Raw genomic sequence first — 144,179 nt, forward strand, 5'->3', positions numbered from 1 at the left:
ATTTTTTTACTTGAGTGACCATGTCCTTTATTCACTCCATAAAATGCTTCACAAAAAAACAAAAAAAAAGTTGCATGCAGACAGTTGAGTAGAAACTATTGTAGTATCACAATGCCCTCGGGTAAAATAGCAATTATATCAATTTAGTTTATGTTATATATGAAGCAAGATAATCAAAGTATGAAAGGAACTTTATACTTTAGCTAAAACAATATCTATCTATCTATCTATTTATCTATATCTATATATACATATATATATATACGTACACTTAAATGTCTACATAGGCTAATACTGTAAAGAGGAACTCCCCTGCAACCTATCTTGTACGCGTGTTGTAAGACACTGCTAATAAAGTTGTTTGTGTTTGAATGTACTTCCTTTCTGCTCTAAAAATGGCGGAGTACGATCTGACCACCAAGATCGCGCATTTTCTGGACCGGCATCTAGTGTTCCCGCTGTTGGAATTCTTGTCCGTCAAAGAGGTATTTATAGCGTTGTAAACGTGCTCCCGTTTCACTAACACTTTTTCTAAATCATTTTGTAAATAAGCGATAGCAGTCGTTGAAAAACCACGTGTGTACCGGGCTGGCCGGAGCCGTGTGCCGCGCTAGGCCGCACTGTGTGCGGGTTTTCTTTACAGTCCATTTCAAAGTTATCGCGTATAGATTTGTCCTTTTTTGTTTCAGTTCATGTTTTAAAGCGTGTCTGTATCAATGTAATATATATTACAACTACGAGAACCAACCAACCAACCAAAAAGATATGAACTAGCTATTGAAGATGATGATTCAGACGAGTGTATAGTAATGCATACGTAATATTGGTTTTACATTATTTTGCAATTATTGCAGTTATTTTGTTGGTATACTAATTGATTATGTGTGATTATGTGATGGGATTACATATGGGCTATATTAATTCAAAAAAGGGAGTGGTACAAGATTCCTAAAGTGTTATTGCAAGCTGGTTATATTTTACGACCTTGTTCATTTATACCGTAGTCTACATATCTTATAATTGCAGCTTATTACATCCTTACGATTGCTGAACTACAGTTGCACCGCTTCTACTTGTAACCTTTAAATGATAAAACAAAAATATCTCGCCATATGTACCACGCCGGCCTTTCTTAATAACTCCATCCTCATCACGTTGAAAAGATGGCGTCCTAACCTGATAGACGAGGTGCTGTCCTTTTCACATTGCTTAAAAATAAATAACCCACAATAGTGATCAATGTTGGCTACATTGTGTAAGGGTAGCTTACATTACAAAGCACTCTCGACAATGTACATTATTTTTTTTAAGCCAAATTATACATTAAAGACTAACCAGGTTTCTGCCGTTTGATACAGAACACACAACCATTGTCTCGTATAATAGTTTTTTATTCCATATTTAGTCCTGTAGGATACTGACTGAAACATCTGACAGGAACATGTGTATGTGGTGATTGTACTTAGTTTGTCATGGGATGAGACAAGTTACTTTGGTTGGCAGTTAGGTATTAATGTAGACTGGGGTATTTACAATATTTTACCATTGGATCCTTCCTCTGTTATTAGAAATGAATCTGCTTAATATAAGGGGCTACTGCATGCTAAGCTGTGGGCAGTGAATGTGTAAAGCACATGTCTGCAGAGTGGCATAAAATAGAAGCAATAACACTATTGTTTGAATGCATTTTCTCTCAATCAGATCTTAAGAGTTAATTTATTTAAATATGTTTTAAACCATTTATGCAGTCTGTAAGCCAAACCATAGTTAAATGATTGGACAAATACGTGCTGCTGTGGAAAGTTTTATTTTGGTCTATAGATCTAACTTAATACAACAAACTTTGCACTTTTTTTTTCATTTATTATTTCTGCTTAAAATCAGACCAGAATATCAGATTCTGTATTGCACTTCAAATTGGGCAGAATGTCGAAAGTGGACATGCATAGCATTATGTCTTTCTAAAAAGTGCTTTATTCTCTGTGGCTGTGCTCTTCATGACCCCTGATGTGCAGATATTTCATCTGAGTACACACAGACATGGAACCAGGTTACCTGCACAGCCTCACCGCAACATTGGATTTAGACAGTTTTATTTGAAGCAGCCTGTAACCATCACTTTATCCTTTGCTGAATGGCAGATATCATGCATTTAGTTTACTAAGATCTAACCTTTGTCCAGTCTTACCCATGGGCAAAACTGGTAATGCATATTGGGATTAAAAAGATGTGGTTTGAAATCAAGAATGCTACGTGCAGTACAACATTATGACAGTTTTAACATGTTGTATACTTATTCATGATATAAGCTATTAAAACGAGGCCACAAATGGTAGAATATATTTGAAAGGGATTCAAAATTAACAGCAACAAGGCTTATTGAAATCGTAAATATTTATAATCTGAAAAAAAAAATACAGGTGTTGATGAAAGTTAGGGCATTACTACAACATCTAAATATGTAAAAATACTTATCTGCAGTTTTGTTCGGGGTACACTGTTGGCAGGGTGTCTTCTGTCCATCTAATCCTTCTTTTCTGTTGCAGATCTACAATGAAAAGGAACTACTTCAAGGAAAGCTGGATCTTCTCAGCGACACCAACATGGTGGATTTTGCCATGGATGTGTACAAAAATCTGTACCCCGACAAGGAGATTCCCCACTGTGAGCATTTTTTTTTTTTTTTTATAATTCTCCACTTTGTATTACGGGCAACTCAAAACCTGCTCCCAGTTCTGTGAATTCCTATATTGTGTATACACCATTTAGCCTATACAGTACATACAATTCAGCAAGTAATGAGTTAATTCCAAATGTTGTCATATAATGTGATTTCCCAGCACCAAATGTTGTGCTTAGGTTTTTGTCACAAAGATGAGAATCTTTGATCTGTCAAGCTTAAATATTAAACTTAGATTAGGTCTTACTCAGATATACCCGTTTATTTGTCCACATTGTCTGAAAACAGCAGTATCTGCAATATTAGTTAAACAAGGTGTTTAAGACTTATCTGAAGTGTTAATGCATCATATTTTGGAAAGTATTCTATGTTTCCAAACAAAGACATTTTAAATGGTCTTTATTTCCTGCCTCCATTTTTGTATCCGGCCTTAGCGTTGAGGGAGAAGAGAACCACCGTTGTGGCTCAACTGAAGCAACTGCAGTCTGAGACAGAACCCATTGTGAAGATGTTTGAAGATCCAGAAACCACAAGGCAGATGCAATCCACCAGGTATGTTTGACTTGAGCCTGTGAGTAGAGTATAACCTACAGCTGGAGCTGTTACCCTGCACAACACTTCATGAAGTGAACACGCATTGAGCACACAAAGCATGAAACCTGGTCAATGTGATGTTTTAGATTTCCCCCTTTATTTCAGCTAACTTATTTATTTTTACCCATGATGCAACATTTTCAGAAAATCATAACTCTTAAACGCTGTGGTTAATTATGACAAAATGTCTAGGATATATATTCTGAAATCACGTGACACCTGTATAATAAATGCACTTTATTTTTATTTTGATCGGAATTCAAACCCATTTTAATATGATGGGAAATATCGTCGGCACAAGGGTGTGTGGAGATATATGAGAAGTTTGAATTTATGAGCCTTATTAAAATATTCCCTAAACAGAGAAATTGAGTACATGCACGGATAATACACTGCTCACAAAATGAAGGGAACACTTCAAGTTCAGAAATCAATGTTAAGTGTTCCCTTAATTTTTTTGAGCAGTATATTTTGCATGTGGAATGTATGCATTATTTGCAAGAAGTGAGTAAGAGCCATGCGGTATTCCACCACTGAATCTGAAAGGTGGTTATCTGAAAGGAAGTCACATTCTCAACATCAGTGTCAAATGGCATTTTCTAGTAAACCTGGTGTCTAGTGCAACACTTTTAATGTTAAAATCTTACACAGATGTGACTGATTAACATGCACCAGATTTTTGGGGAACAGTGGTAATGTGGTTGGATAAATTGAGTATGTAATGATTTGGCTAAATAGGTTTTTATGAATGGTTTTTAAGGGTGTTGATTCAAAATTTTTGGTCTGTGAAAGAAGAATTTTAACTGCTGTTTTTTCAGTATACTGTAAGTGTTTGTTTTCTTCTTAGGAGTCAGTGAATGGGTTACTATGTTACTCTCTGCAAATCCAGCACAAAATAAATGCATAAATAAAATGCTGCGGTTGATCTTATTTACTAAAGCTATTTTGTCTGTGCAGACTGTGCCATGATTTAAATATTTTGGTCAAATTCAACCTTCACCCTTTGTTTGGATTCTTGGCCTGAAGCTATAAAATATATCCAAGATATTTTTTCAGTATAAGTCTGGTCCAGGATATTTGTTTTTGGTATTTTATAGCAACCGAACTTTTCTCTTTTAATGACTGACATAAATGTAGAAAATGCCATTTCTAAACTTCATTTTTTTTTTTTGTTTTTCATGCTTGAAATCAGATTTCCTAGTTTTTGTCAGTGACTACTGTGTAGTTAGCTGTGAATAATCTGGTAATTGTAGGGAAAAATGAAATGTGGATGAGTTGTTTGGACAAGATCCTTCATTTCTTAAGTTTTCCTATTTGCAAAAGTATTTATTTCTTGTTATTTGTTTTTTAAAACAATAATGGATACTGTTTGTGTGGTAACTCATTTAAACAACTTAAATCCGTATTTATCTGCACTTGTCCAGCTACTACCCCACACTACTTCCACAATAGGCAGACCCATGACCTCAGTCACTTCAGTGCGGTGTGCTTAGTTGCTCATCCGCTCTCTGACTGCTTAATTCCTCACTTGTAGAACATTACTAGTATTTTCAACTCTCTACCCATTGTCTTAGTCTACCTACATTGTCATTATTTGGAAAGCATTGCAAACGGTCTATGAAAAGTGTGTTTGTGTATATATATTACACACACGTATACTTCAGTTCATTTGCTATAATAGATTTAATTTATAGATAAAGAAAACAAACATCTGCTAATCTTTTAGTTAGATTGCACTCGGAACCTTTTTTTTCCCTAATTCTTTTAAACCTCATCAAAAGACCAACATGCTTATTAAAAACATAGTGAAAAGTAAATGAGTCTGTTTTTAAAAGGAACAGCTTGTTAAGCAATTAATACCACCTGTTTTAATGAGCACTTTCAAAAGGAAGGAAATTGCAATATGGTCTGAAATATATAAATCCTTTTTCTTTTTTTAATTTTGGGATTCTCAAGAAACATTGCTCAAATTTCTGTATTTTATTATCGGGGCAATGGTGTTTGACTGTAGTGTGCTCCATAATTGTCCAATAAATGTCGCAGAATTGTCCCTTTTCTTGTGGTAGCTATGTGTTAATATTTCAGAGGTGAAAGCCAAATAAATTACATTATTGAAGTGGTGAATGTCACAGCTAAAAAATATTTAGGTTTGGTAAGGATTGAATGAGTAATCAGATATGTATTGTAGCAGTTCATTGATTTTCAAAGATGTTTTGAACATTTTTCTAATTATCTGCTCTCGGTTATATTTTGTTCACTTTTAAGGTAAAACTGTAAATATAGTCTGTTTTGGATTTGGAAAAAATATTTAAAAAATGATTTAAAAAAGCAAGTACCACAGTAGGTGGTATTCTCTAAACACACACAAAGATTTTCCTTTTCCTTTTTGTGACATTCTATTGTATCTGTGGACACAAATGTGGGCTAAAGACATTTTAAATTAGGCTCCTTGGAAGTGAGTCTGGTTTTAGTTAGTAAACTCTTTGATGTATGAATCACTTGAAATATTTGACAACTTGGTTACTGACGATTCAAAGAAAAGGAAACTTGATGACAGGTTGGAAAATGTGATAATGGGGTTAATAGTTAAACTACATTATTTTCCTCATGCATATGCATCTTATAACCTTTACATTTTGTCTTTAGCTTTCAGTTTAGTAGTTTTCTGAATTCAGTTGGTTTCAAAAAGGGTTAACACTTAAGAGCCCCCGTACAACATGTACACGTCACAAACGTTTAACAGACTTGACAAACATTAGTTTACTAATGTCTACCAAGACTTTCCTTTTGTCTTATTACATTCACTAATGGAAGATGCCTTCTTGTCTATTAGAAATGCTCAGATATGTCCTGTACAGGGTCTGACATTTTAAAATTTTGGTTGCTCAGCAGTGCAGGTGCCTTGAAATTTTACCTGCCCCCCCAAAAATATACCTGCCCGACTTTTCACTTTTTGAAGGTTATAAGCAGTAGTGTTGTGGTAGGGATAAGGTACTGGAGTGGTCACAATTGGAATCATCTACTGGGGCAGGGGAGAGGGGTGGCGGACAAAAAGTTGCCAAGGACTGCCCAATATGGTGATCGGAAATGAATACTTTTAGGTCACATGTTCGTTTCCAATGTTAACAAATCAGCCACAATGACATAAGGTAAAATTATCACTTGCCCTGTCGTGCATGTAATCTAGCCTGCCCGATATAAGGGACCACCCGCCACAGGTTCAAAGTTCTGTCAAACCAAGCTCTGGAGAAGCATGATGTGTGCAGTTGATTGTAGGAGGACTGATCGGTCTTTTGCCTTCTGCACATCATTAGATTTAAGCAAAGTGATATTGAGAGACGCTAAAGTAAAGATGTGATCCGAACTACTGCACAGAACACAACAAGGTAATAAATATAGGTCTGGGTTAATTGTGGAAGTTATTTATTGCTGCCATTAACAGATTAATCTGGCCAAGAATGGCAGCATCTGTTACATTGCAGTAAAACAATAAATAATATGTAGTAAAGGGGCTCTTATAAACATTCTTTGAACATCCCACAATTAAAGTAAACTTACCTCCTCCAACTGCACTTGGCAGAGCGACTCATTCGGCTCCCTTTTCATTAGGAGTCAGCCACATTTAAAAAGCATCGCCATGTGGTGAGCTTGGTTACATGCCCAAATTTATTTAGCTGGTGGGTTGGCACTGCTGTCACATGGTCAACAGTTGGTCCTCATTTCCCATTTCATGTCAGGAAGGCTTCTTGTACACTGGGAGCACAACCTAATAATGTGCAACAAGTACTTGTAACTTTTCTACTGCATGCGGACTACTTTGTGTAATTTGTTCTTAATCGTATGTTCCAAGGTGAAGTTCTAACAAAGTGATTAATTAAAAGTTGCACATCAGTTTCTTTGAAGTAGTTCCCCGTGCTCAGTACTCAAGACTTGCATAACCTACAAAGCTTCATGCAACTGTAGATGTTACATGGACACTTATTTCAATATTTTTTCCACCAGACCTTTATTGGCTTCCATTATGCTTATATCCCAATTGTTAAGTACAATTATTGATCACCTTTTTAAATAACTAGGCCATGGATGATGGAAACATAATTCTGTTGTGTTTGTTTTTCTTTTCAGGGATGGGCGAATGCTGTTTGATTATCTGGCTGAGAAACATAGCGTAAGTATGACTTACACATTTCCCCCCAACCCAATTGTACATGACTTGTATGTGAACTGAATGATGTTTAGGGGAAATTAAGTGAAGACTTCCCAAAACCTAATTTATTTGGTTTTCAACGTCTACAGAACTTTGTAGATATTTACATTCTGTGGTGAATATTTTAAGAAGAGAGGAAGAGCAAGACACCAGTTGGTCTGGCCTCAAAAATGCAGCAACTGCAAATTCACTGGTGTCGCACTTCCTTGCTGCTCCTCTCTGTCTACCAGCCAGTGACCTGCTCTCTGTCCTCGGTATACCTCGAGAACAGACGTCCTGAGTGCTCAGAGTTTGTCTAGGCTTTCAGCTGCCTGCTTCAGCTTTGTCGCTTCAGCCTGAATGACAAGTTATACTTAGTTTTATAATCTAATATTTATTGTGTCTGGTCCATGCTTTGCTTGAACGGTTAAATGCGGTAAATGTCATTTTGCATAAATCCTTGTATATAGAAAGTACTAGGATCTCCCTGATTTTACCTTTAATTTCCCCATTAAAAGGTTTGTTTCTGATATATGTAATGTGGATAGAGGGTTTTGATATTAATATAAAAGAGGCCTTTTTATTTTAAATGTAGAAGTCTAAACCAGGTCCAACCTTTCCTGGCATCCGAGAACAGACACTTTCAACCACCTTCCTTGACTGACTGCTAACATACTAAACAAACCATTTCCTTTCAGTTCCGCCAGGAGTATTTGGATACTCTATACAGATACGCAAAGTTCCAGTACGAGTGCGGAAATTACTCTGGGGCTGCTGAGTACCTCTATTTCTTCCGTGTTTTGGTAAGTACTATACATTTCAGTCATGGTCTGTAGAATAGCACTGAGGACAGGGTTTTGTGATCTCTGTGCTCTGTGTGTGGAGCAGGTCAGCCAATCTGGATCCTGAAATTGCAGGGCCATCACTCATCTGGGGTTCATTAAGCTGGTTGGCAACCATTTTCTTAAAGCAAGATAACTAATTGATTTTTGTGACTTTAGCCTGGTTGGCCATCAGTTAGCTCCCCTTTAATTTATGTAGTAGGAGATAGGCTACTTGGGTTTTTTCTTAGAATAGACATTTGAGGTCTATGCTAGAATGTTTAACACTCAAAATATGGTATTGTATAGTCTTGAACTGTTAAACGTTGGCCAATTCAGTCATTTTTACATCATTGTTGCCAGTGTCTCAACCTTGATGCTTCATGGATATTCCTGGTCTTTCATGGTGCAGTCTCCACTAGCGTTTAAATCTACTTTCAAAATACCTTGGTGCAATGAAATGCTATAATAGATCTATTCCATCAAAATGAAGCCTAGTATTGTCTGCATGTTTGGAAGCCATTTAAAATGTTCTGTATTAAGGGAATGGAATTGAACTGCTTAACATTTACAAAATGCCATCAGCATTTTAAACATTTTTCCCTTTTTCCCTGTTGACAAAGTAGAATACTTGACTGCTTGACAGAGGCTTTTCTTGGGAGTTCTAAATAAGGAAGAACTCACTAAATCCCAGCATGAGCATAAGTCATTTTGAATTCAGTGAAAGGAATGCATTAAATTTGTGTAAAAGATGGCAGAATTCCAAGGAAAATATCCACATTTGTTTTTAAGTAACTCATAATGTGAAGCTATGAAGATCTGCCTTCAAGACAATGCCTGATAAGAGTGAGACGTTTTGGATCAAAAGTCAAATTTGAAAATGAGAATCTCAAGCATTTTGCATCCGAACAAAAAAATAAATGTTGATTTCTGCAGTATGGAGAGCTATGGCTGTGATGGAGTCATGCGGCTTTTACAGATCTGTAATGCGTGATGGTGGTGTCAGCCAAAGCATGATCCAAAGTCATTGGGAGTGTTTCCAAGAGATGAGATGTTTGTAGACATCTCGGGCAAGATTGTCCAAACTCAACCACATCATTAGATGACCGGTATATGTCCCAAAGATGATCTTTATTAATGTATAAAGCGGTTTGAAATTGTAAAACTTAGCCAAAAGACTACTGGAAAAATACATGTTATTTATGTATTATATGCATGTATGTATTTATTTATTACGCTGACAAAGAACTGTAAAACATTAAAAAAGCCCAAAGTTATAGTGATTTATCGAGAAAAGGGTAGAATACAGCTTAGGCTGTTAATATAAGGGATATAGCAAGTGAAATCCAGGAAAACAACACATTCTACAACAAAGAATGAAAAGTCCCTGTAATCTGATCATTTTTAGTGGGATTTGCTTTCCTGGTGATAAGTATATAAGATTAATGGATTGTAGGGTGCAAAATTGAATTATTTTATGTTTTTAAGCTGTCTTCCATTGATTTTTGGAAAAGGCTTTCACAGTTGCCAAAATGTGTAGAAAGTTCTGCCATATTTTGAATTTACTTGTGTAGACCTGCTGTTATTTCATGATGTAATAAAATATGCTCAATTCGTTTTTAATATTTATAGTTTCAACAACACAAATGTCCTTCTCTGAAGGAGCCACCCATTTAATACATTTGTGATTGTGCAAGATTGATTACAGGCCAAACTGATTGCATTTTGAAGATTAGTATCAGAAGTTACAACAGTAATGATAAAAAAAAAGTATTTTTTAATGCGCTTTATCTGTACCATCACAATTGAATGCAATTTAGTTTTTCATTTGTGTTGTCTTGTTTGTCTAAGTATAGTATTATCAATGCTTTTATAATGTTTTTTAATAGATACAGCATTCCTTCAAAACTATTTTACTTACTGAAACAAATCATTCCATCTTTGTTTTAAAAGTTGTTTTCACCAGTAGCATTCATAAAGATTAGTGAATGTTCCTAGTCTACTCACTGGTCTGAGAAAGGAGTACACTGAAGGCCTGAATTAAATAATTTTCACTAGTGAAATACTTTGGAAATCAGATAATACCAAAGTGGGTCTGTGGGAAGATAATTACAGTGCATTGAAAGTACTGGCAGGATCTGCGTTATACATGCGTACTTCTTATTTCCTCTATATACAAAGGATTCATTGCTTGGTTCTGGTGTTTGGAGCTGCTTTCCCACTGCTGTAAAAAATGAGTGAAAGATGAGCTACCCATAAAGTGTCAGAGGTGCAAACATTATGTTTCTGTCTGGACAGAGGGAGATGGGCAGGTTGAGTTGTGAATTCCCACTCCTGCTGAACTGGCATATTTCAAGCACATTTAAGAGACTTGCAGGTCACATTAAGTGCAATATATGAAAACAGTAGTTTCTGTAATATATTTTGAACCATATGTTGATGCATGCTACCTGTCGTTATAGAGCCTTCATTTATCAGAAGTTTTCAAACACAAACTGAAACATTAATGAGACAAACGGAAGCAACTAAAAGTTTAGGTTGTATCATCTTCAGCCCATGAAATAAGACTATAGGTGACTACAATTCTTCCTACATATGAAGGGTTTTGCTTATAGAGAATGTAGCCTAAATATTTCAGCAACCATTTTGCTAACAAGATATCCCTAGTGTTTTGGAAGGTATTTGTGTGTACATGACATAATATATCATTTTTATTTTTATTTTTCTTCTGCCGGTTTTGGATTTGTGTACTGATCAAATTTATTATGCCGTTTAATAGGTAGGTGTGTGTGTATATCTGTCAGTCTATTGATCAATCTGTCTATACATATATACAGTGTCATTTATCTACACATCCTACTGCACAACATTGTAGAATATTTTTGAAAATTAATTTAAAACTGAAATTGCTTGGTTGGATAACTGTCCACCCTACTTGTAATAGCAATTCTAAATTACCTCAGGTGTAAGCAGTCTAACATCACACCTCAAGTGTTAAAGTGTGCATTTCAAAGCAAAGGCTCAACCATGAGCACCAAGGAGCTTTCAAAAGAAAACCATGACAAAGTTGTTGAAAGGCACAGATCAGGGGATGGGTATAACAAAATACTGCTTCATTGTATCCAAACTTTAGGTACGAGTATTTATTTTGTATTATAAATAAGTTTAAATTAGACCTTGTTTTTTCTTCTCTGCTGCAGTTCACAGATTCCAATAATACATATTTTCCTCCTACTTTGTCCAACGGGGATGTCGGGTTCTCCCTGTAGGTGTTTAAACAAGGTTGGCAACTTTACAAACTTCTGAGGTCCTACAGTATAAACAAGTCTCCAACCCAATTTCTCTCAAATTGATCAACAGCCATGTGCACTTAATTTCAAATTTTGAAAAGCATTCTATGGAAGACTTAAGTCCATTTAGACTGATTTAAATTAGCATAGAGGATACATTTGCATAGATATGTTAAATGTTAGTGTTTTGGTTTATTGTATTGCCAAACACAAAGGACATAGTGTTTACAGCTATTTAAAATGTAAAGTGTTTGCCTACTTCAACAATGCCGAGTCCCTAAATGTAAAATAAATTGAGTCAGTGCAAATCCCATATTGAATACCTGGTCTTTCCCTATCTGGTACTCCCATCTCGACAAACTACAACATTATAAGGAAATGGCAATATTGTAAGTCACTTACATGGGATACGTAAATGGGAAAAAGTGGGGGCTTGTAAATCCAGAACCAAGGTCCTGTTACAACTGCATGAAAAGAGGGAGTTATTCATATCATTTGTAAATGCCGGGGTTGGCTTTGGAGAATAAAGATTGAGTGTCCTGTTGGATTTCTAGCACAGTAAATTTATTGTTGCTGGTCAGTCAGTGAATGTGCCATTTCGCTAACAAATGGAAACTCAAGGTAACTGCTGGAAAATCCAGGTATTGAAACTATTCTAGCATAGCCACCACTGAAAGCAAGTCAGTGTGTAGAGCCAACCATAATGACATGGATTCTAGCCAGAAGTAGTGCGCACAAGCTTCCAATGAAAAACAAACACTTTTATAAACTAAATGGTGACCTTTTTATTGGCAGTACATCGGATTTTCCCTTAATACCCATCTTTTATATATTCTATATTTTTTAAGTCATTTCACATCAGTTGACATGATGGTTTTAATGCTGTATTGTTTAAAGCAGATCCCTTTGAAATGGGATGAGAGTGCTGCCAAGAAGCCTAGTTTATGCAATGGTAAATATTTTTGTTTGCTTATCCCAACATTTTCAGATATCTTTTTGCAAACTGCAACATTAAACTAAAATCATTTAATTGGTGATGCAGGTGCATGTATTCAGAGGCATATGTCTTTAAGCTGGGTCTGCCATGCATCATTTAAATCTTTTACAATCTATAAAATTCACATTTGAGTTGGAATTCTGTGCAGTGAATGGAAGTTAACTCAATTGGGTTGGGGTTAATTATAACTTCTCTTCATTTTGGGGGAAACGCAGTATGGATTTGGGTAATCATGTATGCAGATGTGAAGCATATTTGAAAAAATAAATCATTAAAGTACATAACAAAAATGCTGTTCTTGCTCAGTTTGTCCTTAATCAGAACCTATGAGTTTTACATCTGCTGTTCTAAAATTGCCCAAGAAGTATTTTTCTTTTTTTATAATGGAAAATATATAAATATAAAAACTAATAAGAATTTATTGTGCAAAGACATTTTGAGAGAATCAAAACCTAGAAATGTGACTAGTTTCTAAGCAGGTGCAGAAACTTCAGAGATCAAGCCAAGGTGTTCTCAAAATACAATGTATTAATATAGGCAATGGCAGCCAATTTTCTCTTTAGTGGTCTGCCCAGAAGGTTACTTGTATTTGCATTCACAGCAGACACCCCTTTTCTATCTTTATCTGACTTTAAATAATTGAGGTTGTCTTGACTGATCTTGCAGATGTCAGTGTCTTACATGTAGCATGAACAGAAATTGGATAGATTGCCCAAATCCTTTAATTGAATTTGTTTCTTTAAGTGGACTGGAGTTTTTCTTGATCCTAATTGATGTTTATGTAAAAAAAAAAAAAAAACATTTTCCCCTGTCTTTGAGGAAAGACGCAACATGAATTAATTTACTATGGTACAGTCGACTTTTAAGATAATGGTGTGCATAATACCATACTGCAGAATGTGGCTTTCATATTTATGACTGATCTCTTTAGAAGTGGAAATATCTCTAAGTCTGTGATTTAACTATCTTGGTACCATCGTTAGTTTAGTTGGCTAGACGTGTACACCTTAATTACTCTACTACTGTAGGGTTTCCAGACCTTCATTGATCAAAGCTACACACATGTGTTTGCAACTAGTAGCTATGAACTTCATTAAACTACTGAGGAAGAGAACTCATTGAGTGTTGGGAACAATTGTCCTGAGGTTACGGTAAGGCCATCCAAATTCCAAATGGATCTTTTGGTAGTCAAGTGCCAGTGCAGTTCCACATGGTGTTCATAGTACCAAGTCTTCAAAAATGGTACAGCGGTGTTGCCATTCTGTTGACTGCCTTTTGTAAAGCGTAAATCCAAAATGTCAAGAAGCATGTCATCTGACAATTGTTGCTCAGTCTTTATCCAAATTCAACACCGTATCTAACCTCGGAATAACTAGGCTGTCAAAGGTTTACCAGTAACATCTACATTTAAAAAAAGTCTTAATCTTGGTCTTAATCCCAGTTCACTGTATTCATAGGTGTTTGTTTTAAGGAAGCTGTTTAATAATGTTTTGGGGGCTTGGTGGGACATCACCAGGACTGTACTCTAAAATTAAATTACTCACTTCACCGGAGCTAGCAGCAACAAAAAAACTGCATGAAGAAGTTGAGATAACAGGAGGAAAAAGCATCTATGTGCATAAAGTAATGAAATTCATGGCTTTATTCCACTAATGAAGGCCTCTTTAAAATAATCCCATTGAATTTTGAATTGATTCTTTAGTGATTATGAAGAAAATCTGCATTTTAAATTAGGGCATTTCACCTTATAGCACTGTTTTTTGTCTTTTTCAAATATTTAAATCCGTTTGCTTTCTTGTAGGTCCCTTCTACTGACCGCAATGCTCTGAGCTCACTGTGGGGCAAACTGGCCTCTGAAATTCTGATGCAGAACTGGGAAGCTGCGATGGAAGACCTCACAAGACTGAAGGAGACCATTGACAACAATGTACATTTTCTGGTTTATTATCTTCCAAGCTTATGATGTAAAGAAGAAATTAGTGTTTTCTATGTGATTTTTGTTAATGGGGATAAAACCTTGATTGGTCACTTGATAAAAACTTTTTTTTTTTTTTTTTTTAAGGGGAGTGGTAATGAAGACATTTATAAGCAACTATACACATTTAATGGAGGGGGTGGGCTTCAAATAGTAGCATTCATACATATGCTATCAAGAAATTTAAGACTTCCATGTTTTAATTGAACCAATTATCTGTAATTACTTAGCATGTCGTATCTAAATATAAATGGATGAGATGAAAGAAATATTGCAACTTAATCTTAACAATGAGGAAACAAATGCTGCAGCAGCATTATTTTCCTTTGTGTTTCATGAATGCTTTTTGACGTGACACATTTCTTCTCCGTTTATCCCATCAGTCTGTCAGCTCTCCCCTCCAGTCTCTTCAGCAGAGGACCTGGCTGATCCATTGGTCACTCTTTGTCTTTTTCAACCATCCTAAAGGCAGAGATAACATAATTGAACTCTTCCTTTACCAGCCACAGTAAGTAAACACAACAGTCAAGCACATACAAAGACAAATGAACTGAAAACTAAGTTGGTATAATTAAACTGTTACCGTTTTATGAAAGTAGCTGCCTAAACTTTGATTCTCAAGAACTTGGCACCGGAGTATGGGTTTAAATTGTGGTCGGTGCTGCAGCACTTTGCATGGTTCCATTGGCAGCTCCTGTTAACCACCACACAATGAAAATATACAATTTCAAAATCTCCTTTTTGAAATAAATTAGTAAGTTCTTGTAAACTTGAATCTGAGGGATGTCAAACTTTAGGCTTGCTGAAGAAATGTAAGGCTAATGTTCACTAGAGTTTTAAGTATTTCCGGTATATTGTGGAGTTAGGAGTGCCTTTTGTAATGCATGAAAAGCTACATTACTAGCAGTTTAGAGCTACCTTAAACATTTTAAATACTGTTTTATGCTATTGAACAGATGATTGTACTTAATCATGAACCATCAAGTTGTCAACCACAACACAGAGGAATGGAGTATCTGATTTCCTGTTGGAGAAGAAGGAACACTTTTATTGTAGCAGATGAGAAAAAAAAGAAAAAAAAAACCTGCTTGGTAATTACACTTGAGTAGCTCAATAAACAGCTGTCTGGACAGTGGCAGTTTATTGTGATTTGCAGTTTCACAGTAAAACCATGTATTTGTTTTACAAATAGACCTTTACTTGAATATGCTTCCTTTGGTTTGTTGTCCAGGACAAGTGACCAGTGGGTCTGAACCTCAATGAATGTTGACATGTTGGCAGAGACCTTGTGTAGGCCACATGAGGCCCTGTCCGCCTACTGCATTGCTGTCTTCTGAAGGATACCACGCAAATTACTAGACTCCTTATACCAGTCACAGGCTTTTTTAATTTGCTGTTTAGACTTGTCACAAAGTCCTCTTAACCCAGTTGCTTCCTGTTGCTGCTTTTTGGAACTTAAAATCTCTTGTGATTGATCTCAAAATCTCAGAAATAAACTGGACTTTTGATTTGGGCTCATCCACAAATTAAATAATTTACTGGCAAGATTTATTTTCATTAACTCCTATCATGGCTAAGAGGTTTGTCTCTTTCCTGTTCTTTTTCTGTGTGTGTGGGGAGGTACTTGATCCTTTGACATCCTGAACCCCTTGTTCTGTCTTTCTCCCTTTTATGTGTCAAAGATTTATGCAGGCCCTGGGCTTTTTCTAGGAATGCAAATGTTTCTAATGTCTCTCGATAGATACTATTCATCTTTTGTGGTGGGTATTTAAGAATGAACAGATGTGAACGATGCAGTTTGCCTAGAAATAGACCAAATGTTTCTAGATTTGCTTGTATGTCTTTGGATTTCCTTAATCAAACCTGGAAATTGCAATAGCCCTTCCTATTTGTATCAAGTTCTGGATTTTCTTAGTTCTTAGGAAGTATTTAAGCCACCCACCTATTCCACCCACCATTCAAATGCTGTGGTTTTCTAGATGGTACCCTGAGTAAGGGAGGTATTGATAGGAGTACTCCGCGTAATGTCTGGAAAATCTCAGAAATCTCTGAAATGTAGTCAATCTTGGTGAATCCCCACCTTTAATTTCTAATTTGTTATTAAAATGAACGTCTTTGCTTTATTTTATTTTATTTTGTATAAACATGAGGAATTACAGGAATATCAGATTGGATATGCGTGGATTCCTGCCAAGTCCCGTCAGGTATCGGATGCTTGCCCTTGAATATTGAAAATATGGCGATTTCCCCCACCCCCCATACTAAAAACGTTGATTACATCATGTGTTGTGACTTCAGCTTCACCTGATTTTTACGCTCCACCAGGGATTTTGTTTGTGCACTGAAAAACAAAACAAAAAGTAAATGGTTTAAAAGAAAAACAATACCCAAGATTAAGTATCGGACAGTCAGATCTAACCAAGTTCAAGGGCAATTAGAGACCGAATATTGTCACTAGATGACCTATGATGTAGGTGCAAATAGGAAAGATAATACTTTTGTAATATTATACACGCACTTGGAGAGTGGAAGCCGAGTTCCACTTGTTTTGCTTCTCATTTTTTCAGATGCGTCATGAAATTGGAACTGTGCACTCTGCTTTGGTAACTCCAGTGTTTCAAGCTGTTTCAAAATCCTCTGTAGTTTTCTGGAGGTTTACTGCAGCATTCTTCAAACTTCAGAGTAGAAGTCCTGGGAAAAAGATTTATTGTAGTCTTTGTAATACATTCTGATCCTCTTAAAGAACTTTCTGATCTGCATGAATCACAGATGCACTGTTGTGACTCAGCCACGATCGCACAATGTCAACCCTCTTTGGAGAAGTAGGTGTAAGTTAATCAAGAACACAGCAAGATGTGTTGTGGTAGTCTGCTATGCAGTCAGACGTCTACAAAGAAATTGGCTGATTAGCAGGATGCCAGTTTGTTTGGAAACACACGTCTTTTTTTAGCTATTTTGTGGGGTGCTAAAAATAAGTGCTCCTGGTAGTTTTTCTTGTATTTAACTATTACATTGGTTTGTAATGATTACCAATGTGCTGTCGTAGGCGGATTAAGCCATCTGAGCTATGAAGACTTTTTAAGTTGATGACCGAGGTGTTTTTTGGAGTGCTGAACATGAACTCCAAATTGAAGCTGTGGATTTTCCTGCTTCAGGCGGCTTTAGTTGTACTTCAGGTCCTTATCTCGGTACCTTTTCAATCGTAAGTGAGCAACTGCTTAATTAGTGTCACAGAGACCATAAAAATGATTTGCTTTCAACCCACTAAAAGCCACGTGCCATCAATATATACATTTATCACTATTTGCTTTCTTTTGCTCATCACTTACTGTTAACAGTAACACTTACTGTTAAGGCAAATGCCCTTTGAATTACTGATATCCCATTTAGAGGCATTGGTTGTGTTTTTGGAGTTGCATCATTCTACCAAGAGCCTCTCCTATGGTTTCACACAATGCTACATTTCCTTTTTAGCAATCATTCATGTTGATCATAAGCGTAAAAGTTTTTTCTGCGTCTGTTGTATATTTTTAGGCAACTTGTTTTATTTAATTTAAAACAAACTGTTATATTCTATTAATATTGCAGAACTTGAAACTTCTGGATTGTCCTTTTTTATCTTTGTATACAGAAAGGATGGAAAAGTGGAAAACGTTGGCTGAATGTCTAAATAATCTAAATAGAAAATGTTCCTTTCCAAATTAAATTAATAGGCATAAGAACTACTACCTGTGAACTATGAATTGTCTGATAAGGTTGGCTTTATGTAGAATGACCATTTCTTATGTTTTGCAGTCAGTGATGACTAATTACATTCCCATACAGACAGCTACTTTGTGTGAACCACAGCTAGGTGATGTCAAGATGAAGTATACAATAGATGAACATCTATCTCAATTGCCAGGAAAATCTTTAGTCTTGCGAGATGGTCTCAGACATTCGGTTTCAGACTTGCTTTCCTCAAGGGATAATCAACAGTGAATCGTTAAAGTAAATGTTTTCCTGTCCTCATTTAGTTGGTCAAATTTCCAGCAAATCTTTCCTGACTTTAGTAGCACATTTGAAATATTGCTTGTGTTTGCAATACAATACCCATTTTTATCTGTTTCTTAATGTACCAATTTTCTTTTTTCTTAGGTATCTTAATGCCATTCAGACCATGTGTCCACACATCCTCCGCTACTTGACAACTGCCGTCATCACAAACAAGGATGTACGGAAGCGGAGGCAAGTTCTGAAAGATCTGGTTAAAGTTATCCAGCAGGTAAGCAAACAAGTTATTTTGCCGGGGTTTAGGTCAGTGAATTCAAGAACAGCAATGTAAAGATTTTTGATCCCATTTTGTGAGCCAGTTGTTAGTTAACCTCTGCTAGAATTTATTTTTCTGTTGAAGGTTTATCTGTGAATGTGTTTGAAAGCCTTTCGTGTGGTTTCCCTGAGGAGACGCAGAAACGAGATATTCTATCAAGTCTTTTTCTGGTATTTTTATTTCCTATAATCGTGAACTTGCTTCAGAGGACTACAAGGTAGTTGCACAAATGTTGTTAAATTATTTTCATTAGTGTTTAGCTGTGCAACTGTATATCTGATTAAATAACTGTCCTTTCTGATTAGTACTGCTATTCATTCAATAGTCCATGTCGGCATGTTCCGTATTACTCTGACCCCCTCTCCACCGAATTGCACGCGTTTGTCTTGTCACCTTTTGGACAGCTGCTCAATATTAAAACAATATATTGTTATTATTCTGCAATGCCACAGTTTTCCAGATGTTTGCTGGAAAGAGTCCAATAACTAGGAAAGACACAATATGCAATGTTAAAAAAAAAAAAAAAAAAAAAAAACTGTGATTCTAAGGCTGTTGAAACAGCCAATGGGGCAGGCAATCCAGGAGCATTTTGAAGGAACTGTGGTGTAAGTCTTGTTAAAGATGGTAACAATTTGTAAGGTAGAGCTAAATTTCTTTGTCTTGGTTGCTCCTGAGAGCAGTGCATTCCTGCCAGCTGCTGTGCTCAGCAGGTGCTCTGCTTGCAATACATTCCATCTTAAACATTTCAAGAGCTGTTCTTTGTTGGGGAAAAAATGTTTTTGAAACAGTGAGCCATAGCAATGCCATTAAGTTAACTTATGGGTTCTGGTTTTGAGAGTAGGCAAGGGTTTGATTTTTGTCCCAAGTCTGCACTTATGCTGGCCAAGTATTAAAGGTAAATATTTGGAATCACTGTCTTTGCACACTATTAAATCTTATGCATCTCACCATCTACTGTTTTTTGGCAGGGTGTATGTGCCTCTTTAAATACTTGTGGTTCAATTTTTTAAAAGATTGGGAGATTAGATGAATACTTAGTTGCAGTGGACTGAATTTGTACTATTACACTTCCGGTTTTGAACAATTTGAAAGTCTTCGTGGCAAATGATGGTAGATATTTAACTGTGATTGTGATTTAGAACTTTTCACTGATTACAGTAGCTGTTCAACAATGTAAATAAGCACTTTCTATATAGCCATTATATTTAATCTGTGAAATACTATATTGTTTATGCATTCTCCACCCCCCACTGTGTCTTTTCAGCAGTATGGAAACGATTTATCTTTCTGTGACAGTTTAAAAAAAAAAAAAGGTAGTATGCATGTCCATTCATAGCCTTTCATATGCATGATCATTGTACAGATGAACAGGAATTACATTTTTTTTTAAGGGTTTGGGAGCTTATGAAACCTGATCATTGTTTGTTTTTGTTTCCCCTCCCCCTCTCTCTAAGGAGTCTTATACTTACAAGGACCCGATCACAGAGTTTGTGGAGTGCTTGTATGTGAACTTTGACTTCGACAGTGCCCAGAAGAAACTGAGGGAGTGTGAGTCGGTAAGTTCAATCTTAATGTCTCCTTTTGTGTTATAGCATCTAGAAAAGGTCAGATGCTATTACCTTATAAACACAGCTGTTGTCTCTAACTACAAAATGTTCTACTGCGCTCTCATGAGTGTAGCCAATGGGTTTTAAAATCAGGCTTTCAAGTTATTTTATGTTTCATACCCATGTCTGTTTCTCCACTTTTTTCCTATGATTCTATTTTACTAGGATGAAAATTAAGAAGTGATTAATTTGCCTCTTCTGATACATACAGCTATCTTACCAGCTTGGTATTTTCACCACTTTCCTTTTTCAACTAATACTGGTTTGACTGTACTAAGGTTGTTCTAGGGAATGTTGAGGTCATGAGAGCACTTGGGCAAATTTACCAAGCTAGTCACTTTTATAATGTGCCCACCAGCCATAAATGGTGGGCATTTGATGTATTTATTAAAATCAAATGCATTTTTGTTTTTCTGAGGTTTCTCTCTCTGGGGTCCTTCATCTTCTGTACTGACCAGTCATTGACCTAAATGCGTTTAACTTATCACTGTAGTAAACATCATTAGTCACCATGTGAAATAATGCCCATGCTGCCCTTTTATACTTTTAGAGTAATTTAAGTGTTGTGCTCATTCTTAATCTGACCTTTTTTGCCATTAGTAGTGCAATATCATTTATGATTCATAATTGGTCATCAGTGGTCTGTTCTTGACTCATTGTTGCCAGTTCATGTGGCCTCTGATAGTACATCTGGACGATACTTAAAAGCTTGTTTAGCTAAGCACTGTATTATGTTAAAACATGCAAATGCTCATTAAAGCGAGTTATCTATAATGACAAGTTTAATCTCATTTCTGTAATGACTGGATTTCTATCCTTATAAGACACCAGCTGTTGTAGCCTTACTATCTCTTGATAAACAACATGCCTTCTGATAAACCCCATCTTTGTCATAGCCAATGTAAGTGGACCATAGGAATGTTTCCGAGATAACAAGCAGTACCATGATGTATAGTGGGAGGGGGGCTGCAGCCAGTGTAGTTGTTTTTTTTTTTACTGGTTAATTGATCACAGTATGAATCATGCAGTGAATTATTTTGCTGCATTTTGTTGGGCTAATCGCATTTAAAAATTGTTAATAATTCAGTTGTCCCTTCCGTGGGAGTGGGGTAAATGTAACTTTAATGGCACTACACACGGGAAAGTGAAATGCTATTGTTTTCGGTATGGGTTTCTAGGATCTTTTATATTAATGGGAACGGTGCTTTAGAACATGCAGAATTTAAGATTTTAGTGTAGGCTCTACTTAGTACATTTGATTTTATAAATCTGTTTACGGTGTCTTTTTAAAAGTGGCTAATTGAAGCGGTAGGCAGCATAATGTGACTCACTGTATGTTAGGGGAGCAGGCTGGATTCTATTCTTAGTTTTGCCAGAACCGCAGCATAGAGAACCAACAGGTGTACTTTGGGTTGGCGTGTAGCTTTTGTCTTCAGTGACTGTTTTACATTTTGTGAGCCCAGATTTCTATCATTTGTTATGGGTAAACCAGAAAGTATTTGAGATTTCCTTAATGATTTAATAACTTAAACCTGCACAGACAGTGTGGACATTAAAGACTAACTTTAGGCTACTTGAATTCTTTTCATCTTTTGTTTCTTAATGATAAATGTTAGGAATGAAGAACATCTGGCATGATCAAATGTTTTTTTTCATAGAAGTAAATGTTTATAAATCGTGTCAATGGTTTACTACAAGGTTTTCATTCCATCACATTTTCGTTAATGGATATACAAACCTGCAGCTCCCTATCAGTATTAAACAAAAGAAAATAACTTTGTTTTTTCTATAATTTCTGAAAAATACATTTATATATTATCATATCTTGTGTTTAAAAAAAAACAAATAAAAAGAACCGGAACAGATAGCCACAGATCATAAAATACATGGCACTTTTTATCATGCTTATAATAAAACCTTAAGAAAAGTGTAACTTTTTTTACAGACCTACACAAATGTCCAAAACATGCTAGCTTTGTAAGTGATGCCAATGGTGGCCATGTTAAATATTAGCATTAAAGATCCTTTCAAAACACAGCTGTTCCTTAGATTAAAAAAATAATAATAATAACACTAGTAAATAAGTTCCTTTGGCAAGTTCAATAAACAGATTTTGAGGTGTTCTGATAACATTAAACTTTATAAATAAGCTAAACCTAACCTGTCTACTGGTATACATTTTCAGTCTAAAGAAAGGTTATGGAAACTGATTGGTGTCACCATTACTGTTCAACAGGTGTTCCAAAACCACTAGAGCTGTAGCAATTTGTAAGGGCATTATACGGTTAACCCCAACAATTTCATGCTCATTTGGGAATTGTCGAACAGTTCATTGGAACACCCACAACTGCTTGGGAATGACCATGAGGAACAGTTTAATAACTACAAAAAGGCGTATTTGATATGTTCTGTAAGACTCCTATAATGAATGATGAAAAAAAGAAAACTTAAGGTACTTCATGACATGCAATGTTCTATTAATTTCAGCCATGTTATACATATATTTAGGTTTAAATTAAAGGTACAATGAATGTACCAGTATAATCAACCTTGGAACAGAGGAGAGCATTCAAATCTTTATTTATTTTTTTTATTTTTTTTACATAATCAATAAGTAGATCTTGCTAATAAATTTGCATTGGTGTGCTCCCTGTCCTCAAAAGAGTGGGGTGCAATTTATTTAAGTGCTTGTATGAATCTTCCTATATGGTGCTGACTGGACTGCAAGCAGAATAGCTGTCAGATGTTTGATCAGTCACTTCATCAGTAAAAGGGCTCAATTTCTGCAATAGTATAAAAGGCGACTTTGTGCCTTTTCAAAACCTGTTTGTGTATTCCTTTAAAAACCCCAGCTGACAGTAATTACTGTTCTTAACTCTTCACATTATATCAGCTAAAGATAAATGTAGTAATACTTGAAAGACAAAATGCTTGATGGTGACTGTAATTTGTATCCTTTCAACCATAACTGTAAAGCTAACTACTGCAAATGAGAAATGGCATAGAAGATCACTTCTGAAGATGGAAGATGTGGACCTGTATAATGAAAATACACATTTCAATACAATTTGCGTGTAGTAGTAGTATTCTGCTGAATGTTTCTCAATGAGGAATATGAATCATAAACTGTAAATTAGTGTTTTGTATTCTGTATTTTTCCCAGAACAGGCCAAATCTGTCCAAAGATGAATGTTGATAAGTAGGACTAAAAGTAAATGTGGTGAATCTAGTGAATTGAGTCTTAGACTTGTTTAATGTGGAGATGGTGGAATGTGAATAGTCTGAGCAGCTCAAGATTCAACAGATGATAACATTTTATATTTCTTGGTTTCAGTTGTTGCCAAAGTAAACCATTTTGTAACTGTAAAATGTGAATTGTTTACTTCATTTTTAAGTGAAACGGAAAAATGAATGGCAGGATTTGTGTTTTAAGAGTTTCATATTTTTTAAAATCCCATTCAAAAATCCAACTTGAAAATACTTTGTTTACAAATTGTTGTTTAATAGTACTGCTTACAGAAGCTCGAAAAAGTATTCAGTCACCTTTTTGTTAGTTATTATTTTTACTTTTTATGATTAATATAATTTTGCCATGGGTGTTTTGGCTCTGATGCACCTTTATCACTGCTTTTCTAATTTACATGAATCAGGTTTTCAGCATTTTCACTTGCTTTCCCTCTGTTCCTGGTGTGGAAGAGCAGAAACCCTGCTATGAATTTCATTTTTTTTTTTTTTCTCAACTCTTGTATCTTTGTTTCACAGGTCCTGGTAAACGATTTCTTCCTCGTGGCTTGTCTGGAGGACTTCATTGAAAATGCTCGTCTGTTTATTTTTGAGACCTTCTGTCGAATTCACCAGTGCATCAGCATCAGGTTGGTACAAAGAACATGATTAGATTTTTTTAAACTTTTCCCTGGGTGGTGGGAGGATGTATTTATGTTGAAGATGGAGCATGTAGGTATTGCAGTGAAGCTGTAACTCGACTGAAGTAACGACCCCACAGACAAGTGTTTATTGCTTAATGTGCAGCAAGCAGCTGGCATAGTGCAACTGAGCACGCTCCCTACTTCAGAGCCATTTAACCAGGCTTCCCACAGGGAAAACCTTAAAGAGTAACTAACAGATATATTTTATATTGTTTTATTGTAGGGTGTCTACAGAATGGTTTTGTCTTACCTTGAATAATTGGTGTAGTGCTTACTATTTCCATAACTGTACAAATAACTTCAGGGCTGTAACATCAGATTTTAATTTAAACCACTGGTTAAAGTGTGTAATGTGTCCTAAAATAAGCAAGATGTCTTAATAATGAATTGTTTATCAAGCAGAAAAATATCCATGGCTAAACATATCTGATTGCATTCAGTCACTCATAAACTATTGAAATAAACTAGCCTAAATAGGACTTCCTGCCCTGCCTTTTTTCTAGATGCAGTTTTTAAAGCAAGGAAGATGGAAAACTAGAGGGTGTTAACTGATGGTCAGATACTTTTTAGCATTGCTATACATTTGGTTTACATCAGTGACAAAACGTATTGATGCCTATAGCAAATGATGGATCCCCAAAACCTGCCACGACCATGACAGTCTATACATAGAACTGCTAACAACTTAATCTTTTATTATTTAAACAAATACTAAAGCTTCCATCCAGTTCCTATATTGAATGTACAGTAAAGGCATGATTTGCCAGTTGCTTTTACCTCTGTGTTCCAGTATAAAGTCATTTTCCAACTTTTTGTTCAATCTTAAATGGCATACTAAGAAATAAGAGGTATCTCGTTGATCCAAGTGCAACAGTTATTTTCTTCTGAACTACCCAGATTAGAGGTAACTGATAGTCTGATGTATTTGTATTTAAAGCATAACTTGGTTATTTCATTATGGTGACTGCTATGCTATGGTGTGATTGTTTACATGTTTTTTTTTTTTAATCCAGGCTACATACAAAAATGTCCTTGATAGTTCCCAAAACCAAGATTTGTGCTAATGCAAATTATAAAAAAATTATAGGAATTGTCCATAATTAAAACATTATAGGAATTGGCTTTCGCTCTGTCCAAATTAGAATGGTTTTGAAGAATTCCAAAAACTGATTCGTGTTCTCACTTCATAGTACTAAAGTTAAACAAAATGGCAGGAAGGCTAAAACATTTGATATAGTATTATTTATTGAAGAGATTTAGTGGAAATACTCCTTACATACTCCAGTAACTTGCTTTTCTATCTGTAAAGTGTACTGAAAAGAAAAGAAATGCATGTAATTGTCAATAATAGCAGGCTCTGACATAAGCTATGTATTCCAAATTGCAATGCAGCCCATACACTATGAATCTCTAGCAGGCACACAGTCAGTTTGAATCGGGATGCCACGAGGTTAAGAGCTGGGTGGCCATCAGTGGGTAATGGCTATTAGGTAGTGGTTCATGGACCATAATTTTGAAATGTTTTTGTGGCCAGCCTAGAGTCCTGACATAATTCCTACTGAACTGTTATGTGGCATTTTACAAAGCTGTCTTAGGGGCAGTGCTTTCAGACCAGCATCCCTCAGTTTCTCTGGTAGAGGAATGCTGCCATATTCCACAATGTATGTATTGCAATGTAGTGCCATCATTTGTCACAGGATTTTACCATGAGCTGAGGCTTGAAGCTTCTACCTACAAACTATGATTGAATCCATAAATCGAATCTTCAGAATGTATTTAGTATTTAGTTTGTATTGACTGTTAGATTTTATGCAAGTTCATGTGGTAATCTAGTGAAATGGGCAAAAAAAAAAAAGCCTAATCTACAAAATTGAATTAGATGAAAATCCCTCTAAATGTTAAAATTGTAGTAGTCCTCCCTTCTGTAAATCTGTGTTTTAGATTTTAAAAATAAATTGACCTCTGCTCTCTGATACAGCTGCAGCAAACTCCACATGCAGGGCTCCAGTAGATGATGGGAGGCAGTTTCCTCCTGTTTCCCATTACCGTGGCATGACAGAATAAATAGCAGAGTAACAGTGATGCACTACTGCTTTTAATGAGGTTTCATAACTGTTAGTCGAGCATCTGCGATGCATTCTTTCAACTTTGCCTAAAGCAGAAGCACTTGACAGCTGCAGCCACTAACAGGTTGTTCTACCTCAGAGATTTATTACATCCTGTAAATAGCAAGAACTGCAACTTTAAACACCAATCACATGGGTTTAATCTCTGGAAGTTTCAGTCACCTGTGCAGAGTTGTGTTGTACACTTTATAATGCTAATTATGCCTATAAGAGGGAGAATGTTCTTGGGCATTAAAAGGTCACACAGGTTTTATATTTCTTAAAACACCCACTGAATGTTTATAAACTTCATGTTAATAAATTCAATCCCATAATTTGTTTTGCAGTTCCATCTTTATGCAAGTATAATATAGTTCTCATAGCTTTTCGATCCATAATGTTCTCAAAAATACCTGCGTTTAAGAGCACTAATGATTCGTAATAGTTATATATACCAGAGTATGTGTGTGTGTGTGTGTGTATACATATTTATTAGGCATGTGCAGGAGTATTTCAGTTGAAATTACTTAAATTAACTTTTGACAGTTTTATTAAAAATAGTTATGCTTAATATAGCCTGGTTACTTGGGGGGACACAGTGATTCTCTGTTATTGTGTTTAATAAATGTTTTAAATTGTGCTCGTCTTCGTTGTTCACTGTATGAAATGGCAAACCTTAGCTGTTACAATCTGTCATGGTTAATGAGACTTGCATCATGGCTGACTTTAGGATAATCTACATAAATGTGCACCTATTAAATATTCTATTGAGTACTCCATAATACTATATGTAAGTAATCGAAAAGTGAGATCATTCCATATGTCCATCCCTAATATATCGGTGCATGTGTGTGAGACTATAGAAAGCCCACATCCCCTTGATCTTTATTTACATTTGTTCTGTCCGTGCCTCTGATCTTATCTGTTCCTTTCAACAACTTTATGCTGGAGTTCTTTTGAAAGCTCCTTAGTGCTTATTGCTTCATAATGCACTACCCAGCAGAGGGAACCTCCGGGAACTGCTGAATTTATCCTGAAATCAAGTGAATCTCTTTGATTTAACTCAGGTGGAGGCCTCTTAACTTGCTTACAGCAGAGCTAATTTAATATTGCTATTACAAGGTGGGTGGACACTTATCCAACCAAGTTATTTCAGTTTTTTTTTTAAATTTTCTACAAATTTCTAGAATATTTTTTCACTTGGAAGTTAGGTGGTAGGATGTGTAGATACAGGACAGGGATGTAAGGCAAGAAAAGTTGAAGTTTAGACTTTCTATAGTCACTGAATCTATGTGTGTAAGATTCATATTCCTGTGCCCTACAAAATGCACTTTGCCGTTTAAAATAACATTTTTCTAATATGATTGCAGCAAATTTTATCAGGAAATTTTTGCTAAGCTGTAGAATGTCTGTATCCAAGGTTGAAGCTGGGAATATGATAGGGTTGTGTATAAATCTCAAGTTGCAGATAGTCTGGAATTGATTAGGAGTCCTAGCTTTTTGGCAGTCTCCCTGCAATTGGATCCATTTACTTGTTAAAGACCACAAAGGTTAGTGGTAACACTGAACTAGGAAGTTGAATTGTGATTTTCTTTTTTGTGCAAGTTTTTTTTGTCCAAATTTAATAATACAAAATAAATTGCATTAAACAAGGCAGGGATTTTAATATATATTTAAGGAACTATATATGGTTTACTTTTCTGTTCCTGGCAAACTTTTTTTTTCTTTGTTAACCTTCTGACATCTGAGTCTTGATTCAAATAAAGACAATATTATACCTACTAGGTATGCATATTCTTTTAATTTTTGACTTTTTCATGTCTGCAGCCTTTACAAAAAAAAATTGGTGGGGGCAGGCATTTTAATTCTATTACTTAAAAATACTGAAGCCAATATGTGATGCTCCTATTAAACTTTGGCTGTAACTAATCTCTTTCTGATTTTACTGTGAGAAACTACTACATTTTTTAAGGTCAATCTTGGCATTAAAGTTTTATTACTTCAGTTGAAATAAATACTTATATAATTTGTTTAAGTATGTTTTGTTAAAATAGTTGGAACCTTTAACTTTTTTTCCATTTTGATATTTTCTCAGTTTCTCAACAGGAGGAATTAGATCTTGGTATTCATCTTCAAATTGTATATAATGTTTCATGCTTTGAGTTAAACACTCTGCTTCTAATAAGCAAACCCTAATTAATCTGTATATATTGAAGTGATATAATGTCACTTTTAAGTGGCATAACCGGTCATTTCTAAGCAGGTGAACCTGTTTGACCAAGAGCAGTCTTTTTAATTATTGCCTGAAATATCTTATAAATGTGGTATATAAACAGTTATATTTTCTTGAGTAAAGAACTACATTTTACTCAAGATTTTTTTTTTGTTAGAGCTTCGTATTCAGATTAGATTAACGTAATGCACTACACATTTTATGAGTACACATACATCGGCATGACAATGGTCTTGAGACCACCACGAAAAGACTTTCTGGTTTTTAAATCAAAACATAAAAACGATAACTCCAGGCCAAAATATTGTTCGAGTTGAACTGGAATGGGACGGTTTAATGTATTTATATGGTAAGGATTAACAGTGCAAACTATGTACATGATTGTGAGTATGTATGTAGGTATATAATGAGAAAAACAAATACGTTTTTTTTTTTAAATCTTGTACTGTCTGACCTTTATCAAAGTGTAAAGTTTGTGTGAGATACTTGAGTCCTACTGCTAACTTCATGAAATCCTGAATAAATCACTTTAGTTGATGGCCCTGTAGCTGAGGTGTGCGTAATTTAGATCCATGTTAAAACAACGTCAGAGGTTTAGTACAGCAGTGTAAAATTATACTACAGATGGGTATAGCCTACTCAAACAGAGTGATGTCAAATATTTGGGTTCAGGTTGCATTGCACTGGGACTTGAAGTTGGTGTTGCATCAGATTTAGATTTAGGTGGCGGTAATACACAGGATCATAGATAATGCTGACCCCTTCAGAAGAGGAACTTGTTATGGGGTGGGGGGGGGCAAAGATGAACATAACAGGAAAAGTGTTCCCAGATTTATTCCTCTCTCCTAACCCCCCCCCCCCCACAAAGAAAAAAAAATATAAATTTTATAATGGCATTCTTTTTATTTAAATATGCCTCCTGGCATAACCCCTGTAGGCTAGGAATTGTTTTTATGTATGGCAGCTCAGTCACCTTTGAGGGTATAGGTTAGATCCCCCAAGAGGAAAAGAAGAACGTGTGTAATCTTTAAATGCGTGTCTAATTTTAGTTTTCACAGGTAGATAGATTGGAGCAATAGTCTGCATTGATGAAAATGTTGTGTGCTTCCATTGTCTGAAACAGGCTGCTCTTTGTAGCATGTTGCGAAAAAAGTTTTTAGTGAGTTTTTATTGGGTAATGTTTTGATTTGATTCTTGTTCAAGATCCAATAGTCCAATATTATCAGTACCAAATAATCAATATCCAGCAAATAGTCATAATTTATTTGCATTTCAAATCAGTGGATTTGATTTCTTGACCTATTCGCATCCATCTGGGTGGCAAGACACACACTGCATAAAAGACTTTTGTATTTGTCGTCTGCAACACTAGATGATGGAAAACATTCACTATATTGTCTCTGATTTTAATTGCCTATCTGTCTAATTGTGGCATCCTATTGACATTTCTTTTCACTGTGATGTGACCCCAGCTCATCTCAAGCATTCATAGATGTTGGGGTGTCCAATGTACACAGATTAAGGCCACTTTGATTCTCATATCAGCCTCATGAAGAATTGCTTAATGCCTAGCTCTCTCAACGGTGTAAACTAAAGCAGCTTAGTTGATTTGTATTGGTGTTAATTGTCATTGTGACAGATGGATAATGATTTTTAAATCTGTTAATGACTGAACATTGATGGTTAGGGGTGGATCCAGTCTTCGTCCGACAGTGTAATGGCTTCATGAACATATTATTTGTTAAGGACCATTTTCTTCCAGATAAATTACACGATCATCTGTTTGATTAAAGGCACAGTATTAAAATGTCTTTTGTCAGATCTTGGTCTCTAGGAAAAGTTTAGTAGAGCTGCGTGAGAGTGAATGGTTTTGTTGTCCTGTACCTTTGGCCGCCAGCATGTTGAGGTTGCAGTAATCAATCGTGGTAACTTCTATGTGGCTGTTTTTGCTTTTATCTGGTTCCATCTTTTGGATGGATTTCTATTTTTCCCAGTGATGAATGTTGGATCTGTGTCTGGAAGAGAAAGATATGATGTTGCTTTTCTTCTGTAATTATTCTCCATGTAACCTATTTTATTTGTAATGCTCATTTTACATGGAAATGTTATTTTCCATCTTCATGTTAGTGCTCTGAATAGTTTTGTACTTTCTTGGTGCTGGTTGTGGGGAAGTGGGGGTGATGGATCCCAATTTCAGATTGTTGGAATACATTAACACTTGATTTCTGGTCCAGTGCGAGTAAAAATAGTTTCAAGTAAATAAAGAAAAAGTACATGAAATTTGGTTAATGGCTTGCTTATTAATGACTGGTTGTTTATGTGCTTCTCAATATAGCGTGAGAGGAAACTGGCCTGGTATTGTTTAGAAAGTTACTCACAGGTCTGTGATTTGAAAGGAAAAGAGAGATTAATGGAGCAGGAAGTGATGAGGTAATTAGGGGTGAACTGTTTTTTTTTTATATAGCTATCTCTCTCCAAAATATATATACAGTTTGTGTGGGATTATATTTCTTTTGTTTTTGTTTTTCTGTGTTGGCTGGCAGGTAAGCAGTTTCTCTCATAGTAAAGGGCCAGTCTGACCCAATAATAGACTTGGATTTATAGGCCTCTGAAATGAACTGAAGTCCTGCAGGAAATGTGGGGGGTTTATTGGGAATCCACAGGAAGCCCAGCTGCAGCAGTGATGCCTGGATCAAAGAATGCTTGTTTTTTTCTCTCCCCCCCCCAAAATGACACATCTCTATCTGTGCTTTAAAAGTAGAAAAGCTGGATTCAATTTTGGGACAGTAGCACTACCCGGCTGGTGTGTTAACTGTGGTTGTCACGACATTGAGAAAATTAGAGAATTTTGAGCAATAAGTACTTCACAAGGGGACATCAAAGAAAAAAGCCCTGCTGAGATGTGATTCATTGCTAATTGGGTTAGTCTAAAACTGAGCAGTGCCACTGTTTGCCAGCAAAGGAGACTTGACTGCTGTGTTAATTAAACTCACCTACTAAAGCTTGCCATGTTCTAATGAAGCCCGCATTGTGTTGTAATGAAATCTTTGACAGACAGAAGTCTCGTTTCTTTTTGTGACGTTTTCAATACGATTTTGTGATTCTCTGTATTTGGTAAAATTCAATGGCACAATGTAAGAATTTTTTTTTTTTTTTTCTTTAATTAGAAGTGGAAAATCCCATTTATTTTTACAAAATGTAATATTATCCTGTTCTCTTATAGACTTAAGTTGGTATAAAGTTAGTTTTGTGTATTGTCTCGATTCTCTTGTAGTTTACTTGATTACTTTCTGATTGGGCATTTACCCAAAGTTACTTGCTCATTTATTTATTTATTTATTTATTTATTTATTTATTATATATATATATATATATATATATATATATATATATATATATATATATATATAATTTTTTTTTTATATAGCTTATTTTTGAATTACATTTTTTGTGGGCTTTCCCAGGGTTTTAGTCCATCCAATGTGATGGACCAGATATGTGCATTAAAGTTATTGGACCATTCTTAGTTAATCGCCTGGATGTGGGGAGTTTATTCCCTCTGTGAAACTGGGAGTAGCTGATGATTTGGTTAGCAGTTGGGTTTAATTGGTAAAAATTGGCAACCCTGCCAGGCCTGCTTACCAAACTCCCTCCTGCCTTAAGGAAGCTACGCACCATATTTACCGAAAACTTTCTTCACCTTTCAGCATGCTGGCAGACAAGCTGAATATGACACCTGAAGAAGCTGAGAGATGGATAGTTAACCTGATTCGTAATGCAAGACTGGACGCAAAAATAGATTCCAAACTGGTAAGGTTTCATATCTTCTGCATATTTATTTTAAAATATATAAGCCGTATTTGAATTGAAACTCTGTAATTTTGTCAGCATTAATTATTAGTCTTCCAATCCAATACATCAACGCATGAAACCAGTGGATGATTGTGACAAATGCTTAAACTTTTTAACTCTCTAATTAAAACTTATTTTTTGCATATATTATTGAGTGTAACTGGATGTGCTCTGGGATATTCTGCCATGAAGGGCACAGTTTCAGAAACCTGCTGTATTGTAACTGATCGTTTCCTTTGCTATAGGGTCACGTTGTGATGGGCAACAATGCTGTATCGCCCTACCAGCAAGTGATTGAAAAAACAAAGAGTCTTTCGTTCCGTAGTCAGATGCTGGCTATGAACATTGAGAAGAAGCTTAACCACAACAACAGGAATGAGGTGAGTTTCCTATTTTTAGGTTTAATATGCCAATGTTAATATATCCTGGGTTAGTCTTACTGATATACAGCTAAGATGACTTTAGTTTCTTAAAGCTCTTCTAAGACTTTATTTGCCCTTAACTTAAACTTAAACACATATACACAGATATTTGAAGATCGAATAGTGTAGGTTTGTTTTTCTTCAAGTGGTTGAAAGATTCAAAGCTTCCCCCCTCATTTGAGTATGCTAGGAACCACTTGACGAGCATTACTTTATCCGGATACCCTCAGGGCTGTTATTTTTCTCCTTCCCTTTAAAGACTAATGGCAAGGCTGAAGTCAGTGGTGCTGTAAATGTCTGTGATTCCTGAATGTGCCTTGGCAATATAAACATCACTTAGATCAGGGTTTCTCCACTGCTGTCCTTGGGGAAGCCCAGTGGTCCAGTTAGTCATTAATTTAGATATCTCGTCTTCATTAAAATACATGTATAACTCTGTTTATACTTAATGCATTTCTTTATGTATTCTGTTTTAGATGCTTTTTTCAATATACAATGAAGTGATGCTCTTTAACAAGAGCCTCCAAATGAGAATAATACCTAGTCGTCCCTGATGCCAATTAGCGGATGTGGGAAGGGGGCTAAGCACTTACAACATGAAGTACACAGAACCTCAGCATACAATGTTGCACTACCTTTTAAAGGTCCTTCAGAACAAGTACAACAGCCAATAATTATCATGTGCACTAAATGTTCCCTTTTAACTGTGTAATTTCAAGGAGGTATCTTTTGATGTGTTCAATTACCTTTCAATTGTTCTTAGAATGTCTGTTGTAAAAGACTCCCATAATTCAGCCTAATAAAAGCATTGGTCCCATTAAGGAATTTTGTAATTAGACAAAAGAGGTTGTGAACAAATTACAGACTACTATTAGGCCTAGATATGTGGTCCTTGGGGCTACAGATCAATTATATGTGATGTATTTATTCTGCATCTGAATTTGTTGGATGGATCTTACAGATTTGTTTTCCTCCACATGTATACTAAATCTGTGGCGCTGCAATGACATTCTTATCTTTTTTTTTTATATATATATATTTGTACTTCCATAAATAAGCAATTGGGATAACTGTGTTGCATTTTTTTTCTCTGTACAGACACCCAACTGGGCTACTCAAGATTCTGGATTTTATTAAAAAGATAGAAGACGTCACTTATGTTCCATCGTATACAGCATTCCCATTATACTACTATCTTTCATCTGTTTTCAAATGGCTTTTTTGGAGTCTGTACTGATTCAATAAAAAAATACCTTAAAAAAACAATGTTTTACCCATTCTGTATCGATTCTGTGTTTTCTTTCTGGAAATAACTGATTAGCAGTTGAACTGCCATGGGTCTTCTGCTGCTTTTGTTTTCTTTATGTAGTTTTACTGTTAATACTGTGCTGAGTCACAGAACAGGACATAAAAAACCTTTTTAGAATATCTTTGTGATGCAGTAAAGATATGCTTAGTAATGATGAAGTATTGTTTTGTCTGGTGTTTTGGGTTTTACAGCCTTTTCAGTGACCATTTTCAGAAAATTTAGTGGTGGTTACTAGAACTGTATGGAACAACTAATTAGATTTTCTCAGATGGCTAGATTGGAATTGATGTGTTTTAACCTTTGCAGTTGAACAGCTGCAAGAAACTGAAATGGTTATTACTAAAGGAAGAAATTGGAGATACTGCCTTACCTGTAAAGAAGAGAATGGAATTAACCCAAGAACCACCTTTTAAGGTTTTATGAATTAGTAATAATTCAAACCCAAACTTTGTAAATGAAATTATGGCCTTAACTCTTCCCTGTTTTGTAGACCATAAAAGTATGGTTTTGAGATAATCTGAACATGATTTAAATCATTACTACTTATGTTTAGAGTCAACAGCAAAACAAATGAAACTCCATTAACAATCTTGCTTTTGTAGACCTTTTTTGTTATTAATATTTCACTAAAATGCTCACAAGACATCACAGGTCAGCAGAACAAACAAGTTTTTTTGTATAGGAATGCCTTATGTGAAAATAAGTGAGAATCTTCTGGGAAGAAAGGTGAGTTCAAATCTGAAGTAAGGGGTCTCCAAATGTTAAATATTTAATGTATTTGGCTGCAGTATTAACCCAATTGTAAGGTAAACAACTGAGCTTTGTTCAATACAGGACAGCCTTCCTTCAGTCTTAATATTTACTTAGGCAACTGTTTTAATTCCAAAACTCATTTTTTGCAGCCATTTCTACCTCAGTGCAAACCCCAGTATCAGACTTACTTTGTGGAAAGTTTAAGGGACTCTCAGGCCTTGCTTTGCGGGTGCCAAAAAGCATGGGATACATTCAGCTTGCTCATTGTTTAGGCTTTATTACACTCTGTGGAATAGGTTTCCCAGCTTCCATTGCAATTAAAGTGTAAACTTAGACAACTTAAATCTGACCTCATGGTTACTGGTAAAAAAAAAAAAATAAAAAAAAATAGAGAAGCCAAAGATAATTGTCTCTCTGGTTCTTGGCCATTAAAAATGTTATTTCTCGCCAGTCTTGACACTGAAAGATCACCCCGGCCATCAAAATCACTTCAACCTAAACAATGCTTTCAGACTTTTTTTTTATTTTACTAAACATCCAGACCAACCACAGACTCGTGGCTAGCAGCATTTCACCACATAGTCTGTGGTGACAATAATCTATAAATCAGGATATTTGGGCATTCGAGAAGATTGCACTTTTCAATTACCTTATGAATTTTATTTTAACTTTAAAGTTGATGGTGGAAAATATAATGCAATCTTGTGAAAATGTACGTGTTTCAAGTTGATGCTGGCATTTTCTGCTCGTCTGTTTTATCTTCACGATCACTTTCAAATGAGTCATGGAACTGCTTTCAAATAATTGCATATTCATTATTTTTAAGTGGACAGAATGTAGTTCATTTGCCACAACTCCATGCAGAGGGATGCGATGTATTTTGTCAATGTTTTGTGGATTGGCACTTTTATCCAACCTTTCCCTCTCTTGTGGATGAAATAGGCCATCTTTCACTGTGGGATCCAGCCGAGTCCTGGCGCAGAATCTTTGTGTTTTCGAAGGTGGATTAATCATTGGGATTTTGGATGGCACATTTTCATGCCTGAAACCTAAGATTTATAACAAAACGGTTTCCTATCTGGGGTGTCTTAAGGCATTTCAATGTGCAAATTAAGTGCACAAACGTTCTTTAAAGGTCTAAACACTGAAACTAACAGTACCATTGAAGAGGTACTATACTGGTCTGTGCTTCTATCTTTTCACACCAGTTTCTGCTCTTTGGTCAAACAAGGATTTGCTATTGTGCATGTCTTTGTTTAGTTTTTTCTTCTAGTGTTTGTAAGCTGTCCCCTGTGCAGCCTAGTAAGGAAATATCATAAAATATTCGATCAGGCTTTCTCCTCACTCTTTCCAGAACTTCAGCTGTAGATCCTTGTCACGGGATTAAAGTAACCCCTCACAACCCCTTTCACTCCACCCCCACACCCTAGCCCTGTCTATCTGCTGGGCTCTTCTTTCTCTCACTGTCTGTAGCAGGTTATTGGGGAAAGAAGTACATAAACGTTTTTCTACATTTTCAAAAGGCAGAGCGCTTTGTCCTGCAATATACTCAGCCCAGTGCATGTTTGCATTGCTTTCTCTGGTGAAGTCTGAGCTGGTCTGTTTTTCCTCTGCATTCTTAAATACTTGCTGATGTCACTGCAGAAAACTTTTTTTTTTTTTTTAATCCAACATATATAGATATGCATTTTTGTAAATGTATAATTCTAATAAAAGATTAAGTGCCACACCTAGTGGTGGAGCACGGTAGGGCATTTTATAAATTGAACTTGAATTCCTTCGCAAGACTGAAACTATTACATCTAATTTGGTGTAAAAAAGTATTACATTCAGCAGTTTATAAGGAGGCCATCGGGAGGCTATTCTTAATGTTAAGTAAGGTGTCCAAATTTACTTCAAATTCTTTAAAATATTTTGGCAAATTAAATGATTTTGATTTTAATTGCCTTGCCAATCAATTCCCACAGCTATTAAAGTGTATGCTATGGGTTAAGAACTACAAATCTAGCTCGTCTGTGGTTTTTAATTAAAGGATCAGTGATCTGATTTCTTGTGTACAAAGGTAATTGATGCAAGTGACGCATAATCTATGATCTGTTCAAGTCTTCTGTCAAACACGGTTATGACATTGTCTCTCCTAAGCATTGCTTTTTGGATACAGCAAAATAAATCCGGCTTTTTGGGATTATTTTGGGAAGTAGTAACCAATAAGACAAAATACCAAATGATGTGCACTTTATACAAGAGCATTAAAAATCAAATATAAGCATGACTGGCCACAACCTTACTGGTATAATCGTATTGATCACTGATGGCAGGATCTGATGATCAATAGGAATAAAGACGTTTCTCGATTTGTTTTGGTCCGGTCATTTAAAACAAAAGTGGCGCTATATATAAGCATTATTTTCATATTAAATCCTTTTCGGTTAGTGCTTACAGGCCATTGCTGACATGCGATGACATGCATTATAAGGTTTGCGCTGTAACGCACCTGTTCATTGTACTTGCAATCCGAGGAAATGCGAATGGAAACGTAATAATAGTAATAAGAGGTTTTGCATTTTAGTATAATATCAAGATTCTGCTTTGATCATAAGTTCAAAAACTGATTTATGCATATTGCTTTACAGTAATCAATACCCATTGGGCGAAAATATTGGTCAGAGCATTTTGTGGGAATTTAGTGTATGGAACTTAAATCTAACATGTTAAAGATCTCGATATACAGCATATCTGTATATATATAATCTTCCTCTCTATATATGAGATTGTCTGTGCATGTGCATTTTCTTTGAATGTAGTAGTCGGTGAAGCACTTTTTGTAGAAGCTTCGTGCTTTTTCTGTTTTATTAATAATAATAATAAAAATAATTCGTGCGCAGACGCCTCAGATCCGATTTACAGTCCACACAACACGCGTTACAAAAAGTGCGTTCCCATAATAACCCAAACCCGCCCGGCGCTAGGACCGCGGGCGCGTCTCTCGGGGGTGGCCCGGCTCCTGGATGCGGCGAACATCTTCAACATGTGAGAGAAAAAAGCGGCGGCGGGCCGGCGGGGAGCGCCACGATGCCCACAGCGCCGAGCCGCCGTCACGTCACAGCAGCGCCTCTATAGAAAACGCACCCGAGCATCAGCCCCGCCAGTGTGGCGCTTCACCTCCGCACATCAGACACCGGCCCGTCCCGCAACCCCTGGACCTCTCCCCGCCCGCCCGCTGCTGCTGCTGCTGCTGCTGCTGCTGCTGCTGCTGCTGCTCACACACCGGAGCGCACATCTGCGTCCTGTTTCAGCACACAGGACCTCGCCTGGGAGACGGGGCAGGCTGTAGATCGAGCCCACATCAGCAGTGCCGTCAGAAGAGAAACAAGTGACCCTAGTAGGAGCGGATCTGTGTCAACTTTTTGGTCCACCAGGGATGCTGGCGTGTGGATTTGCGACGCGACTTGAGCTGTGTTGCAGGGGGAGCGACCTATGATCCATGCAGGTATTTCTTCACAATATCGCCATGTATTCGCAGTGTTGATACATAGTTGTCCATAACTTCTTATCCACTTTTTCCATCAACATCCAAGTCCTACCCCCCCAAGTCCTACCCCCCCCCCCCGCTCCTAAGGGACCAGAAGTGTCGCCCTCCCTTGATGCAGATGTCATTTTTGTCATGCACATGTTTTGTATCTACAGTCTGAGTCTAAGGCACTGCTCCCGTTTGCACCGTTTGCCGCTGTACGTCAAATAACGCGCCCTGTCTCTCTCCCTGTCTCCGCAGCATCCGAAGCCGGGACACTGCGCTGTACGATGCTGTCCTCCGGAGGTGTGACCATCCCTGCCCGCTGCCCGTCTCCTGTGTGACACGTCCGGGTTCAGACTCGCGTTTGAACTTTTGATCTGTTTGGGGGCCGGAATTTGAACGCTTTATTAAACCCACACACAAGAAAAGAAAAGCCACCTCCTCGCTCGCACGTCCCGGCGCCTCTGATTCCGGTCGCAAGGGAAGCCACACCGTCCAGATGCAGTTGCGACTCTTCTCCTTTGCGCTGATCGTCCTGAACTGCATGGAGTCCGGCCACTGTCAGACACACCGCTGGAGGAGGAACAAGAGAGGTGGGTCACTGCTCATCTTTTCACCGTGTGCCCGAGAGAGGGGGGTGGGGGGAGAAGACGCACCTTTTCAATTCCAGCGCCCCTGGCGAACATCTGCACCGGAGCAGCGGGACAGATGTGCGGGCGCTGCAGGGGCTGCTGTCTTGGGTCTGTTTGAATCCCTGGATATCAAGTTGATGTGTCTGTTTAGGGGTTGTGTTAAGATTGGGTGATGCTGCTCGTCTGTCACACTATGCCTTCTGTAAAGTCGGGCACTTCAAAAGTTCCTGCGATGGGCTGATTCTTGACAGGACAGGCATGGACGGGGTTGTAAGCGTGGCTTGATTGGACATGATCTATAACATGCTATCGCGTCTATCACCATGCATGTGTAAATGTCTTGCGTAGCAGTCGCGGTGCGTTATTAGGATGGGTTTGACCCGCTTTCTTGGGTGATTCTTCATGTATAGGAGAGAGACAGGGAGTCCGGACTGTAATTGCGGCTGTGAAGGTTGTATTACATGGATGCTGATATGGTTCTGCTAATAGTGGTGCTCTAATCTCGTTTTTCAATACGATATAATGCAGGCGGATGATATCATAAGGTGATCAGTAGTGAAGACAGCAGGCGGGGATGGATCAGATATCGCCGGTATCGATTTCGCCGGGAGTACCTGCGAGCGCTCTGTAATGCATATTTAGTGAATATATTATTATTATTATTATTATTATTATTATTATTATTATTATTATTAAGTAGGCTAATGGTTCATTTAACTGACTTAAGTTCACATGTGATTGAAGTCACAAAAGAAAAAGAAAAATAAATAAGTCAATGGGGGGTTAAACAGTGGGGGGAATGAATTATAACAGCTGTTGCAGAAAATCAACTGCATTTGTCTTTTTTCTGTCCCGGGACAGTTCACAGAGCGCTGGCATGTTTGCGCAGTTGCAGAGCAGCTCTCATCCCTGTCCTTTCTAATGTCCACCAGTGCATCGTAAATCTGAGGACAAGGGACATAGGGGCGTCTTGTTGGCGAATGATAAGCTAGCTTTCAACCTGCAGGTTAGGATGCCGACCAGTTTTAGATGGTTTTGTCATTGTTATCTTCGCTGTTTTCATATTAAACTAATATTATAGTGGGTGTTTTTTTGTTTGTTTGTTTTTAAACGTGGAAACTAGCTAAATTGGACTTCGGATTCATGACATTGTACCTTTTGTAACGCAACATTACATTACACAGCCAGTGCGCGTCAATGCTCAGTGTGTGTCTGGGTGGGAGATTAGAGCACCCAAGCGGCTATGTGAGGTCACTGCATCTGATGATGATGATGATGATGATGATGATGATTAAAATAACATTGGTTTTGCGAAATGTGCAATGGGACCATGAATGAACCGATTCTATTTATGCTCTTGTACATGGGTTTATATCTGTCTACCATCAAAAGCAGTAGATGAAAAAAATGTGCATTCAAAAAGTGCATTTAATCCCCCCCCCCCCCCCCCCCAATAAGAAGCACTCTCAAAGTAGTGTTATTGAGCGATATGAAACTTGTGAGTAGGCTGGGAAGTGGAATGTCATGTTGGTTTAATTTTTATAAATACATTGCAACAGATGGTTCACAGAGTTCCTGCATTTCTAGAGATAGGATCATAATGCACAAAAGTGCCCAGACTATCAGTGCCAACAAAGGGTGTACTGTGTCTTTAATTAAATGTGGAACTGCTTAGTGCAGCGGCTAGACAGTGCACTAGTGCTGCTGTGTCTGTCTTGGAGCTCAGCTTAAGGAAAGGGTTGTGGGAGTAAGTTAATGAATAGAGGTTGAACCCCTGTCATATGAATTGGCCCTCTACAAAACCCTAAGCTGCTTTTAATTGATCTTATATCCACTGATTGATCTTTGAACAGTTGGCACTTGCATAACAATTGGCCCTCTTGAAGCAGATGGATTTAGTTCCTTGGTAAATAAAAAAAAAAGAAGAAGAAGAAGAAGAAGAAAAAAAAACTTTGAATGAATGATCTGAAGTCTGCTTGCTCGCTTCCTTGCAGTCTTATTTTAGTTTTCCACAACAAGAAATAAATACGCAGCATGCTTTACATTTTACACAGTATGATGTTTTATCCTCAGGAAATAGCCACTACAACTGCTACTGCTACCGCTACCACTACTTATAATAATAACAGTGGTAATGATAATAATTGAGGTGAAACTAAAATGGCACAAAATAGGTGGTATTGTGTTTCTTGCTGTCTTCCTGGCCCTTGCAAATTGCAACACAGTCACGGATTTACATCGAATGCATGGCATAAAGGGGAACCTCCGTTCCAGTTTTACATTTTCCATCACCCATCTGCAAATAATCAGGCAATCACTGCAGGGTACTGGCAGTCAGAAGGTTTCTGGTATTCTGTTTTTGTATGAAGATTGTGTGATCTCAGATGCTCCATAATATAATTTTCTTAATGGGATCAAACTTTTGGCAGGGACGAAGTAGTTAAGTTGGGGGGGAACGCAAGCAACACATTCAGCTGGAGAGGTCTGCGTTTGCCTAATTGAGAGAATAGAGGTTAAAGTGAGAGGGTGTTGAGAGGGATAGATCTGGATTTTTTAAAAAATGTCAAACGACCTGCTGCTCAGTCTAGAGCCAAGCGTAATGCATATTGTTTTAAGCAGTATGAACCTTGAGTGCATTTCAGTTGTTCTGTGAAACTGTCCAAGTCACGTATTGATTTTAACAGACTTTGGGAATAGGTTCATACGATTCTGGAACTGAACTACTGCCTAAAGCAATGGTTGAACTTGGCGCCTGAAATCCAGTCTTAAGGTTTAAACCATCCTTTCCTCATTATGAGTATTTAAATAAATATATAAGAGATATCACTGCTAAGTGGGCTGTAAATGGACGAATAATTGCATCTCCATGACTGCTTTGATAGCTTTTGTGGACACGTAATCCGAAATACAAGGTTTCCTGAAGAATAGTATAGTATTCAAATCTGTTGAGATAGAAAGTACATTAGATTGCATCCTGTCTAAGTATTTTATTTTGCACTATATCAAATACCATTTGGGTGTTAATTTTGTGTCTTAGGTCTGCCCATTTTGCTCTCAACAAGTAAGAACAAAATGTACAAAAAAGAAAAAAAGTTGGAAAGTGTTAAATGTTTGCTTGAATGAATACTGGAACATTTTTCACAGGCGTATTTTTATTAGCAGGCCTTTTACCTAATAAACAGAGTAATGGAAATTAATAACTCATCAAGTTATCTTTACCTAAAGGGTTTGGTAAGTTTATTTGCATTAACTGAAGGACAGTCTACTTTGCTTGTAGTTAATTTGCATGTAAAGTATCATTAAAGTACCAGGTAGACATATTACTTATTCACTGAATATTCATGTTAAAAACAATAACAGGCTAAACTATAAAGGTACCAGTAAAAAATTGACAGAAAACTAATTCAATTATAATATTCTATATTTAAATTCAGGGGTATTACTTTTCATTTTTATTTCTTAGCTAATGATGCCACCTGCTGACAAAATAAAAGGAATAGAGACTCCGTAGTTCCATGTAGATGTAGCAGGGTCATAATTACCATTAGTTACATGAATTTACTGTTGTTTTAAATTGATGTCTAATTTTCACATTTTCTTTCATTTTCATATTTTCTTCCAAGATCAATACTCTTTTTTTATTTTGTCAGCAAAAGGAACAATAGCAAAACATCAATACATTCAGTTTTAAAGTTATCCAAACTTAATGCTCAGTTGAAACCTATTTAAAACTGTCCGCTTTAAGAAACTGTCCACTTTATTTAAAATCTTCATTTAGTTTGTGGTTGTGGACCACAAGAACCTATTCATGTCCATTGATTTGCTGCTATACACCAACCAGCATTGGGACATTTCCAGTGCTATTTCAATGACCCTTAACGAGATCTCTTAGACAGCCAAGTGGGCAAAGTTTCTCTTTGAGTGTCACATAAGTCAATTGCACAAGACTCCTTTAAAAGAGCATTCGTTGAAAGTAGATTCTGAAAGCAACACTGTCAAATAGTAAAGGCATGAGAATCCTGCCTAAATAAATAAGCATACTTTGTTAAATAATCATATGTTAATCATATTATGTAGGTGTAACTTTAGTTTTTTGTGGAGCTAGAATAGTGCTCTAAGTGAAGACAATAAAATAGTGTGTTGACTGATATTCCTCAATGAACATTTAAACGTTTGAAATTTAATGAATTTGTGTTAGAGATAGGAGAGTTTACTTGCTGTCACATTTAAATATATTTCTAATCAATCGATCAATCAATCAATTTTGGAAACAAAACACTTAATTGTCATAAATGAAAAATAACAATCCTTGCAATTATATATTATTTTATATCACATCATAAATGATCTAAACTTTGATCTGGGTTGGCGAAAGGTTTGTGGAATGAGGCACCATTCATAAACAGACAGGAATCTGGTGAATACAAAAATCCAGTCACAGCAGGTGCGTCATTAGACTTGGGGCAGGGGTTAGTCAAGTTAAGTCCCGAGTGATTGTATACGGTGGCTCAACAACATCTACTACACAAGTTCACAAGATGAGATGAAGTTCAGTGACAGTGCCAAAGGTCAATCAAAAACAGGGGAGGAAAACAGAATCCAAAGGCAAGAAGTGTTTTAAAAAAGAGAAACCAAAGAGCAACACAGCCAATATAGGGGAAAGAGGGTGGAAAACCACTTTGTCTGGTTTACATTCTGGCTAAGGCTATTTTCCACAGTTACCCTAGACTTGCCTGCTTTCTGTGTATGATCATCAGTTCGGCTGTGAGAAATACAGGTAATCTGTTCTCATTCCCCAAATGAGATAAAGGGATACTTTAAAATGTCTTCCTAGCAATACCTAATTTGTAAAAACGGGGAATCAATGCAGCTTAGCAAAATATAGCTACCATAAAATAAAAAATTTCAGCTACATGTGATTGTATGCTTATTGTACATCTCTGTAGGCTGGAAGTCTTAGTTTAAACAGGCTTATTCTGCAGTAACCACTCTCATGACAATTGTACTGTCCGTCCATTCAGTTATTCACATCTTTATAAAAGGCAAACTACACTTAAGATACTGTTCCACACAATGGGATACCAGTACTACAGTACAAAAAAGTCACAGGGTATGCGTTTGAGTATGGGAACTCTCACCTGAAGTTCATCCAAGTCAAATCAACTGATTGGAAGATAGTGTCTGTCTGATGCATAACTACTGTGTGTTTTAGTTGAACAATTAGAGAGCAGCAGCAAAAGGAGGCCAAAACGTGGATAATATGGGAAAAAATCCCAGCTTACCGGTTGTAAGTATTAGTATTGGACGTGTTTTTTTTCTTCACACAGTTCTTCATATGCTGCCTCCTAATCTCTCTAGAGTATATATCTAATGTGCTTCTCTGAGCTGCATTTGTCTGCATCCAGATATGTGTTAACATTGAAAGCAGTGCCTCCACTGGTTTCTTTCCCTGGCATCTCCACCCAAACACCTGCCCTCAACGTTTAGAGACCAGTCTGTACCATTCAACGTGCTGGGCTTGAGCCCACGTTGGCCCTTGCTGGTCTGATTGTTCTCTAGATGATCACTCCAGGAACATACAGTAGTCTTATCGGAGTGTAATCAGAGGCTCATTGGGTAGAATAACATTAGTTCTGCGCTACTTAAACATACTCTGGAGGGCTTAAGGATGAGAAGAAGGAAAAATAGTTGAGGAGATCAACTGGATGTGGCTGAATACAAGCAACGTCACCTGAGAAGGATTAGAGCCTGCCAAAGCCTTGACCTGAACAAGAGCTCAGCATTTAGGATTTGTGTTCCTATCAGACCAGCTGCTTGCCGTTTTTCCATGTGTAGTTGTTCTGTGCCCACACTTGTACAATGAAAAGGTCCAGTGATTTCTTTGGCTTCAGCTAGAGTTCACAAAAAGGGAAAGAAAAAATAGAATGAAAACAATAAAACAATGTAACATTCCTTTTTACTTATTAGTTGCAGCTGGGTCCTTTTAATTACAAAAGTCTTATCTTTTTTTTTTTTTTTCGTCAACACTGAAGGTATAACAGTTTATGTGTGGGAACTCACAGAATTACTTGTGCATATTCTTACTGAGCCAAGTGTTTGCCTTGTTGGTTAGTTTGAATGGACTTACTTCGGGGAAAAAATCGAAATGAGTTGTTTGTACAGTCAGAGGGATGGGGACAGAGAATCGGATCAATCACTATGACCTGTGAGGGGAAAAAACGACAACAACAATAACACAAAACATAGGCTAATTTATTTTCAGTGATGATGCACTGACCTGCATAATATCAGTTAGACTGTGGCATGGACCAAATCAAGAGTCAAGTTATATGTTGGTTTTTAATTGATTGCAATTGATTTCAGGTTTGCAATGGTCAGAAGGAAAAAATTTCTGTCAAACAAAAAGCCAATTTGCAAGAGGAGCAGCAATACTTTCAAAATATCATAAACATGCATTGGAGCTTTGAAATGTTCTGTGATAAAAAATGTATCTTATTTCGCTTATAAAATATATTATTTCCATGTTTGAGGAAGCGCACTAGAATATTTCCAGCATTTGTTAAGTTTTCTCTTTCTGAAAAAGGCTAATTGTGTGAATTCCTCCAGAAAATATTTTCTGAATAAAGTCAAAGTTCCTTCTAATTTACAGTGACCGAAGTACAATACATTTCATATGGGTTTTGAGCCTGATTATGTGAAAATGGTCAAGTAATTTCCATTTATTATTGGACATTTCTGTCAAGCAAATAACCTGTGATACAGTTTCCTTGAAATCCTGACAAATCCCGTTATTAAGGAGCACATGTTGAAGGAGAGTTTCTGGAGAGAAAAATATTTTTGTTGAATGCAGATAATGCAAAAACCCAAAGTTATTTCTTTCCATTTGCCAACTGATTTTTTCAAGTTTGCATTGTTTGTAGTTTTATTTTTTTCAAGTAACACATAAAGGCCCTCCTCTTTAACGCTCAATCATTGTCATCGTATCCCATATGTGCTGGTAATACTTAATGCTTAGCAGATGTTTTTGTTCCAGGCTACATTTTACCACACTGTAAAAGTTCATTTTCGGAAATGTGAAATAAAATGGACTTATTATATAAATTTTTTAATACAGTCCATATTTTCCTGTGGTGGTGGAAACTCCGGAGATGCAGACAAAAGGTTTAGTGTAACATCTTCGTAAAGTAGAGCCTTTTGTAACCTTTACCTACGTTCTTCTTTGAATTACGTGCTCTAAAAGCAATTATAACTTAATAAGGATTCTTATAAAGCTACAAAGTACGGCGAGCCAGTTTCCTTAATTTGTTCCTATACTTTAGTTTATTGAGCAATAAAATTCAAATTTGGGATTTATTCCAAGTAGTGTACCCATGAAAACATGGGGATAAGAAAAAAAAAAACATTATAAGACTGCTGTGAATGACTTTACATGTATTTAAAATAATTGTGCGTATATATTTATAAACTAGAACAATATTCATTGTTAATCAACCAGCATACAATTCCACTTTGATAGAAAAGTCAAGACTTAATACAACATATTATAAGAAGGGATTGAGGTTTACTTTAGAAATAAAATTGCTAATCTATGCCTTTTCCTCATAAAATAAACTAAACAAAACATAAAACTTCAAGCTGCCTTATCTTCCTTCTTCACTATCTGAACAGTCTTTTATCACATTCATTTTATTTTTCTTAAAAAAATGTGTGTGTGTATATGTGTGTATATATATATATATATATATATATATATATATATATATATATATATATATATATATATATTAATTCAGCAAGTTTGTGTGGGTACACAAAAGGGGCATTGAGTAGGGGTATACATTGGATTTGTACATCTAAATTGGAAGCATATGTCAATCTAATATGTAACAATTTTTGAAACCGAAATCTGAACTGCTGAGGTCAGCTGCTGGCACGCCTTACTGTTTGTATCCAATACCTTGCTAGCAGTCAGGCATAGGTTATACACACTGGAGGCAGCAGACCCTGACCATCCCACTGGTATCCCACAAAGGGGACTGGCCTTTCACCTCAAAGCTCTGAGGAACTGCTATCAGACTTGCAGCACTTGATATCTGGAGATGTGCCATGTAGTTGGCAAGCAGTGTGGGAAGAGGGGGGTTGACAGGGGTCCTAGCGGAGTCTGGTCTTCCCTTGAGTTTGAAGGTGCTTGGAGCAGCTTCTGTATTCCATTAAAATATTTGGTTATTGCTAACACGGTCCGTTGCACGTTTAAGTCATACACAACTTGGAATGTTTATGTTTCAGCCTTTGAATCCCACATGTGGTAGCAGACTGCTTGTTTTAGCACCTTTAGTAAGGGATTTTAATATTTTCGACAACACGTCTTCCAATACTTTGGTGACGTGGTTGTACGTGCTTAAGCTTCATCATGTGTGTTCGGGAGTTTGAACGTTTGCCTCTTGTATTGATCTGTGAGGTTTTAACTCAGTCATCTGAAACGAAGGGGCCTGCCGGAACACACTGAGGATGAAACATGTCTCTGGCAATGGCGGATATTTACATACAAGCTTGCACAGATCGGTATAACAACTTTGGCCCTGATTTGCAGCGCGAGTCTCTAACATCATACAGATGCACACGTTTTTTCTTTTGCTTTTATGGGACCTCTAATTATGCTAACACACCACATCAAAATGGGGCTCAGCATGCAATGTCTTTGGCATGGAGAGGAAGTACGCTGGTCAGATGTAATAAAATGTCTCACAGCACAAGTTGTCTGTAATTTAAGAGTAGAGAGGGCATAGATATAAATGCCCCGATGCCCATTTTAACAGCCTTTTATATAACTAGAAGCCACCAAATGTCTATTTATCGGGTTTTATTAGATCAATATAGCATTACATATTACTAGGTGCAACTTTGACTTTTATCAAATTTAGCTCTTCTGTAGAGCTCAGGAGCCAAATGTGTTTGTAATCAACATGAAAGCTGTTTGTAATTAGCTGCCCCTTAAATTTAGCTCATTGTCTTTCACCAGTTCGAAAATTAGTGTGCATCAGACGGTAGGAAGTCATACTGGGTCAGTCGTATAAATTAAGCTTGTTCAAAATGAAATGTATTCATGTGTCAGACGATAAATGTAAATATGACGGTGCCATTTTAATTAATTTTAAAGTAGGACATGTGTATGATATTACCAAATAACAAATGCTATGTATGTTAATTGAGATCATCCTGGACATATCAGATGTCTCAAACTAATAGACAGATATGTTCTGGCAGTAACATATACAAATCTGTTTCATTTTAATTCATAAACGTGCTTTTGGACATTCAGCATGAACCATATGAAAGATGAACACTAATTGCAGCTTTCTGATTAACACTGGATGAGGTTTTTATTGTTTATACATCAGAAAAGGTGATTTAACTTAAAAAAAACAATTATGTGGGTTGGGAATGTAAATTGACTATTTACCATTTTCTATCACAAAAAACATTACTTTATTATTATTGTTTTTGTTGTATGAAGTTTGCAGTATAATTTACCTGTGTTTCATTATTGGGAAGGCATGTATGCACAATGGAACATATTTTGCCAAGTTCTTGGCTTTTAATTTTGCTAACACAAGTGCGGCATCGCCAAAACACTGAAGTATGCCTGTGGTAGGGAGAACTGAAGAATTAACATTAACATTTTTCAAATTCCTATTTCTACCGTTATGCACTTGTATTACATTTTGGCTGACTTTTTCCTTTAACTTGATATTGTTTTGTTTGAATCAAAGCCAATTTCTTTGAGGCAAACTGTCTTTCCCTGTGTAAACAACTGTCACTGATATAATTAATCTTGAATAAGAAAAAGGAGGTCACATGTAGTTTACGTGTTTACAAACTGATGGGTTTATGGTACCAGGAAATGTAGTTTATGTCATGTGCCTTTAAATGGGTCCATCTATAATGTTAAACATAGGGCAGCAGTGTGGAGTAGTGGTTAGGGCTCAGGACTCTGGAGGTTTGTCTGCTCAGTCCCAGGTGGGGGATACTGCTGTTGTACCCTTGAGCAAGGTACTTTACTCCAGTAAAAACCCAGCTGTATCAATGGTTAATTGTATGTAAAAATAACAGTTGTAAGTCACAAGGGTGATATACATAACATAAAAGCAGACCTGTTTTATTATATAGCTTCTCATAAACAGCTCAAGGCTTTATCATTGAAGCTGCTACATGGACCGCATCTATGTGTTGCTACTTTGTATTGAAGATTAACAGTATGTTTTACATTTAGAAATATCATTGAAAGCCCTTTGAATTGTCAAAAAATCATTTGGAATATCTTTCTTTAGCTATGCGACGCACTGTTTTTGACATTATTGATGGCATGTTTATACATTGCATTCAGCTGACATGGAAAACCGTTACACAAATGGTTCTGCTTTTGCTTTACATGATATGCACATGTATTTATTTGTATTCGTTTTTTGTGGATGTTTACACAACAATTTTCAGTTGCAAAACCAAATGTTACACTAAATAAAACGTCCGACAGTGACTAATTAGGTGGATTGTCTTGCAATGCAATGAATAGGTGTAAGTGGCAAACTCCTCAAAGATCAACCCCAGGTTTTTTTTTCTCTGTTAAAGGAAAACAGTAAATACAAGGTGCAAAATCTATAGAACATAAACTCAGAAGTTAACGGAGCATCACTCACGCAATACATATATGAATTACAGAAAATAAATGTATTTGGAGATTAAATTAATTCTGAGAAAATGACTTGTGTTGTTTTATTGGGTGATCTTGTAATGCAAATTCTACTAAACCTGTACAATCTTTTCAATGATACAGGAACATGTGGTCTGTTCATCTCATCTAAATCCTTGTCTCATAAGAGATTTCAGGTTTATAGCTTACAAAAGAATTGAATCTTTTTCAAAAGTCAGAAAAAGTCCTTGAGAGCAGTACGGCAAGTTTAAACTACGAAGTGAGCACTTTACCTCTGTTTATTTCTGAAATACAGCCATATCATGCAATTATCGGGTTTCAGCGTGATTTGATATGTTGTTCACGCCCAAAAAAACTTCCTATGACAAAGACATGCTTGTTTCCTCTGTGACTGAATTGAAGGTGGCGAGGGTCTCTTTCCAGAAAAGGGCCTCTGATTTCCTATATGTGTCTCGCAAACACTCATGTAAAAAGTACGGTTTTGGCAAGAGTACATAAGTGGAGTAGGACTGTATTGAAAACGACCATCTTATACCAGACACGATTTTTATCATGTGCGTTTTCCATATAGGTGTCCAAGTGCATTTGTGTTAGCTAATTCCTCCATGAGCCACATGTAGGGCATGGATGCTTGTTCCACATTTTCCCATAGCTGTGTGGTCACATTTGTGGGATATGGAACTGCATGTTTTGAGCTGTACCTTTTTACTGAAACATTGTCCTGTATAGCGCCTTGGTTTGGCGACCGCTTTTTCCAAATTCATGTATTGTGTGGCATCAGTGTAGCTAGTTTACATAACAGATGTGAACATGCAAGAGATGAAAAGTCTACTCAAACAGCAGTAGTATAAACAATAACAAACAAAGAGAGCCTTGCCAAGAAAAAAAACATTTTTTTATAACTCTCTTTACAAATGGTGTGAATAAAACATTGCCAAAATAGGTTAAGGATTTCATTAAGAATTTTGTAATATCCACGGGCAGTAGAGTCTCAGCCAAAAACAAATAAATAAATATAAAAGTAAAATTATTCCCAGTGCGGAAGATGATGTACAACAAAGAATAAAATCACATAGCGTACACCCAGCTAACAAAGAGCACTGTCACAATATTTCAGACAGTTGCTCTAAGTTTGTGGTTTGGTTGTGGCAGACATAACATTGTTGCAATGTTTATACGATGTTGGTGTTTTGATTCTGTTAGACTTGATGTAGGAAAATTAGACACAAAATATAGTTGTATATATGTTTTCAAATTATGTTCCTAGTAGAGTATGCTTTATAGATGTTTTATGAACAGTACAATTATTTCTGTTTGGTCCATTTCCTTCCTAAATCCCAATGCAGTGTAATTCAATGGTGTTTTAAATAAGAGGAAACCATTTGCTAAGTAAGAACATTTTAGTGGTGCTAATCATCAAACTAAAAATGGAATTCCAGAACATGGTGGATTGCCACGGTGGACTAACATTGTACTGAAAATACCTGATTGTTCTTGTTATAGAATTATTATTAGTAATCCTAAAAATTTTGAAAAAACAATGTGTGTTGTAATTTGTTAAGGAAATTAACTCTCACCTGACCCAGTTTCTGACTGATATTTTCAGGATTCTTTGGGGAAATTGCATGGCAAGGTTCATGAACTCACATATATGACATAATCCTTTTCTTAAAGGCATATGGACATATGGAAAAGTGATGAAGAAAAGAAAATGCCAAGAAAAAAAAATGCAACCTGCACCTGGAAATATAGAGAAATGTATAAACACAAACATATTTTAGTAATTAAAATTGAATTACCACAGACTAGCTGCTTCTTTTTCAGCTTTGACATAATTCACATCAAATACTTATTTTATATCCCATTCAAGTCCAGGTGACAATATATCACAAGACGGTCTGGTTAACAAACAAACTAAAGCTGTGCCAAAAATAATAATTACAAAACAGGTCTGCTGCTTTCCCCGCACATTAGGTAATATTATTAATAGCAAAATGTATGCAGCTGATTTACTAACACTAAGAACATATCACAAGTTTAGTAAAGAGACCTGGACAGGCCAACAAAGCCACAGTATCAAGCAGTCTACTTTGATGTAATGTCTCTATTTCTGCCATGTGTGAAAAGGAAGCAGTCTCATGGCTTTTCTACCCCTGGTGTGCTCTCCACTTTTGACCCTTTGGATGACTTCAGATCTCCCACATTGTCCATAGGGGGTATGTGAGGCTATCTTGTTAAAGGGTTAATGAGCTATAACTGTGCAATACGGGTCACATACATTCCACTGGTAGGGGTGAAATGACATGAGGAGGTATAGTTTGAAGAATGGGTCACTTAAACTGCACAGGGAATCAGCTGGACTTTGATTCTACCTCTCTCACTCTCTCTCGCTCTTAATGCTTTCTGGCAAAGAAAAGCATTCTATCCATTTTATATATTTTTTTAAGAGGGTGGATAACGTTTGGCTTGAGACAGAGAGGGGTTTGAAGTACATTTGAGCAATTGTAGGGAAAAATCTAAACCATATAGTCATAAAAGGGCTGTTTTGTAAGACCGTAGAGTTTGCCTGGGACCTCACTGTAAACCCTATCAAATATCCTCTCAGAACATGTGTAACCCATGGCCAATTCCACTGAATCTTTAAAGCCTTCATTTTTTTTTAAAAAAGCATGTGTGTCTGAATTGCTAACGGAATTCACAGCAAATCTAGCTACAGGTGTGAAAATGAGGTGCGAGGTTTATGTGTGATAAATTACCAACAGGTGTTGAGATTTAAGTCACTTTCCTCCTTCATTTCCCCACCCCAATCATATCTACATTCATGAGACCAAGAAAGGAAAACACATTTCCTTTTTTAAAGTGTGAGAGGAAACTTTGAAACATCTACAAGGAAAAAAAAAACTGTAAAACACGTTTACTTCTCCTCAGACTTGTAAGTTTAGCAATACTCTCCAACTGGAAACATTACTAAATGTACCCTGCAGTCTGCTTAATGAACCCTGTTCCATTTGCTGAGCGTACCTATAGTGCAAACAGTTTGATTAACGCTACAAAACTGATGAATGTATAGTGAGGATTCATACACTGAACAGCACAATATCACATGTCACAAAGTTCAGAGTGTAACATAAGTGGTTAAGGGAGAAAGCTGAACACTGCTATGGCGTGCTCAGACGCCCGACCAAAACAAGACACCTCTGGGATTAGCTAGAAAAGGAGAGGAAGAGATTTTTCACACTGCACTACAGATTCTCCTGCAGGAGGGATGACACAGCTGTCGTCTGGTCACATAGGAATGCGGCAGTCATTAACGTCAACACCCTTTTAAATACAATTACAGTTCATTTGAACTTTACATTATGTGCTGTCCCATTATGATTTGAAATATAGGTTAAAAACTGTTTGTGTTGATGCCTAATTGAAAGCATACCACTCTTTCAGTGTTGGCCTGGTTTGGCATTACAGTGGGATTTAAATTACATTCCTACATCACTTAAGTTAACTCATTATTTCTTGTTTGTTCACACTGTTTTTGCATAAAGAGTATATTATGTAAAATAATGTATACTCAGAATAAAAAGGGAACTTAAAAGGCATTAATAAAATGTCCACTTGTGTTTCTGCAGTGGTGTGTACATGATGCTGTATGGCTGCAAAGTTACAGTTGTAATATTTTAGTTTTATAGCTTGTTGGTATAATAATGTAGATGGAATTGTATGGTGTTGTACTGTAAATGCGCCAGATGTATCTGGCACAAAATTAATTTCTGTTAATACTCTCCTGCCAGAGGGGGAATGAAACTAGCTGTAAATGTATCACCTTAATGCCAGAAATCAGCAGCTGTGTTAAAAAAAGGGCAAAACATTGATAATGAATACATTTTCAGATGATTTTGTTATACATTTTGCAGCCAGTTTCTCTTTCTACTACATTGCTGCTTTTTCAATTTGTTTTATGAACGTTGTTGTTTAACACCAACTAATTTATGTATTGCACCAAGTTAGTGGTTTGTACTCATATTGCTCAAGAATAGGAAAGGATGTAGTAGAATATTTTTGTTTTGTTTTTGAAGCTTAGATTTAACACAACCATTTGAAAGAGTACAATTACTCTTTCATAGTGATAACATGGTTATACTTAAAAATAGACCGTATTTCCAGATTGTACAATTTATACATGGCTTTTTGTTGTCTGATTCATAAAACCACTGTCAAAATAAATAAAATGACAGACCTGATTCACTGGTTTGTTTTTGGTGCTGGAAAATTACTGGAAAGATTCCTCCAACCAAACATTTTGTATTTGAGTCAACTTCTCCCCTTCTTATCAACAATAAGGTGTAATTAGCATTTTTAATTGCCAGGAGCACAATTTATTATCTTTCTCTGGGTTAGGGTTACCTTCATCTTTCCTCATAATCACTGACTTGCTGTATTAGAATTATATTTTTGTATTTGTTGTTGTTCTATTGGAAACAGCAATTCACTGTCATTAGATTTCTGAAAAATCTCAATTCTGAAGAATCATGTGAAGTGTATGAGAAAAAGGGAGCATTTGTAATCCAGTATTGCCCCCTGATATAATGAAACTACATGACAGTAAACTCTGTTTATGAATTGGAAACAAAAAAACACAAAAAAGTTTCAGCCACTTATGTTACATTAAAACATTTACTGCCACAGAGAAAGAGAGGGTATGTTGTATGAATCCGCTGAGATGACTAGGATTTATTTTATTTTATATCCACATGAATAGCACACATCATCAATAACAACAATAGATGTGATACATTCATTTGGAAATGAGAAATTCTGCTCAAACATGCTGTGAAATTATTAGCCACACTTGGATTCTTTTTAATATTAAATTTTAAACATAAGTTTGATCAAACGAAAGTTTGATCCGTTGACTAAACAAAAAATAAAGTTATGTATTATAACCTTGAGTAATCCCAGCTGTAATGAAGTTAGTTATAGGGCCAACTTATTTTCAGCTAAATTTGGAGTTGTATTGATTGGAAGGACAATAAAATATCACCATTGTCTTAGACTGCATGTTGGATATTTTCATATACACAACATGTTTCTGACGATTTCAATCATTATATTGCTAGGGCCAACATTACATCGTAGGCATTCCCCTAGAGCCATACAACCATTTAGCTGATATTAAACAAACAATTAACTCCTCTTTAACTCACTACATAATACATTGCATGCTGTCGTTATATCATTCAAATTTTGCACAATCAAAATAGATTATATAAAATAATCAAGTTATTAATCAACACATTAAAACTCACCATTAAAGGAATCACTGTCAACAACTGGCAACATTTTACCATTTTAAAAGCAAGTTTGTTACACTATATCTCAGTATTAAACTGGTATCCCATCAAAACTGTCCTGTAAAATGTTTAATGTGCAGAAAACCTGGTAAAATGACTGCTAAAATATCAGTGTTTTGCTATAACTGACTCACTATATTGTTAGTGTGTCTTCTTCTTGAAACACTGGCATTGCATACAAGATTTCTATATTTATGTTTAAATTGTCTGTGGCTCACACGTCAAAGATTACAAATATTATCACTGAGTTTGTAGTTAATGTCTTATGCAATATGAATACCATATTCTTTGGGAGCATTCCATTACATTTATCCAATCAATGATTATGGTAGTAATTTCACATGATTGTTGATGTATAAACTTGTTGGTCTTCAGTGCAGAGATTAATTGTGGCATGTTTCCAAAGACCATTAAGCACTATGGTCACACTGTTGGATGTCGTACAATGACGTTTTTAAATCCATTTCAAAATGGTTTGGTATGATCAATGTAGAAAATCCAAAAATGTTCTTGGAACTCTGTGACTTTTTCAGAAACTGAAAACAATTAAATAGGTAATAATAATAAAAAAAGTAGCCAAACCATTACTTCTATTAAGGGTTCACTTAGAGTTTATGTGGACTGGAGGTCTAGAATGGGGAAACCTGGGGTTATGAGTCATTCAATGCAATATCTGGAAGATGAAGTGGAGTGTTTATGGAACTGTTTGTTCAACTTTTTGTTTGTATATACCTTATAATAAGTCTTAGACTTGAATATGTATTTAGCTTTGAGACTACACCCTTTTTGTTTCTCAGTTCTACGGTATATCTGCAATTAGTCAACAGCTGGTATTGCGCCTGCAGAATCTTAGCAGAAAAGCCACGCACTGAAGAAAATCATAATCCTTGACCTGGCTAACCTTTGGTTTTAAATTTGGCACAGAAACTTGCCAGTGAAAACATAAGTGTTATGGGAAAAGAAGTACGTGGTAAACTGAGGCTTGTTTTCAGTGACACAGCTCCCTGTCTTGTGTACTCAGGCATAGGACATTTGTGTTTTATGTGGTACACTGAATTAGAAGGGTACTATCTTTATTGAAATAACATCAGAACAGATTTAACTGTTTGGTTAACCAATGGGTAGTGGCATTTAGTGTGGAGATTCAGGTTACCTGTTTTCTCAATTGTGTCAATGAGGTCACCATTGTTCATGATAAAGGAGAGTGCTCATGTTCTTCTGCAACCCACCAAAAAGCAGGCTGTCCCAATATGTCAGAGAATAGTATGGGAATTCCGGCCTATTTTAAAGGGTTACTAAAAGAGTTATTCACATCTTCAAACTAGATATGAAATGGCTTCCCTGTCAGTCTCTATTCGCTTGGAGATACCATATAAAAAGTGTATGTTGAAAACATTATTTTAAAAAAGACAATAATCGCCTCAGTGTTATGATGAAAAGTATACATATAAGGTTCCAGTGGTATATGTAATTTTCACCACATGAGAGGAGAAAGCCTCATAACCCACTTGTGGCTTTGTAGCTCACGCGCCCTGAGGTTTCCCTTCTCACCCGTGCATTATTTTTGGTGTGCACTACATCCATTTTGGGTTCCATCTAGTTTCTTTCTCTTCTAGCTTCAGTTTCCATTGGGTACCGTGCAACAGACTGCAAATCACTGGGCTTTTATTGGGGGAAACCAACCAGACCAGGTAGCCAATTCATGTTGCATTATAACAAAAGAAACAAGTTCCTTGTGATCACCATTTACAGTGAAATACAAAACAAAAAAACCTTTGCTCAGCACATTTTTTGATGGCACTTGCAATATTGTTTTCTTTTCAAGGTAGTCAGTTATAGTTTTACTATCCATAGCTGCAGGTTTGTCTACTTTCGATTGTATAATTTCCAATGAAAAAGTCTTACTAAGAAGAAATCTAGCCAAGCCTGATTTAGCTTTGGAATTACTTTGACCTATTTGCATGAATGTATTGAATTTTCATTAACTACATATGAATTGTAATTAATCAGAAATTGCTTTTTCTCGTAATGCATATATTTTCATAATGATCATTATGTAGGGAAAATGAAGCCTTTATCAGATTGATGTTAAACAAAATAAAACGTAATCAAATAAACATTAACAATAAAATCTTAATTGCAGTTTACCTCAGCCATTTAGAAACTAAATCTGTTCTGCACACAGTTGATACAATTTGAATAAATACATAAGTAGCTTCGGTGATGAGGATAAATATTACTTTTCCATTACAGCAGATGACTCTGTGTGAGATTTCTAAAGGGAGCTATCAAAATTCTTACATAAAAGATTTGTAATTTAATTTTTATGGCTTAAAGTTGCAGAGACTTTTAATGAGTCACTGTATGATGTCATTCAAACCAGCTGTGCATTCGAATTGCTCAAGGTCGCCAAACCTTACCCCTTTATATTGGGGGTTGGCAGCAACACACAGTTATGGGGTTCCAATCATTACATTTACCTGTAATTGCAATTCTATTAGATCTTGAAACACATTTTATTTTAACAATTTTGCTTGAACAGTTGTGTTCCCAAAATTTGTATTTAATATTATGCACATGGCATGATTCTTCTATTCTTCTTAAAAGACAACAAATAGAACCATTCTGGAAAGGTTTTAATGGAATAAGGCAGACAATGTACAACATGGAAGCTGGCTGAAGACAATTATCATGTTTTGTCTTCTCCATTTTGGTTTCAGTACAATCTCAGGCACATAGAAATCATAGAAAACTGAGGTGGCACATTTGTTTCCTCTACCCTTATGTTTACCCTTAAGATAAAGATGTTTAACATTATTTTAACATGCCTTCACTGTGCTTTACCACAGTAGATCATGGATATACCATGCTATACCATAATAAATATACTAAACCATGGGTTTTTCATGGTATAGTGTAGTAAAGCACTGTGAATGAATATTTAAAACTAAGGTAGAACCATAGTAAAACCAGGATAAAACTGCAAAAATAAGTTGCGGGGTGGGGCCTCCATGGATCGGACTTGTTTGTCCAGCACATCCCACAGATGCTCAATTGGATTGAGATCTGGGGAATTTGGAAGCCAAGTCAGCACCTTGATTCATCAGACCAGCCACCTTCCTCCATTGCTCTGTGGTCCAGTTCTGATGCTCATGTGCCCATTGTAGGCGCTTTCGGCAGTGGACAGGGGTCAGCATGGGCACCTTGACTGGTCTGCGGCTACGCAGCTCCATATGCAACAAACTGCGATGCACTGTGTATTCTGACACCTTTCTATCAGAACCAGCATGAACTTTTTCAGCAATTTGAGCTACAGTAGCTCGTCTGTTGGATCGGACCACACGGGCCAGCCTTCGCTCCCCACGTGCATCAATGAGCCTTGGCCGCCCATGACCCTGTCGCCGGTGCACTGCTTTTCCTTCCTTGGACCACTTTTGATAGGTACTGACCACTGCAGACCAGGAACACCCCACAAGAGCTGCAGTTTTGGAGATGCTCTGACCCAGTCGTCTAGCCATCACAATTTGGCCCTTGTCAAAGTCACTCAGATCCTTACGCTTGCCCATTTTTCCTGCTTCTAACACATCAACTTTGAAGACAACATTTTCACTTGCTGCCTAATATATCCCACCCACTGACAGGTGCCATGATAACGAGATTATCAGTGTTATTCACTTCACCTGTCAGTGGTCATAATGTTATGGCTTATCGGTGTATATATATATATATATATATATATATACTTGAGTTCCTTAGTATCTTTAGATATGGCAGTGATGTCTCACAGATACAGCCAAAAACAAATCAGGAGGAACATCCACTGGCATTAGAAGAGACTACAAATACTCAGCTCATTGCTTCTTCACAATTCACAAGAAAACACAGGGCATCATTATTATTATTATTAATAATGATACAATACAAAAATAGAAGACAGAACAAAATAAGAGACGTTAGATAAAGAGTAGCAACATGGTGTTCCAAGCAATGCCACACATTAGTTTTATTATCTTCCTACATTATAAATAGCTTTCTTTTTAAAGTGTTGCCAACTCAATAGTTTACCATACAATGCTTTATTGTGGCCAGGGCAGAAGGAATACTATATTCTGAAAATTAAATTTCTTTATTTGCAGAAGCCAATTTCAGTGTCCTCCTCTTCAGTTTCCTGTCTCATCCACTAATCTGACTGCAACAATAGAATGCCCCTGTGGTGAATTCATAAAAAATGTTCAAAGCCGGCCTTTTCTCTAAATATTTCTACATGCAACGATCAGTAGCTTTTAGATGTGGGAACTGTGGTGATAATTTGTCTTTAATCACAGTAATGTGAGATATAACTGTAAATGTTGTTTATGTATCGGCTGAAGACAAGAATGCCAAAGGGTGTTTTTAGGGGTTTAACCCCTTATGGACTTCATACGTTGCCTTTAATAAGGATTTTTGCACCGAGGTATACCATTTTGGTGACACCGAAAAGTAGACCTAAAGAATGCATAAAATGTGGAAAATATTTATTCTGTCACAAATAGGAGGTGTATACCATATTGTGGCATAGTGCTTAACCTTAAAGATTTATTTATTTTAATTTCTTTTAAAATGCCAAGGTTATAATCTGTTTTCATAATCACCACCCTTTTGTTACTATAATGCTAATAAGGAACTTTAAATCCTCTGGACAAAACAATTGCTCTTTGTCATTTTAAAATAAGAAAATACTGTATGGAGAACAACTCTATAACTCTAGTTCCAGAGCCAAGAGGAAATTGTGCATCCTCCTGGTACATGTACTCAAATGTTCATGTACATTGACTTAAATCTCCAAAAGATTGTTACTGGCATTTCTAACTCAAATCAAGATGGCCATATGCTTTTAAAATTCTGTGGGTCACAGTGATATTCCATTATACTTATAGAGGGCTTTATGTTTTATAGTTAACTATATGACTAACCCTAGGATCACCAAGTCAGTAAAGCTGAGTAGCTTTAGCTGTATATGTGTTCCTTTACCAGTCATGACACAAAATGGTAGAACAGGAAAGTTTTCAGTTTTTTTAAGTTTTTTTTTTACCCCCACCCCCCAAAATAAATAAATAAATATATATTGAATATATACTGAATGTTATATACCAAAAAGTTATAATACTTACCTTTTCAGCTCATTGCTTGTCTGGCTTGGTTGTTTCTATGTGTCAGATGTTACTACTTGGGTTTTAATTTTTATAGGGCTGAGAAAAGTGTGACAGGCTTGCATTAGACATTCATCAACTGGATTTGCTGAGCAATTTACTTTAGAAGCTTAATTTGCAACATTAGGCTGTCTGACGTGATTTGACTGTAATTACAACTAATGTAGATAATCAGTGTTACCAAACAGATTAACATTGTTTCCTGTTAGAGGTGAATCATTTCTTATTAAAAAGTCTTTGGAAAAGATTTGTCAAGAGATTTTTTGCTCTTGGATGGAGACAACAGCCATGACTATGAAAAGCATATAGTGTACAGTTATACCACATGTAATATAAAACTGCAATACACCCACAGCAGGTTTTTTAATGTTATATGATGTCTGTATATATTTCTATTTATTTACACCTCTCTTCAATGAATTATCTACATAAATATTCAGATTATATGCACTCATTGTAAGTGCACTATATTAAAAAAAATGAATTGTAAAAGCCTCCCTCCAGAGGTATATAATTGAACAGTGGATCATACTGGAGGCATATAATATACAGTGGTCCATGGGTTAATGGTATTAATTGGTTCCACAAAAAACTTTAATTATCATTAATCGAATATATAGGAAATACATGGTAAAGCTTAATTTTACCAAGGCGGTCGCATCGCAAGTTGAACTCTTTCACCGCAAAACATTTAAACAAATGATTGTAATAAATAAATATTAAGCATTTATATTAATTTAAATATTGATACATAATTACTAAATATAGCATAAAAAGGTGAATAAATAAAGCATATAAAGTGTGTATAATGAAAATTGTCTTCAACCTGTGATGTCATGTGAGCAACGATCATGATCATAGAAATATTACCGCTAAAGTTCGGAAGGAATGTTTATGTGAAAAATCTATGCATCGCAAACACAAAAAAATAACAATAAATGCATTAACATACATTATATTATGGTTTTGTAAAACGTTGTTGGGAAGTTGATAGTGGGACTTTTAGGGTTTGATGGAGCTGTTTTCACAAGCAACACACATCAAACACTCAAAAGCAAGCAAGCCAGCTCAGCGCCGAACGCTTATAAAAATATGTCACTGATTGCCTGAGTCCACTTAACAGTCCACTGGCCACTTGTCATATTGTTAATCAAAAATGTATCATTAATACAAACAATAGGACCCTATTGGAGTTGGATTATTAAATATCGTAAATTGATGGCATCGTAAACCAAGTCATAGCCATAGTCATTTTTCTTTCTTTTCTTCTCTTGTGGATGCTGAGAAATGATCGAATTGTGTTTATTTATGGCAATATGGTATTGGTATTATATAAAAATCATACTGAAGACTACTTCTCTGTTTGTATTGTGTAACATCCTCAGGGTTGAACCCTAAGAAAAGAAAGAGTACACACAAAAAAACCTACAAAAAACGAATAAAAGGTGTAATCTAAAAGAAACCTGAAAACTAAAAGAAGTTCACTGGAGATCATTGTAATTGCCTCACCCTATTCCCACTGTCTCGTCCTGTGCCACAATCAAATCTTAGCACTAATACCTTTTCTTAAACTTCTGCTCTGTCTGATCTTGCGCTGCAGAATCTTGTAAATCAGAGAATGAGATACTATACGCTGCATGAGGAAAGTAATTTAACAACGGGTTAAAGAAATACAATACCCTTAGATGAAATGACTGAACAAGCTTCCTTTTTATGTTTCTGAGTTTCTATCGAGCTGTGTTATTAAGCATCGTGGTAGGGCGTCATGTAATAGCAGTTATGTTATCGGTACTCTTGATATTCTAAACTTGGCTCTTATTGATATGAGCAGGTTTTACGTTATTACGTGCCCAGGGATGTCTCTCAAAAATGAATGGCTGAGGAGGTTTCATTCAGCAAACTTCATTTGTATAATATTCTGCTTCTTTGGTGGTTATTACTTCTTTTTTTATATCTTTAGCAATGCAATACTGTTTAAGGTGATACCGTTTTAAGGATTATTGTTAAGGGGCCCAGATTAGCTATTGAAACATAATGTATTATTAAGAATGAATATAATATTTGCCTAGTAAAAAATGGTTGGGTAACCATACTTGACAGTCATGATCATCATGATTTAGTAACTTTTAATGGGTGCATCTGTATTTATGCTATGGTTTTGGTGTTTTTAGCATCATGCTGAGGTTTGTTTCTGAAATTGAACTAATCTCTTACATTCTTTTCCCTACTGTATTACTGATTTATTTAACGTTTTATTTCCAGTAATAGGCTCAATAGGGGCCTGGATGTGTATAATAAATGCATAGGAGTGGAAAAATAGGTCTTCATAGAAAGGGCAAGATAGAGGATGAGTGTGTGTGTATGTGCGTATTTGTTGTGTTTATTTTGTACACTGCCCTTAAACTGTTACGGAAACAGTTATACGCCAAAATAATAATAATAAGCCATTATTAGCCCATTATTGATTGTACAACCTTAGTCATCCCAAAGCAAATATTGCATTATACGTTAGAAAAAGTACTGTGTAAGCACTGACTAAAAATATAACATGAAAATGACAAATTTATATGTAAAAATTAAGATTCTGTATCAAGATCATTATTGAATCATTGAATGCAACTGAAAATACTGTATGCACTAATACTTACATTTGTTTTTATTTTTTGCAGCTAGCTATGGAGCCTACCCAATTTGCAAAGGCTGCTCAGTTTGTTCCAAAGATAATGGATGTCTCAGCTGCCAGCCAAAGTTGTTCTTGTTCCTGCGCAGGGAAGGAATGAGACAGTACGGAGAATGCTTGCACGCTTGTCCGTCAGGATTCTACGGTCTCCGTTCTCCAGAAATGAATATCTGCTCAAGTACGTGTTATGTTCCTTACATTATCTCTTCAAGTACTCAATGAACACAGGAAAGGAATACAAGTCTTGGAAGCTTGTCATGCATTAGATGTGCTCAGTGATAAATCCCAGTGTGCCTAAAGCTCCCTGGGTTTGAAATACAAAGGGAACATACCACAGTCTTCAATCAGAGCAAGGGCCTGAACTGCATTAGCACATCAGTTTGAGCCATGAGAATAACATGTTCAATTTCTCTTAGATAAAACCTAAAAGACTGGATTTGGGAAACACTTTGAACCTACAGTATTATGTGCATCTTTACAGGAACTAAGTAACCTGCTTATTAAAGATAATCCATTTATGTTTTACGTTCACAGTAAAAGAGAAAAACGTGATAAGGTCAAAAAAAGGATGTGTGTAGAAGGGTTTTCAATAATCTAATCTATGAAGGTTATAAAATCAGGTGGAAGTATGAAACCAGAGGAGAGCATTTGTTTCTGAAATTAAATTGTCCAATACCAAATATCATTCATAAAGTTGTGAGTAAGGGCACCTCTTTCGGCTATATGAAAAATAAATTGATGAATACATTTTTAAGAATAAGAATAAGCGTGCCCATATTTACTTATAAAAGATTTGTATTGTAAATTACCTCTGATGGCAGAGACTATTTAGGAAGGTTCTCCTGTCCAGATACACTTATGAAGATATGCATTTTGTGACTAATGACTGGAATCGAATATCCTGGGAGATTCTGAAACATTTAGGTTTACCTCTATGAATGATTAATAACTTCAAGCCACCCAAGACTATCAATTGACATGTAAAATAATAGTTGACTGGACAAAAGCTGGAACCTGCGCTTTCACAGAAAATGGAGAAACCTTAACACAACTTGATCTTTCTTGTACTTCAATAAAACAAAACACAACAGATTCACATGCTTTCCTATGAAGCAAACTATGAAATCCAATTAGCAAAATATGCCTCCCTATAACCTGATTTTAGCATTAAACTGGCTTGAAACTACTAATCTGCTTTATAGGTTTAAGTAAAGCCTGAGGTGTTGGCTGAGTATTTCATGTGAAAACAAAAGAAGCTGAACCGTTTTTTTTTCAAATTAAGCCAATATTCTGACAGAGGCTGTTGGATTGAGGCCTCCAATGTACGCCTCAGACCTAAGGCCCTAATAACCCAGACATAGTACAGAGACATGGAATAAGTATGAACATTTACCAGATGATGGCAATTGTTTAACGGTTAAATGTCAATATTAATTTATCTTGAATTCTGTTACATGTACATTGGTCTTTATTGTATACAACACCTTGAAAGAATACAATGTTGGTATAGATTAATTGTCTCTATTTCAAAGTACAATGCCAACAGGATTCCCTTGAAGTAAATCCACTAAGTCTGCATAAATGAAAATATGAGGAAAAGACATCTTGTTCCCTCAACTATTATAATTCTTCACCTACTTTCTTTCTTTTCCCGGAGGCTCATTCTGATTATAAACTATGCAGAAATGTGGCAGGTTACTCATAGTGTCTTTCCAAGTGAACTTTTACCAAGAGCAAAACCTTACATTGTCATGTGGCATCAGATCTTCCTGGGAAGTGTACTTTGATGTGATTGCAATTTGGTCATTACTTCATAATCCAACTTTTCTTTGACCCTCCGCTTTTACTTACACATTTATGTCATTTTCACTAAATATTTTATGTTTATCCAGCATAATTGGATATTCTACCAAGTTCATACTAAAGCTAATTGTTAGATTACTGGAAACAATTTGTAAGATGGGATACCAACCATAGATCACTGTTAAATGTTAACTCTCTGCAGGGATAGTACTGTAATGTTTTAACTTAGGTTAAAAACATATTAATTGCTGTGAGGTTAAATACAATATACTCAGTTGTTGAAGAGTTTTTTGTATAATTAGTTAAATAATTAAATGCTCTTGTGACTTTATCGACCCATTTTAGAAACAGGTGTCCAATTCTAGTCCATGAGAGCCAAATGGTTTTCTGTTTTTTATCACACTTTAGCTCTTAATTACTTATTGAAACTCCATGTTTATCTAATTGGTCACAATTGATATACTTCGTCTGCAACTTCAAATGACCAAAACATTAAGGATTTCTGGCTGTCAAGGACAAATGTTTCAACACGTCATACTAGTGATCCCATAAGAAAAAAGTCAAGCAAAAACTAAATAAGACAAAATTAAATTACAAAAAACACAGATACTCAGGGACAAAGAACTCGTAGTTCAAGTGTTTAAAGAAAAAAGTATAGGAGATCACTGTTGGATCTACCAAATATTATCCAAATAACTTTGCTACCACTTTTATGGACATTGTAGGTTCTTGGATGCAAAGGGAGTCTTTGGTCTTTGGAGCAACGTGAAACAAGGATAATGTTAGGAAATACAATAAAATCAAATAAATACACCACACAGAAAAAGGGACACGTCCTAACAGCTGAATCTCCCATTCTGTCATTCTCAGAAGTAATGTGGATGGAAACTATTTGCATTCTTCTTCCTTAATTAATACAAATACAAATGAAATCTTAGATAGCCTTATCAGATTCCAAGTGTTATTTTATTTTGTAATAAAACTGTGCAGATGGAAAGGGTCCTAAAACAGAGAGATTCAAATAATATTGCTCAGATTGATTGTTTCATATTTCTATTCCAAAACCTATAAAGATGTGTTCCAAAAAATACAGAAAAAAGATAGGTAAACATTGTGTCTTCATAATCTTTTTTAATAACTTTTTTTCATTTTAGAGCCCATTGCATTATCAAATAATGAAACCTACCTGACGCCAATTTCAGAACCAGTCGATTTTGATATAAAGATAACTGAATAAATAACAAAAAAAACTAAAAAAATGTAAAAATCTTAGTAGGTAAGATTGTGGACTTTGAATTGTTACCAATGTTGTTAAAAAACAACAAAGAAACATCAATAGTTGAAGGCTTGGAGAGTAAGCTGGACTTGGTAGGTTGCCCACCAGACCTCATTTTAATAAGCTTCAGATGAAGTGGCTACACAGATGACTTATGTCGGCTCCACACTGCGTGTCGATGGCAAGTGTGTGACCCATGCACATCCACACATATGACATCACTAAACTGAGGATGCACACATTTTCACACAACTGCAGGAGCTTTGGGGAATTGAAGCCATATGTCTTTTATCAACTGGAAAAGCACTCACTGAATCTTGTGTGGCTTCGCAAGCCAACAGGAGCACCACTGCCAACGGCTGTAACTGAAGCTAACCATATAGGTTTCATTGCTTTAGAAACTAACTTGTTGGAACTGTTTGAGATTCCAAAGCTTATTGAAATCAAAGTTTCTTTTTTTTGTCTTGTTTTGGGATTATTATTTTTCTTATTCTGTCTGATGATTGCCACCACACTTTTGTTACAGTTTTTGAATTACTTATCAATACACCAGTTACCAGTATATAATATTGTAGCAGAGAGACATAGCTTTCTTGCTCTTGTAATTATTATTATTAGTGGTGTAGTAGTACTAGTACTGATAATTTAAACATGCTCCTAAAGAGTAATGCCTTTCATGCTTACATTTATAAGATACTAAATCAAAATGATTTATAGTTAGATTAATATAATTATACAGCAGGGATATATATAGATATTGTAACTCTGCAGGAGGTTGCCACGATGCTGGGCTCTTGTAATAGGTGGGGCTTCAGGAAATAGACACAGGAACAGAGTATAGTGCAGTAAGTGCAGATTTAATATTTACAGTCCCAAACCAAAGAAAACGCAAAACCAAACCCTATCTCCTTGTTGAGCCTAACTACACAGTGAAACAGATCCCTCTCTAAACATCAGCATAATCAAAATGACAGACAAAGACAAAATGGCAAACAGGTCCAAGAGAAGTATTCACCCTTCGCATAGGCATTGATTTAGGGACACGCCCCCCAATTTTCACCTTCTTCTTGGCAAAATTGTTCAAGCTCTGTCAAGTTGAATGGGGATCTCTGGTGGACAGCAATTTTCAAGTCTTTTCCTTCAGACAAAGATTCTCAATCAGATTCAAGTCGGGGCTTTGACTGGGCCACATTCACTTTCTTGTTTTTAAGACACTACAGTGTTGCTTTGGCTGTGTGCTTGGGGTCATTATCCTGCTGAAATGTGAATCTCCCTCCCAATATTAGGCCTTTGCAAGCTGAAGCAGGTTTTCCTCAAGGGTTGTCTGTATTTAGCTACATCTATTTGCTCTGTACCCTGACAAGCTTCTCAGTCCCTGCCGATGCAAAGCAGTCTCATAGCATGATGTTGCTACACCATGCTTCGCAGTAGGGATGGTGTTACCTGGGTGATGAACTGTGTTGTGACTCAGAGCAGAGAATCTTTTCACACAGCTTTTTGTTGCCACATTGTTTTTCAAATGCCAAGCAGTATTTTAAATGGGCTTCCACAGGGAAAATACCAAATGCTTAGTAAACGACCTTGATATAAGGTAAGACCAAGATCTTATTTTAGTTACTATAAAATTAGAACATTATCACAGACCTGTATGTGTAGTCAGGTGATCATTGTGATTGCTATTTCACATGTTTTGAGTTCCACTTGAAAGGAAACATGAAAACAGTGTTATATTTTATGGCATGTATGATGCAGTTTGTCCACCAGCTCTCAACTGGGAAAACCATCTAGAAATACTGTACATCAAGTTTCTTGCCAATAGCCTGTGTCAAATCCATGGTAAAGATGGGTCACACCAGCACAGTTTCAATAAAATTGTGCCTGGAAGCTTGAACAAATATGTTATGTTTTTTCCCCCCTCAGTATTTGTGCCACACTCTGTCTTTGATTTATTGGATTCTTGGTTGGGCACATGTTGAGTGCTTGTTTCCCTGATCAATTTGCAATGTTCAGCACTAAAACAGTAGGAAAAGTTGATTTATTAGTAAAATGTTTCAGAAGGGTGCCCAATAAAAAAACTGATGGATGGAAATTGCTGGTCAGGTGGTCTTCAGTGAGGCCAAATGTCTGAATTTGACATAACGTTTAGTTTTTATGATTTGCTTTTATAATTTGTCAATGGTTTACTTTCCAAGCCACAGTGCCGGAACAGGCTTGCCACAAAGGCCCTCAGGATTGAATAAAGCAAAACCTTGCTGATTTGACAAAGAATGCGCTAGGCATGAAAGCTGTGAAGTAAGAAAAATAATATATTTGCAAAGCGACTCCTATTTCTTCACATTAAGGCACTTTACTTTTCTCTCTACCTGCATTCCAGTTGACTGTGGAAAGACTATGGACTGTGTCAGATTCAAATAACCTTGTTATTTCACATTAGATGTACTTAGGCACCAAGACAGGATTAATCTTGTGAAGTTATAACCTTCTTGAGCACTCATTTCTGGGATCTTGGGCCTGTTGGTGAGTGAATGTGTACGGACTTTATATAATACTTGTATAATAATACAGATGGTTGATATATGTTTTCCTCATGTCTTTATGTACATCTCTACCAGCTGCCCATTATGTATGTATTATGACTGTTTCTAAAACGTTTGTGTCTGAGGTGTTCATGCAAGCAGAAGAGAACACGGACAATATTAGATTTCCACATTTTTAAACCACCTTGAATTTGTATCACCTTTATTGTGTAGTGCCAAAGAACTACAATCACTCATTCATAATACAAGTTATTTTAAGTTTATACTCTGTGATTTCAAAAATATTATATTTGCATTGACATTTATTTTCTAATTGTTTTTGCATCCTATGCCTTTTTAAGGTTTCCAAGATCTCAGATTTAACTGTTGTCCCAATTTAAATCTCACTACAGCATGGAGGTGGTTGTTAGCAGTTGCAAATAACTGAAAGGCACACAAGTCAGTACTTGACATAAGCACCAGATGTATTCGGACTTTGGCATTCAGGTAATGACAGGCTTGAGGGGAGCTGAAGGAAAACAAAAAATAGACAAGCAATAAATAAACATATAAATAAAAATGCTTGCCAATTATGGGTGTGATTTTTAGATTGAAATGAACTTTGCAGTAGATCCATTTAAACAAATGCTCCTTGGTTTCTTCTGTGGTTCAGAAATGTGGCCCTGTGTACCATTCCCCTTTAATCTCCCCTTTTTGTTATGTGGCTGTTCATATTTATTTTCTTCCATAGACCTGAATAATATACAGTGGGAACAAGTGGTTCCAGCAAGGGTGTCTGTATTAAAGCTGCACATTCATCCTGTACACTCAGAGTGATGCTGTTTCTGTCTGCTGTATAAAGACGATGTGAAATGCAGCATCCAAGTGAAGTGAAGTCATAAAGTGATGTGCTTTTAAATTCCATTATTCATAATAATCTGAGGCTGTTTAATCTCTCATTTCAGTTCGTTGTGTGCCCATGACAGTGTTTGAAAGCAGGCGGGCTGTGAACGCTATGTAGAGAAACACTGAGCTCAAGAGAAAAACTGTTGCATTGCATGAGCAGGTCGTTGACACCAGGTGGCTGTTAAAAAACAGTTCAGGAAAAGCAATGAACAGAACCCTAAATCCCATCTGTGGCCCATAGTTAAATTAAAATACAATTGGAATGATCTACAGCTGACCTGAGAAAAACAATGAAATAATTTGAATGATTATATAAATATGTACATATATAAAAACAATCAACCATGAATAGCATTTCATTAAAAAAGGATAGGACATCACTGAAGTTTTTTTGATGGGGGTGTTCTTAGGACTGGTTAAAAAGCGTGAGACCCAAGCAGATGGGCAGAAGACATATTTGTGTTCAAAGTGAAGGGGAGGCTTTTTCATTTTGGAATGTGGACAAGAAGGAATAGTGGTTAACTTTGGATGTTATAATTAAGGGGTGTGATTGCTAAGAACCTTTTGGGGCCTTGAAGGGTCAGAGATAAAAGGGTAACCCTTTTTCTTTTTAAATGTGGAAATTCACAGAAAGAAAAAAATATATTTCAAAGGGAACAGCTTGCAGAATTCAGCTGGAGGAAAACAGAAGTCATTGACATTTGGTGACAGGACAATAGAAAAGTTTGATTTCATATTGTGAAAAAGGGAAGCGTGTAATCTGAAACCTAAGGCTCTAGTAAGCAACTTGGAGCTTCTAAAGACTGCCATAAATCAGACATCTCCTGGAACCACTTTCGTCTTTTTAATTAAGCTTAACAGTAACTCATGAGTGATTTAATACATATAATTTGCAGTGCCTGACATGCCATTTTCTGTTCAAGATCGTGATCATATGTCATGGTCCTAGTCCTGGTTTATATGTAATCCTTGGGTGGTTTATGTGATAAAAAGCATATTGCGACCCCTCACAGACCTATTATGGGCATTTAGGGACAATGTCAAAATACTCATAGGTGTAATTTGATTTCATATACATAACATGGAAGAGCTTTTTCATATTTGAAGTCCCAAGACGTCTCAATCAAACCCAGAAGGCCACAGTAGTGTGGCAATCAAAGACAACCCCCTTCCTTTTGAGAACCAAGGCCTTTTATACAAATAAAGCTATATGTTAATGGTGTATGTAAACTAGTCAAATATGTTATCTGTACAGTAATGAATAAATCAGGCAAGCTGAATTCAAAGCAAAACAGAGCTTTCCTGTAAAGAAAGTGGCATAATAACTGAAAAAGCCCCCCAAACAATTGTAACAGGATTATTACACTTAATGTGTTCATAGACCTGGCTTTACTAGTCACAGTGTCATCATTGCATGTATGGTTAAAGAAAAAACGAATCATGGGTAGAACATGACATGTAATTCTAACATAATAAGGTGGAATCCAGGTATAGAGCCCCACCCAACAGATCCATTGAACCAGAGCCCAGCCAATCAGAATCTGTATCTGAGCTGCAGTGCAGTGCAGACAAACAGATATAGTCTTAATTTCTTCATTACAGTCGTCCAAAAACATTAAAAAATAGATAGGCTTTCTTATATAACTGCATCTCTAAAACTGTTTATCTGAATAGTTTATGACTGCTCTTGACATCCCATTAATCAAGAGTTATCATAATTGAAATTCACTTTTACATTTACGCATTTACATTTCTAAACAACAAAATCTTCAGCGTCTTCTTCAGAACCTACTAACACGGATATAATTAAGAGCAAATCGCCTTTACTTAAGTGACTATGTTCTGCAATTCCATCCATTGTCAAAATGACCATTATTTCCAGACAAATTTAGTTACAAATATTCAGAACCTTCTAAATTGAGGGCTACATTGTTTTTGTTGCCTAAGAGTTCCCTTGAACTCAAGTATTATACACCTACATTGGGTGTTTGTGAATGTTTTCTCATCATCAGGCATTTAAACAAATGCTGTATAGACAGAAGACCAACGATATTTACATTTTCAGGCAGACTTTAAGTGGTGTAGCTTTGAGGACAAGAGAAGAGCATGAACTCTGAGATCCTGTCTGAATACCAGTGTGGGTCAGAATGTCATCCCATTGCAGACTTTTCGCTTCCAGTATGTGGTCAGGACTCTGCTGGAAGTACAAACACAAAATCGAATGTATTTGTGTACTGTGCAGATTTATATTTTTAGCAACAGATTCTCACAACAGTGTGATCCAAGTTCTATGTGGTTCTCAGATAATGGCGAATGGCCGGAACTCCCTTTCAATGTGGCCTAGTAGCACATCTTGATAACATAATTTTGTGGTATTTAATTAATTTGTTTGTTTATTCACTTCTTACAAATATATGTATTGAAAAAGCTCAAACGTTTGGGCCACAGTGGAGAAGATGATTTCATGACCTCCTTTCCCTTCCTGTGAAGCCAACTGTCTGGCAGTACTTTAACATTTCTTAATTCCTTTTGTTTCATAATGCTGGCTTTGTTTGTCTTCCTTACATTCTACTAAAAGGTCACAAGGATAAAGTCACACAATGAACCTTGTAACCAACTATATTCATACAGTGGAATATTCAAAGTATTTTTAAGCATTTAGATGCTTTTTTACTAAAAGTCTAAAGTTATCAAATACATATAAATGGGGACAAAGGACACATTTCAAATGAAGAGATTTCTAAACTTTCAATATCCATATGGTATCTCACTGGCGAAAATAAATGTTGAGTAGCTTATTATTTTTATGGCCTTTCTGTTTTGAACCCAGGATACTTCATATCTTAATGCATGTTTCTTTTTGTTTTTCATTTGCAGGATGCAGGATAGAGAACTGTGACTCATGTTTCAGTAAAGACTTTTGTACAAAGTGCAAAGCGGGCTTTTATTTGCACAAAGGTCGGTGCTTTGAAGAGTGTCCAGAAGGCTTTGCACCCCTAGAGGACAGCATGGAATGTGGGGGTAAGGCATGTTATCTTAATGTATGCCATTTAGGGTTGGTGCTTTATTTCAAAGGAGATAAGTAGGTGTAAAACGAAGATTTCAATTATTTATCTGCTTCATCTTTGATTTACTATATATCACAAATGCTAAAAGAGTAGGTAAACACAGGCACTCTGAGACTATTGTGGGAGTGTCAACAAGAACACCTCCCAAGATGGCAGCTCAGTGCCATAGATATAGAAAACCAAGTTCTTGTTCAATACTGTTTCCAAAGTAGGAGGGCTCAGATTCTATTACAATTTGGGTCTCTGGTCCTGAAAATCCCCCATCCAGCAGGTTTTAAATACCCTTCGAAAAGCAGAGTTTCTTTAACTGCATGTGTGACTGACTTAATTGACAGCTAGTGCGTGTCCCAGTGCTTTATAAGACTATCTGGATTGGTACTCTTCAGGCCTAGGTTCAGAGACCAGTGATTTAACACAACTGATTCTCTTAACTGGGCATGTGTAGGAAGGGTAAGAACATTTCTGACGCACTTTGCTGTTTCTCCACAGAGGGGTGTGAGGTAGGTCCTTGGAGTGAATGGGGAACGTGCACCAGAAGAAACAGAACCTGTGGTTTCAAATGGGGTCTGGAGACCAGAACACGACATATTGTAAAAAAGCCACCTAGGGATACAATACCCTGCCCTACTATTGCTGAGTCCAGGAGGTGCAAAATGGCAATGCGGCATTGTACAAAAGGTAAGGTGATCCCAACAACCATTGTGTTTTAGAAGTTCTTCCTGAAACATTTGTATTTTTATCATCAATTTCATCATGTCTTTTCTCTTTATTTAATTTCTGTTCTATGACCCATTACACACATTTTCTGTGATGCTGTTATTCCTCCCATTTGTTTCTTATATTCCTTCTAACAATCAGATTATGAAAACACTGATTGCATTGTGATGTAAATGGTATGCTAATATGAGGTGCACAAACCTCTGAAGCCCAGAGAAGAAGCTCTGTGCTTTTAAGTTTGTGCAACACTGATACCCTTTCACATCTCATTTCCTTTCATTGAGGATTGAGATTATTTTTCATGTTCTGTTTTTTGCTTAAATGCTTTCTGGGTATTTAAACGCCAGTATATTGTATTCTTCCAATAATAGACCTGTTATACATTATCTGTTAATCTGTTTTTCCAATGTCAATGGAATTATCATCTGCTTCCTATCTGAAGTCGATGACTTCTTTGCACATTTTATGGAGACCGTTTCTTTGTTGAGGCCTAAGTTTATTATATTTAAATTGTTGAAAAGTGTAGGCTAATACAGAGGTACATGTCAGATTGGGTTTGATCTACCTTATTATGAGCACATAACTTCATTCATGTCAATCTATACTGTTGAGTAAAATATATAAATAACCCAAAGCACTGATCAGTAAAACAGTTCACAGAAAACTATCATGGGTACTTACTGGTACCAAGGGTATATACATATTTAAAATGAAGGAAAATCCAGAAATGGTGTTTCTAGTTTATGCTATACTTTTTGACTTGTTTAGGGACACTAATTATTAATAGTCATTGGAAAATAACAATACAGAACATACAAAGAAAGCTGCATAGTAAGTACATAACATTAAACATTATTTAAAGTAATTATTTATACTTGTGCATTATTAAATGATATTTTCTTAATCTCATGGCAATGCCAATGCCTGCTGTTTATGTGCAAAACACATTATATACTAGTAATTCAAGGATTGTGTTTATTTCCATTTATTGTTTGTTTTTAACTGATAACATTTTGGTGGCCTTTTTACATTTTTAATAATACATTAAATAACAGGATTTTTCACTTGCATATATACACTACCATTCAAAAGTTCGGGGTCACTTAGAAATGTCCTTGCTTTCCATGAAAACATATATGAAATGAGTTTGAATAGGAAATATAGCAAAATGAATAGGAAATATAGTCATTGACAAGGTTAGAAATTATGATTTTTAATTGAAATAATAATTGTGTCCTTCAAACTTTGCTTTCGTCAAAGAATCCTCCATTTGCAGGAATTACAGCCTTGCAGACCTTGGGCATTCTCATTGTTGAAGTAATCTGAAGAGATTTCACCCCATGCTTCCTGAAGCACCTCCCACAAGTTGGATTGGCTTGATGGGCACTTCTTACGTACCATACAGTCAAGCTGCTCCCACAACAGCTCAATAGGGTTAAGATCCGGTGACTGTGCTGGCCACTCCATTATAGACAGAATACCAGCCGACTGCTTCTTCCCTAAATAGTTCTTAAATAGTTTGGAGCTGTGCTTTGGGTCATTGTCCTGTTGTAGGAGGAAATTGGCTCCAATCAAGTGCCGTCCACAGGATATGGCATGGCATTGAAAAATTGAGTGATAGTCTTCCTTCTTCAAGATCCCTTTTACCCTGTACAAATCTCCCACTTTACCACCACCAAAGCACCCCCAGACCACCACATTGCCTCCACCATGCTTGACAGATGGCGTCAAGCACTCCTCCAGCATCTTTTCATTTGGTCTGCGTCTCACGAATGTTCTTTGTGATCCGAACACCTCAAACTTAGATTCGTCTGTCCATAACACTTTTTTCCAGTCTTCCTCTGTCCAGTGTCTGTGTTCCTTTGCCCATCTTAATCTTTTCTTTTTATTGGCCAGTCTGAGATATGGCTTTTTCTTTGCAACTCTGCCTAGAAGGCCAGCATCCCAGAGTCGCCTCTTCACTGTTGACGTTGAGACGGGTGTTTTGCGGGTACTATTTAATGAAGCTGCCAGTTGAGGACCTGTGAGGCGTCTGTTTCTTAAACTAGACACTCTAATGTATTTGTCTTCTTGCTCAGTTGTGCACCGGGGCCTCCCACTCCTCTTTCTATTCTGGTTAGAGCCAGTTTGCGCTGTTCTGTGAAGGGGGTAGTACACAGCATTGTACGAGATCTTCAGTTTCTTGGCAATCTCTCGCATGGAATAGCCTTCATTTCTCAGAACAAGAATAGACTGACGAGTTTCAGAAGAAAGTTCTTTGTTTCTGGCCATTTTGAGCCTGTAATCGAACTGTAATCGATGCTCCAGATACTTAACTAGTCTTAATAAGGCCAGTTTTATTGCTTCTTTAATTAGCACAGCAGTTTTCAGCTGTGCTAACATAATTGCAGAAGGGTTTTCTAATGATCAGTTAGCCTTTTAAAATGATAAACTTGGATTAGCAAACACAACGTGCCATTGGAACACAGGACTGATGGTTGCTGATAATGGGCCTCTGTACGCCTATGTAGATATTCCATTACAAATCAGCTGTTTCCAGCTACAATAGTCATTTACAACAATAACAATGTCTACACTGTATTTCTGATCAATTTGATGTTATTTTAATGGACAAAAAATAGAAATTTCCTTTTCTTTTGAAAACAAGGACATTTCTAATTGAAAGTACCCCAAACTTTGAGTGGTACTTTGTTTTGCATCTTTAAACTCAGTAGGTCTTTGAAGAATCATCCATTCAAATCTGTATTCAGTGAATCAGAGAGTGACTCAAGTGCACAATTCTTCTGCAAACAAAACCATTATCATATTCCCAACACAATTATATGTATACTCTTCATATTAAAGACAATGTCTTTCTGAAGGCTGTACTCTATAATGTATTATAGTGAAAACAGTTTATATGTTTATTATTTGGTAAAGACAAAAACTATAAAATACAACCATCTTTTTTTCTAGTCTTCAAAGTGATTTATTTTAGTGGGCAACTGCCCACACAAAGTAAGCTTCTGAGATGTGGTTTTGTTGAAGACAAACCTCCCTGTATAAGATTACTAGTGACAGTAAACTATAAATCACCTGCATTGCTAGTAAGAGTTACATTGAATTATGCAGTGTCAGCCATCTATGAAAGGTTAAAGGCATGTTATTCTAAATTAAGATATATTTCTGTCATGAAAATAGCAGTTCCTACAGATTTTTTTATTTTTTGGGGCTGAAACATATTTAACAGTTTTGAAACCTCTGAATAAAAGAATACAAAAAATAAGAATATTTGTTTTTCTGTCTTGATTATTTATGAATGCGGTCATCCATAACGATGGTGATTAAAATACAGTGAGTAAAATTATCATGATGGACTGTGTCTCTGACCTGTGTTGCTCTAGACTTCAGTTCTTGTTTGCAAGAAAGCTGCCAGTTCCTGAAACTGCTGATCAGCTTTGATTGGATTAGTTACAATTGTGTTGATCCATGTGTAAGCATATTATGATATATGACTATATGTTTTCTGTATTATTAGGTAACCTCAGGTTTCTTAATGATACATTTCTTGGAAAAAGGAAACCTTTTTGTAAGGCTTCTTTCACTTTGGAAAAATTGCTACAATCTATCCGTACACATTCCTATGATAGTTACCAGGATGTCAACAATTCTAAGGCAAATAAACAAACAAACAATCAAGAAAACAAAACAACAAGCTATATATAGGTAAACAATCTGCTTATTCTACTGGTAAAACAAGCAAAAACAAGTAATACATTCCAGTTATGTAACACTTGTCAATTTCATAATACTCTATAATTTCATCCCCAGGACCAAAACAAAAAACATTATTCTGGCCTGATTTTCAGCGGAATCTGTTTTCCAAGACTGACAACAACTGTATTAGTTTAAGCGGTATATCTTTGTATCACTTTGTACAATAAACATTAGGATTTATTATACTAGGTTGTCTGTTCCAGGAAGTCATTACTGGAAGGCAGCGCACTTTACTGATAGTTATATAGGCCCTGTGTGACTTTGCTGGATGTGTTTACATTAGTTCTCATAACCTGCTGACATTCTTAAATAGTAGTTGCGCATTGGTCACATTTTTGTTTTCCAGTGTACTCTGATGGTTTGATAAATTCCCCGTATTTTTCCACGGCTGAAAAATGAAGTGAATTCGCTCACTTTTCCTTGTTTCTTTTTTTTTGCAATTGTTTCAAATAAAAAAGTGAAGGCTCAATGAAAGAAGCATTGTTCATTTCATGTTATTTAAGCTTAAATATTGTACATATGTATTTCTACCACTTGTAATGATCTAGCACACTATGGTTTATGGGTTAATTTTTGTGCGGTTATGTTAGGTTTCCTTTCACAATCATAACAGATAGTGTGACGTATCAATAGACACAAATTTTAAAATAATTGTCTGTGTGGATTACAGTTTTAAGCATTGATAATGTGCATTTAAGTTAAATACATAAGTAAGCTCCTATTTTGGGGGGGTGGGGGGAATCACTGATTGTATTGTTGCACTGGAAATATTAGCAGATGTAAAATATAACCAACAATAATTGACAGCACCTTGACATGGTTTTGATCTTAATTTTGTTTGGGGAAAAGGGCAGACTATTTTTTTTCTAAATCTGGTGAGAATAATTCTGATAATAATAACATTTGGTATCTGGTATTAATAACATTTGCGAAAAAACTAAACTACAAAAACTAATGACAGCAATTTATTTTTAAAAAATGCTTTGTGATATAAGTGATAGTATTCAGACAGAGTGTAACATTGAAACATTACTGATCAGAATCCATCCATGAGACAGAACCAAAATGATATCTGGCAAAGTTACCATAAGTCAGACTCCAGTACAGCAGAAACAGGGATCTGGCATGAATTCCTATCTGACTGATTGCACTAAGAAAACAATAGATCATCAAAATGAATCTGAAAAACTGCACAAAGCTTGACTTCTGTCAGTTCCACTTAACATGTGAGAGACAATTTGTCGACACTGAGGATTTCAAGGTCAGATCTCCCCAACAGGCAAATCTCCCTGAGATCAGAACAGGGGAAATTGATAACAGAAGGATGCAGAGTGTAAGTGGAAAATTCTTAAAACATTTTTTTAATATATGCATCACTTTGTATTTCTTTACGGGAAGTCTGAATATATATATATATATATACACTGATGCAAAATTACAGTGACATGTAATACCCTCAGGCAGATGACTCATGGGTAAAGGGGTTGTTTTTCATGATTATGACCCTAAACACACAATCAGGCTAAACCTTAATTACTTTAATCAAAAAGAAAAAACAACAGATTTTAAAAAGAAAAGAGGAACTAAAATATGCTTTGGAATATGAGGTAGGCTGAACTGCCGAAAATAGACAGTAGCACAATGCTAAAGTGAGGTGACACCGTGTTTTTATTTTTTATTTTTTAAGTAATCATGTGTCCCTGTATTTGTGACTTCCAGTGTGTGTGTGTGTGTGTATATATATATATATATATATATATATATATATATATATATATATATATATATATATGTATATATAGAAGCAAGTGGAAACATCTTGAGCAGCAATGGATCAATATAGGCTGATGATGATACATACATACACACATATATATCATTATCATCAACATCTATATATATGATGTATATATAGAGGATTTAGGGAGCCTATGAGAGTCCATGCTGCAGCTGGATCTATTTACATGATATTTTGCCAAGTGTCAATTAAATACAGAAAGACAAAAGGGAATTATGTTAATGAAGGATACTAGCTGGAGGCTAAATGAAATGAACCCAGGTTCCATATCTTCCAAGAGTTCTTTATATTTTAGAATGATTGCTTTTGAGTGTGGTTTCAGATGTACAGCCAGTGACAGGTGAAGATGGCCTCTTGGAGCTGTCTGCAATGCTGGAAATATGAAAGGTATTTGGACATGGATTGTATCTCATCATTCTTAGACATCAAAATGAATGATCAAGGAGTCTTGATACAGGCATCTGAAATTGGGGAAAAAACCTTGTTTAATGTGAGACAGGAGCAGATTAAAAATAATGAAACACAAAGGAAGGCACATTTTCAGAGTCTGCATATCTTAAATTGCAGGGTTTGACACAATAGATTTCACTTGTGTAGCTGCAGCAGTTTAAGAAACATAAGGTTTAAGGTCTTCGTCCCTTATTTAACATCCGGATTATTTTTTACACTGAAGGTTGAAGGTCGCTTACAAATCCACTGTCATGCGCTGGGTCACCATATGAGGAGGTGGGGTGAGTGCCCCAGGACCTTGTTAGATTAAAGTAAATATTTCATAACAAAAGCCTTTTCTAATAATAACATAAAAAATATATAAAATCATTCTTTATATATTTGAAAACAAATCTCAGTTGCTGCATTTCATGTTCCCTTCTCTAATGTCATGCAGTTATTTGCTTTGTGGCTTTGCTTCATGAAAAATTAAAGTGAACTTCTTTTTGTGGCATGTTTGGTATTCATTTTTGGAGTCCACCTAAAAAGGTGTCAGTCAGTCAGTTCTTTATATGATCCAGGTGTTGATCTTCTAATGGGTTATGTTACAATTCCCGTAAGACAAGTAAGAAGCAACATCGCATGAGTGGTGGAGGAGAGTTCTGGTCTCATTTCATAATGGTTTAATGAGCTTTGGTGCAACGAAAACATTGTGTCATTGAATGTTACATGACATTTATTTATTTGTTCATTAATGTGTAAAGTTTCAATTCCTTGTAGGCCTTAGTTCCAGATGCTGAATGTACTATTAAAAAGAAACATTCAAGCATGTCTTGCAGTCAGGGTGGAAATGCAGGCGTGAGAAATGGAGAGGTTATGCAGTTAGGATGACACAATGCCAGGGTTTTGACAGTTGTTCTGCCACTTGTAATACAGCAGTCCAAGAAATGTTTTGAAATCGTCCACAGGCACTTTTTTCGAGACGATTACATTCACCAGGCTAGGCTAACTTTGCAGCAGGAAAGTTTCAAACTTGTTTTCGGCCATGCCTTTAGCTAACGGCATATCCGCTGAGACATCAATGCAAGAGCTATCTATTGTATGTAATCCAGACTTGAGTTTACATGTATTTGCAAATACGTTTAAGACTGTATTATCAACTATTCATCAAGGGGAGACCTTCTAATCATAATCCTACTAGTTGAATTAGTCTGATCTAATTTTGACATTGTTGGAAAGATCATGAGCAGGTGAAGTGATTGGATGTTAATCTGTAGGGCTTTGATTAGAATAAATCAATGTAATGAATGGCGGTGAGTGAACCCTGAAGAGCACTGGCAGATGAACGTAGCCGATGAAAGTGCCGAAAAGTCCCAAAAGTGTCTGGAAAGATCAAACTACTCCTCGTAATCTCCAATTCAACTCAGACTCACTCTGAGCAAAATCAACAATCCTCACTGGTTTCGACATTCTTACGGGAGGGAAATGTGTGCTAACTAATGAAATGGTTGCACTAAACAATATCACAAACATCTGGAGATGTAAACAGGATACAATTGAAATTTTATACATCGGGGTAAAATGCATCATCCTTAATGATATACTTTTGTGTAATCTGAAGGACATAAAGCGAAGGGAAAATAAAATCATCTAAGTGGTTTAAATCAAAATCCCTGTGAGAAGGAAATTAAAGCAAGGGCTTGGTGAAAATACTGATTTCTAAATTGCTATATATATAAACAGACGACAGCATGCAGGAGACGTATTAGATTACATAACGAAATGCCTTGTAGATTTTGATGGATTAGATGGAGACAGGAAATAAAATAATCAAGGAAAATTAGCATAAGAAGTTTTGACTCTTAGATACAATTTATTGCAGTTTCATCTGATGTAACTCAGGCTTGCGTTTCAATATGGATAATTGACTTTATTTTATTTAAGATATTCATTACACTTTCAGCTTGTTGATGCTTCCTGGATATAGATATGAGGGTGTATAAAGTGTCTCTGAGCTTTATCCTATAACGTGCATTTTACACAGTTAACACAAAATAAATATTGATAATTAATGTTACTTTGTTTCATTACATTGGTAAATTCACCTGGCTAAGAGCACAAACAAACTTCATTTTGCTCCCAGCTTCAGTTTGGCTTTAAATGCTTTCGATAAGTGAAAGAGTGAACACATTCAGTACTCACCACCATAGTTGATCTGTCTGCACGGATGATTTTGGATGTCATTAAATATCCAATTTGTCTGAGCAGAACAACTGAGAAGAGATACATTGTCAAAATGCTTTTGAGCTACTGTTTTCTCCAGAGACATAACTGAATTACTGTCACCAAACTCAGTGGCTTACAAATGATTGTATGACAATCTTTGCTCTTTAGACGCAATTTCTATGTTAGTATCATTAGTAATATGGTGACTACTACTACAACTGTAACTATTTCTGATGTTATTATTATTAATGTGATTTTGGTTAATTCTATTATAAAATTGGATTGATTGCTGGATTGGCTGATAGTGTATTAACATATATATAACATTGTGTAAACCAATTACAGTGTGAATACTTTAAAGCACTCTATTTTATGTGTTAAAAACTATTTTTTGCAAGGTTTTGTCTCTTTCCTTGAAAACATAATGCTAAGTCCCTAGAGAGCTGTGAACAGAGCTCCCGCTTGTGTTACAATGAATTTCAACATTCTTAACTCCTTAAACAGTGCACCAGAAACGTACATATGTTCAAAAGTCAAAAACAGAAACGCTTGTGTGCAGAGGAGAAGAAATGCACTGCCACCAAGATGATACAGAAGACTTAAAAACACATTTTGTGCTCATTAGATTAGATAACTGCTTTAGCAAAGCACACCATCACAAATATTGATCTCTGCAGTTTACATCTCTTAGGCTGCAACAAGAGAAACCTTTAAGGTGAAATCTTATCTGATGGATATTTGATCAGAGCTATCGGCACATGGCCTGTCAAGTCATCAATTGCTAGGCTAACGCAAAAGGCAATGATCTCTGCCAGCAGATTCTACTCTCGTGTTGCTGCTGTTGTGTGATCTTCAGCTCTGTAAATCATCTTTGATAGTTATTGTATTTTCAGTATTGCCCATGGTCTTCTATGTAACTGTTGCATATGGAAACAGCCTCTGGGTTCCGCTCTCAGAAGCAAGGGACAGACCTGCTATGCTAATCCACTTGATCTCTACCAAGCGTGATCACAACTTGTACTTGTACAGCAGCCATCCCACAGCTCAGAGCATGTGAGCCTGTAACACCAAAACATATGTCTCCAAGCGCAGGGAATTTGATAACCCAGTGACATCACAATAACAGTTTCCTATACATGCTGAGACCTGATACATAACTATTCACAGTACTGAAAATGAAGACGACTGGAAGTTTATACACAGTAATTTGAAAACTAAATATGCAATTGCACTTGAACGGGACAATTCTAGACTCTTTATGTACTTTTTTGTGTCTCTTCTCCTACCCCTGTCTTTGTAGACTTCAGGGCTCATTAAATCCTCTGTCTATATCATGACTATTGAAGACATTCACCTAGTTTACCTCACTGGAACAAAAGCATGGGAATATTGCTGTAGTTGTTGAACAGCTGCCTGAAGTCTTGCAAGACAAATTTGTGGTACACTCGGACTTGACCATAGCATGCTGAAGGAAATCAGCACCAAGGCTGTCTGACCCAGCCTGATTTTCTGAAAGCGAGAAGCAGTGAAGCCCAAGGGGATTTCTTTTCAAGCAAAGCCAACCTGCTTGCTTGTGATAAGCATGCCACAACACTGCCTGCTGGAAAGCATTAGAAGCAGATCTACTTTTCCTAAACATTTTTCTAAACATATGGATTTGAATCTATTTAGGAGAAAACATACATAGCGTACAGTAAATAGACACAACTTATCATTTACTTCTGCTACATAAGATTCTGTTTACAAGAATAATATGCAGAGTTCTGTCTCTGTGCAGCTTATACATCGTAGTACATGCAGTATTCATCTTTATTGGAGAATTGTTTTAGAGTGCATTTTTTTGGCAGCTGACATTCCATCCTGAACATTTCAATTAAGCACTCAGTAAGATCACATACATGCATGGCTTACATTTAAGCTGCTAAATTGATATCCAAAACAATTTTTGATGTCTTTGAGTTAACTTGTATTGGCTGCATATTTTAGAAACATACTAATGTAGTTCTTATGGAGCACGGTCTCATCAGTTGTAAGACGTTCTGCAAAAGGAATAAAAACTGTCATTTTACGGCACTTCTGAGTAAACTGTACAAATTACTTATTTTGTTCTCTGTAGAAAGCTCACATTTTCACTACTTTTCTTTACTCCTTCAACTTGCAGTGCTAAGCTCAGTGATGTGCGACAATACGTTTTAATGATGATTCACCAGGATAGAGAAAATGATTAATGGCAATATCATAGAAAATCCTGCATAAAATGTTCCAGACATTTAAAGGACATTTACTACTGCAGATGAACCAAGCTAATTGCCTAATGCACTGTCGGAATGATTATCCACACCCCCGACTTTTGAATGTTGTGACTGATGTGCCAATATATTAATCTTCATTTAATTGGCAGATTGTATGTGGGCTGACACAGGAGGTCTTAATAGAACAAGCCTTGCGGTGTCAAGAATATATTTGACGTAAGAATTCTACATGCTTTTAAAGAAAAAGTAAAAGCTTCTGGTAAATATTTAGCCAGCAATTCCTCCAGTATTTCAGTTAACGCTCAGTGAAAGCACAACTGAGATACTATTACGCACTTTTGTTTTTGTTTCCATTGATGCAAGTCCAAACCTTATTACAAACAGTTAGCTTAGCACATTGATTTCTGTATACATGAATCAAGACAGAGTTTAGTTTAAATATATAGAAAAGTATCCATACCACATTAAAATTAACACCCCAAATTAGTGGCATCTTATGAGGTCAAAGCCTACGGGCATTATTACTTCAAATCAGCTGTTATTCTTTTCCATCAGTATGGTTTAATTATGTATGCTTTAATTATCACCAGTACTGAGTGTCATAGCTGGGCAGCTCCTTGTCATTTATATACTACAGTGCTACGGCCGTATGCTATAGTACTTTTGCCTTTACCAATTAATGTTGGTTATTGAGATAAATACTAAACAAAGCTGAGCCCTTGACTATTCCCCTTACTACTCTAACTTGCTATGTATACTCTTATTACTACATTATGCTTACTTTATAGATAACTTGGCTCTCTGTTGTAGAACTTTTAAACTGGCTTTACTTTAAATAGTATTATGGACAGCAGCAATTTTAGGTATTTAGATTTGATTAAAATAGGTTAATAACACATCCTGTCTCTGCACATGTTCCGAGTGATGAATTATGTAAAATACTTTCTTTATTATGTTTTATAAGGCTTCTCCCAGAGCTGAGCTCTGATTTCTGAAACCTAAGACTGGTCATTTTAGAGAAATTAATATGCAGTTTGTCTTCGCTGACTAGCATCTGGACACAGAGGTATCTGATTGCAAAAGGAAAGCAGCAGGGGATTTATATTAGAGATTGTTCTGTTTTATCATTTGTGGGAAGTTTCAAAAAGAAGATCATGTCACCGTATTCACTGTATATCACTAGAACCTATGCAATGCAAGACCTTTACCCTAAAGAGAATCATTGAAGGACCGTGTATCAAACAGTGGCACCATGTGCATGTCATTCCAGTCTGCTCTTATTAATGACTCTAATATGTTTTGTTTATATAAGTAAATACATGATCAAGTTTGCAACCATTCAAATAGGTGGAAAAATAAGAGTTTGGTTAATACTTTGTGAGGCTGTTCTTTACCTCATTCAAGGGATCAGTATACTTACCGATTGCAGCCCAAATTTGACACATAATATAGCAGTGGGAGTTTTAGCAAGTAGGTTGGCCTATAGATATTCGAAAGACTGAGTCTAGCTAACCCACAAAGGGGTTCGTGTCTTCTGATTGGCCAAACTGTATTTGTGATGTATGCACAAAGTGATTTGGAATACCATGCTCCATAAAAATACAGGCTTATTTGTACAGAGTTTTGCATAGACAAACAAATTCCTCCTGGAGAATAGTGATGTTTCAGGTTGAACTTACAGAGCCTAGGTAGACCAACATCTATGGCTGTCTAGGACATGAGTTTTCTGTGCTCAGCCTTGGCCAGTTATATTGATGTTGTGGCAGGAATGGACTGCAATCTCACAAACCAGGAATGCTGATTTTGTTCTCACAATGTGTAAGCACATTGTTGCCAAACAGAGATACAGCATTATGTTCACCACTGTTGTGTTTTACCAGTGGGATGTGTGGATCCAGAATAAACAGATTTTCATTCCAAACCTAGTTTATCCAATTAAATCTACATTCTCACATGTTAAAGTTATTTATGTAGTATCCCTTTTTTCAGATATAAATATGTTTATTACTATTATTATTATCAGTCTTGGAAATTTTATTAGTAATATAAGTAGTAATAAAACTTGTAATAAAGTGTGAATGGTCGTGGTCTTAGATAAATCAATTTAGTATACATTGTTGTCTTATTTACTGCAATAATATTTTGTTTGTTTGATGTATATAGCATAATCCTGTCTATCTAATTTAACAAAATGGTCTCTAACAAGTTCTTAGACTAAAGTTGACAATTGGCACAATGCATCCCCACCTGCAATTTAATTGTCTTTTTAATATTTTCAATTTATTGTATTTATCTTTTACGGGGGAGAAAGGCAGTAGCTTTATCCTCAAATCGCTAGTCTCATGTTGGTACAGTAACATTCCTTGTGGGGGAGCGAGTGGGAGTTAAAGTTTCTGATTAACTTCCCACAAAGTGCCCTGCTCTTTGACCAAAATAAATAATGTTTAGTGTTTCACTGTCATTTTGTCAACAACTGCCTTCAGAAAGCAATACTTGAAACACCCCATGTCTCGTTGGTTTTTATACGGAGAGCCCTCTGTCATACCACAGGCACGAATGATAAAGATGTGGAAAGCTTTCAAAGTCTATGAATGGTGGAATTACCCAATATATTACTTTCATGAGTCTCTCCTCCAAAGCCTAGGAAAAAAACATAGCTGCATTCTCACATTTGCAGAGCATCATGTTCTTAAAAATGCCATCTACTGTATTTTAAATCATCCACATTAATAATCGTCTTTACATAATTAAACCTATTTTATTACTTTCAAATGTATAGAAACCAAAGTTTACTTATTTAGTTTAGGCATACATACCATCTGCATGTACATTTTAATGTTACTGGACATTGAAAAATATGTAATTCCACTACTGTCAATGTAAGCAAATTCATTTTTTGTATATGGAAGGAAACTATAAGCTGATAATTAGATGAAAGCCAGGTTACTGCATAGTCAATTGTCAGCTGATGGTTGGCAAAATACTGCAAAACTGGATAAAACAGCTTGCAGAGCTCAAAGCAGACACTCAGAAGCTGGCAACAATGTGATAGGGCTGGTATTTCTTCTGTTTCACTCCCAGAAATGTAACCGCATCCAAAATGTGAGGGAGACAGCTTGAAATTTCCATTATAACATTATGGTCAATTTTTAACAGTAAGTGATAATAATAAATTGAGTTATAAAGTGATGTATTACAAGAAACAAGTGAACTGGGTGCCTGCTTTGCCTTCAGAGTTCATAATAAATCTCTGAACACTTCCATGTATTTATGTGTATAGATATCTTAAGTCTACCAAACAAATTGTAATTTAAATCATTACTAAGTCAATAGAGGATGAAAAGTTGACTTTCATCTGGCTTGATATGTGATAAAGCTGTTTTAGGTTCAGGGCAGATGAGTGTGAATAAATGTATCAGTGGGCTACTTGTTAAGCATCACATGGCCGAAAACCATAATGTGGAATAAATGTTATTATATACATTTATTTTGATACAGCATGCCTGGCGGAGGCTGCATTGTATTGATAACCCACATTTTCAAAGTTGTGGGTGGCTAGAGAACACAGCAGGGCTGCCAGCCTGGTCCTATGATCTCAGCAAAGGTTTGCTGCCATCCTTGACTTTTCCCAGATTTCAGTGATATAATTGACCGGGACTGAAGAAGATTTTAAACATATTATTATTCTGTGTTTATTGAAAGTCGTTCTCCTCGAATGTCACACAGCAATTTCTTCAAAAGCACTGAAGTACCAGTCAACGAAACACATTTCTGGAGAGCATATTCACCAAATTAAACTGCTGGTATTGTACAAAGCATTTCACACTGTTTATCTCACTTGGGTTCCCTTAGATAACTTGTAGTTTATGCATGTTTAACTCTCCTTTCCTGCTGTCTCTGGATGCCAGACATCCATCCTTAGCATTGCCAGTTTCTGTATGGGCCTATGCATGCTTTCATCTCAAGAAACCACACACCAGGGGCAGCATTTATGACCATTGTGAAATAATTGAAAATTAACAAGGTTGATTTTAAACATTAACCTATATTTTTAAAGATAATAAGAAAACTCCAAAGCATGGTCACTAAATTAATTGTGCACCCTGCATTTATGGTTGGTGATATGCATGCCCAAATCCACCCCCTGAATCTGATGGTTATGAAAAAAGAGGGCAACATTTTTCAACTGAACATCTGTTCCCCAGTTGCACCGGCAAAGTCCCCAGAAGCCCCTGTTAGAGGCGTCTGTACAGAGACATCAGAGGTTATAATTATACGCTGATGATTCATAAAGACATTTTGAATTCTGACCTGCTGATATCCAAAAACAAGGTTATAAGGCTATTGGGGGAGAAACAGGAACAGTAAATTAGTCACAACTTAAATGAAGGAGCCATATTGCCATGCTGGCTATCAAGGCATTTTAATTTGCATTTATAGGTTTTATTTTTTGTCAAAGACACAGTTACTATCAGCTGTTATCTGTCTATCTATCTAGTTATTGTATTTCTAGGTATATATCCTACTTTGTGTTTAGTTTTTTGTCAATTTAAAACATTTCTAGGTGGGTACTCCAGCTGTTGAAAACATCTTAAGTCTGGGTAAGCGCTAAATTAATACACATGTTTTGAAGCCCGCTGAAGATGTATGAAAGCTAAAAGACTGTGCAAACACTTAATCTTTTTGGTGACTATACTCCACACCTTTACCTGAACTGTCCAAGATGTCCTGAGAATATGAAGGCATGTCTGGGTATCATTTTGGGCTGTATCCTTAAAACCTTTACCACCACACTTAGCTTCCACCTGTTTTTCCCTCAGATGAAAACAAATAATTAAGTTGTTAAGTGTCACATAAATACTTCATCATGATCATTTAAAAGTACCTATTGATTGAAGCGTTTCTCTTTGATTATGAACACATGGAACTTGTATTTATCTTTTTACCTTTTTTAAAATATAGCCCTTTGGCAGGAAAGTGTCAGCAATAAGTCCAGCTAATGCAAATAAATACAAGGTAACAATCAGTAAACTGTTGTACCACCTGGACTAGACATCACATTTAGACTGACATTAAAGATTTGTTTTCTGCCTATGGAGATGTTAGTGTATACAAAACACTGTAATGCATATACCCACATTTTCTAGATATTTTTTTTCTCCATGGTGAAAAACTATGAAATACTGTCATTGTTTCAGCAGAGATCTTTATTTATTTATTGTAAAATTACATTGCACAGCATGCCTATGGGATTTAAACCCAACTGAAGATCGGCAGCATTTGCATTGTTTTCTTTTTCTTTTTCCTGTAAAAAATATTTTTCTGGCCATCGGCTGCCATAGACAACACTGTACTGAGTATTGTACCAGTTTTGGCAGTCACAACTCAGGAAACACAGATTTAGGGTAAAATAGAAAACAAATGTGTTTTTTTTTTTTGTTTTTTTTTTAATGATAGTATAATTGTTCATATTACTGCCACTGCTGAGTTCTCGGCTAGACTGCCATTTAAACTTGTACATGTTTTAAACATTTGTACTTAATTCCTCAACACGTCAGCTTACTTTTGAAAATTTTGGAAATATGTTACAATTTCTGTTGAGGCCTTATGTGCTCAGATGAACCAATATATGTAGTTAATTAGGAGTAACATTAGGTAATGAAACCTACCCACAAATTATTGTAGTACCAAGTAATAAAACCAATAGCATTTGTATTAATAGTTTTATGGAACACCAAGTTGGATAAAGTCTCTGCTTTACTTTTATTTAGCTTTTTTTTTTTTTTTTTTTACATTGATGCTTTTCCAAAACTCTGCAGACCTCTTTAACTCAAGGAGCTATTTATAACAGTTTAAGTAACTTAGTAGGATACATTTTTGTTTTTATGTACCATGAATAATATTTGTTTTATTAGCTTGTGTTAATGAGCGAGGGATTAAAACATCAATAGTTACCCATTTATTGGAAACATTTCTGTAACCATTCAGTCAGGCACACCTTCCTTATGAAGTCAACATGTGCAGAAACAGAAACATTGTTGTGTAAGTATGAGGATTATGGTTATTTTCTACTTTTATGACTGTTAAGACAACACCATTACATATATTTTTTGTGTTATGTTTCAGAAGATCACATAATTGACATCTGCTCTTCAATTACAGCAAAAGATTGTAATATTTAAGAATTTGTTTGATGTTGTAATTGCCTTTTAGTCCCCTTTAGTTCTATATCATGGCCATGTGTGGTGCACTTACTGCATAATGGAGTGGCAGAAACAGCTTCTACTCCTTTTGAAAATCCAAGCCAAAACTTTTAATTTTGGTTTTCAGAGATAAAACACGACATTATGTAAGTAATTAAACTTAACAAATGATAATTATCTATGAGATTGAAAGTACCAATGTGCGATTGCTTGCAAAGAATATTATAATATATACATACATGCCCAGTTAGTTCATACAGAGAAAATCATGACCATATAGAAAATGTGTTTTCCTGGGCAACCATGGGCTGTGTTTACATGTTGGTATAACGTCATGACAGATGAGGTAAAGTCATGACTTCTTTTAAGGTGGTATGGCTGCATTCATATTTTGGAGTGTATTGATTATGACTGTATTAATTAACAATTTCTGCTTTGGACCTTTGTTTTGTTGTATTGATATTGGTTTAATTTACATTTTAAAATGATTTAGAACTGTGTTCAAAACTATTTAAAACTGTAAACAGCTTTGTCCACCTTAAATCAGTTATGACAGTACCTCTACTGCCATGACTTATTTGCCAGCATATAAACACAGAACATAATTCATACTTGGCATTTGGAAAATAAATGTGTTAATTATATAATTGTTTTGTATAATCCCTCCCCAAAAATATATTAACTATAATATTTGATGCCAAAATAATTAACCAAACAGCATGGTAACAGGTAATTTTGTGCCTTGATATCACAAAACAACATTGTAAATCTAGCATTTAATCACTGTCAGTAGGAAACGTTTCATATCATGCCATGCTGCCGAGCAACTAATCTCTAGGTTAGGGTTCAGTTTTTTCGTGTTGTCAGCAAAATGTGCTTCAAAGTCTGGGACCAAGAACAAACCTGCGGGTTAATCCTTCAACAAACCTCCACAGTTGTATATATGGGAAAATAATGTCCCACCTAATCCTAACATTAGCTTTTTAAATAGGAATGCATGTGTTTTAAATCATCCCCCGTAAGCTGCTCTCTGATTGTAACCAGAGCAGAGAAAAGAAAGAAGAAGGTATATTCCAGATTAATCTTGTTAGACTAAATGATGCTGAGCAGAAAGCCTCTTGTCAGCTGGTTGGCAAGATGTACCCTCTTCTAACGAGTTGTCCTAGTATGGCAGATTTAAACTTGATTGTAATAGTATTTATCCTGTTGAGTAAGACTCAAAACGTTTAGTTCTTGGTTTGACTTCCTTTCCCTCCACAATTCAATTAAGAATCAGTAGGGGGGTCTGTTTTGTTTTTAGTTTTATCCTCTTTAGCCTGTCCCATGCTCCTACAGAAAGTTGTTTGCAGATCTTAACAAGCTCCCCCAAGTAGAAAACCAAGAGGTAAAAAGAGACTGGCTGTAAAATATGGCCTTCACAACATTATATATTTATGTGAGAGGTCCTTAATGGATTGTAATCCAATTTCTGCCACTGAAATCAAATCTTGCTGGCGCCAGTAGGCTTCTTTATCCCTCAGAAATAATGGCATACTCTGGCATGTTTATGAAAAAGATGAGCCACCAAAAATCCATTCCTCACCAGGACAAATACATTTGGATTTTCTTTCTACGTGCGGGTTGCTTCTGGGAATGGTGGCAAAATGTACATTCTTAGGATAAATAAAACAATCAACGGTTGTGCTTAAAAAGTAAAGACTCTATATACCTTGTAATGTTTCTCCTGATGGTGAATTCATTTTTCAAAACATAACCTGTAGTCATGAGGTTAGATCTTGAGTTTCTAACTGAATGGACTGAATGATTGTTTCCATGGGTGTCTGTTTTTCACAGCTGATCTCCTCTCCATGTATAGTACTGTGCAAAAGTTTTAGGCAGGTGTGAATTTTTTTTTATAAAGTAAGAATACTTTCAAAAAGAGTCTGTTAATAGATTATATTTATCAATTAACTAAATGCAAAGTGAGTGAACAGAAGAAAAATCTACATTAAATCCATATTTGGTGTGACCACCCTTTGCCTTCAAAACAGCATCAATTCTTCTAGGTACATTGAAACACAGTTTTTGAAGGAACTCGCCAGGTAGGTTGGTCCAAACATCTTGGAGAACTAACCACAGTTCTTCTGTGGATTTAGGCAGCCTCAGTTGCTTCTCTCTCTTCATGTAATCCCAGACAGACTCGATGATGTTGAGATCAGGGCTCTGTGGGGGCCATACCATCACTTCCAGGACTCCTTGTTCTTCTTTACGCTGAAGATAGTTCTTAATGATTAAAGTTGCTGTATGTTTGGGGTCGTTGTCATGTTTAAATAAATTTGGGTCCAATCAGATGCCTCCCTGATGGTATTGTGTGATGGATAAGTGTCTGCCTGTACTTTTCAGCATTGAGGAGACCATTCATTCTGACCAAATCCCCAACTCCATTTGCAGAAATGCAGCCCCAAACAAGAAACCTCCACCATGCTTCACTGTTGCCTGCAGACACTCATTTTTGTACCGCTCTCCAGCCCTTCGGCAACCAAACTGCCTTCTGCTACAGCCAAATATTTCAAATTTTGAATCATCAGTCCAGAGCACCTGCTGACATTTGTCTGCACGCCAGTTCTTGTGTTTTCATGCATAGTTGAGTCACTTGGCCTTGTTGTCACGTCGGAGGTATGGCTTTTTGGCCGCAAGTCTTCCATGAAGGCCACTTCTGACCAGACGTCTCCTGACAGTAGATGGGTGTACCAGGGTCCCACTGTTTTCTGCCAATTCTGAGCTGATGGCACTGCTGGACATCTTCCGATTGCAAACTTACTGCTGCTGTAAGTTTCCTTGGCTGACCACTGCGTCTACAGTCCTCAATGTTGCCCGTTTCTTTGTGCTTCTTCAAAAGAGCTTGGACAGCACATCTGGAAACCCATGTCTGCCTTGAAATTTCTGCCTGTGAGAGACCTTGCTGATGCAGTAGAACTACCTTGTGTCTTGTTTCTGTGCTCAGTCATGCCATGGTGTATGACTTTTGACACTAAACTGGCAACCTCACCTTGTTAGCTGAGTGTGGCTGTTCCTCACCCAGTTTTATTCCTCCTACACAGCTGTTTCTGTTGCAGTTAATGATTGTGTTTCAACCTACATATTGAATTGATGATCATTAGCACCTGTATAATTGTTAAATCATACACCTGACTATATGCCTACAAAATCCCTGACTTTGTGCAAGTGTACCTAGAAGAATTGATGCTGTTTTGAAGGCAAAGGGTGGTCACACCAAATATGGATTTGATTTAGATTTTCTTCTGTTCACTCACTTTGCATTTAGTTAATTGACAAATATAATATATTAACAGACTCTTTTTGAAAGCATTCTTACTTTACAGCAGTTTTTCACACCTGTCTAAAACGTTTTCACAGTAATGTACCTGTGAAATGTACTGAGCATTACAAAATGAAGCCTTTGTACCTTATGTATATTCAAATTAGAAGGTTTGGAAAATGCAATAAAAAGGCACAAACTGCCTTTTGTAAGTGTAAGTAAATTAAAATGGAAACCATACCTCTTAAATGTGTCATAGAATACTTGAAGCAAATTCTCATGCCACTTTCCTCAGATAGTAATAGAAAATCAAAGATAGAAAAGCAAAACTCATAAATGCAGTGAAGAATTGTATTCAGCCAATGAGAACTTATTTTTCCCGATGTCAGGAAACAGAACCCATACCTGTTGCAAATATCATGCTTCTTTTTCCATCAGCAAGCAGTAAGTTAAGATCCTTAACTGCAAGATTTTTTTTAACTAATGGCCACAAGAGAGTAAGCTGAAACCATCAAATCCAGTGCACTTGTGACTTGCACAAATTCCAAACCATAAGTCTACAGGAGCTAGAGGCACGTGAGGTAACCCACTGTTTCCCAATGCCATATTTTAGTGGTTTAGTAATTTTCTAAGAGGATTTACACGTAACATAAAGGCACATAAAAAAAGGCAGTTAGTACTGTGAAAAATGTCAGTTTTCAAAACAAAATGGGACAATGTGTGTGTAACTGATATTTATTATTTTAAAGTGCCATCATTTATACTGCACAAGTTGCCTGAGTTAACTGCTTGTGAGTTTTTCCGCAGAGCCCAGAGATCACATGGAGTTTTTAGCATCGAGTTGATCATCGTGCTGACAGTGTTAATAAGAGTTTCTTCAGTGCCTCTGAGCGAGAACATCTGAGAGCTGGGAGAAAATGATAGATTAGAATTAGAGCTTGGAATGTCTGGTCAAAACAGGTCAGATCACGGATAAAATGGCAGAGATGCAAGAAATGCAAGAGAAAAAAAAGCCATTTAATTTCTCATCCTTCTGGGGATACTGTGCTTGTCAAGTGTATGTGAAAAGTGTGGTGATGAAAAATCACTCCCTAAACATCAGTACAATCGGGGGATTTTGGTTTATAGGGAAGATGCTAAAATTCAGGTTATTATATATATAACCCTGCATAAGAAAGATACATCTGTTTATGATCTGTAGTTTTTTAATGTAGTAATGTGCTTAAATCAACAGTTATTTTCATATTTCTCTCTCTCTCTCTCTCTCTCTCTCTATATATATATATATATATATATATATATATATAGTTAAACTACGATCATTGTAATGTAAATTGTACAAGGTCCCATTATCCGAATCCGTTATGTTCAACACTCCTCTCTGTGCTCACAAATCTCTCCTCTCCAACTCCCAGGCTCTCTTCCTGCCTCTCCACATCAGGAAGCCACCCGCTTCCTGTTTTATTTAGGAGGGGAGTCGGTAATCCAGCTCCCAGTAAATCACCCCCACCTGGGTCCGGCAGGTGCCGGAGCCTCACGGGGCGGTCTTTCACTGCACTGCCCGCCACTGCACTACTATACAATATGTATGTAATATATATTAATCCATCAACTTTTATCAATCCACTGCAAGGTGAGGCCTCCACAAGGGGATTGTTGCCAAATTCACCACACTGGATTGGCGAGTACCACACACACACAGAAACACATAAATACAGGGCAGTAAAGAGTAGCAAATGAACCCAAGCAGTATGTCTTTGGGATGTGGGAGGAACCCGGAGATATGAGGAGAACATGCAAACTACACACAAGCAGACACCCACGGTTGGAATTGAACCTGGGTCCCATGTGATTGTCCCATATGCAAGAGTTAGCAATTTGTTTTATAATCATTGATGCTAATGAGCTAAAATAAAGAAATCTGAAGATCCCTGAGCCAAAATGATCAACCCCTCCTCCCAACAAGAACTGTCTCAAGAGACAGTGGGTTATAGACAGTGTCTGTAACACACACTAATCAGGCACTGTACCATATTAGAGGAGATAGTCCAATTACAGAACTGGAGAAAGAAAACAAATCTAGCTTAAACACAGGCTTACATATTTGCCTCCTGTGAAACTAATTATTATTATATTTGCTTTTCTTTGGCACAAAATGGAATATGGGAGAAACAAATGCAATGTTTTCTTATGTCATTACTAGTCAGGCATTTTAAATGGAAGAGAGACATTTCTCACAAAATCACTTTAAGCACCAGAACCAGAAAGAATTACTCACAAATCTGTCTGGTTTGCAATGCAATATTCCCTTCAGATAGTAACAATAAAGGGAGATATGAGTTTTATTTATTCCTCATTTGTCTTTTCAGTGTTCAGTAATGAAATAGTTTTTCAGTTTAATGACAATAGCTACTTGTAAACCACAAGAATGCCCTACACGTGCTCTGTAGTACTGCTACATTCAACAAAGAAATCTGAAATGATCGGCATGAATTTTTTATTTGCCAACTAGTATTACAAGTGTTCAGCAGCTGATGTCAGATGTCTGTATAATCTTAACTATACACTTAATGTTAAGTAATGTTAGCTCCAGGAGAGCATAATGGAATTTATTTAAACAAGCATTTTGGTGTAAGTTCTCTAGAACAACTGAAAGACAAAGCTCTCTTGTCTTGCTTCTGAAAGCCTTAGTTGTCAACATGAAGGTTACTGTAGTACCGTTGAGTGAGTTAAATACGGTCTGTAAATTGTTTTGTTTTATTTAAATGCTTCCAATGGGCCAAGATGATGACAAGATGTAAAATAGTATTTATACTATAAGCATTATGTTATGCTAATCAGTAACTGAAGTATTTGCAGTGGATTTCCATGGAATCCACATATTGCAGTTATTGCGTACCAGCGCAGGGAGCTATCCAGCAACAGAAATCTAGATGCAACCAACACTCTTGTTATCGTGGGGCTCTGTTATTCTGGTGGTGGTTCATTTACGTCTTTTTCTGGTCCTTAGGGACCTGGTGCCGCAACAAAAAGTGTCTTTTCCCCTCTTTTGATTTTGCACCACTACAATCGAACCATACATTTGCAGTGTGTTCATGGAAAATTGTATCACAGGTTATAAAACTTTTTTGTATTAAAAATAATAATAATAATAATAATCCAACAAGCACTATATCAACGGAGTGTCAGTTCCTGCTTTCACTGTGTTTTTTCTTCATGTTAATAGAATTCACTGGAGGCATATCAAAATGACAGCAGCAGAGAAAGTTATGTGCACACATCATAAGGGAATGAATTGATGCAACTATGAATGCTGACACTTAGGTGTCTGTTTGTGATCAGCAGATAAACTTTTGAATGCTCATCCAAATGCTAAAGTTACTTGGCAGACAAAGTCAATCTACAATAGAAAGTCAAATCCCAAAGTATTTCCTATGGGGTGCTGAGCAAAGCCAAGAAAAGAGAAAAGGTGAAGGGGGGAGTCCATTTAATTATTTCATTTTCTGCTATGTCTTCAAAAGTAAGTCTGCATGACTTATGAAAGAACAAGCTAATTGATTTTCTCCCAGTAAAATAAACAGATTTTATTCAGATTATGGCATTACAATAGTTTGAAATATCAGATCATGGTGAGATTATAAAACTTGTCCACAGCACATTATGCATTAAACTAATGCCTGTATTACAATGTTACATGCTGTATAAGGATTGCATTAACAATAAATAGTATATAAATTGGTGTTGGGTGCCCTCTAGCTGTCAGAAACCAGTATTTTTATCATTAAATATAATTCATGAATTAATAAATTATTAAGAACAAACATAAAATAATACACATACTCCCTAATTGGACCCCTTTCAAAATGTTTACCAAAAACAACAACAATAATAATAATATACAATTGCTGTTATACAGTTATTTAATACTCAAAATGGGTCCAATCACAAATTGAAAAATAATATTGTAAAAAGAAAATTGATATTCCAAATGCTTTCTCTGTCTTGGGAAGTTTAGAAGTTGTGTGTTTCAAAACTCCAAAATAAACTTGAAAAATGCACACAGGGGTGCAGTTCTATGTGGCACAAAAATGCTGATGATTTTTAAAATTAGGAACAGACGTGTACATAAAGAGGTAAATGATTTATGAATACCTTCGGATAGTCTCCAAACTCTGTTGTTCTCAGTATGGAATAAGCAATTGAACCATCGAAAAGATTGATGATTGGATACCTTGCCAGATCCTCTTTTACATCTGACGAATTCTTTACTATCTGTTGCCAATCTTTGAAGTCCAGGAGCTCAGCATTGCTGATATTATACTGTCCTTGGCTAGGACTTGAACTGACAAAGTCAAATGAAAATTGTAACTATATACAGAATTTGAAATAAGCTATTGACACTTCAGAAAACAAGTATCAACATATATATATATATATATATATATATATATATATATATATATATATATATATATATATATATATATAATATTGTTTTTGTTTGTTTCCTGAAGATTTGTATGGTTTTTATTTTTTATGTATTGATGATATTGATGTAATTTGGTTTTACTTAATTTCAATATATTTTTTTATTTTTATTTTAGGCAAGTCTGTTTCCAAGCTGTCAAGTACTAACTCAGTGTAACTTTGTTTTGAAGCAATAGTAACAGAAAGAATGTAAACATAACATTTTTAACATAATTATAATCTCAGAATAGCTATAATTTACTTTTCTGCAAAATGTAAACAGCAGTCAACAACGGCAACCATCAACAACTCAGACCTTTACTGTGCTTTTCATCACAACCAAGAATCTCAAATCACTTCACACTGTACTGAAAGAGCGCCTGAAGCACGTTCGCCATTTTCCATCACTGCATGACAGCTAGATCAACATGTTGTTCTACTAGGGGACAACCATATGTTTTCTACCTCTTGACATGCAACTACATCTGATGTAAATGCAAATACAGTGATATTATGGGCTATAATTAATCCTGGTTGTCATGATAACCTTTATGTATAGCTATTGCAGCCTAATGCCTAATATAGCCTAAGCCTGTTTGCATTTGCAAGCCTGTTTTTTTTAATTTTCTGAAACCACCAATTTTATATTAAATTCACCCAAATCATAATGTGCAATTATAAATCTTTGCAAATTTTAAACAGTGGTAGCATACATTCTGCCAGCATTTTTCACATTAGGGGCGAGCAATAAAACAAGGTTCTGAATTAGCCTTAACATGTTGTTTGCACACAACATGCAAATGTAATAAATGGCCTTTTTATAACACAGGATATTGTATTTATGGTTCCAAGGAATAACACATCTGGGAGCAGAACTGCAATGTGATTTTATTGCAGAAGAATAGAGAGGCTGGGTACCTCTTTTGAAATGTGAAGTTTACTGCCTTCATGTGTAAGACTTCTTAAGCTGAGCTACAGCCCAAGGAAAAGAAGGGCCTACATTTTCTTGTTATACATTTTTGATATGAGAAAAGGATTTTGCTTGTCTTCTGTATATTTTTGGGGTGGTATATATTTTAATTAATGTATATAAAGTAATACTTTATTCAAATAATTAATTCAAATATATAGTAGATAACACAACACAACAAATTATCATTATATATAAAATTAAACTCCGTTCAGATTATTATATTCTGCTCATAGTCACAGAATATACAATTTTTTATGTGAATTGTACACTCTAAGGAGACACAAAAGTGTCTGGATGAGACAGGGTTAATAATACCCTAGTGTAGTATTTTGTCAAACATCTTGTAAACACTACTTTCTCAGTTAAATTGGCACATGAAAGGAGTACGAGGTTGTGCTGAAACAACAGTTTTACAACTCTTCAGCATAAATTGTTTGAATGCAAGATGTGACTGAAAATAACAAGATTGAATTAATTACAGGAAATAGGTCTGGGCCGAAGACAAAATCATTAAATATTTCTGCAACACTGTTGACAGAGAAACACAACATGTTTCATTGTTTCCCCAGTGATTCCACATTGATTGCCTTTTCTTTAACCTATAAACTATTTCATAGACCATTCAAAGCAGCCAGAGTGTGGGGCAGAGCATTGTAATAAAGAGCCAGGGCATATGAGAAGGCAATTACAGATAATACTCACACATATTACACCGATTTGCCTGATTGTTCTGAGTGAAATGGGCTGAACAAGTGCAATAGAAAGAAACGAAGCCAAGAGTTTGAAACCTGCTGTTCAGAGGTAATTTTGTACAACAATTTTGACTTCTCCTTTCTGCGAACCATAACACAACCATGCTTTTGGCAGGAAAGGGTCTTGATAACTTGCAGTTTTTCAAGCTCTGACAAAAAACATATATTTTTGGAATCCATCCTCCAAGGTATATTTTGATCCTTATTATTTCATTTAAAGCTGAATTGGATTATTCTTCAGGTTCCAGTAGCCTGCTTACATTCAGTAGTTCAGTAGCCGTGTCTTTCCATGTATTCAGTTTGTTCTGCGTGTCCTCAGTTTTCCACGAATGTCACCTTTAGCCCGTTTGCATCTGGACTGCATTTATTGGAAAGAGTGTTATTCAATTTCTCTTGTCTCCTCAATAATATTCCTGAAATATTTCAGTTTAGAAACACTAAGTGATATAATAAAAGGGGATTCAACTTGTGGTCATGTCTTCGTCCGTGCTTCGTACTCCCAGTCTCTTTGCAGCAAAGCTGGTTCAGTTATTTGCCAAGTGTGCTTGTGGTTTGGGTCTGTCAGCTTCTGCCTGTGGCGAAGCTCTGCCGAGGAGACATTACATTACATTTCATTGGGGTTTCGGATGACTGTCCAGTAGGGGTGGCTGGGGCTGGGACTGAGGCTAGATCAGAATGGCCAAAAACAACAGAGTAGTGGATTTAATTCACTGCAGGTTATGGTGTTCCAATAGCAACCTGTGGGGACACAATAAATAAAATAAATGCATATAGAAAGAGAGAGAGTGAGAGAGACTATAGAGAAACAGGCTTACACAGTTCATGATTGTATGCTGTTCATTATAGGTCAATACAATAGCACGTACTACAATATTAGTTAAAGATCATTTGCATTGCATTCTTTTTAATTATAAAAGTGTGGTATTAGCACATTCTAGCAAACCGATGCCATATCTGGGTACTCTAGCAGGACTGAGAGGTTTTCATTAGTTTTTGACAACAATCTTTCCCTCTTTATGCATTTGGATTGTTTTATGTGTGTTCTCTTACTTCATTTAGAATACAGACTCCAAAAGTGTGGGAGTGCATTAGGTGCAGAACAATAACCACCCAGAAGTGATAAGAGTGCACCCTGCTTCTTCCATTTCTGACTCAGAGCCTGGAAATGAACACTTCTCGATTGGTGGCATTTAATAGCACATCCACATCCTACTAATGTGACCACCCTGAAGGAGAAACTCACACAACTATTGCAACATCAGGGCAGGCTGTGATTTCATGCCTCATCAGAATGTACATACTTCTCTTTCACAAAATACCAGTATTCGCAATAGTATCACTTTCCATTTCAAGGAGTTTAGCATTCCTCTGTATATAATCTCACTTTATTTGTATGTGTATATTTTTTCAAGAAGAATGTATTTATTATAATATATATTTGTTTTACCTTTTTTCCAGGAGGAACAGGAACAGAGAAAAAGCACCGAACAAAAAACCAGAAGAAGAAACCAAAAAATAAACAGAGGCTTCACGTCCACGCTCAGAAGCAGCACAGCGATCATTTGGCAACAGGCCGGGCCAGCCAGTGAAATAAGACTTTTACACAGAGAAGAGTACAAAAGCTGCTAGCGGCTCCTACACATTAACGCACTACAGCCCTGCTGCTCTGTCAGGATTGGTGGCAAAACCTTCGTGGGGGAAAAAAAAACGTCCACAAAGCTTGTTTTATTTTGTTTCTGTTTCATAATTTCCGGAAAACACTGAAACACTAATGTTGATGTGACTGAGTGAGGAAGAAATGCTGAATATGTGCGATGAAGACATTTGCAGAGCTCCTGATCAAATAAATACATACATACATACATGAATAATAATGATAATAATTATAATAATATTAATAATAAAGCCAAAAAAGCAATGTTGAAACTCTATGGTCAAAGGCTGTAAATTATGTCATGGAAAAATACTTGTGTGTATTTATGTAAAATCTTTTTGTTTGTTTCCTTTTCTTTTTTTAAAGAAAATAACTGTTTCATATAAGGCCTTTATGTCTCTAATAATGTACATTTCAAGATTAATGTATTCAAATACCATGCATAATTGCAAAGTATTTTATTTTCAGCACAAAATTGTTTACGTAAAAAGCCGCTTTATGCTAAAACTGTATATTGTGGGAGAAGACATTTCGTTGTTCAACTAGCATGGCAATCCTCAAGTGTAAATAAATGCTGAGAGTTTATGTATTAATAAAACTTAATACTGTATTTTCAGTATTGATTTATTCATTGTTTAAAATGTGTTCTGATTAGAAAGTGTTGTAATACTCAGCTGAAACAACCCAAAAACCATAATCAACACATTACTAGTTCTTCACATAGTTTATATAGTATATTTGATTTATTTATTGAGTTTATTTTATATTTACTTTGGAAATGTTTGGAAACATTTTTGTCTGTGCCAATATATGCTTAAAATCCCTTATAACAATACAAAACATTTTTTAAAGTAAACATTGTTTTTGTCTAATATTTCATGGAGAATAATTTATTTGACTTTGTATCCGCTTTTTATTTAACTGCCTGCACTGATTTTGTTTAAAGCATGTATTAATGTTTCACTCACTTTTGAGTTAGTACTCATTGTTCAACATACAATGGCTTCATGTTAGTTACTAGTTTGACTATTTACAGTTCATGCTTTATTAAAATACATGTAATGTTATTAAATGTAGCTTTTAATTGATGTATCATTGAAAAAACAATCTTGTTTTGTGAGAAGGAATTGGTCAAAATATGATGCAGACACAGTATGAAAAAGATTTTGGTAGCCTTGAGAAAAAAAGTGCATAGCTCTGATTTTATGTCATTTCTTGTATTAAATCCTGGATATTGCACTGAGGACTACTACAATTTCCATTAACAAAATCTGCCACATTGGTTAGTTTAATGTCTTCATGTGGTGTTCGTCTGTACTGATTCATTCAAGCTTTTCATAAGAGAAACTGTCTTCATATTCAGTTTATTTTTCTGTGTTTTCAAAATCCATTTCAGACTGTTGCCAAAGTCAAATGCAGGTCATGGCCAATTTAAGTTTAATCCATAGACTACTGACATTTCTTAAAAAAAAAAAAAAGTACTTATAAAATATAAAATTTAATATAAAACATAACCAGCATTAAAGTTTCCTACTGTATATAAATCAAGTACTATCTCACATAACAAAAAGTGAGAGTAACAGAAGAGCTTCTCCAGATTTCCTACAAAATATTAAGGGCAAGTTGAATTTACTTATTTTCCATTTTAAGAAATACAGTTTCCTTCTTTGTTAAACCCTGTATTTGAAAATGAAAAGGTATAATTTAAGTGTTTCCAGCAAGTGCTTCCAGAATAAATCCATCAGCTGTATCTGAGAGGCTGATTGGGTAATCTTGGATAACTGCACCTCAATTTTAATATGTCAAAAGGAAAACCAGCTTTTTCATGTGTCTGTACAAGACGAGTGATAGTGATAAACCCAGCTTGTACCAAAGTTTATATTCATTTTCGAAATTTGAACATCCGTTTACCAGCATTTAGAAACACAGCTGTAGAACCAGTAATGAACCTTTCAACATCTGTCTTCAGCAGCTACCATATTTGGTTTATTCTAGGCTATACGTTTTACGACTGGGTGTTTTAGATCCTAGTGCTACAACAACAACAACAACCAAAAAGAAGAAAAAATTGACTAATTTAGAAAATATTTAAGGAGACCACCAACAACTCCCCTGTTGCTCCTCATGAACCACTGAATTGCAGAGAAATACATGGGAAGTAATTGCTCCCTCACAGTGAGCAAGCCGAACATTTGAATCCCTCGTTGTGCCTTCTGTGGCACTTTCATGTTGCTTGAACGTCAGATGTTTGTCCACACATCAGAAGATGCTGCTCTTCAGTTTTTCATTGTAAAACCACTTCTGTAACTCTCCTCCGTTTACTTTTGCAGTTCCTCTATCCTACACATACTGTTTTTATGCATATATATTATTATTATTCTGTTACTGGATACCAATTTATTTTTAACCTTGTGGAGAAGTACCAGCACTGTATATTCAATATTTTTCAATGACCTTCCTGTTACAGATTCTTGAAGCTTGAGGCCTGACCCATTAGCCTTTCCATTCCTCAACTGTATATTTTCTTTTAGTTTTGAAAAGCTCCAGAGCTAACTGGACATTAAGGAACACGTTCAGGGTAATTTAGGAATGCTACTGAAAACAGTCTGAGTGAAGAATTCAATTTGTTTTGGAACCTTGTTTTTTTTTCAGAATTGATTAATCTGCTTGCATTAGTATATATTTATAAGTAGTGGTCTTGAATTATGGTTTCAAAAGCCAGGCTGTATGTATCCTTCAACAGAAGAGAGGACTTCATTTGAGTATTTCAAACAGCTGTAAGGAGAAAAGTATTTTTTCCTCCCTAAATTATGGTTTATCCACCACTATGCAGATGCTGCACATCTAAAAAAACACAACTAAAATCTCCAGTACTGTAGCTTACACTGCCGCTCTTCTAGTTTAATAAATATTAGAAGTATTTGCCATCTCTAATAGCTATATAATTGGACATCACTCACCTCCTCATGAAACCAAAATCTGGAATCATTAGCAATCACATTAAAATATTACTTTTTTTTGGCACACAACATACAGCATGAATGGATCTACTTACCCCACAGTGCAGAAGCAAGAGCCTAATGCATTTTGTTAAGTTTTCCATATGTTGCCTATTGAGACCCAACACATGTAATGTTTTCTTTTTTTTGTGAGAAGTATAAAAAGCATTTCTTTTATCCCTCAAGTTGGACAAAATCCCTTTAAATTGCTAATGGTATCCGGAGTACATTTCCTTTAAAACGGATTGACTTCATTAGTAAAAAGTTGCTAAGTAACACGTTTATTACATATATAAATAAATACATCTATAAACATTAATGACCCTTTATTTTTGGAGAAAGAAAGAACATTTTAAATAAAGTTAGTGTGTACATACAGTAATGGGACATTCATTTGAAGTAAAGTTTCTAAAGTATTGCTTGAGTTTCTTTATCCATGACCTGGATAAAAGATGCAAATCAACCAAATTGGTCTGCTGTGATCATTTTTGGAAAGCTAACATTTATAGAAAGAGAGTCAAGGAAGGGGTAATTACGCTGCCTATATATCTTTCCCATAAGATTGAAAAGGTTTCATAACCAAACGTGAATTGCAAAGTGAAAGACTGAGCTGCATAAACAATTCAGGAGTTCAGGCAATAAAATAAAACATTAAAATTGTTCAATAAATCTAACAACTGATAGAAACATTCATATACAAAACTGTTTTCTGTACAAATATTGTGAACATTTTCCACCCACAACTAGCAGTGAGGGTGTTCTAAAACTTTTGACCTGTAGTTTATTTGTCAGGTTCAGCATGTAAAATGCTGTGAATATCAAAAATACAAATTAAGAAAATGTTTGACGCTTCTAGTGGATCGGTATATAGGGTAACGTACCTTACAGATTATGTAGTGGTGTTGGTAACCAGGGTAACTGGAAAGGTTAGTTATCTAGTTTGTCATTCTGTGTATGTTTTGCTTTTGAATACTTGAAGCTAATTAACTTCTGGCAAAATTGATACATTTTTTTAATGTGGTGCTAGGAGCAGTAGCATTGAAACCAATACATCCGACAGGGTAAACCCCCAAAAAGTGGCAACAGAAACAAAATGCCATCAGTCCCATGAGGATTGCCGAGGAATTAATTTTGCCTGCTGCTGTGGCGCAAACAGAGAGCATGCTTGATAAAAAGCATCGGGCACTCTCAAGCAAGTACCAATGTCGAAAGACATTGTCGTAGGATCAACGACATGGCTGAGGACATTGTCTCACAATTTGTGGAAAAAGTGGCTACTACATTTGCCCTCCAAATTGATGAGTGTATAGATGTCAGTTGGGGAAGCAGAGTTAATCATTTTCATTTGATACACGGAAATTACAGGTGCTGGCACGTGAGGAGTATATAATGTTCTGCAAAAGTTTGAAAGCAAAAGCGACCGGAGAATATTTTTTCAACCTGATTAATGATTTTGTTGAAGTGTGCACTGACAGGGCAGCAGCGATGACATGGTGAGTCAATGGTGTCATAGCTCAGTTCAGAAAAGAAAACCCATCTAAATACTGGCTTCTAAAAAGATGAGTACTGAGCTTCACTGAGTCTTAAATGACACCAGAAAAATGGTCAACTTCATCATGTCAAAACCACTTAATGCTCGACTGTTTTGCAACCTGTGTGAAGACATGGGATCTGAAACACCAGCAGCTCCTGCTCCATACAGAGGTGTGCTGGTTTATTAGAGGAAAGGTGTGGCAAAGACTGATTGAATTGCAAGCTGAAGTGCACACCTTCCTAACAGACTATGCATTCTGACTCAACACTAACACAGTTGTAACTAACTAAACTGGTGTTTAGTCCAGAAAGAATACTTTGAGCTGGGGAAGCATGTTTTGGATCAATTGCTACCATTTACATCAACTTACTTGTGGGAAGTGTCATTTTCTGCAATGACCTCAATCAAAACAAAACGCAGCAAGAGGAGGTTCATCAGAGCAGAGCAGAGAGGACCCCATCAGCTGATGTGGCATTGGAAACATCAGTGGCAAGTTCTTCCTCCTTGCCATATGCCCCAGCTCTGTGGAATGGTCCTAAGATGCTGTCTTATAACTAAGATGGCCATGTGGCCTTGTCATGCGGCTGGCCTGAAGCGCAATGGGCCCTGCACTTGGTGCAATTGCTAACAGGTAAAGTATGAGCAGCCTATGTGGTTGAACAAGCTGTCATGCAGAAATTTGAAATACAGACTGAAACCTACAGACAACGGTTTCACACTACTCACATTTTTATTTATTTATTTATTTATTTATTTATTTATTTATTTATTTATTAGCAGACGCCCTAATCCAGAGCATTATAAAAGTACAATACAGTCTAGAATTACAGATCAATTACCTATGACTTCACATCTGGTCTGCAATTAGATGCATTGAGGAAGGCAAAACGTCCAGAGACTTGTGAGCACGTTTACAGGAACTATATGAAAAATGTATAAATCCAAAAGCTCCATCAAGAAGGAGATTGGGGACTGCATTGTGTCAGAACAATTCCTGAGAATGCTTCACCCAGATATATGGATTTGTCTTACTGCACACAACCCTGCGTCCTGCTTTTGAGCAGCATCAGAACTCGATCCGACTTTTTAAATGGTGGAACTATGCATACTTCATTTAGTTCGCCAGCATCAAACACACATACCGCGGGTATTTAAAGACATGCAAAACCCTTTAGAGGTTTTGAGGAAGGTGTATGAAAGCGGTAGAGATTAACACCATGAAGCATATTAAGCCTCACAAACATGATTGATCCTGTAGAGGAACCAACATCGAAGCACAGTCATGCCTTACCCACGCGTTTGAAGCTGCATTTAACGTTGAGATTGTTTGCAACCGGCAGGTTTCAGCAAATACTGTAGTAGGTAACATTATTGGCATAGACAAGTCTGGTTAAGTACAGATAAACAACACAAATGTGACTATTTACAAAGATTTTCACTTTCAAATAAACAGTGTAATGTTGAACTCTGCATTCTTTATGGAGAGGTGTATTTTGTCTGCGATTAGGTTTTTATTTATTTTCATTATTGTAAATAATCATAGAACATAGAAGTTCTCAGTTCTTGTTTTGAGAAAGCACAACAGGAAGGCAGCAAGTGTTTTCTGATGAGGGATAGAAAACTGAAATTCAGTGATGAGGATGAAGAGAGGCTGGTGCTCCCTAGTTGTCTCAAAGACAAGGTTTTGCAGCTAGGAAATAGTATCCCTTGGGCAAGGCAAGGGCAAGTAACAAGTTACTTTTATTGGTCTGAATGGTGTAAAGATGTTAATGATTATTGCAAATCCTGTCCTGATTGTCAGCTTACTGGCCCTGTTAAGCGAGATGATAGAGTCCTTCTTGTGCCCTTGACTACTGTGGATGTGCCCTTTGATATGGGTGTTGTAGGTCCTATAGAGAAAAGCAGGTCAGGCAACCAATACATATTGGTTGTGTGTGATTATGTGACTCGGTACCCGAAAGTTTTCCTCTTGAGAAAGGTTAAGTCAAGGTTGGTGACCAATACTTTGTACAGCTATTCTCCAGGGTAGGGATATAACTTATTGGGAATTAAGGGCATGAAAACTACTCCGTAACATCCGCACACAAATGGTCTGGTCAAGCAGTTTAACCACACTCTCAAAAGAATGTTCCGGAAATATGTGTGTGGAACTGGCACTGACTAGGACACCTGGCTCCTGTACCACATGTTTACATACAGAGAGGTCCCCCAAACCTCTACCGGGTTCTCGCCTTTTGAGCTGCTGTATGGATGGCCTGTGCATGGTCCTCTTGCAGTTTTAAAGGAGGCCTAGGAAGGAGAGCAGCCACAAAAGCAATTTATGTCTCTTATGTCTTAAAAATATACCAGAAATTGGAAGAACTCTCTATACTTGTTTAACAGGGCATGGGAAAGGCTCAGAAACAGCAAAAGATGTGGTACGACATAAGTCAACACTGGAATGGATTTCTGGAAGTAGCCTGTTCGCCATTCGAGGTGGTCACCAGGAGAGGTCCTGTGAACTATGAGCTGCATATGCCCAACCACAAGAAAACAAGGCAAATCTACCATATGAATCTATTGAAGCAGTAGATTATAAAACTGCAACCAGTAACAGATCAGTTGTTTGTTCCTCTGGTGTCCAAAGAAGAGGAAAACCAAGGGGAACCAACCATGTTGCCATGTATTGATCACTTGTCAGTCCACCAGCAAAAGGAGCTTGAGGTCCTCATACCTGCTGGGCTTTTTCGAGAGACTCCGGTGAGAATGAATGCCGTGCATCATAACATTCACCTGATTTCTCCAGGGCCAATCTGTCAGACATGTATCAGAGTACCAGCCAGGCTTTAGATCTCCTGTAGAAAGGAGGTAGACACTATGCTCAAGATGGGAGTTATTGAACCATCTTGTAACTAATGGTGCAGTCCTGTTGTCCTAGTGCTGAAATAGGATGGGAAACATCGCTTTTGTGAGGACTTCTCGACTTTTGACTCTTATCCCATCCCTCGAGTGGATGAGCTTGTGGAATGTCTGGGCAAGGCCAGCTACCTTAGCACTCTGGACTTTTGTAAAGGCGACTGGCAAGTCCCATTGAAGGAGGAGGGCAAATAAATGGCAGCTTTTAAGGCTCCCAATGGACTGTATCTGTTTACAGTGATGCCATTTGGGCTTCATGGAACTGCCACCACTGTCCAGAGATTAATGAATGAGGTTTTATGTGGAACCGAAGATCACGCAGCTGCATACAGTGAGGGAAAAAAGTATTTGATCCCCTGCTGATTTTGTACGTTTGCCCACTGACAAAGAAATGATCAGTCTATAATTTTAATGGTAGGTGTATTTTAACAGTGAGAGACAGAATAACAACAAAAAAATCCAGAAAAACGCATTTCAAAAAAGTTATACATTGATTTGCATGTTAATGAGGGAAATAAGTATTTGACCCCTTCGACTTAGTACTTGGTGGCAAAACCCTTGTTGGCAATCACAGAGGTCTGACATTTCTTGTAGTTGGCCACCAGGTTTGCACACATCTCAGGAGGGATTTTGTCCCACTCCTCATTGCAGATCCTCTCCAAGTCATTAAGGTTTCGAGGCTGACGTTTGGCAACTCGAACCTTCAGCTCCCTCCACAGATTTTCTATGGGATTAAGGTCTGGAGACTGGCTAGGCCACTCCAGGACCTTAATGTGCTTCTTCTTGAGCCACTCCTTTGTTGCCTTGGCTGTGTGTTTTGGGTCATTGTCATGCTGGAATACCCATCCACGACCCATTTTCAATGCCCTGGCTGAAGGAAGGAGGTTCTCACCCAAGATTTGACAGTACATGGCCCCGTCCATTGTCCCTTTGCAGAAAAACACCCCCAAAGCATAATGTTTCCACCTCCATGTTTGACGGTAGAGATGGTGTTCTTGGGGTCATTCCTCCTCCTCCAAACACGGCGAGTTGAGTTGATGCCAAAGAGCTCGATTTTGGTCTCATCTGACCACAACACTTTCACCCAGTTCTCCTCTGAATCATTCAGATGTTCATTGGCAAACTTCAGATGGGCCTGTACATGTGCTTTCTTGAGCAGGGGGACCTTGCGGGCGCTACAGGATTTCAGTCCTCCATGGCGTAGTGTGTTACCAATTGTTTTCTTGGTGACTATGGTCCCAGCTGCCTTGAGATCATTAACAAGATCCTCCCGTGTAGTTTCCTCACCGTTCTCATGATCATTGAAACTCCACGAGGTGAGATCTTGCATGGAGCCCCAGACCGAGGGAGACTGACAGTTATTTTGTGTTTCTTCCATTTGCGAATAATCGCACCAACTGTTGTCACCTTCTCACCAAGCTGCTTGGCGATGGTCTTGTAGCCCATTCCAGCCTTGTGTAGGTCTACAATCTTGTCCCTGACATCCTTGGACAGCTCTTTGGTCTTGGCCATGGTGGAGAGTTTGGAATCTGATTGATTGATTGCTTCTGTGGAAAGGTGTCTTTTATACAGGTAACGAGCTGAGATTAGGAACACTCCCTTTAAGAGAGTGCTCCTAATCTCAGATCGTTACCTGTATAAAAGACACCTGGGAGCCAGAAATCTTGCTGATTGATAGGGGATCAAATACTTATTTCCCTCATTAACATGCAAATCAATTTATAACTTTTTTGAAATGCGTTTTTCCGGATTTTTTTGTAGTTATTCTGTCTCTCACTGTTAAAATACACCTACCATTAAAATTATAGACTGATCATTCCTTTGTCAGTGGCAAACGTACAAAATCAGCAGGGGATCAAATACTTTTTTCCCTCATTGTACATCGATGATGTCGTCATCTTCAGTGCCACATGGGAGGAATATCGACGACACCTTCAAGAGGCCTTCTCCCGAATACACCATGCTGGCCTGGTGGTCAATGCATCTAAGTGCAGCTTAGCTCAATGGTTTAGTATTTGGGATATGTCATTGGGGAAGTAGTGCCAACTGGACAAAGTTGAAGTACTGTGGTCCAAGCCCCATCCTGTGACCAAAAAACAGATTAGGTCTTTTTTGGGATTAGTGGGCTGGTACCGCCAACTAATTCCCAATTTTTCATCTCCTGCAGCCGTCCTGACTAACCTTACTAGCGAGAATGCGAGTAATCATGTGGAAATAAATTTACACTCCAGAGTGTGAAGCTGCCTTCATTGCTTTGAAAAAGTGTTTGTGAACCAGTGCTACAATGCCCAGACTTTAATTTCCCCTTCACAGTGCAGACTGATGCATCAGGGGTGGGTCTGGGGGCTGTCTTATTGCAAGCAGAGGAAACAAAGCAACATCCTATTCTGTACAGCACTTAGCTTTTTCTTTCCAGTATGTATTACCTCACTTACTGTACTTACCTGTGTAAATTGGAAGTTGTAAAATGTATTATATTTTGAATTGCTCTGTTTAATGTAAATTTAAATTTGTAATGTTTGATGCTTTGTACTTAACTGTATTCTTGCACTTTGTATTGCACTTATGTTGTAAGTTGCCCTGGATAAGGGCATCTGCCAAGAAATAATAATAATAATAATAATAATAATAATAATAATAATAATAATAATAATAATAATAATAATAATAATAATAAGCAGAAAATTATTCCCTACATACTCTGTGTTTGAGCTTGAATGTTTGGCCATCAAGTGGGCTCTTGATACCTTGCAATATTACTTACTAGGCAAGAAATTTGTACTTGAGTCTGACCACAGAGCACACAATGAATGTAGAAGATAACAAGATGATGCCTTTCCCTACAGCCATATAAATTCAGTCAGGTATGGGGCTGGCAAAGACAATTTGTTAGCTGATTTCCTATCATGTGATGTAGATGCACGGCACATGATTATTGTTAGGAGAAAAGCAGACCTTATTTACATTGCTGTAGGGGGGATCTGTTTTTGATACGTGCTATGTTTATATTTGAATGTCTTAATATCCACTATAGACAAACTATATGGTGTTATGGGTGTGTTTACTATTAATGTTATTATACTTAAATTATACAGTGTATTTAATATACATTTAAAGCAAATGGGATTTCCTATGGGAAGATATTCATGGACCAGTCCAATAGTGTGCTGCTCTGTATAAAAAGGAGTAGGGCTCACTTGAAATTGGGGATTTGAGAGAAAAGGTTATACCAGAACTCTGCCCTGTGATTTGAATTGCTGAAGGTCTCTTATAGAGTTTATACAGAGATTAGCTGATCCATTTTTTTTGTTTTGTTTGTTTGTTTCTTTTTAATTTGTTCTTATCTACTTACCTGGATTCATTGTTATTTTTTATTTTTTGGACTGTATAAAAAATCCATGGACTGTACATAGTAGTATTGCGGACACTCAACTGTGTGTCTCAATGTCTCACCGCTGTAAATAAACCGCACTTTCAGTTCAATTATATTGTTCTGGTCACCAATTGCCACATTTCCATCCTGCCTGGGCCTCTCATCACTACTACCCAGCTTCAACATCTTCACATACAGAAAGTAATCAGAAAAGGCTGAGAACCACTGGCCCAGACTGAGCAAGCCAGATATAGAGTATATGGACAGATCAGACATGGCTCCAACTTTAGCTTCATAACACATTGTCAAGCTCCTTTCCGGGCATTAAAATAGTAATCAGATTCAAGTGGATGTGGTGGTTTGAAGCTGACCCTACAGCCTTGCAGAGCTACATCATTGTGGCCCGTTTAGAACAGCAAGCCAAGCAGCGTCAAGGCCATTGACCTAATTAATTTGGAACAAATGTCAGAAACACGTTTACAATTAATTAAAATATTATTATTATTATTATTATTATTATTATTATTATTATTATTATTATTATTATTATTATTATTTAAATGGAATTCTTTATTAAGGTACAGTGCAGACACAGTTGATTTTAGCCAGTTTGCAAGTAGCCACTGAGGACAGTTAAATAGAAGTTGAGATGTGAAAAAAGGATTATTGGCAAAAATTCAGCAAAATTGACATTTATATGGGTTTAGTAGCTGTATGCTGAGGTTTCAATGGGGAATTAATTTGAAACAGTTCTTATTAAAAACAAAATCAGACAATTTGAATTAACCTATCAACAACTGTGGTCAAACAGCTATATCTAAGAAGTGCTGATTTTTGTAACCCAGTAGGAGAACAGGAACATTAACCAGGCTGGGACAGAGTTTAGCTGGGGGACCGCTTCATGTGTTACATCTAGCACTGCATTTAATAAGAAGAATTTAGATTTTAATGTACCGAATATGAAGTGGCTTCCAATTGAGGAATTTTATGTTCCCCTTCTGAATAACAGATCCTGCACTGAAAAGTTTGGACTTCAACTGAGCTGCTTGGAGGGTCTCAATTAACCAGCCAAAAACAATAGGTTACTTGTTTCATACTCCCAAGAGTGTCTGTGATGAAGTGTTGCCAGTCATTTAACCTAAAGATACCTTCACTCTGTGATATGTCCTTGTCTGTGTGGTGAATTTCAAGTAAGTGAGAAATACAAGTAAAGATATTTAGCTCACTATTTAGAGCACTGTTTTGAAGTTTGATCCAAAGAAAGTATAACTATAATATATAATTCTGTTGCTTTTTCTGGTTGCTTACACCCCCCTAAAGATGTCTCACCCTCTTTCACTGCTCTGGTGGCAGCTGTGTGTATTTGCTGATTCAGTACCGCTTTGCAAATCTAAGTTTTTGCACAAAACACATTGTATTTAGTGCTGCTTCATAGTCATGTGATGTGGCTCTGTGGCAGGCAGAGACAACAGATCTTTTAAGATAGGTATTTTAAAATACCTAAAAGGAACAGAAATGTCTAACTGTCTATGCTGAGGGACCAGTAAATTATGTGCAGGTTGAATTTACTTACAGCTGTGAATCCATACTGCTGCAGGGCAGTATGGTAAGTCATAACTGCTAGAAATACTCAAGCTTAATTAAAGCTAGGTCATTTGTATAATAAAATGTAATCCCTTGATATTTGCTTACTAATGCTGATGGCATACCAGTCATGTCTGAATGAACTGTATAAGAAGGTATTAAACGATATCTCACAACAATCTTGGATGTCTGTTAATCCAATTATTTGACCACTAAATAAGCTAATTTTTTACTGCAAGTTATTCAAACAGATTCAGTTTCTGAAGGCTTTACATGAAAATTGAACCATTATTGTATTTGGAAGGCCTTCAAACCACCTTACGTGTTTTATGTATTTTTTAAAAATAAATTATTAATTCTGTCACTGATTCATCAGAAGGAACTTGTAATAAAACTCCATCTTCCTGGTTTTCCCTGTGAGCTTTCCCATAAAACAGGTTTACTGCCAGACCCACTCCAGAAAGTCATTACTGATCCTTTTATCCAGTTAATTGTATTCAATCTAGTTTTAAAAATAACCCAGCAAGACTTAATTACAGAAATAACAATGATCCCAATAATCAGACCAGTAGGGGTGAAATAACAGAATGATCACTGGTCATCTTCTTACAGTTCACATTTTAGCCATACCCATCTATATATGTATGTATGTGTATATGTTGTGACACTGTATCAGGAATGGTCCATGACGGGAGGTATGTGTGGACACGCTGGCAGACCCCAGCCATACCAGCAGACACATGAGTGCTAGCAGACTCTGCCAGACAGCCTATGGGGCAAACCACTTCCGTCTCCTCAGCACTCAGACACACCTGGTTGACAGTCTGCAGGGCAGAAGACCCAGCTGACAACCATCGGTTCATCTCAGCTACCAAAGCGACTGCTTCCCTGCTCATATGGTGGTGAGTGTTTAGAATGAGAGAGAGAGAACGAGAAAATGAGTGTGAAGAGGCATACAACATGAAGACGGCATTGAACTTTGGATTTGAATTTGACCACGATTTTGGAGTACAGACTTTAAGTGTTTGAGTTTATAATTAGTTCTATGTGTAGTTAGGGACCTGTTGCTTCATTTAGTTTAGACTCAGAGAGGAGTTAGGTTTTCTTTTCGGTTTATGTCTGACTTGACTTTGATTTGGATCATGATATCCACCCCCTACACCTGCCACAAACCCTCTCGTATGTTTCCTAGACCCCACCTTCTGAGCCCAGGCACTGTGTCCAACCCCACAATGTTTAAATGTATGTATGCATGGGTAAAATTAATTCACAAAAGGGCAGATTTAATGGACATTTTAGGAGTGTTAATGTATTTTTTGCTGTTCTCATATGCACTAAAAGAAACAGAAACAATTCAAAGTAACTTCCAAGACGTGCTTTTTCCGCATAGCTGATAGTAAATCTTCAACTTGGAAATGTTAATGAAAACCTTCCCTGACTATAACAAGACTTTTACAATGAGAAAATGCTTGAAGCATTTACCACTATGTGTAAGCAACAGTAAATACTTGTGGTAAAGATGAGAAGCAACTTAATGTTTCTTAAGTGATAGTAAACATAATAACTCAGTCTTTTAATTAGTGCCTAATGTTGAAAAGTATCTATATACAGGAGTGTTCCTTTTAATTCTGCATTTCTTTTCTATTTGCAGTATTTGTATTCCATTTACTGTAGGACTATTTTTAACACATATATGTGCCACACTGATGGCCTGGAATTAAATGACTTGTGAAAGTCAAAATTTAAACACAAATACATATGTAAAGTAGATTATGCTCCAGCAAATTACCATTATTTCCATTGGTCCACAGCAAAATATTAAATTTAGATTATTTTTCGTGATTATGAATTACAGGCATGTGATTTTAAAATATTCAACAGGCTGTCTAAGGTTTATGTTTATACAACTTGTTTGTTCTTGTTTAAACTGGTAACAAGTAAGGCTCATTTTTAAGCATATCCAAAATCCTCTGTGGATACCGACTATATTGCTTGCTTTAACATAACAGTTATCTTGCATCCATCATGTTTTTGTTGTTGTTTGTTTACTTTTCTTTTACAGATGAAGAGGCAATACAACAGACAGTTGTCCCTTTTTCAAAATTATATTTTCCTCAGTGAAATCAGCTACAGCTGATTACCTGATAAATGTATTTATTGTAAAAAAAAAAAACACAAGCTTATTCATACATTGTTTTCAGTGTTTCTCTTAATTGTTCTTTATACATAATGTTATACTTTATACATACTAATCTTTTACCACCTTACAATGCTCTTCAGAAATATGTCTCATGGCAAACCACTCTGAGATGGCGCCCAACCAGAAAGGCAAAACAAATCGATCAACTCACTGGTACAGTAAGAAATGTTATGACTGAAGAACATGCATAAGGTCACATGCATGTCTTATGCTGTGGTAAAATGGCATATGTTTCACCAGCTAACTAATAATTACCCACACTTGTAAGCGCCTTTGAGATAAATAAAGTCTGCTCCACAGGGATACTATTCAATTTATCTGACATGCAAGCTACTAATTATATATGTATATATGTTTTTTTTTCAGCTAGATAAAATAAACCACATATATACAATCACTAGCATATACATATATATTTTCCTTTTATTTTATATCTTCTTGTGTGGTTTGGCAGGGGGCAGATGATATGAAGGCATGCGTCTGAGTATGCTATATGGCAGAAGCCCTTCCTACAGTGATGGTTAGTGGAGATCTCCCCACTCTGATGAAGACTTGCTATTTGAGGTCTGGTGGCTGTCTGAAAGCTAATGCAGGGGTTCTGAAAAAAAAATCCACTTTAAACTGTTTAATATCCTGGGACTTGGAGAGCTGCTCTCCCTCATTTTCTCAAAAGGATTAGTTACTTCATAGCTACTCATATTTTCTTTCATTTTTACTGTGTGACAAGTGTTTGGGAGAAAGGTAATCTTTGGGTAGGGATATATACTTGGAATGCAGTCCTCTAACAAATGCATTTGAACATTCATAGTATTTAAACAATAGGGGTTGGATATTCAGAATACATTTTAGTCCACAGTTTTTGTTCGCTTTTTATTAAGAAAACAGCTGCTCTTTGAATGGATTGAATCTATATATTTTAACAGGCCCTATTCAACACCTTGTTTGTCATAAATCACAAGCAATAATGCCTTTTTTGGAAACAGAAAAACTGAAATCTAAGTAAGTTTTATTAGTAATAAAATATCTCTCCCAGTATATACATGGAATTGAAATGCATACATATTTTTTCAGTATCAGACTGTTTTCAAGTTACGTTCGAAATGGCGAATCAGCCTGGTTAATTTAGATAGCCTGTGTAGAAAGCCCAAGCTATTGTGTTTATGAGTCTATGAGTCTATTGTCATGGTGATCTTGTCTGTCCCTTGTGTGAGCTGTGTGGGTCAGGTGCTGTGAAGACAGTTGGAACCCCCAAAGTCTGACTTTATACATGACACATGCATAATAAGACAAATTGAATTGTTACTTATTCCAGATAACAAGCCTCAAAAGTCTTGTCCTCTTAACAAGTATCTAATGCGTCTCAGGTAATATACCTAATTAAGTGTGTAATCAAGGACTCTCAGAAGAATCCATGTGTTGTACCTGAATGTACTTTAAATGTGTAATCACAATTTGTATCCCCTTGGTGAATAACAACCTTAAAATTGGGATGGTTGTAAGTATGGTGTTCAGAGTGTGGATGTTGCTGTTTCAACATATCCTAACATATTGTAGCACTGCTATGGCCTTCTGAGGTGTGAAGATAATTAGTTATTGATCCACTAAGTATTACTGACACCAGTATTTGATTACATTTTGCCTTCAATCATATATTTGCATTGACATTTGTATCTGGCGATAAAGACAATAAATCTAATCAACCCCTACTGGTCTGATTATTGGGATCAGTTTATATTATATAGATGAAATATTCATTTCAAAAGTGTGTTTGAATATCTGAAAATCTATAGTTTTGTTACAATTACAACTAAGAGAATTGTAATCAGAATTCGTAACGTATTTGCTGCAGCTTTACAGTACAGTGTACTCTCAAATGTTTTGGATAATTGAAATTTTGAAAGTGGAATCCCCAAAGACATGTATACCAGAGGAAGGAAATATGACGGCACAGAAATGTAATAGGCTTCTTTATGTGAATTTATAGGAAAGAAACCAGTTCTTATTATGGTGTGCACTACCACCCAACCTTTGTTGTAAAATTGTGCAGCTGAATCATATTTTTGCTGGTGGGTGTCAAAAGGGCTCTCTCATTGTACGATAATGAAACAATTTATTACAGCCTGTGTGCTCATGAATCTTAAACAGAAACAGTATGCTCTATTGAGAAAAAAAAAATGTTTTATGTGTGGATGTAATAAAAATCCATTTTATTTTTGTTTTCATCAATGCCCATTATTCCTTGACATTAGCCTTGATAAAAATGAAATAAGTACATTATGGGGAACAAATCAGGAAGGCATTTTAATTATATATATTTTAATAATGTGTTAAGTAGCCTAAGTACCCTTCTTTTATCCATAAAAAGTAGATAAACTGTTTACATTTCAAAAGTGCAGCTGATGATTTCATTATTATAGGGAAGCCTCATTACTGAATGAATTTCATGTATTATAAGCATCCCTCTTGGTTTGTAACAGCATGCCATTGCATGGGTGTAGAGAACGGTTAAAGACTTGCTGGCCTAGTTTTAATGGGCTAATAACATTCCAATCAACTGATATAAAGATATCATTTTCAATCAGTGTTAAGACATGACAAAAGCATTCTGTGTCCATCAGTAATGAAAGTGACTGTCATATCAACAACATTCATTTCTGGTGCACCTAGATTTACTTATTGTTACGGAATGCAAATATAAATAAAAACAAACTTCCACTACATCATGAACCAAATTAAAGTAGACGCAACTAAACACTCAAATTCCACTCTAAAGATGTTAAGAAAGAATTGGGCTTAATTTCCACTGTCTCTATCTGCCTATTTAATAGTGCTGTTTAATAGTGTTGCTAATCCATGTTTGTTTCTCAAGAGATCATGGAGATCTGTTAATGAATCAAGCTTGTATTAATGTCACAGTTCACAACATATGTGCACTTGCTCAATCACCCTCTGCTCCCATTCGCCGTGCACCTCCCAACTTGGTTTTCTGTTCCACATATAAACCCCTCAGTAACTCAGCCTTTGCAAAGTTTTGTCAGTGTTAGCTACAATCCCAAGCAGTCTCCTTGTGCCTTGAAATAGCATTGATTCCTCGACCACCAACTTTACCTCCCGACCACGACTTTGGACTCTCCCTGATTGCCTGTTTGCCTGATCGCCCGACCATTGCCTGTGGCCTCGACCACGTCTTTGCCTTACCTGTGATTGCCCTGTCCTGCTGGTAATCAACCCACGTCTGTCTGACCACCTCCACCACGCACTGCAACTGGGTCTCCCTGTTCCTGTGTACCGTGGTTCGTAACAATTAATCGTTCCTATTTAACTGTAACCCAAATGCTACTTTTTGGGGGTTATGTTTATGAGTTTAATTAGGAACTTTTCTTTTGGCTTCCCTTGATAAAGTAAATAAATACGAAGATTCAGTTTTTGCCTTGGGTTATGTAAACACACTCATTTAATTAGACAAAGGACTGGAAACGTCTCCAAGGAGGTGCCTGATTGATTGACTGCCATCAGAATAGCATTGGATTCCTCATTCTCAGTGCACGAGGAGAGCGGGTGGGAAGACACCTATGAAACAAATATGAAAGATTTAGCAAGAGTCTAACCTTGACTTTAGGCTTTAATTTCAGTTTGGGCAAATTTGCATAATATATTTTTAGGAAAAAAAAAAAAATAATAATCTGAATGTATTGCTCCACCCTGAATACTGTCAGATTACCTGGTGCAATTGTAATCTAATGGATTTTTATGTGAATGATCTCTTAAAAAGTCTGAAAGTAATACTGTAGATAAACAATGGTTAATCCTATATGCTGGTAAGAATTTAGAATGATTTCTCACCAGGAATGTCCTAATGTCAGAAAGGTATTGGTACGTAACTTTCACATTTAAACATTAAACATCAGGAATAACTAGTACTAGTACATGTCCCTAAACATCAGATTAAGAGAGAGTTATCCTGCTGTGAAAAATCCGTTATAAAGTACAGCTTACTGTGGTGCAATTTAAATTAGACCACAGTCCTTTCAGAAACAATTGGCTTCACGCTACCAAATACAACCATGTTTAACTGCAGTTGTTCCAGATTTTTCTTCACGTGGCTCTACTGAGTAACCACTGTAAATATTCTGTGCATGCTTCAAGCTTTATAACTTGCATTTGTCTATAATTTGCTTTGACTGTGTCTTGTACTTAATTAACCCAGTGACTAAACCAGAAGTCACAATTGGCCTCAGCAGCTTTTTGGTTGAAATAAGTATATTTAGTCTTCTCATGTGCTGCTTTTAGAGGTTTTGTGGGGGGGATCACCCATTTCAAAACATGCCTTCATACCAATGCCTAGTTTGAAACTGTTATATTCTTCAAAGTGATAATTAAGTCATGAATGATTGAACCAACAATTAATAAGTTTTATTAATCCAAATAATTTTGGTTATTATATTTGCAGAGAATTATGATCATGTCAATTATGTAGACTGTCTTTGTTCATGTTATAATTGTTGTTTCTTATGCTGCTACATTTTAGACCTTGATTAATACATATTTTTGAGATATTCATGAATGTCACACTGCCTGCACTAGAGAAGATAAAGCATGCATTTTTCCATTAGATGGCAAGCAAAACAAGCCCAGTCAAAAAGTAAACCAGGATTTATTTTCAAAGTGTCCTAATGAAAAGTCCAATTAATTGAGCAAAAAAAAAAAATAGACAGAAATAACCAGAAATTCTACCTCATAGCATTGGTTACAATTACAGTGATAGCACATCATTTCATGAAACCTTCTTGACCAACTCAATAGGTGGCTTTTTTATGTTAAATTATGTTCATGATTTTTTAATAGACCTACTGAATAATATGTTGTGCCTTTCCACTTCCTGGGCCTGCCAATTTAATGGGTTTACTTCATGATTTATTTTTCCTGCACAATCTTAACTGTTGCACAGGGAAGAGCAGCCTGGTTTCATTCAAATTCACATGTAAGATACCACTATGATTGAGGTCAGCCTATTGTGATGGCATTTCAAGCATTTTGATTGCCTTGGCAATGGATGTCTGATCATTGGTGTGCTGAAGGTAAAATAAAGGAACTGGAATTTATGACAAATAGGTATAATTTGAATTAATGATGTTGGCATTGCACTGCATCAAATAATAGTTTCCAGTCTGCAAAAAGATAAAGCAAGACTGTGATTGATGTCTGTTTTGTACATTGTATGCCAGAGGGTGAATACTTTTGTATCAAATATTATATTTTTATAATTTTTTTACTTCCTGCTTTCCGGTGCTATCCTGCAGATTCTAACAATGTTCTAGATCAAATCATACTGCCAAAGTGAATTCATTCTTGCATATATAAAGTGACCTCCATATTGTAGCATTAACTACCAAGGAAAGCCTTTAGTTTCTAGAAATGTACTATACTGCACGATTAAATCAAAGCAACCACATAATCCATCTAGTTGTTTCCTTGGCAAAAACGTTTTGCTTCTGAAAACATCTGGAAAAATTACTGAATGTAATAAAACGTTTTTTTTGTTTTGTTTTATTGCTTGTTTTTCAAAGACTCCAAAAGAGAAACCATATTGAATCATAATTAATATATATATATATATATATATATATATATATATATATATATATATATATATATATATATATATATATATATATATTAGTGGATTAAGAAATAAAAATGTTATATCTACAATATGAACAGTGCTAGTGATTAATAATTGTTGAATGTGCATGATGAAAGCTATTGAGCAAGCTTTACAAAACTAAACACTGGAAAACTGGATCAAGTAAATTTTAATCTGGGAACCAGGAAACATTCATAGTTATTACTATTTTATAGTACTGGCTGTCAGCGTGGACTAAAAAGTAAAAAGAAATGTCAATCAATTGCTTTATGTTAACAAAAAACCAAGACTGCGTTTTGTTAATGCCGGAGGGGAAACTTTAGAAGAAAACAGCCTTTTCGGCTTATTTTCTCATTCTGTCAAGTTTTGGTTTCTTACTTATTCCGCAAAGCTGCCACAGCAATAAACAAGACAAAACCAGCAAGTGATCAAACAGGAAAAAAAGGAGTCAACATGTTTTATAAACACTGAAATATTTTACAACTTTAATTACAGTCTATGAAATACTAAAATAAACTGATTTAGTTGCAACACAGAAAAAGATGGAAATCCATATAAATCCAATGAGAAAAAATGAAACTAATTTGTTTTGTTGATTATAAATCCTTAAATTGTAAACTCTGTTCAGTTACAGATTACTCTCCTACAAATCAACACTGACTGAAATTAAGTTCACTCATGTTGATTTACAACAAGAGACTGTTATTAAATTCTATTCATTTACAAGCCTTTACCTTTTCAAAATATATATAAAAGCTGATTGGAATTTGTAATGGATGCAGCACTGTAAACACCGGTTTACACACCATCACCCGACCAAAAATTCAGCGACTGCAAGCTGTCCAGCGATTGTTGCCCGATCAATTCACCAGTGTAGTCCATCACCAAACTATAAATGCACATCGATGTTCCAACTACTTTAGACCCAAAACTGATTAGAGCAGACATGTAGGACGAAGTAGTCCAATTACTTTTTACCGCAGCAACGTTTTTCCCTTAAACCGAAGAAAATGCTGCAACAAATCATATATTACTTTTTTTTATGCCTGGCATAAACATCCCTCAAACTTCTGAATTGTTTTTGCACTTATTTTGCTAGAATAACAAGACATATTAAACATTTGTTACAAATACTACAGCATATGAAAATATGTCTAACGTCATTAAACATGCTTATGGTGTGATTATACATAGCTAATGTAAATGTGTGTGCAAAAGGTGGGTTATGTTTTAAACCACTGTTTTAATTTATATTTTTTTGTTTGGAGTCTTTCTTGGGATGGGGGAGGGGGTTGGTCACCGGTGATGGACATGATCAAAATAATCAAACTGAATTTTAAAATATTTGATGAATGAATTAGGCCTACATAATTAGGCCTATAGTCACTTTGTTATTTTCCCTCACTTGTTTATTAATATTGTTGTTCTGTTTAGAAATACATATGAGCTAATGACATAACTTACATGGGTTGTCCTTATTTCTACAGTCTTGTTAACTTACTCATCTGAATGCATTACACATGCCTAATGGTTCACGTATCTGTCAAAATGCGATAACATTATGCACTGGTAAACCTGTGAGGGGAAAATACTCACATTTGAAAAGCAATTGATGTTTTTTTTCTGATGTTTATTATCAGCTCTATCAACCTAGTATTGACAAGGATAAGAAACAAACAGCCTGGCTTCCATTTTATCGCTGCGTCACAAATACTCACAAATATAAATTAATCGCCTAGCAATGGGGTCAGCGACAATGTCAAAGTTCAGTTGATTTGAACTCTCAGCGACGCGACCAGCGACTGTCTTTGTCGAGCAGGGCGTCTGTCGCCAGCAACTATAAACTGCACAGCAACACGGGAACAACAATTGCCGCTTACTTTGCTCTTCAATGACAGTCAGGCCTTTACATGCCTCAAAGGCTATACAAATATATTCTCCTTCACTTCAGTTTTAAATAAGTCTTAAGATCAGCTGCTAAAAGGCTATTGTCATGGGTAAAGTTTGGCCCTTTAATAAAGATTTAAATGGTTTGAATCTTGACTATTTAAACCCAACCCAAGTATAAAGAGGATGTGCATGAAAAAGGCAAAATTAAAGAGGTACATGCTCATGATAATGATAGGAGCTACTACAATGTATTTTGTCATTATGCTACAACTGAACTAGGCTCTAGTCTTAGGGACGGATTAAATCAATAATAGAAAACAACAAACCTGTACATCATAGCGGTTACATTTATGATTAGAAGAAAGTGGCATCTTACTGAAAATGAAGCCGCAACTGAATATAGTTCTGTAGTTTTCTATTAGGTGGGTCAAAGTTTTGATTTAATCCGGCAATTAGTTTGGATATGCTGTCTGCATAACCTTATACAACCACATTTCATTAGCCAGATGACAGACAGACAAGCCACTATATTAATTAGTTACCAAGGGAGCTCAATAAAATATGATCTTTAAATAAAACCAATCATGAGCATTCTTTTTCAAACACATCTTTTCTCCCTGCTGGCGGTTTTCATGCATCCGAGTCTTGACTTAGTTGAGTTGTCACCCTCAATTGTTGTATCTTAAATGGAATTTGGGACATGTTTGGGGAGATTTGTATTATTACATTATAATTTCAACATACATCATACATTAATTTCAACAAGGGCACTGATTACTGTTTTTAATGAGTTTCCAGGCATAATTAAAAAAAATATAAGCAAAACTTCTTTCAAAGTTTTGTGTAACGCCAGACTCAAGCTACAGCAAGTCACAGAAGAGACTGTTATTTATGGAGCATTCATATCCTGTCTAGGATTGATTAGGTCAGGTATAATTATCTTGGAAATGTTATTTGCGTATTACAAAAAGTTAAAGGTTTCCTTCATTAATTAAATCCACTTTCAGCTCGAGTCTAAGCCAATGGCACATTTATATGAAAATAATCAAGCATGTCGCTATTTTAAAACATGTAATCAATCTTAAGCATTTAAAAGGGATACATTTTAGCACCGAGCATAATTTCATAGTTTGCTATAGAGAAATGTTTTCAGTATCATGTTTAAAAATGTTGTTTTCAGTTGATCTGTTTTTAAAAATACAATGTTTTGTTTGTTTCAGATTCTGATAAATAATGAAAATAGCGCAAATATGGTATGCATTGTATTTGATTGTTTCAGCCTAATATGGCAACCATTATAAGGTAAGCTTGTAATTATATTTTCCTTAAGCTTTAACATGTTGCCTGTTATACAGACCGAAATGCCCACAGTAGCAGAACTCGTTGAATCGGTGCGTGTTGTTTTATGTGTAAGGTAAGCCAATACCTCAGTTTTAAGTTCCATCCACACTGACTTGCTGATCTTGGCTGCGAAAGCAAGGAAGCCTTATTACCATACAATATGGTAGGCCTCTAGACCAGACAGCCAGTGTTGCCAGAAAGACATTTACAAACCCAGACTACATCTTCCTCCGTTCAACAGCTTGGAAGCATCCAGTTTAATAAGGTGAAAAGTGGAACTGGCTAGACTTTTGATTTCATATGGAAATGTGTCAATCTCCAGGCCTACTCTTCCCCCAGTGAGTTGTGGGAGGAAAATTGAACAGGGTATTCCCAATGAAGTGGAAAGGAAAACAAATAAAATCAATAAATACCTCAAATATACCAATGAAAAGATGGGAATTACCTTGTGAAGCTGCTGCCATGTTTTTTTTTTTTTTTTATGTTATATATTTTTAAAATAGTAACCCAATCAGTTTAATTGGTTTTGGCATTTGAATCATCCATTACCAAAGTTTTACACTTTACACTTTAGTAGCTACTTATGGTTCTTACAGAACTACAGATTATAGTAAGAAACAGGTCATATTAGAATTTTTGTAATACTTGTGATGTTTTAATTGTAACAAGGAGTTTTGTGGTTTGTTTATGGGCTCAAATTACCACCATAAGTAACGAATAAAAAATAAAAAATATTGTAAACAAAAACAACAGAAAAAATTGATGTTGAGATAAAAAATAAAACACTCGAAAGCAAAATGTATAGAATTGTAAACAAAAATCTATATTGAGCAAGAGCACTGCAGTCCCTGTCTGTGGTTGCGATGCTGCGATCTTTGCTTTCGCCGCCAGTTTCTTTGCTTTAGTTTTTTTTTTTTCGTTTATGAGTTTTGGCGCGGTTTTGTCATGGGGCTCAGACGGAGGCGTAGGTCATGGCTCTCCATTGGTCGACTACGTTTGAGTGACGGTTCTTCCTAACCCAATCACTGATCAGGGTTGGCTGGTTGGCATTGGAATTCATGGTTCTGGTCTGACAGTCACTCTGCAACACATCTTTGACCACTGATTGTACCCACACAGGTGCAACTACATGGCTTTGGAATTGAATTATAAACAAAGCATGTTTTTAATGAAAGTTATAGACAATCGTTTTCTACATATTACATATGTGTTTATTTTATACAGCCTTTATTCTCATCTTTATCAATGGTGCCAGTAATTTTGTTGGTGACTGTGCATATGTGTATGTATGTATGTGTGTATGTGTGTGTTTCTGTATGTATGGGCTCAAATGGCGGTGGGATCCAGTGATTATCCAGCTTTTGACTGCAGGTCTATGAACACACACAGGATGTTTAAGGAGTTGCTAGAATCGGCAGTGCTATTGAAACCAAGATAATAGATTACCATCCCACACAAAAATCACCGAGAACCAGCCCACCCTGATCACTGATTGGGTTTGGAAGAACCGTCACTCAAACGTAGTCGACCAATGGAGAGCCATGACCTACGCCTCCCTCTAAGCCCCGCCCTCACGACAAAACCGCGCCAAAACTCGTAAACGAAAAAATAAATAAATAAAAGCAAAGAAAGCGGCGGCGAAAGCAAAGATCGCAGCATCGCAACCAAAGGCAGGGACTCCAGTGCTCTCCTTTAACATTATTTCCTTTCACTATGTATTTTTTGCTTTTGATATAATTATTTGTGTTTACAATTCTATACATTTTACTTTCAATTGTTTTATTTTTGATCTCAACATCATTTTCTCAACTTTTTTACAATATTTCTTTATTTTGAATTCGTTACTTATGGCGCTAATTTGAGCCCATATTTGTTCTATTTGTTGGCTTTAGGGCGGAACAGAAAATTAACTTATGACTACAGACATGGATATTAGGTAGGTATAGATTGTTTTCATTTTAGTGTTCCTATGCAATCAATAATTATTTTTATATTTTTTAATAAAAAAAAAAATAACTGCTTTAGTCTAAAACAAAATAAACAGATTTATCAAAGAACAGGTACAGACTCGGTCCTGAAGTTTTTTCTAAAGATAAGATCTCAGTAAATGTTTAGTAAAAAGAGATATAAGGCACAAACAGATGTGTGCTCTTATAAGATTTATTTGTTTTTAGAGTGTTCATTTTAAGTGTTTCAACATTGCATTTTTCTGTTGACAGGTAATACCTTTAGGCTGCTTACATGATGTAATACTGTGTGATTTTAATTAATAGGAACCTTTGTAGAGGCACACATTATTTAATGTTTATAATCTAAATGTACATTTTTTAAAGAACAAAACTTTGTTTATTTTTTCCCTTACAATAACTTCCTAGGAACCAAAAACACATACTAATCAGCCAAACCGGAATCAATCAGTGAAAGTCATGTACATATGTGAGGGTGAATGAAAAAAGGATTATGATATGTGCAAAGTGACCCTCTCAGTGGGTTTAAAAAACAAACAGACTCTCTACCAGCTCTTAATGGTCATTAAATCTAAATTATTGTAGCAAACAAAAAATAATGAAGTATTATATTTAGAAAACAGGAGCTGAAAACTATTGGACATGTCTGACAATAAGCCATTAAGTGTACATTTTATACATTTTCTGGTCTTTCAGAAATCAAATTGTGTTATTCACACATAATGTATTTCTGATTTTTCTTTCGTGATTTAACTGCTTTTAACTGCATTGTTTTCAGTTATTCATGGTCTTGTCAAATGATCCGAACCATGGTGGTTAAAGCCACTCTTGTCTTATATAATGTGGAGGATTGGGCTTAGAAAGTTTTAAAAAGTTAGTATATTTGTTTACTGCAATAAGACTGATTGTTTAAGCTAATCTTTTTTCAACAGTTGTAGTTATCTAAAACTATTATATGAGAGTCAGCTAAACAAATATGGATTAAATAACTTATATTTACATCTACAAGAGACCAACATTACCTTTTTATGCTTTTGATTATAATGATACCTTATTTAAAACACATGTATATAGGGATATTCAGCAGCTGCATAATCATACCTCCTGTACAATTTTTGTTTTAGTAGACATTAAAAAAAGAAAAAGCTTCCACATGCAAACATTTACACAGCGATTTTTTTAATTGCATTCTGCTTTTTAATTTTCTTTAGATTAATGCTTTAAAAAGCAAGCTGTAGGTATTTTTTTGAAGTCATGCCTAATGCTAGATATAATTAATTCATTCACTAATTACTATAGCCCCTGACTTTAGGTTATACCTGACAACCTGAATTATTTGTTCATTCCCCATGTCAAACATGCCACCTAGAATTTAGTTCTGCATGGCTACAGATATATTCAGAGTGCACAAGCTTCCTCTGGATTTTTCTATAAAGCATTACTATGAATTAACATAAAGTCTTCAATATGACTTGAAGGAAATTATTTGTAATGTAAGGATACAAATAATAATTCTAAAGCAGTATAAATGTATACACTTCACACTTTTTTGAATTCAAGCTTAATTCCATAGATTATGTATAAATCCACATGAGGCATCAATGCCTTACACTTAACTGCACTTTGTATTGCACTTATGTTGTAAGTTGCCCTGGATAAGGGCATTTGCCAAGAAATAATAATAATGTTAGAGTGGTTCTTGAGTAACAAGATTCATTCTCTAAAACCAGCTCTCCATTTAGGCTTGGTGGAGTTGTCATGCAACAGTCACCCTGTTCTGAACTTACATTTAACATTTGTACTTTGGGATGTTCACAGTGAGACGTTTTCATGTCAACTCAAACTAATTCATTACATTACATTATTTGTCATTTAGCAGACAGGGCTACTTACATTTGTACCCATTTATATAGCTGGGCATTTTACTGGAGCAATCTAAGTGAAGTACCTTGCTCAAGAGTACAACAGCACTGTCCCACCTGGGATTTGAACCCACAACCTTCCCATTATGCATCCAGAGCCCTAACCACTGCCGCTAATTCATAGAATACGGCACCATTACTGATAGACAGCAACTACATAGTTTGTTGGCAAGATTCAACTTTACTCCACAGTCAACCTTATCTGTTAATAGCCAGAGTATTTGTCCTGTCCCATTTATGCCTAAATATATTTAATTTAGAGACTTTTCTTATTTTCTTACAGACACAAGATAGGCCATTTCTCATTTTAAATCTCATTAGAGAATCATCAATAAAATGTACATACACCATCAACCCATCACATTTATGATGTCCTTTCTAATGCCAAGATGTATCAATTTTCTTAATAATATAAAAAGTATATACTCCTCCAACAGTTCTTGCATTTTTGGAAGCAACTGAAACCAGATGCATCTTAAAAATGATCTATTCACATTTCCAATTGTAATAACTTAATAAAGTTTGCACACTTTTTAAAATAAGAGATGATGGTTTAGTTTAAAGGATTACCTGTACAGATTGCACATCCCTAATTCCATTAAAAAATAAAGATCAGAAAGTTCAAAATCCTGCTGTAGAAGGAGGCAGTAGACACCTCTGCCAACACCACTACTGATAAGCTATCTATCAGAGCTGGATATACCAGGGCTGTTTCAAGCGAATAGGACCCAAGTGCAGAGATCTAAGATTCGTAGTATAACAGGTGAGTGGTCTGGGATCCGGCAAACTGTATTGTAGACAAGGTGAGAGACATAGTCTGCATCACAGGCGATGAATCAAATAAATCAGGTAAACCAGGTAATCAGAGGAAATCCAAGAGGCAAAATACAAAGATCAGGCAGGGGTCGAAACACAAATGGTCAGGAGAAAACTAGGAACCAGTGCTTAGTAATGCTGTGAGAGGGCAAACAAGACTGCGCATTGTGTGTGTGGAATCAAAGGGAATATATACAGAGGTTGATGAAGCAGGTGGACAAGCTGCAGGTGTCTCAATTTAATTAAAGGGGAACTCCACCGCAAATCCATATTTTCTCAGGTTATTCTATAAGTAGAAACTGTATGTAACTATATTCTGTGGAGTGAGTTTTTCGTGTCCAGCTCATTCTATGTACGAGAAATCAAAAGATTCTCCAAAGGGGGAATCCCCATGCGTACGCAGCATATTTTTCAGTCGAGTTAATAAACCAGAGAGAATTATTCAATGATTAGATGTGATTTAGAGTGCGAGGAGTTTTTTATGGCTGGTTTTCCTAATTTATGATTTGTCTGTCGTTGAATAGCAGTATTTCTGTGAATGGATTTCACACTGCTAAACTTTCGTGGCATTAAATCTAAAATTATTTATGCATTATTAATTATTCAGTGGCAGCTTCAGTTTTTGTAAGATGCTGCTTTCTTCTACTCATAAATGTAACCACTATGATGTACAGTTTTGTAGCTTGAAATTAGCAGGTGGGTCAAAGTTTTTATTTAATCTGCACTGCGCTACACATAAATGGACACTGAATAAAAGATTTGCATTGATCTGTTATTCACATATAATCGAAAACATCAGCATTGACCCACCAGCTAACAGATAACTACACAGCTGTCATCAATGGCGGATTTGGTTTTTATTTTATAATAAAGTCTTGTAGTTTTGTGTCAGCGGGTAGATTAATACTTTCGATGTACTGATGGAATGCCAGATTTCTGTGTTTATATACCTACATGAGCCATTGTTGTCTCTCACAGGGACCATTTGCAGCTTCCATGATGTGATTGGCATGCAGTGCCTTTTGTGCTGCCTGCCATTTTTGCAAACCACACCAGCAAAACATGTCTCCTCCCCATTCTCATTTCCTGATATTTTAGATTTAATACAGTGAGAAGCTGCGCTACGTATTCCCTCCCATGATCCTCCCGCAACTTTTCATGTTCACAGCTTGTGAACATTTTATATTTAATCTTGCCTTGGACCGAATCCCAGCTGCCAATTACTAAATTGAAACCCAGCACTTGCATTAGGTAGATTAATAATCAAGTATTTTAATTGTAATTTAACATAGGCGGGAGGGTTTAAATTTGTTGGAGCTGATCTATCACAAAATATAAATATTATATAAAAACAAATGTCAATACCCTAATCACAACCACATTCTATGAACCAAGTTCTAAAATGTACATGTTACTCTGAAAGGCATAATAATAAACCTGAATGGAAAATAAAGACATATCAAGGATATATTACTAAAACTATGATATCAATGAAAGGGCCTCATAAAAAATCTCTGTCTGGAAATATAATCAATTTAAGATAAGAGGAACTAGTTCCTAGATTTATGTTTTTAAGTCTCCTTGAACTACTCATTGATTGACATTGATCATCATTTTACTTTAAGCATAAGTTCATTAACATATAATAAGGAAATACATGCTTACATTCTAACTAATGTCTAACTCCCACTAAAAATACCCACCATATTTCTGTAGCTAAGGCTTTGTAAGGTTGGGCTGTGTGTGCTTATTACAAGCATTTAGTAATGTATTATATTATTTGAATCTGAATTAACATAAGGTTCAGGAGAGATCCATGGCAACATTACTTAATGGTACTATGTATTACTAATGTAGGATTTCCAACCATAGGGTTGAAGGCACAAATTGAGTTTTTACCAACAAGATGACATCAAGTCTAAGCCTTAAACAATTTAACGAAAGTGATGATGTTTTAATGTCTTATATATATATATAGAAAGAACATACCTACACTTGACTGCTCTACAAAAACACATGACCTCAGTAAGGCAAGAGAGTAAGTAGAAAATTGAATGTTTACAAGCTGCATTACCGGTCGTTCTATACGGCAGGTTTAATCCATACTGGAGTGGAATGATTGAGTGGTATTCCCTGGCAAAGCAGTTCCTTTAAACCACCGATTTAATGCATTCACCAATTAGAACAATTCTAAACATAAGGAAGTGCTTAAGGAAATCTTGATATCCTATTTATACCTTTGTCAATTGTATCGAGGGTAATTTGAATGTAAATATTTACCATAGCCAAAGTTTAAAAAGCAGACATCTTTGATGTTGCTTGGTATTTAAAGTGCTCAGTAAAATTCAAACCTTCCAGGATTGTTTATTTGAAGTATTTTAAGAGCTTATCCTAAAAATACACACAAACATGTTTATTTTTTGTTTTGAAGCTTTAAACATTGTAAAGAATATCACATATTCCAATTCCAATTGAAAAGTACTATAAGCATTTACGAAAAACAAACAAACAAAAAACAGAACAGTTTTCAAAATACAGAAACCTTATTGTTATATACCACCAATATATTATAGTAAACTATGATTAATATTAAATTAAAATGCATGTGCAACATTTGGAGGTATGGGATGAAAGTATAATGAAGTTTCAAATATATTCATATTCTCGTATTTTGATTTCCCCTATGCTCTCTTTCCTGTAGCTCTTGACTGTGACTTAATATCTTGTCTGCACTTAGCTTTTACTATCCAGGATGTAAGTCCTCATTTCATGTATTCACTTGTGTAAATTGGAATTTATAAAATGTATTATGTAATGTTTGATGCCTTGTACTGAACTGTATTTTTGCACTTTGTATTGCAATTATATTTTGTAAGTCGGCCTGGATAAGGCGTCTGTCAAGAAATAAATAATAATAATAATAATAATAATAATAATAATAATAATAAATTATGGACAGACGATGGCAAGAATAATAGATAATAGCAAACAGTGCCTCACCCATGTTGAGCGAGAGGATTTTATTCAAGTGACACTTGGACATGGAGCAAATCAAAGCTCTGACCTACCCACAGCAGACTGTGACTTCTGACAATAAATTAAACCACAATGGAGGACAAGTTTGTCATTTGTAAATTGCTGGTAGAGCAACGTTTTGATTTGGTCCAGGCCTTGATTTCAGTCAAATCAGATCACACTTGTCTAATTGTAAGCCAATTACTGTTGGCATTTTCAATCATGGCAATCATTTCCCTCTATATGTTTGCACATGGAATGCATTTATTCAGCTTCCCACACCTGTGATTTAATTAGAAGTGCCAATTCATTAAAACACTTCTTGTTTTGTTTTTTAACAAAAATGTCTCAAAGTAATCTGCTGAAATGAAATGTTTGATACACTTTAAAATGAAAGGCAGATAGCTCAGGATATTTAAAACGCATAACTGATATCCTAAATGTCCATAGCTTTGACATTATTGAGGAAAACAATAAAGCATTTAAAAAAGATGACTAATTCAAATCCCTCAGATAACCTAGGCTTAGGCTAACAAGGGATAAAGACCATGCAAATACATTTTGTACAACAGAGAACAGTTTGTAAAGGGCTTCCTGAAAAATCTTAGGCTATGTCTAAGAAGTAGAACTATTTATTTATGTATTTATTGATTGATTGATTTAAGTAGTTTCCATACTAGTGTTAATATGATGTAGTATTTTTCTTTGAAATTATAACACAGTATAGAGCTCTCATTTTCATTATTAAAAATTTAAAAAATCCAGTGCTGGAAACAAAGAGTGGAGATGCTTATTTCTTTAGGCTTCTGTAAGTATTTTACTGAAACAGGCATATTACATATTTTTACCTGGGACACATTTTCCTGGTTTGGATTACTTATTGGCAACATTTTAACTTCAGTCCGTTTTATCAAGCATTGGATACCTTCTTTTAATAACTGAGATCCAAACGGCTGCAAAACACCTGTCTGTTTCAATTGGGAAGCCTAAGCAGGATTGTGCCATATTCAGGCAAATGGAATGTGGCAGGAACTTTGAAGGTGACAGGGATGGCAAAAGGTTTAAATGATAGCAAAATGATATCTGCAGCATATTGTGAACTTTTCAAATGTATTACATTTCTTCCAATAAATCATTGACCACTAACTTTCAAATCCTTTCCCTCTTGGTCTAAATAGTCCTTCTTGGGAGTTTATGTTGGTTTTCAAATTTGGAAGAGCTACGTCACTACCTAATGTCAAATAAATAATTAAATAAAATAAATAAATAAATAAATAAATAGAATGGATTCTATAAAGCACCTATAATTAAGATCTACTTCTAGCCTCATGAATATCAGTGCATCAGTAACCAATGATGATATGGTTATAGGTTGTTCATTGAGTTGACATAGTAAAGGTTCTCAAACGGGAAGTCAATGCGCAGAGGTGTAACTGCACTTGTTTTATTTTTATTTCTTTTGAAAGCAATTGAATAGTATAATTATTTCCTTTTAAATGTAAAATAATGTTTTTTTTCTTCATGCACTACCTCAAAAACTAAACTGATTTTACTATTGTCATTATTATTATTATTATTATTATTATTATTATTATTATTATTATTATTATTATTTGTAGTATTAGAATATGTATGTAAACATATGATTTGTAAGCCATTGATTTCTCTGATCAAAGTGATATTTTAACAAATATCGCAGCAGCCACATGAGCCAACAAATGGAAATATATACTATTAATTTCATTTCATTTTAATAAGATTTATCAAAGCTAATTCAATTGTTCCAGAATCACATCCACACTCCTAAAGGATAAACTTGTTGAACAGTATTTCAAAATAGTCAGTGAAAAAGCTGTCATCAGTAATCCAGTCTTGGAAGTGGAAATGGCTACACATGCTGTGCAACAAAAGTCTATTCTTTTGTTGGAGGAAAGCCTGGAGCTGTATGAGGTCGTGGTGAGATGCAGAGGTTTTACTGGTAAATCCATCAGATGGTGTGTATGACAAGGGGTATGTCAGACATAATGGCATGATAAAGGAGCTAGAGAAAAAAGACATTTTTGAGCTGAATCTATAAGTTGTCTATCTACTGTACTATACTAGTACAGCATTGTACTATAGCATATTAGTAAACTAGTGTGACATTTTTAGAAGAACAGACATATTTGCCTGTCTGGGGTGTACAGGTCATGCTACTAACACAAAGCCAATAAACATATGATTTTAACATCCAGATTCAATTGATTCCCTTTAAAATAATTTGGTAACACTACAATAGGTCTCCCTATGTACAGTGTATTAACATAGCTGGTACTCAGTAACTGCATCTTAGTTATTTGTAAGAACAGTGTATATATGCATTTGTTAACATGTACTTAATGTGTAAAAATGTTTAACGGTATATGTAAGTATAAATTTGTCTGGTAAGGATACCTTTGGAGCTATACTGGGCATCACAGGTGTAGATTTAGCTGGGGATGGGGACACAGTTGAAAGAACCTTAAATTGTCCCCCTCAGCATTGTATGCCTGGCTCCACAGGTGTAGAGCACACATCCCCCCCAATATTAAGTGTCCCACCCAATATTGATAGTGTCCCCCACCAGTTCTGAAACCAAACCATCGCCCCTGCCAGACATGGCCCACTTTTTACATATTAAGTACATGTTAACAAATGCATAATTACACTGTTCTTATTAGTAACTAAGATGTAGTTACTGAGTACCTACTACGTTATACCCTGTAATTAGGGAGCCCTATTTTAAAGTTTTAACTTTCATTCTAAAATGTAGGTTTTTATCTATGTGTTTAGTTCTGAAATGATTGTGGTTCAAAAACTAAAAAGCAAATGCTAACTCAAAAGGTATTCTCCATGAGCCATACTCTTGTTACAGTCTGTGTTGAAAAACACACTTTTGCTGGTCACATTTATAAATACATCTTTACCTATGTCAATATTTCTGCTTTTAAAATAAACATAACCTTCTAAATATCACTTATTTTCACACATTTCAAACACCTTATTGTGTGATAACAAGGAAACGTAAGTGTGGCGGACTGTTTAATGTATTTATGTTGAAAAAAGGTATTTGTGTAATAGACAAAATCACAACATTTTAGATTGGTATGCTCTACACCTATTTTTCACAGTATTACATAAAGTCTACACAATTAACACACTTAACATATTCTTTCATAATAAGGTAGACAACAGTTGTCTAAAAACTGATGATAAAAATCCTTTTTATCTCAGTTCGATACTACAATTTGCCAGTGAAGTGCATTGTCAGAGGGATGAACTAAACCAAAAGAATCAAATATTTCTGTGTGTGGCTAGGCAAGAAAGAAATGTACATATTAGGAGTGTCCCGGGACGTTTAAAGGTGTGTGTGTGTGTGTGACACTTTCACATAAACTAAATCATGGCTACAAGATCTTTAAATAGTAATTGTAATAAAATGATATTGCATTGTGTGCAATGTTTCAATTTTCCTTTAATGAATCCCTATTATTTGTTTTACTTCAGCATCAAAGCTGAATGGTGAAATTAAATCAGATCTTGTTTCATGTTTGTGTTTTTATAGAGCAGCATGCCCAACAAGCATGCCCTTTTCCAAACATATTGCAAAACAAGACTTTAAAGTTACTGAACCATCAAAACAATCTGTACAATTAAAAGGAAAATTTCTACATTTTCTCACATGCACATTTAAATCCACATTCACTCCTGTTTGTTTCTGAAAGTTTAAGGAGTACCAAGAGCCCCACCTTGTGGAATAAAATTGGAAATCTCACTGAGGTCTGCTTATTTAGTTAATCACAGATGGGGAGAGTTAGTCACATGCTTTCCTTAAACTGTTAGGAAGTAAAACATTCCATACCCTCTGTACTAATCTCACCACAGTCTGTTTATACACTGTGCAAGTATGTAGTAAGAATTGTTGAATGCCAAAAAGTGCACAAAGAAATTAAATATTGCACAAAGTTTTAAAGTACACTATTTTCTTTCTTTCCATTTCACTTTTCTGTCACTTATTGTTCAATGTTACCTTGTTTATTTAATTAGTGGACATGGTTTTTGTTTAGATTTTTTATTATTATTCTTGACTTTTTATAGCTTTAATATTCATGCATTCCACAAATCTGTAGAAAATGTCCCCAAAAGCCCTGATTGGAATAAAGGTGAATGCAGTCCTACAGTAAATTAAAAGGGATTGCAACATTTAAATGAAAGTGTAAAACCTCTAATATTCATGTTTACTGCCAACTGTTTATAATGACATATGATGAATAACAAGGACCGAAGAAATTTGGGAACAGATGAGTGTGTATATGCACACTTATTTCAGCTAACTTATGTATTCTGGTTCAGGAGTTATAACCTATAGAATATCAATACATTTTCTAGTTACTTGAAACACAAACTTTCCAAGGATTTTGACAGAATAAAGGAGCAGGGGTAATGCAGTCAAAACAATTTTTTGACTTGCATCAGAAGAATGGAAGTTGAGATAATCTATAGTAGCATCCGAAAACTTTAATATGAGTTTCTTCTCTTTGATTTTGGCAAACTGTTTTTCAAATTTAAATTACCTTTTGAGAGTTACACCTAGAGATTGGAAATACATGAAAATGAAGAATTGACACATAAATGCATAATTTTAGCTGAATTCATTCATTCATTCATTTAAATGTGTTCAAAAAGCAAGGACATACAGACCTAATTACATGACTGAGAATGACGTGTAATTTTCTATTTCAGTCTTTTTGACCTTAGTACATTGAATGTCTCATCATCTATAACAGCAAAGTCCAAAGAAACACATTACTGCATGAGATAACAAAGAGAGACAGCTAAATGATAAAATACTGTATTTAAATAGACTGTATGTACTGAAATTACATATGTTCTCGGTTAGATTTTATTTTTCATCTTATGTGTGTGGGCGCTGGATTTCTTACTCATGAAAGGAGAGATCTTGTCTGCACTGAAAAATGCAGAAAATGTTTCTCTATGTTGCACTGGCTTTCACCTCTGAACACTACATGCACTTCCTATAACTGGGAAGGATCTGCCCAAAACATCTCCTTACTGTCTATAAAAGTTAATTAAAGAGCTCACTGAACTTATGATCCGCACTATGTGTTCCTAAAACATCTAGCTTTCCGTCTTAAAGGTTGTTTGTTTCTTGCAACATATGGTAAAATTAAATAGGTGACATGTCTTATTATGGGATGTCCATTAACGTTATTCATTGTATCTCTCAGTATACTCCATAGCTGTTTGTTGTAGTTAGTAGTGAATTGCTTTAAAAAACAAAACCAAGTGATAATACCAAATATGTTGTGCAGACCCTAATTTGGAAACGCAGCAACAACACATATATTTTTGATATCACAGCAGCATGTATGTTTAAAACTTTACTTATTTATAAATCCCATTGTTGTGTACATCTAGATCATTTATTGTGGTTTATTTAAAAGGAATATTTGTGGCTTGGTAAATGTAGATATGTGTATCCCAAAGCCAAAGCGCTGTCACAGTAAACCTTTTAAACTTTTTTTTTTGTAATGGTGTTTGATGTCTTTGTTTATTATGATTCCCATTCACCCCCCTTTAAAAAATAACCCATTTCAGAAATTAGATAGGTTTAACTCTTTATAAAGGAGAAATTCCTGCATATGTGTACTGTTTTTGTTGTTTCTGATGATCTATAGTATAGCACAGAGTAAGTGGAGTATATGTTTCCAAACACCAGATACTAAAATGTCCATTTAAACATTAAACATTAAAATTAACAGAGAGGGCGGTGATAGAAGTTTAAACATTATAGATAGTAGTTTTGTGTTGTAAACGTCTTAACTGGATGTTATATTTCACATTTACACTGAATATTGAGAAGCAACATTTTCTAGTGTACACTTCCTATATATCTCAGTGTTTCACTTATACCAGTCTAATTGCCATTACTGCCTAAATATGCCAAAGATAATTAGAGAATACAGAGGAAACGGGGAAAACTAGTCATAATTAAATACTTCACAAAAGGGGACTCCCTGGAAATCCCTGGTATCCTGAAAACATCAAACGGTTCAGATCATATATAATTTTGATATAATCATAAATTTTCCATATTGTTATATTTATTTTCCCCCTATAATTTCTTTATAAAATGTGAAAATACTCAGATGGTCGTTTTTGATTATTTAATTTATAGGGCATAACTGATGGCCTGAATACTCACTGACCATTTATCTGAAAACATAACCAGTCTATATAATAATATCTGAAACTGAAGGAGACAATTGAGGCCAGTGATTTTATTTGATTTTAGGACATTTAATCCACTACATATTCTCCAGGTCACTAGTTACACTCATTGCTGAAACTTGGGGAAAGTTATTTTTGTCATCACTAAAGCTTTAGTTCAGTTAATTGGGATTCTCTGGAAAACTGGGGCACCAGGGCAAAGCAGAGGTCAACCACCATGAGTATTTCATGAACATTTCACGGTCCTAGTGTTCTCTATGATCTATGGTTTTGCAAATACCTGTACCTTTAGTCACTGTTGTAGTCACCACTGTTTGCTGCACAGATGTAAAGAAGATATGTCAAGTTACTTTTTTTTTTAACACTGTCAGAGTTTGGAAAACTATGTGAATAATTATAAGAAAAACAATAAAAACCTTATAGGAACACAGAGTTAACACAAAAAGCTATACACATATACATTTGTAAGCTATATACACATACATTTAATCACAGTTAAAGAGTGATTTGATTTGGTATGGGGACATTTCTAGAAAAAACAAAGGTCTTGAACTCCATTGTCAAAGTATGCATGTTTTCTGATTTTCAATCGGTCTGAGCTCTTAGTTCCTTAACTGAAGTCATTATTTTGCTAAACTGGACATATTGCAAAGATTAAAATGTAAAAGTTCACAATTAACAAATTAAAGTATATATAAAATACACAGGACTGCAGCTGCAACTCTCACTCACTGGAGACATAAAAAAATGTGAACTTCATCCAGTTAATCACAGTATTTAGTTAATTAAAGAACTGGCAGTCGAGTAATAAAAAAAAAACAGAAGACACCAAAAGATTGCCTATTGGATAGAATCTGAGAGGCTTGTGTTTGTGTGTAATTAAAGGAACATGGTATATATGAGTCTGTGCATTGTTGCACTGGGTTGGCGTGACCGTGCTAGTTGCGTTATGGCTAGGAATTATGATGGCAACTCTTTTCCTGTCCCTGTTTTCTGAATAATAATCAGTTTAGTTTCTACTGATACTAAACTGCAACACACACACAAAAATAGATGAATGGAAATGCCTTTATTAGAAAATAAAATAGAAATATCTATAACTCCACAGTTGATATGCTTGGGTAAGACAGTGTCATTATATGTCCTAGAGCTAATCATTATTCTGTATTAGTTAAAATATAACTACAAATGACATTCCACTCAACCAAAAATAAGGTGACCACTTAACCACCATGAAATGCTTGGCAAGATTCTATCATGTAGATGTATTTTGCACGTCAACTTTTTTTTTCAGGACCTTTTCGTGAAAACAGCACTCTACACATCTAATGTGTATGTCAATCACTGCCTTTCGCTTTGATTTGCATGATGTGAGGTGGACAGCTGTATTCTTGTATTAAAATAACTTATCACATGGCAATGCAGGTATTTTATCTGAATTAGCCAAATACAAATTAAAAAAAAAAAATCTGTGTTAGGTGATTAATAAAAATCTATCTATTTTAATGGGCTTGAACAATTATTATTGTATAAAGAAAAAAATATATATACATCATGTACACTCAAAACAACATATGCACACATCAGAGAGGTCCACAATCCACAATAAATACAGCAAACTAACATATTCAATCATAATAGTGATGGAATTTGAAATGGTTTTCAGTATATGGTGTATACACAGACGCTCACTGTACATTATCTGTGAGTTTGTCTGTGGCAACATTTACTTAAGGATACCATTTCATAAAATGACACAATTAGTTCTGCTCATAATAAATCACCCCCTTCTATTGGCAAACTTGATCTACTTAACTCAGCTCACAGGAAAATATCTGGGCTTATGAGAGACACTTGATACTCCAATTAGAAAAAACAGAGCAGTCACCATTCCAGAGGAAATACTTAATGTTTACTCTTTCAACCTTAAACTATCACTCAAATGAGTATATTTTAAAGGGAAATAAATGATACAAATTCCATTTGCTAATGCTTCATTGACCATACATTGCAAAAAATAAAAATAAATAAACAATATACACTGCTTATAGAAAGTCTACACCTCCTTTCAAAATGTACACCTTTTGTTCCTTTTTAGCATGGAATTAAAATATTAAAAATGGAACTTCCAAGTGACAAAAGTATTCTAGAAATCTGTAGAAAAGTTATTAAACATTAAAACTGAAATAGCCTGGTTGGATATGTGTCCATCCTTCTTGTAATAGCAATCCTAAATTAGCTCAGGTGTAACCAATCAGCTTCAGAATCACACACCACGTTAAGTGGCCTCCACCTGTGACTCCATCACATGATTTCAGTTTACATTAAATAGTTCCTGTAGGTTTCCTTTGCTGGTTGGTGCATTTCAAAGCAAAGAACCACAACCATAAGGACCAAGAAGCTTTAAGCCTTGAATGTCCCTTAGAGCACGGTCAAAATGATTATTAAGAAGTGGAAGGTGTATGGCTTGTAGTCTAGCATTTCATCTTCAATTGATAGGAGATTTCATCATTCATTATGACCTACTTTGAACTGAATTGAACAGCTGTTACCATATATCTGTTGGCTGAGAACAGTTATGGATTTAAATTAACATTAAGATTCTTCCAAGATACATTTTTCATACTTGTGTTTATTATTAAAAAAGTCAATGTTATGCTTTATGCCTCCACCAAATTGTGGATTTATCTATATTTTACTAATTGCATTTTCAGTAATTGTGTTTCTTCCAAAAATTGTAGAGGGTAGACAAAAATATATATATATTTGATGTAAATGCAGCCCAAGAGAAGAAAGTCAAATAAAAAGTATGAAACTGTTAAGGTAATTCTAAAAGAAACAAACAAATAAACAGCATACGATTTGGACCTGGCATTATGCGTTAATGTGCTTGTGAGAATGTTTCTGTCTAAGGTCTTCATTGCTCATGATTGTAATCATTTGATGAAAATCATTCAGATTTTGCCATCTTTGTGTGTTTTCAACTTCTTAACATCGCAGGAAGGATGTAACCAGTTGCCTACCAACAAAACATTTTACTTTTGATTAAGGTTAATTAAAACCATTCAGTCCTTGGGGTTCTGTTTCATTTTTAACTAAAAGGAAAACATTTTGTAATCCTTTCATTCAAAAATACCTATACTTCTGACAATCCAGGATGCCTTTCACAATCTCACAATCTAGGAAGTCTCTTGCCATCTAACAATCCTGGAAGCTGATATAAATACTGAAATGGATGGCAGGTGTCACAGTTAGTCTAATGATAAATAGGAGACGATTGTTTAAACAGGAACATATCAATCTACAATTTCTAGATTAAAGGGACATTTCTGAAGCAAATTATTTTTTTTCTCCCTGTTCCTTGAAGCCCTTTTGACCCTAGGCTTTCCTAACCTAGATTTAATCTTATCTAATCTTCTTAAGGAGGCTAAAATAAACTGAATTAGAGTGCACTGGTCTTGTATGAGAATCTTGTCAACAACACGTTATACAATATTACAGACCTATTTTTCTTCCCTGGTTTCTTTCATAAGGAGTTTCTCTATTTTTAATCCAGATATTGCCTTTATAGGATTTAATACATTAAATAAATCTGCGCTAGATAGTTAGTATCTGGGCTGATGAGATGTGAAGTAATTTATTTTCCAGAGTGAGATTTTCAGCTTTAAAAATCTTTATAAAGATTGTTTTATGTATAATTTAATTGGTCTTGGCTATTAATATTACATGGTGATGCTAATAAGCATAGATTGCAAATAGTGTCAGATTAAAATATAATTTGCTGGCCAAATTTGGGATAATAAAATTAAAGTTTTCATTTGGATTTGCATTCAATACAGATACAGTGTCCCCTATCTTGCTTCATTAGTAATATGTTTCATAGAACACACTTAGTTATAAGTGTATATACTGTAGGTTGTCATTCATTTTCCCCCCTTCAAAAAACAAAGTCAAATTGTAAGTGGGCCCTACATTTTGCTGACTAGACAACAGTAAATCCATGTAATATCTCGTATGCCTTAATTTCCTGCTGTCTATAACCTTACACAAATCCTGGATTAAATCGGGAAGGAATTAAAATGCTTACAGTGAAAGATATTGCTTTACATGTGGCTGAGGAATTGTGACAATAACAGTTTTAAAAAGCGGGCTCACATGTGAAAAAAGAAGAGCAGAATCTCATGAACGTAGAGCTCTTAATTATTGGGAGAGGCATATGTACGCAACCATATTTTAGAGCTCTTAGTTACTCAATTAAAGTAATTCTGCTCTATTTAAATAATGTTTAAAGCAGGGGTAGTCAATAGACGGTTTTGAATGTAATAATATTATTTTATTTATTGTCATGATTATTATTATTTTTTGTGTGATATGTTTACGGAGGTTTGTTGCACTCAGTGCTTGTTATTGTGTGGAACCCAGTAGAAGCCCTTCCTGGTTATTAGACAACAGGATGTGACGTATTATTACGTAGTGTCCTGTAGAGCTCGTGCTCCCGTTAATTAGTCAGTGAGTTGATTGCCCCCAGAATTATTCACATCTTTCTACAGTGGGTTTTACAGTGCACAATTAGTATTTGTTGCAATAAATGAATGACAGCAGTGCTATTGTCAGACATTCAGTATTGGACTTGGACTTGAATAACTACCTCTGAAAATCAACTATTCCTGTGAAATAGTATATTAAAATGGTCTATTCTTAAATAATATTTCAAAGTAGTTTCTAATCCTGTTATTTTCAGATTGCAGAAGTTGAGGTCCAAACATTTGCTGTCTAATCAAGCACATGTTATTTTTACATAACAATGATTTTCAAAAATGTCAAAAGTTTATTGCCATTACCACTGATGTTATGAAGCATGAAAGATCAATATTTTCGAATTTTAATTCTGCAATGAAAATGTGTTTTTTAATACTTTTTTACACATTTGTCATTGCTGCAAATATATTATTTCCAAATAATGTTCAACGTTCAAATACTGTAATTGCAAAATGGAAATAATACCTTTTCAAATGTATTTTCAATTACTTTAAAATATATATGAAATAGTATTTGACCCAGGTCTGATTTTGCGACAGAGCTTTTAAATGTATTAACCAATTGTATAGCATTGACCTTATTAGTATGACCCAACTACAAACTTACAGAATTAATAACTGCTGGAGACAACAGGCTTTAGACTATGCACAAATCTCATAAATTTGAATTCAAATTGGTTATTGAGTACAGCTAGTCTAAATATTAAAACAGTGGGTGTTTATAAGCTATACATCTTCGAACTGCATTGTGTTTTGGCCTCATCTTGAAGGTTTTGAAATGTTTATAGGCAGAGGACAGGACAGGCAGCTACTGAGGATGACTTCAGAAGAGTTTGATTTCCTGCTTGAGAGAGCTGGACCCCTGATCACCAGGCAGGACACCAAGATGAAACGGGCCATTACTGACAGAGGGAGAGGTTCTCTTTGACCCTAAGATTTTTGGCAACAGGTGTGTACCCCATGGATA

The 144,179-nt window shown here is 35.8% G+C and overlaps 2 protein-coding genes across 2 annotated transcripts; both read left to right on the forward strand.

The window, feature by feature from the left end:
- Window positions 1–333: 333 nt before the first annotated feature.
- On the forward strand, window positions 334–34,274 carry eif3ea (eukaryotic translation initiation factor 3, subunit E, a). The gene is made up of 13 exons (XM_066715962.1): window positions 334–485; window positions 2,547–2,664; window positions 3,115–3,232; window positions 7,400–7,442; window positions 8,159–8,263; window positions 14,370–14,495; window positions 14,927–15,051; window positions 18,681–18,807; window positions 20,307–20,408; window positions 24,222–24,331; window positions 32,431–32,533; window positions 32,821–32,955; window positions 34,096–34,274. The coding sequence occupies exons 1-13, from the start codon at window positions 372–374 to the stop codon at window positions 34,132–34,134; spliced, it is 1,365 nt and encodes a 454-aa protein (XP_066572059.1). The 5' UTR covers window positions 334–371; the 3' UTR covers window positions 34,135–34,274.
- Window positions 34,275–38,100: 3,826 nt separating this feature from the next.
- On the forward strand, window positions 38,101–102,080 carry rspo2 (R-spondin 2). The gene is made up of 6 exons (XM_066715963.1): window positions 38,101–38,549; window positions 38,832–39,166; window positions 63,120–63,308; window positions 72,509–72,652; window positions 73,189–73,377; window positions 101,029–102,080. Exons 2-6 carry the CDS (start codon window positions 39,073–39,075, stop codon window positions 101,157–101,159), a joined length of 747 nt encoding a protein of 248 aa, XP_066572060.1. The 5' UTR covers window positions 38,101–38,549; window positions 38,832–39,072; the 3' UTR covers window positions 101,160–102,080.
- The last annotated feature ends 42,099 nt before the right edge of the window (window positions 102,081–144,179 follow it).

This window comes from Amia ocellicauda, chromosome 10 (assembly GCF_036373705.1).
Source record: "Amia ocellicauda isolate fAmiCal2 chromosome 10, fAmiCal2.hap1, whole genome shotgun sequence".
Classification (NCBI taxonomy): Eukaryota; Metazoa; Chordata; class Actinopteri; order Amiiformes; family Amiidae; genus Amia; species Amia ocellicauda.

Excerpts from the sequence above, each read along its gene's own strand:
- eif3ea (XM_066715962.1), top strand. The coding sequence starts at position 372 with ATGTACTTCCTTTCTGCTCTAAAAATGGCGGAGTACGATCTGACCACC. Across the intron at positions 18,808-20,306 it reads TGGTTAAAGTTATCCAGCAG|GAGTCTTATACTTACAAGGA; the intron begins GTAAGCAAACAA and ends CCTCTCTCTAAG. Across the intron at positions 32,956-34,095 it reads ACCACAACAACAGGAATGAG|ACACCCAACTGGGCTACTCA; the intron begins GTGAGTTTCCTA and ends TTCTCTGTACAG.
- rspo2 (XM_066715963.1), top strand. The coding sequence starts at position 39,073 with ATGCAGTTGCGACTCTTCTCCTTTGCGCTGATCGTCCTGAACTGCATG. Across the intron at positions 39,167-63,119 it reads CTGGAGGAGGAACAAGAGAG|CTAGCTATGGAGCCTACCCA; the intron begins GTGGGTCACTGC and ends TATTTTTTGCAG. Across the intron at positions 72,653-73,188 it reads GGACAGCATGGAATGTGGGG|AGGGGTGTGAGGTAGGTCCT; the intron begins GTAAGGCATGTT and ends GTTTCTCCACAG.